At 47.1% G+C, this 141,976-nt stretch overlaps 3 protein-coding genes and 2 long non-coding RNA genes across 10 annotated transcripts; 3 read left to right on the top strand and 2 right to left on the bottom strand.

The window, feature by feature from the left end:
- Positions 1-24,623: 24,623 nt before the first annotated feature.
- Positions 24,624-89,542, bottom strand: LOC138100521 (serine/threonine-protein kinase PAK 3-like). Its single transcript, XM_068998398.1, has 18 exons — positions 89,511-89,542; positions 80,588-80,700; positions 79,627-79,664; positions 79,067-79,189; positions 77,132-77,254; positions 75,197-75,319; positions 73,358-73,492; positions 72,745-73,080; positions 72,153-72,320; positions 71,654-71,828; positions 71,261-71,324; positions 70,524-70,572; positions 69,634-69,746; positions 68,851-68,968; positions 67,934-68,033; positions 67,295-67,491; positions 25,167-25,304; positions 24,624-24,713 (listed from the first exon to the last, which is right to left on the bottom strand). The coding sequence occupies exons 1-18, from the start codon at positions 89,540-89,542 to the stop codon at positions 24,624-24,626; spliced, it is 2,235 nt and encodes a 744-aa protein (XP_068854499.1).
- Positions 33,106-36,111, top strand: LOC138100537 (T-cell activation Rho GTPase-activating protein-like). The gene is made up of 6 exons (XM_068998411.1): positions 33,106-33,328; positions 33,640-33,896; positions 34,138-34,240; positions 34,399-34,547; positions 34,789-35,130; positions 36,075-36,111. The coding sequence occupies exons 1-5, from the start codon at positions 33,106-33,108 to the stop codon at positions 34,882-34,884; spliced, it is 828 nt and encodes a 275-aa protein (XP_068854512.1). The 3' UTR covers positions 34,885-35,130; positions 36,075-36,111.
- LOC138100524 (uncharacterized) lies at positions 53,071-54,626 on the top strand. Its single transcript, XR_011146836.1, has 3 exons — positions 53,071-53,597; positions 53,892-54,005; positions 54,384-54,626. It is a non-coding gene; the product is annotated as an uncharacterized lncRNA (long non-coding RNA).
- A 4,122-nt stretch (positions 89,543-93,664) lies between the features above and the next one.
- Positions 93,665-94,323, top strand: LOC138100535 (uncharacterized). The gene is made up of 3 exons (XR_011146838.1): positions 93,665-93,735; positions 93,977-94,079; positions 94,237-94,323. It is a non-coding gene; the product is annotated as an uncharacterized lncRNA (long non-coding RNA).
- Positions 94,324-116,652: 22,329 nt separating this feature from the next.
- LOC138100523 (coiled-coil domain-containing protein 171-like) lies at positions 116,653-141,658 on the bottom strand. 6 transcript variants are annotated; one of them, XR_011146835.1, is made up of 9 exons: positions 136,127-136,368; positions 135,446-135,584; positions 133,984-134,158; positions 131,735-131,919; positions 128,726-128,963; positions 127,541-127,633; positions 119,073-126,217; positions 118,465-118,610; positions 116,653-117,473 (listed from the first exon to the last, which is right to left on the bottom strand). XR_011146835.1 is itself a non-coding variant. In XM_068998399.1 (8 exons), exons 5-8 carry the CDS (start codon positions 131,780-131,782, stop codon positions 121,454-121,456), a joined length of 354 nt encoding a protein of 117 aa, XP_068854500.1. In that variant the 5' UTR covers positions 131,783-131,919; positions 133,984-134,158; positions 135,446-135,584; positions 136,127-136,374; positions 141,214-141,658; the 3' UTR covers positions 121,425-121,453. The 6 variants fall into 6 exon arrangements, 1 of the variants encoding a protein (XP_068854500.1); XR_011146834.1 differs by having other exon boundaries at positions 116,653-118,610; XM_068998399.1 differs by lacking the exons at positions 116,653-117,473; positions 118,465-118,610 and adding an exon at positions 141,214-141,658 and having other exon boundaries at positions 121,425-121,519; positions 128,817-128,963; positions 136,127-136,374.
- Between the last annotated feature and the right edge of the window lie 318 nt (positions 141,659-141,976).

Here is a 141,976-nt window from a genome sequence, read left to right as displayed (position 1 = left end):
GAAGGAAACCTCCATGTGTTCACATAACAACAATCATTTGTGTGATGGTTCTCTCTTTCCTTCATGGTAATAAATCTGTATCTGGTAGCCCCAAATCCATGGGAATAAAGATCATTCAAAGACAGTGGAGAATATACTTCCGTAAGTTTTACTGTTAACCTTTTCCTCCTCTTCCTGTTGAGATTTTTTCAAGGCTGCTCTCTGTCAATAGGCAGATGTGTATTCTGAGAAAACTCAGATTAAAGTCAGCTCCAAACTTGTTTCTAGATAACTTAACGTGGAAGGACAAAAACCACAAAACAAAACACCAAAAAAACACACACCCTAATATTCTATCATGTGCTTTCTATCCTCTAATAGCCTGCAAAATTATGACCCTTCTTAGACTTCTTTGTTGGTCTTTTACCTTCCCACAGAACTGAAAACCCCAAACATCCCACTGATTAGTCAGAGAAAGTTCTACAAAAGTGGATAAAGATGGGAAGATTCTTTCTGCCCAGGAGCAGCAGGGAAACCCTGCCTTTGAAAACCTGAACTATTCAGTTTTTGAGGTGAAGGAAGGCAACAAGCAGAAAGCATAAGTCACTTGTGTGATTTATGAGGTCTTCAACCTCGTATGACAAAAAACTCATGTGGGAATATACTCTCAAGTTCACAGTACCCCTGCTTGCAGAGGTCCTGTGCCATTTTAATAATAAATTATGCACCATAGTAATAATATCCTGTTAAAGGAAACAAAGATTTAATTGTCACCGTGATTTCATACTCTCCCCACTATGCCAGGAATCACTGTGTCCCCTCAGTGATGGGTGGCATCTACACATGGTACAACATTTAGCAGAATGTTTTAAATAACAGTGTGTGGATGAAGTGGAATTCCTTGCTTCAGGAGGTGAACAATCTCATGTGAGATTTAAGCCCCTGTGCAAACCATTGCTTTTGAAGTCTTTCCTGACCAAGTCTCAGCTGTCCATGACCTTCTCCTCACCCCTGCTATCTTAAAATATAGCAAAAAAGGGAAAAAAACCTGTTATGTGACCATCAGCATTCTATACAGCAGTGATGCACTGGGAATATATGAAGACAGAAAAGTTATGTAGTTACAAGCGAAAGACAAACATTTCCATGGCTGATAATCTATACATTGGTAGCCAAATTCTTAACTGAATTTACCATATTATACTTTTTCTCACCAATAAGCAATGGTATTTTCAAGAATTGTCAGTGTTACTGAGCATAATTACAAAACGAAGCAGAAAACAGATGGTCATCATTTTCTTGAGGAAAAAATCTGAGGATGTGCTTCATAAACTCCATTATCTTCCAGGACATTTTATTAGTAAGATTAATTATTAATCTCTGGGTATAAAGGTAAAATAATACAGCTCATTAATCTGAAAACAGCATTGATTATGTGTCATCTCCACTCTGTCATGGCATGTGATAAAAGCTGAAACAGCCCTATCACCTTCCTGCAGCTTTTGAGAGTAAAAAGGGAGGTCAGCAGCCATTCCTGCCTTTCCATACCTTGCTGATAAAGCTGAGACCCTTTGAATCAAAACACTCAATATAGGTGTGCCCAGTTATTTAAAAACAGACTGGAACTTGCCAGGGTATCTCTCCTGGTAAGGCTTTCCCAGCTGGTTTCCAACACAAATGCTCTGAGCATTGTGTCCCAACCAGGGCGGTTCTGTCACAAATCAAACCAGAGCCTTGTGCCAAGCACCTTGAAAGCAGACTTTGAGCAGCAACACCGTTTGCATTCCCTGCCCACCTCGTCCAGTGAGCCTGCCTGTGTTCCACAGGTGTTTTCTAAAGGCCTCAGGCAAATTTTACAGCCGGAAAGGAAGGGGAGGAATGGGCGCTGCGTGGAGCCGGCTCGGTCGTTATGGGACAAGGCACCGCAGTTCCATTTCGAAGAACCCAGTCATGGCTAAACTGAATTATTTCAGCTATGTGGAAATAAAACCTGCTGTGCACCCCTGAGGTTTACACTGAGATAGCCAGTTCCACATAAAACTTGCCTCTCACCTGAGGATTTAGCATTCCTGTCACCACTTTTTTACTGAAACACGTTAAAATAGAAGTGTCCATTCATCTGCCTGAGTCAATGCTGACACACGGCTGAACTGCTGAAAGCCTCAAGTTTCCTAAGCTACATACTCTGGAAAATAATGTACTTTCTCTGTTAAATCTTCATGCCAACAAGTAATCTAAGATTTTTCTTCTCCCTACATTTAAGCTTGTGTTTTCCTTCCTGAACTTAAACCTTCTATTACTTTTCAAGGGGAAATTGGAAAAAAAAAAAAATTACCCTTCTCTCTTCTGATGTCTTAAATCTAGTCAGCACTCTTCAATGTTATTCTTTCTACAGCTTTCTCTTTTCTAGATTCAATAATCCATTTTTTCCAGTATTTCCTTGGAAGAAAATGGAATTAACCAGCTAAACTAGCCAAGCAAATATGTTTTGTTTCATTATACAACACATTCTGCATTTTAAAGGTGCAAAGAAAATTAAATAATTAACATGTGTGAATTAAAAATAAAGTAGGACTTTGAAATTAAGAATTACGTTTGCTGCTTTTCAGAGTTTCAGTGTTAGAATTTAATTAAGGTTACATAGAACTGGAACGTTCCATGCAGATGCTTTCAAAAGGTACTTCAGGTATTAGTTGCATGTCTTGTCTACAAGGACAAATCACAGAAGTCAAAATTACACAATCTTATTTTATGACAACTAAACTTACACTTGCATGGTTGGTGGTCCAGAAGACTGAAATGACAGGCAGATGATTCTTATCTGCTCTTAACCTGGATCAATTTTTGCAATGTGGACTAGAGGTAGAATGACTTTTTTTTTTTCCATGACTTTGCTAAAATAGGATTTTGTTTAGATTAATTGGTCCTATTCTCCATCAATTCTGAGCTTTGCTTCTTCAGTGTTTGAAAGGAACCTATCTTACTGACAGCATTACTGAAAAATAATCATAAATCTATCAACCTCATTTAGCTTGAACTAAAAGGAATTTTAAAAGGTCATCTGGGAGGGCTTTTCTCACACTTGGTTTAGTATCTGCTTTGCACTAAACTGCACTAGGTTAGCCTGACATAAATAGGTACCTTTTTTCCACGGGTCAAAGGCCAAAGAAGATAAATCTTTGGGATCTGAGAACCCATTTAAGTACTGATTTTACTACCTTTGATGTTTCCACTCCTTTACCAGCTCAGAGTACCCAGAACTCAATTGCCTTTGGGCTGAGCAACAATAAAATATTATTTATGAGGCTATATGCACAGAATGTGACATAAATAGATCATAAATCGAGTGGATCAAAACCTACTCTTTTTCTTAACATTGCAAGTTCAGTTTCTGATGAATCATGAAGTAATACAGACAAAACAAATTTATGACTATTCTGAATTTGAAAGATGACTATTAATTAGAATACAGGAAGACAAGAATACAAATTCTTACAAGCCAATAGAAATTCCTTGAAGGAAACAATATTTTTCAGCTATGGAATTGTTAAATAGTTCAGTGTTCCCATAAAAAACATCCCTGAAAATTCATGGTATGAGCTAGCATTGGTATTTAGAATAAGAAGCTGCACCTGACATCTTGGGAAATGTAAAACACACAAAAAGAGGAAGATTTCTTTTCTTATGCAACAGATTATCTGAATGAAAATAAAGTAAAAGGATAATCTAATTCTGAATGCTGTAAAGTGTAAAAAGTACTCAATGTGGTATTTAGCTGATCTCCAATAAAAGCACAGCCTGTCTTCTAATAGAGAAAATGAAAAAATCATATGTTAGAAAACATAAGGAATGGAACTGTTCCCTTAGATTGGATAACAGGGAAATGAAGGAGACAGGTGGCTGACTTTGATGATTAAATAGGGGACAATGTAAAAGAGGCACATAAAAAGGACTGGAAGAACCTCTGAAATCTCATGTTCCTCCCTTTGGCCCTTCTTTAGATCAGAATGTGGCAGTTTGCTATTACTTTACAGTTACAGAGATACCCCTTGTGGTGAAAACAGATATTTTTAGGGTTGAGTTTTCTGTCAGGACAGGTAGTCATATCTGGCTAAATACGTTTTTCTTTCTTTTTTTCTTATCTATAAATACATAGCTACATGTATATATACATGTACCAATTTCATTCAGGTATTTTGGGAGCACATTCCGCTTCAGCTGGCGGTCCAAAAACTGCAGTAGAAAGATGCCAGGTACAGGGGCCTGAAAGGTGTTGGTGGTTGTGAGGGATGAGGTAACATTTTGCTTCAGCGCAAAAAGACTATGGGTAAAAGAAGGAAAAGCGGTAATTCTGTTTTGTACATTGTTGCGGGTTGGGTTTGTAACCGGGCGGAAACACCAATTTAGTGTAGTGGTTTGGTCCAAAATACTCATTACTGTTTATCTTCTGTGAGATAAGAATTAGGAGAAATGCAAAGCAGGCACCAAACTTGAAAGAATATAAAGAAGTTTATTAACAGACCTAAAAGAAGAAAAGAAAAAAAAAAAATTATACCACCTTCAGAACTCTCCTCCTCCCCCCACCTTCCTCCCTTCTCCCACTGACAATGGAAAAAGACAACCCTTAAGATGTTCAGTCTGTTTACTCTTCCATAATAACCTTGTTCAGTCCATTTAGAAAGAGAAGTCTCTTCTTGCTTGTGCTATGAAAACAGTATCACAACGAGACAGCCACCCACTTCCAAATATTGTTCCGTCCATTTAGGAAGAGGAGTCTCTCTGCTCGCAATGTGAGTCCCTTCCCCCGACTTGCAGCTTTTCCCGCAACTGCTTTCGAGGGTCCACTCTTGAAGATTTTTGGGGTACAATTTTAAGGTTGAGCCATTCAGAAGCATAGAAACAGAGGCCCTTCTCCTTCCCTGGGAGCAAAGGGTCTTCCTCATCTTCATCGTTAGGACTCTCTCTGGGAGCATCTCTAGGAATTGAGGTTTTTCTCCTTTCCCATTTGGAGCAAAAGTCCTCATCTGGTTCATCTGGTTCATCTCTCTCTGTCCAAACTTCTCATGAAATTACAGCTGCGTCAGCATCTGCCTATTGCTTACGAGTTGAACACTCCACCCCCCCTATCTTCATGAAATTACAACGGGATACTCTGATATATCATAGCTTCACAACAGACTTTCAGCTTTAAGCATCTCCTCTCTCTCTTTTCCCTCAGGTTTTCAGCTCTTCACAGCAATAAAAGGGGGTAATCTCACCTCGGCCTTGCAGCTTTGCAGCTGGAATGTTGAATTTTTCTTATCGCAGTGGAGAGGGGGGAGAGCCGAGCCGCTCTGGTTGCCCACGGCAAGGCAGTGGGGGGGGTTCCACGGCTGGAACAGGCCCATGGCTTCAGCACGCCCAGGGCCTGGCCTGGCCTGGCCCAAGCAGGGCCTGGCCGGGCCCGCTGGCCCCCGCACGGGGCCTGCAGCCACCTGTCCCAGCACCGGAAACGAGAGAGAGCTTGGGGGGGAGTTTGTCTATTCTTAAGTGTGGATCACAGAGGCGGTCACAACTTTAAGCGGCTCAAAGAATTGTCCATATTCAAACTGGCCACTGATAGGTTCTGTCAGGTCCCAGAGGAAACTGTAAGCACCCCTCAGCAAGGACATCCCTTCCGGGACTATGCTTGCTAACCTATGACACCTTGGTATTTACATGTTTGTTCAATGCTATGCATAGCCATCTTTCCTTAGTACCATACCAAGGCCAATATATTGGCCCTTCCTGAATTACTTCTAATGGCTACTCCTCTACACAATATCTGACCATCTTTATTCAATTATATCTATTGTCCTGTCATCCTGCTCCCAATTTTCTAACAATTGCCCAAAGGACTGTGTGGAGGAATGTCCTTTACTTTATTGCTCTTTTTGCCTTTTTTTTTTCCCTTTCAGAAGAGGCCTTAACTACAACACTGTCCCATTTTTGGTCACAACCACTGACAAAATTTTAACTTAATTAATTTACCAATCAACTTCAATCAACCATATTATAATTCAGGTGTACAACTATATACAAATGAAGACCTAGGAATTAAACTTAAAATCATCTTAAGCCATGGGAAAAAATTGGTAAAGCAGGACAGCATCATAAGAAAATAAACACTCCTGGGAAGAGCAGAAAAACAAAATGGCATCTCAACAGCCCCAAAGAATCTGGCTTAGGAGATAGATGGGGCCGTGGGAAAAATAATAATAAAATTGGCCGGCTAACCGCGCAAAAATAAAAACAAACCGTGAGAATTTAAGTATCAACAAGTTATAAAACAAACAAGATCGTGGGAAAATGTGCAACCCAACAAATATGTCTGCCTCCAGAAGACACAAGAAAAACATCACTTCCTTTCCTTTTTAAATGACTGCCAGCAGGTGCAAATCCTCCTCCCTGTCAGTCACTCAAAATGGCACCACCTCTTTTTGATTGACGGGTTAACACGCCTCCTTCACAAACTGGCCCCTCGCTGTCGACTTAAAATGGCGTCTTTCCTGCCAAATTGCCACCTGAGGGTAATGAACAACAAAATGGCGTTCTTGCCAAATTACACAACAAGATGGCATTCCCACACAGTCAAAACAAAAAGGCGGACAACAAAATGACTCCTCCACAAAATGGCACCTCACTGCCTACTCAAAATGGCACCTTCCCACCAAATTCCTCCTCACACAAGACCACGGACCCTAAACAATGCAGGGACACACGGTACACCCTGCCGGTTCTCGCTCTTACAATAAAAATAAACTAACCACCAGGACCCCTCACACACTAATAAGCCAACACCAGTTACACTTGTCCAAAGCCAAACACTCTTTCCACTCACAGCTAAGAAGACGGCCACTAATTAAAATGCAACGTACAAGGTAAGCAACGAAATGGCCGTAAACTTAAATCCTTAAAACTCAAAATGGTGGAGTCTGGTCTCCTTCCAAACAGCCCGCTACCAGGTGACAACCCACTAGGTAGTGGGTGGTTTCTGGACTTTTGGCTCTCGCCTCACTTCAAAACCTCACCCAGCGAGCCTCTCACGACCGCTCCACACAACGCATCCTAAGTGACAGGCTACCCCATCTCTCACGCTCCTAATGAGCAAGGAGCCCTCTGCTAGCCAGCCACCCAGCCCCGGTCAGCTCTGCCCCTTTTGAGCAGCCTTCCCCACACCAAGACTTGTCGCTAAGCTACGGGGTATTGAAACATGGATTTTAAAAGAAATGTTAAGATTTTACTTCAAGGTTAGCTTTGTTGAAATTAGTTAAAATGGAGGGATAAGTAAGCCCAGCTGGAATAAATTAAAAGTTAATAATTCATGAAGAAGAGCCAGACCTGAGATGAACTTTTAAGGTGTAAGTAACTGATTGCTAAGTACGTGATTGCTTAGGAACTGATTGCTTGTCACATTTATATTTGTTTAGCTGTGCTTATAATGAGAAACAGAAAAACTGATAAATAGATCTAAAGAAATGGAGACAATTACTAATTTGCCCCATTTGAGAATCTATTCAGAAGTCACAAAGAGAGGAACTGGAAGTTCACCAAGAGTAATCTGTATTGTCAAAACCCAGAAAGGTAAAAAGGCCAGAGAGAGGGAGAGTAGTTTTACTTCATCTTCCAGGACCCTTCCCAAATAAGGAGACCACCGACCCAATTCAGAGAATATACCATGTTTGGTATTTTAACATGGTTTGCTTAATGACTTTTCAGCTAATTACCATGCAAAGCGGAGAATGGGAGGTGTCGATGGTAAAAAGATGCATTTGTATTTTGAATATTCAGAACTTTTGTAGAGAAATAGACTTTGTATTGTCTTGAAACTTTGCACTGCGTATTAGGGAGCTATCCCACGCAGCTTCCTGGTGCTGGAATAAACATACATTTTCTAACTCTAAACTGTTAGAGAGTCTTTGTCACTCCTAGCTGGCTGTCAATATTAGATCAATGCCCAGATTTTGGTAAATCAGTATCTGCCCCGGTCAGCTCCACCACCAAGCTGCCTTTCCCACACCGGGGTCCTATTTCCCCTTAGACAGACTAACCATCTCCCAGCCCCTGTCTGGCAAAGAGCAATCCCCTGGCCAGCCGCCCTACACTCAGGTCCCTGTCCAGAGTATCCTGTCTGTCCTAAGGATCCTAGTTCCTCAGCCGTCAGTGGCACCCAGGGTCCTCAACTTGCTCTGAGGAGCCCTCCCAAGCACCCTCAGCCTAATGGTCTGTCCAGCCACCTTCAAGCCCCGGTCAGCTCTGCCCCTCCCGAGCAGTCTTCCCCACACCAAGACTTATCCGTGACACAAACCACCCACCCACTTGCTGTAAGGCTAAGGCGCCCCTAGGAGCTCCCAGCCAGGGAGATCAAGAGCTTAACATGGGTCATGGTCAGTCAAAAGGAGTACCTCTCCTTCTCCCACTTCTCGGGTCCCTCGGAGTGCACTCTATCTCGTTTTTCACTCGCTTCCCCCTTTTCCTGGCCGGGCTCATCGCAGAGAACTGGAACCGCAGTACTCAGGGGTCCACACTCGCTTTGGGAGTCCAGCCACCGGCTCCGGTCTCATACATTCCACATTCGCTTGCACTCCCTTTTACTGCCCCCATTCGCAGGCACTTTCAATCCTTTTCCACAAGTCCTGCTCTCTCTTGGAGGGGTCCTTCCCGAAGGAGAGCCTGCCTGGCTGCCTAGGGAGTCTGCGTTGCCGGGTCCGCAGTCACCTCCTTGGTAGAGCCAGCAATCCCATTCACGGTCCTAAAGAAATCCAAATCCGGGCAGCTAAAATCAGCTGGGCACACCTTCCTGTCTCCGTCCTTCTTTGGGACTGCCTCTGGGGAGTCGCTATCCTGGACAAGACCCCATTGTCAGAAACAGGCTGACAATATTGCCAATTTTAATTGGTTTTATGAACAGTGACTGAGAATGGGAACCGAGAGTAGCTCAGGAACCCAAAACAACAAGGCAGATGAAGCAGCGCGCGCGACGCTGGCTGCTCCCCCGACAAGCATGTCAGCAAAGGAGGACCCGGTGCCAGGCACCAGAACAGTTTATACAGTCTTTTGACCTGCTCAACATTGGTCAGTCGCTTTTGATCCGCGCTGTCCTTGGCTCGTTTAGGGCTGCATTCCTGGCCAATCATTTTCCGAGAAGCAATTTCTGCTCTTATAGTCCAATCCATATCCTCTCTGGTGCGGTTAGCGATGATGTAATGTCCGTCTCAGAACTTTCCAGATACTCCAGCCCACTGACCAGTCCCATGCCCCATCCAATGCTGATATACATAAGTGCCACTCCAAATGCAAACTGATTCTTAACACTGAACTTCAGTTAACAATCAACTATACCTGAACCCTCTAACCCAAAACAGCCTACTAATTAATTAACTCCTTAACCTTTTTAATTAGCAGAGATCAAACCACTTATAATAGGTATAAAAGGCAGGACCACCATTTTGTGGGTGAGCCTCTGGCACCCAGCCACACTTCCAGCACTGTCCCCTTTAGCTTTGCCATTTTTATTGAGTTCTCAATAAATTTTAATAACTCCTTTCCATATCGGATTTGGGTCGTTTATAACAATTTGGGGACTTGTCTGGGATACACATACCAGTTCTGTGGGTCCCAGGGCTGCACTCCTTGGGAAGGCCAGCCCCGCTGATTTCGGTGGTCCACCTAGCGCCTCCAGTAGATCCTTAGACCCAAGCTGGATTACCAGGAATGAGGAGAACTAGCAAAGCAAAAGTAAAAATTCCCCTGTTCATTTGGTTTTTTGCGGCGGTTATTTATAATTTCTTTGCATGAAGACCCTGCCCACACAGGCGGAGGGAACTTGGCCAGGGGTGGAGTTGGGTGGGAGAACCCTGAAGAGCTCTGGGGGGATCGAGGATGAAACTGCCTGCAGAGTGACAGACTGGATAACAGCGTGGTGAGGCAGAGAGAGAAAGGTAGCAGGGAGCTGCTGGAGTGGGACGTGAAGAGACTGGCAAGTGGCAGAGACGCAAAGTGAGAGGGGTAGCAGAGGAACTGCTAAGTGGCAGAGACGTGAGGTGAAAGAAAAGCGGCAGGAGACGTGAGAAATAGGATAGCTGGTGACGCAGAAAGAGACGGTAGCAGGATTCTGCTGGGGCAAGATGCAACCGTGAAAGAGGCAAGGCGAGATGCAGAGGGACGGACAGGGTGGCGGTGAGGATGCGAAGAGAGGGTAGCAGAAAACTTCTAGATGGTGGGAAGCAAAGGAAAGGTAGCAGAAAGCCCCAAGAAGGCCCTGAAGGGGGGCTTAGCTGTTGGGAGGGAAGGCACTTGTAGTGGAGAAGGATCCTGAAAACGAGGAGGTGGAAACCAGAAGTGTATAGCAAAGGGGGAAGGATTTGGTTGTTGAGTACGGGGGCAGAGAAGGAAGAGGGAATGGAGGATAACTCCAAGATTGTAACATGGGACAGAGGAAGAGCAGAGAAAAGCCTAAGAAGGAAAGTAAAAAGGTACCTATGGATATACCCCTAGAAGCCCTGGAAACAGCAATTACCCCAGGTGCACCGGTGTGGGAGACAGAGGAGTAGAAACTCCTGCAGTTAGAGGAGGCTTTGATTTGCAACCCTGGAAGAGACTAGGTCTGGCTTAATTGACAGAGATTTACAGATCTTAGGCAAAAGCATTACAAGCCTGTGTTCCTATAGTTATAAGTAAAAATGTACACTGGGTGTTCTGGTGGAGGGTTTTAAATATAATAGTGTGATTTCATATAGTTTGAGTTTAGAATGTAGATGGTATAATAGAGACATCTGTGTGTATGTGACATGAGAAGTTATTGGTCAAGACAGAGCTGCATTGCAGCGAGAAGTGCCACAGGGGATAGGTCATAAATCCAAAGCAAAGTGTCGTTTTAAGTGCCTATTGGATTAGAATGTTAGAAATTACGACGTAACTCTAAATCTTGTGACTATTCGCCATTATTCGGAGGTATTGTAAAATCTCACGCCTCGACTGATGCATTTTGTTATTTTAAACAATAGATCCAATTATTCACATGGTCCCATCCCTGAAAGTTATTTTCTCCGACGAGTGAAACGTGAGAAATTCTACACACCGGTACCTCTGGGAACCCCAGGAACCCCAATTACCCCAGATGTACCCATACCTTTGAAAGCTCCTGCGCCCCTGATTACCCCAGGTGCCCTGGTACCTCTAGAAACTCCAGCACCCCTGATTGACCCGGGTGCACTGGTACCTCTAGAAACACCAGTGCCTCCGGAGAGGAGGATACCCTCAGATGGACCTAGCCAGAATACTAGGAGTAAAGCAATATCCAGGGGCAAGGAGAATTCTAGAGATGGGAGTCACAGGCTCCAAGTGTGTCCCCTCAGAGAAGTACTGATGGAAGGAATGCAAGGAGGGCTAGGGTTTGTAAACATCCGTCTCAACTCCTCTGAAGTGAGAGCCTTCAAAAAGGAGTTGAAAGGATTACTGGATGAGCCTCTTGCTTTGTCTGAACAGGTGGATCACTTTTAAGGACCAACCACTTATTCTTGGGACAAGATGCAGTCCATCCTAGGCATGTTGTTCACTCAAGAGGAATAGCAAGTTATAAGGATGACAGGTATGAGAATTTGGGATAAGGAACACCGGAACGGACAACAAAATGGGGGGGAGAAAATGCCCATTCCCCCTGGGATCACAACACCAAAGAGGGAAGGCCAAACATGGAGGACTATAGGGCTTTGATAATTAGAGGAATAAAGGAGGCTGCTCCATGAAACCAGAACGTTAATAAAGCTGCTGATGAACAGCAAGGGAAAGAGGAAACCCCCACAGAATGGTTAGAAAGACTCAGGAGAAACATGAGGCAATATTCTGGCATAGACGCAGAGACAGAGGCTAGCCAGGTATTATTAAAAATCAACTTTGTCATGCATGCCTGGCCAGATATCCAGAGAAGGATGCATAAGCTTGAGGATTGGCAGGAACAAGAATTAAATGAACTATTGAGGAAGGCCCAGAAAGTCTATGTTGGAAGGGAGGAGGAAAAAATCAAGACAAAAGCTAAAGTTATGGTGGCAACTGAGAGAGAAGGGAATTGACCTACGAGAAGTGGAACTCTTTGACAGGATAGGGGGTGGCAACAACAGATGCTCGCTGGAAGAGATGGTCTGAAGATCCCTCATCTGCCTCACAATCATCGCCAAGGACAGAGACTGAACACAGGAGTCCTGGCCTGGCTGAGGTGGGGTGTCTGCCAAGTGTTGCCTGCGGGTGTGCCCGCTGGGAACTGGTACGCATTCCTGAGGAAAATTAGTGCAAGTCGCAATGGACTGCGCCGTTCTTGCTGCCCAGGCGGGAAGGACCGCGCTGAAGCGAAAAGGAATGACCTGTCCTGTACACCTGTCCTGTACGCCTGTCCTGTACCTGTTTCCCAAAGCAACGGGCCCCATAACAACGGCTGTAGATTTCCCCACCTCTTGGCCAGTTGCCCCTCGCTTCTGAAAAGGACTATAAAGGGACTTTCTGAAATAACTGAGGCCGAGATCTCCCCACAGAAAGAAGACAAATCTATTGGTGGAAGACCACGAGGCCTTCGTCTCATCCGTTGGTAGCTACTGCCCCCCCTTTTTCTTCCTCTCTACTTTGTTTTTCTTTATATCTCTCTCTCTTTCTTGTTTTTCTTTATCTCTCTCCTCTATTGCATTACTGTGTTGTGGGCACTTAATAAAGGTGCACTGTTTTGATTAAAACTGAAATCCCTTGTGTCCTTTTACACTCTGAGATCGATAAATGAACCATCACAAGCCCCGCTTGCATTAGCGGATCGTGACACTCGGGAATGGTAACAAGCTGGATGAAGTGAGAACAACCACTAAAACCAAGGTCCCATATGTTTTTATTGTAAAGGGAAGGGACATCTAAGGAGGAATTGTTCTCAAAGGAGTAAAGATCTGGAGGTTTTTGAAGAAGTACAAAAAGCGAAAACAAAAAGATCAGGAGCGTCAGGGACTCTATCTCTTGGGAACAAAATAGCATCGTGAGCCCCTGAGAAGCTTAAAATTAGGTCCTCAGGGAGAAGAATTTGAGTTTTTGGTGGACACAGGAACTGAGAGAACATGTGTCTGTAAGATCCCAAAAGGATGTGAGAAGAGCCAGGAATCTTTACAAGTAGTGGGGGTGAAAGGGGAAGGCTTTCAAGCGTCTATTGTTAAACAAGTAATCTTTAAGGGAAATCACAAAACAGGAAAGGGGGACATATTACTAGTACCAGGGGCAGGATGTAATCTTCTTGGGAGGGATTTGCAAATACAATTAGGAACTGGGGTAAAAACCCTTCAAAACAGGCAGAGAAATATTCTCGGCACTCTGGGTTCCTACACCTTGCGAGATGGGGTGTGGGAGGTATTGGAAAGACTTGGGAAGCCTGCTGGGCAGACGGCACCTGAGTGACCTGCTGCCTTATCTGATGATAGTATGCAGGTAGATCAAAGAGATGGAACAATGAAGCCAGCTAGTGGTGACACAGAGGGTGCTGTCCAGGCTTTCCCAGTGCAGAAAGCTCCTCCTAACTCAGGCCAGGCTGACAAGCACAAGAGTATTGCTTGGAAGGTGGCCCAGGATTTGCAGAATAAGGTTGCTCAGCATGGATTAGGTTCCCCTCAGGTCATGCAGGTTATTAGAGTGCTGAATACTGATCTGCTTTCTCCGTTTGAGAGTAAACATTTAGGTCAGGTTTTATTCCAACCTATACAATATTCAGTTTTTGAGAGAAGGTTGGCTGAGAAGGCTGTAGCTGGGAATGTGCAGCTGCCTGAATCTGATCCCAGGCGTCTAGTTCCTGTGGGTGGTTTTCTGGGGATCAGTGCATTTTGGGACCCTGATATTCAGGCTACCTGGCATGCCCAGATCCTGGAACAAGTTCAGAAGGTTTGCATGGCAGCTTTGCTAAAAAGTTTGGATACAGCTGCTCCAAAGATGTGATATACGAAGGTATTTCAGGGGCTGAAAGTCTTTTGTAGAAAGGCTTGCAGGAGCCTTAGAGCAACAAGTTGAGGATGACGCCATGAGACAGACGTTGTGCAGGCAGCTGGCAAGAGATAATGCGAATGATGAATGCAGAAAGATCATAGATGCCTTGTCTGGAGAACCTATAGTAGTGCAAATGGTTGATGCCTGTGCTAAGGTGGGATCTGGAGAATATAAGTCTGCTCTAGCAGCAGTCCTGCAGCCTCTTCAAGTAAAGTCTGGTGGACTAAAAAAGAAGCCTAAGGTTGAGGAAAAGCAGAAACAGGTTAAGAAAAAGAAGAAAGGGAAGGAAAACAGGAGGATTGATCACTGCAAGTGATGCAGGAGGCCAGATCATTCTTCAGACCACTGCCAGTCTTTCTACCATGTCAGTGGTCTATCCCTGGTACGCCAGGGAAAAAACTCGCGAAGGAGCGCACGGGAAAATTGCGCTCAGATACAAATGTTTCCCCAGGCTCCTCCGATGCAGGCCTCCTCAGCCAGCTTGCAGCCAGCACCCGGGGTTCAGCCGGGGTGGACGTACATACCGCAGCAACAGTCGGCTTAGACTCCACTCGGGTTTACAAGGTTCCCTTGGATGCGCATGGACCCCTAGGGCAAGGCCTGAGTGCATTGCTCATAGGTAGGTCTAGTACTACCGTTCAGGCGATCCATGTACACCCAGGAGTTACAGATGCTGACTACACAGGTCAGATTTGTGCTATGGTTTCTGCACCCTCCCCTCCTCTTACTATTCCTGAAAAGACTAGAATTGCTCAACTTGTGCCTTTTAAGTCGTGTGTTCCTAGAGCAGAACAACGCCATCGCAGAGATGGTGGCTTTGGATCCACGGGACCTCTGCAGGTTTTCTGGACCGCTGACATCTCCAGCCAACAGCCGCAGATGATGTGTACCCTAATCCTGCCAGATGCCCAGCTGCCCGAGATCCAGCTCCAAGGTTTCATTGACACGGGTGCTGATGTGATGATCATCTCCTTCTCTGCGTGGCCTCCCACGTGGCCTCTGGCCCCAGCCATCGCAGGGTTGGGAGGAACCACAAAGAGCTACTTAAGTGAACACCCTGTGCTGGTGAAAATGCAGAGGGGCAAGCAGCTCTGGTTCGGCCCTATGTCACTGCAGCTTCGCTTAACCTCTGGGGGCGGGATGTGTTGGCAGCCTGGGGGTACGGACTGGGATGAATTTTTGATGGAGGCTGCTGTGCTGAAGGACGCACAGTATCCTACACTGTCTTTGGGGTGGCTAGTATGCAAATCCATCTGGATTCCTCAGGGGCCCCTGAAAGAAGAGAAATTAGTTGCCCTTCACCAGTTAGTCCAGGAACAATTACAACAGGGACATCTTGAGCCTTTTCCTAGTCCCTAGAACACTCCTGGTTTTGTCATTAGGAAAAAATCAGGGAAATGGAGGTTGTTACAGGATCTCTGATAAGTCAATGCAGTGATGGAAAATATGGGGACATTGCAACCTGGTATGCCCTCACCCACCATGATTCCAGCAGGGTGGGAAATCCTGATCCTTATTTTTTTCACTATTCCTTTGCATCCTAATGACAAGCCAAAGTTTGCCTTTACTGTGCCTGCAGTTAACAATGCTGAACCTGCAAAGAGGTATCAGTGGAAGATTCTCCCTCAGGGCATGAAGAACAGCCCGACTATCTGCCAATGGTATGTCGCTCAGGCTTTGTCCAGAGTCTGTGAGCAGTTTCCTGAGACATGCTGCTACCGTTACATGGATGATATCCTGGTGGCAGGATCCACCCGGGACAAGCTGCTGAGGATACAGCCTTGGCTGCTCGCTGCTCTGCATTCTTGTGGCTTGCAAGTGGCTCCAGAAAAAGTTCAACAGCAACCTCCTTGGAAGTACCTAGGAGTCAAAATTCTGGATCGGACTATACGACATCAGGAGGTGCAATTCTTGGATTCTATCAAGACTTTGAATGATGCTCAGAAATTGCTGGGTGTCGTCAATTGGTTACGTCCTTATTTAGGACTAACCACAGTGCAGCTTCTGTGCTTTTTGACATTTTCAAGGGGGACCCCGAGTTGAATTCACCTCGCAAATTGACTCCTGAAGCGTGACGAGCGCTGCAGGAGGTTCAACAGGCGGTTTCTGCTCATCAGGTTCATCGAGTGGATCCCTCCATTGATACCACTGTTTTTGTTACCACTCCAGATTTGCATCCTACAGGTATCATTGGCCAATGGAATAAGCAGTGGCCTGACCCTTTGCATATTCTGGAATGGGTCTTCTTGACACATCAGCCAAAGAAGATGGCACCTGCATTGTTTGAATTGATTGCTTGTCTGATAATCAAATGCCGTCATCAGTGTTTGCAATTAATGGCAGCGGATCCTGCAACAATTGTGCACCCAGTGCAGCAGGAACTCTTTGAATGGAGCCTTATGAACAGTGCTCCTTTGCAAAGTGCGCTGTAAAACTTTTTGGGACAGACTGCTTACCATATGCCCAGCCATAAACTATTGCAAATGGCAAAATTGACAAGCCTCATCTTACGACCAAAAAATAGTTGGGTGCCAGTGAAAGGACCTACTGTCTTCACCGATGGGTTTGGGAAACTGGGAAAACTATTGTTACCTGGAAGGAAGAATCTGAGTGGCAGGTGCTGGAAGGCCACGAGTCAGGTTCAGCCCAGCTAGTTGAATTGAGGGCTGTTACCATGGCTTTTCAGCAATTCTCTCAGGTTCCTTTGAATTTGGTCACTGAGTCTGCCTATGTGGCAGACATAACTCAGCACTTAGATTGTTCACTTTTGAAGGAGGTGACTAATGTGGCTCTGTTTTCACTATTAGAAGCCTTGTGGCATGCGATTCAAGCTCCAGTGCATCCATATTACATCTTGCATATTCAAAGCTACACCAGTTTGCCAGGTTTTATCACAGAGGGTAATGCCAGGGCTGGCATGTTAGCTAACCCTGCATGGGTAGCTCCTCAGCCTGATAAAATTGCACAAGCCAAGGCATTGCACAATTTCTTTCATCAAAGTGCGCATAGTCTGGAAAAGCAGTTTCACCTAACGCCAGCTGAGGCTCGGGACATTGTCATCTCTTGTGCTGACTGCCACAGACTCACTGCACCTCTGCCATCAGGGGTAAACCCCCGAGGCCTACAAGCCTTGCAGCTTTGGCAGACGGATGTAATGCATATTCCTGAATTTGGCAGACTAAGTATGTGCACATGTCTATTGACACGTTCTCCTCAGCTATGTGGGCGTCTGCTCACACTGGGGAGAAAGGCTGCAATGTCATCGCCCATTGGAAACTCACTTTCACGATTTTAGGCATATCTTCTTCCGTGAAAACCGATCACAGCCCTGCCTATGTCTGCCAGAAGACGTGGCAGTTTTTGCACCTGTGGGGTGTAAATCATGCTTGGGTACTCCACATTCTCCTACAGGCCAAGCCATTGTTGAACGTGCTTATAGTACTTTGAAGCGTGTTCTGGAAAAACAAAAAGGGGGAATGCTTGGAGAAACCCCACAGAGCCGACTAGAAAAGGCGTTATATACAATTAATCACCTTACAGTGCCACCAAATTCAAGTCATCCTGTTATTTTGAATAATTTTCTCTCATTGCAGTCTGCAGGCGAGACGCACCTGCCTCGAGTGAAGGTCTGGGTGCGGGACCTCCTCACTAAGAAGTGGGAAGGCCTGCGTGAGCTTGTTGCTTGGGGTCGTGGGTATGCTTGCGTTTCCACGGATACTGAGGTACGATGGCTACCTGCAAGATGCGTTCACCCTGACCTGCGGCACCAGAAGCAGAGCAGGCAGCCTCCAAGGCAACTCTCAAATGATGACCAGAATGCAGATCAACCATTGAATGATTCTTCAGACGATGACCGGGATGTTGACCCTCAGCGTGGTCCTTCTTTAAGCAGAGACTGAATTTTAACAGGCACTGAATTTTAAGTTTCTTGTGTTATGGAGTCAGAATGTTATGGAGAATATTGGAGCCCTTAAGGCTATCCAGAAGTAGTAATTGATATAGAGCCCTTAAGGCGATTCAGAAGTAATGACTGGAGGTATAGCTGGATTTGCTTGATGTATTTCCCATGGCATTGCTGGAGAATCCTCTGCCTGCTTTAAATTGGTATCTGGTTTGGATTATGTTTGGTAACTGGCCAGTACTAAACAGACCCCTTATGCTGTGTTTGTTCTCCTTGCTGCATGGGGTCCTGCAGAGGATTACAAACACGACCTTTCGGTCCTTTTAAAACAAAAAGGGGGAACTGTGGATGCTAGCAAGGGCTGGCAGAGGAATTTTCCTGTGAAACTTTTCTTTCTCATGAGACGGCAGTTAGAGAAATCCAGCTTCTCACAGCTTCTCTGGGAAAGCTTTCATTCTCATGTGAACTGGATGGACAACAGTTTGAGAGAATGTAAACCATTTCTACACCTGCAGGTTGTTATGAGAACTGGGAAAATTATTTTCCTTCTCTAAGAATAATATTTGGAAATGGGTGTCTTACTGCTCAACCTATCACCTTGAGAGATGGTGGGTCAATAGGCCAATCATGTAATTTCTCTTTTGCGAACCATGCTATAAAAAGTATGGGTGATTAAATGAGGTCGCTTTGGCCATATCATCTGACCTGGACTTACGTCGTGATTTTTGCCGTCTCTCTGGGGATAACAGCGACAGGCAGTGACTCAGATCTACTACAGCCTAAAACATAAGGAAAGATCACTGCAGGCAGATTTTACTCAAATGTTGAGATTGAAATAAAACAATGATAAAAGAGCAACCCCAAACTGGAAACAGTAATAATTAAAAGCAAGCAATAAATAGAGGTCCTTGATGCACCAACTTCAGGATACAGAAAATCTTTTTAATTATAGATTATCTATACACCTACAATATTTCTTTCTTAATGATATATTGTGGCTTTTAAGTAAAAGCTTATAAAATGAAGGCCTTATTGCCTTTGTAAAATTATGGCTCAGGCCTGTTACTTTGGCTAGAGAAGGACTGTGAGAAAAGTCCATGAGAAGAAAAACAATTAGCTTTTATTAATGAAAATGTCGTATCAACAGCAGCATGAACGTTAAACAACAGAAGGAGAAAAACAGCAACATATCCACACCTGTTATTTTTCTGAATGCTTGAATGCTTATGCTGTAGGTAGCCAATGGTAGTATATTGCAGTTAATAATAGCCAATGAGTCCATTGTAGTAGTTTAGCAGCCAATGAATACGGAACACAAGTGATAACATACAAAAGAGGCTGCTTTGTTTAATAAATGGCTTTTGGGCCCTTGAAAGAGGCACTGTCTCTATGTGTTGTGACCACCCCAACAGTGACAATATATCAATTGAATATTTATACACAGAAGTGACTGACTACACCACTAAATACATTTTTACGGTACTGTAAGAAAAAACTCCAGCTTCCATTATTTCATGGAACCTTTTTCTGTTTTGAAGTACCACAATGGGCAATCTGTGGCTTTGTCGAGACGGACATAACAGCACACACTTGTTGTAATCCAAAGTCGTAAGAGTTTTTATTTTCTCTACTGCTATTCTTATACCTCTTCACAGTGGCTGTGGCCTATTGAGATTGACTGCTTAGCAAACAATGACAAGGCTGTCTAACAAACCACAGCCATTCAGGCAGTAAAACAATTAGCTATACAAGCAAAGGTATAGTTGTTACATATGATCTGCAAGTTCTTCCTTGTACACTCTTAACGTCCCAGAACAAGAACATCTCCTTGTGTCCACAACATCTTCTCTCATTGATTATCTTCTTGGCCTTCTCTGTGGGTTTCACTGAAGCTGCAAAATTTCCACCGTAGAATTCTCATGGGTAAGTTCTGACCGATTTCAGGTCTGATTCTGTGAGGCCCCCAGACCAGCTGTCAGCCTCATCAGCAGCCTCCTCTTCAAAACCCTACGCCAGCTATTCATAAACCATTGGGAAAGAAAAGCTCCCAAACAAAACTAAACTAATAATCCAAAGCATAGAAATTATTAATCCAAACAACATTTTGGAAAGCCACTACTATTTGTGAATATAAGATGCTCAACCTCTCAGTATTATTTTCTTCTAGCACATTACTCAAAATGATTCATATTCAGCAACTGCTCCAGCAGCAAATAAACCCACGAATACATCAGAGATGAATCAAAATATGACAGAACCACCACAGAAAATTTAGCTTTGCTTTCTAGGGACTGCATAGAAAAATGTCTCCAAGTTTTCTTACTTAAAAGCCCAGGTAAATCCAGGCTCACACTCATGCTATCCAAGAAGTTAACCGCCAGGGTGAGCACATCAAGCTCCGACACACAGACACAGACAGACAGACAGACACAAACACACACACACAGACGCACAGACACACAGACACACACAAACACAAACACACACAAGCTGACTCTCCCTCTGCTGGATGCGCACACATCCCTTTCACTCGCACTTAGAACCATCTTCCTGCTGAGCTGAGGACAAGGAGCGACCGGAATCCCGCGGCCACTCCAGCTTCACTGCAAGGCATCCGCCAGCCTTGAAGGTACAAAGCGAGCACAGCTCGGAGCTCTTACTGTCCGCAGCGAGCCCCGACGAGCTCCCACATCCCGCAGCCCCTCGCCAGGCACAGCCTGGGCGCAGCCGGGGCCGCTCCGCCTGCGCGGGGCCGCTGCCGGGGCGGTGTCGCGGCTCCTCCGCGGGGCGGAGCTGAGGCGGCCCCGGCGGCCCCGGCCCGACCCCGCTGTGCTCCGAGCGCGGCCCCGGCGCGGCCCGGGCGAGGCGGCGGGGGACGGGCTGCGAGGGCCCGGAGGGGGTCCAGGAATGGTCGGACACCCCAGGAGAGGGGAGAGATACCTGGGAAAGGGAGGAGTGACCGGGAGAGGGGGGAGATGCTGGGAGAGCCCTGGGAGAGCCCTGGGAGAGGGGAGAAATCCTGGGAGAGGGAGGAGTGACCGGGGAGAAGGGGGAGATGCTGAGAGAGGGGGGAGAGCCCGAGAGAAGGGGGAAGGCTTGAAAGAGAGGGAAGGACCCAGGGAGATAGGAGGGAGAACAGGAGGGGAGGGGAGGGGAGGGGAGGGGAGGGGAGGGGAGGGGAGGGGAGGGGAGGGGAGGGGAGGGGAGGGGAGGGGAGGGGAGGGGAGGGGAGGGGAGGGGAGGGGAGGGGAGGGGAGGGGAGGGGAGGGGAGGGGAGGGGAGGGGAGGGGAGGGGAGGGGAGGCAGGATCAGTAAGAAGGCACTGAAGAGTGAAGAGTCTAATCCTTTGGTGCAGTATTGTATGGACTTGGGGATCACTACACCATTGCAAACAAGTTCCCTTTCCAGCAGAAGAGGCTTCCATCTGTTGCCTCTGCGAGAGGCGCTGGGATGGTGTCATGGTTTGACACTGACATGACGCTGGCACCCATGAGGGTCGCTCACTCACCCTCCCCTGCCACAGCTGCCACTAAATTTTGTGCTGGTTTGGCCAAATTTAGAAATATATCCTCTGAGAGAAGGCTGGTTACAAACCACCCCTCTCCCACCAGGTTCGGGAAAAAAAAAGAAACTTTTTCCTCGAAGGAAAGTGAAAGAGATAAAAACTATTTATCTAACACACAGGGGAAAAGGATAATACTGCTAAATAATAAAATCTCTCACTGTAGAGAAAAACCTGGGAAATGTTAGAATCCTCTCTCTTCCTTGGAGCTGGGACTTGGGCCAGGAGCAGGCCCTCTGTGTTCGGTGGAAAGTCCTCCCAATGTGTTCTGATATTGAAGCAGTCCATCAGAAAAAGGGAAAAAAATCCGAAATTCCTGGAAAAACAAAGTTCAGCTCTCTGGAGGGAAAAAGCCCCAAAAATGGCTGAACAAGCAAGCAGGGTGCTTTCTCGGCTCCCACTCTCTGAGACACAGAATGCAGAAGCCCTTTCTTTTCTTGTGGAAGAAAAAAGAATGAATGAACTCTTCATGAGTGAGATAAGGACCAGGAGAAACACTTCAAGGGCAAAACAGGCTTAACTTAAAGTTACAAAGTGAATTTATTGGTAACAGAATCAGAGGAAGCTAATGAGAAGTAAAATAAGCCCTTAAAACACCTTTGCCCCCCCAGCCCCTCCCTCCTTCCCACTGACAGCGCAGGGAGACAGGGCACGGGGGTTTGGTCAGTTCATCACCACGATTTTCTTCTACTTCTCCGGGAGAGGAGTCCTTCCCCTGTGAGGCTGTGGGGTCTCTCCCACGGGAGACAGTTCTCCACGAACCTCTCTGACGTGGGTCCACTCTCATGAGCAGCAGTCCTCCCAAAACTGCTGCAGCGTGGGTCACTCTTCCACAGGGTGCAGTCCTTCAAGGACAGGCTGCTCCAGCCTGGAACGCAAGGGCCCCTCTCTGCACCGGGTTTCCCACTGGATCACAGCCTCCTCCAGGCATCCACCTGCTCCAGCATGGGCACCTCCCCCACAGGCTGTGGGTGGATCTCTACATCCTCCATGGATCCATGGGCTGCAGGGGCACAGCTGCTTCACCATGGTCTTCACCACGGCCTGCAGAGGAACCTCGGCTCCAGCACATGGAGCACCTCCTGCCCCTCCTTCTTCACTGACCCTGGTGTTGCTATGTTGTTTTTCCTCACATGTTCTCACTTCATTCTCTTCTCTTCTCTTCCTAGAAGCAAAAACCCCGTGACTTTGTTTTGATTTTCTTTTTAAATATGTTATCACAGAGGTTTTACTCTCCTCTCTCATTGGCTCAGTTTTGGCCAGCAGCATGTCTATCTTTCAGAGCCATCAGAGATTGGCTCTGCTGAACATGGTGGAAACTTCCAGGAGCTTCTACCAGGAGCCACCTCTGTGGCCCTCCTGCTACCAAAAACCAGGCTGAGCAAAACCAATACAGACAGACAGAGTGAGCAACACTCGGTAAGCTCACAGGGTTACAGACATTTGCCCCAGAGGGGCTGCAACAAAATGAGAAGTCAAAGGCAAACAAGCTCATGGCCTGATTCCAGAACAGCCCAAGCAACATTCCTGCCTGCTGGCAAGACAAGAAGGCTCTTCACACCTTAAAGGCTGCTTAGCCCTTTGCAAGACCTTTGCAGGACCAAAACATCAAGATCTACAGCAGAAAGATGTGGGGGTTTTTGGATTTTTTTTGCTCACTGCATGGGAGTTGCTTCAGTTGCTGTTTTGAAGGTCTTGCCTAAGTTGTTGTCCTAAAATACAGTAAAAAAAGGCTGTGTTTTTGCTAAATGCAGACAAAATGCATCTGTCTTTTAAAAAGGAATAAAAAAAACATAGATTGCCAATTAAATTTATTCTGCTCCCTTCTAAATCAGCTCACTACACAAGCACAAGCCTCAGGAACATCCCTAATTCCCTCTCTGCCAGCAACTCAGAGCTGCATGGGGCAGTGCTTGCTGTGCCCCAGAGAGCACAAAGCAGGCTGGCCTGGGGGCCCCGAATATTTCTGCAGAACGCTCTGCATTCCACACCTTTGCTCTGACTCAGTGCAGAACTGCAGGATTGCAGGCGCTTCCTCCCCGAGCTGTGTGAGGCACTGGCTCCTGCAGATCTGACCTGACGAGCTGTCGCTGCCTCCCGTTGGCCTCGGTGCCCCTGGCAGAAGTGCCGTGCCTGAAGGACGCTGCCCCGTGCTCGAGCCTGCGGAGCAGCCCGGCTCCCTCCCGCTGTGCCCAGGCTGCTGCACACACTGCTAACCTTTCCCAGGACTTCCAGGGCAGCCGGCAGAAGAGTAGCAATCCTCAGCCGGGGCACCAGCCCTCGGCTGCCTTTTGCCTTTCTCTCCTCCTGGGCCGCCTCCAGACGGCCAATGGCACCAGTCTGCGCTGTGCCCAGCACGGCTACGCTTCCCTCGGGAGCAGCCAGCTGCCACTTTGGCTCTGAGATGGGACCATGTGCCCGCTCCCAGGAAGAGGCACCCAGTGCCAGGCTGCTGCCTCTTGCAGCTCCAAGGGCCTCCTGCCAGCCTGCCTCTGCCCAGCCTCAGGCTGCTCTGGGCTCTGCGTGGGCTCTGCTGGGGCTCCGGCCTGGGCAAGGCCGGGCCGCTCTCACCTCACGCTCGCTGACAGCTCTGCCTCAGACGAGACCTTTCAGAGCACCCTCGCTGAGCTTTCTGCTTTCTCAGCTGAGCAAGACTCTCCCCGAGCCAAAGAGATTGCACTTAGGGATACAAATCCAAGTGGCAGGAACCCCAATGCTCTCGAGTCACAGCTGAACACCTACATCTGCACAGGATGTCTTGGCTGCACAACTCCTCCTCTGCTTTTGCCTGCAAATGCCATTGCCCGTTCTGCCTCAACTACAAGCACAATGGCTGGACAGAAACCGGCCAGTGTGCCGTATTGCAAAGGCAGTGTGGTCTGGAGAGGATGAATGAAGAAGAGCCTGCCCCACTTACAAACCATACCAAAGAAGCCATAAGTGTCACTTTCCACCTTTAAGGAACAATGGACAATTGAGAAGGAAATCTTGAGCTTCCCGACAGGGTGAGAAGGAGGGGAATCTTCCAAATGAGTTGGGGTTTCAGAAACTTTAATTATTTAGAATCCTACTCTGCAATTCTACTCTACAATCCTACTCTGCAATCCTACTCTACAATCCTCATCTAAGCTGGTCATGGAGAAAATAGTCCTGATGTGATTGTCACAGTCTTTTCTTCTCTTTCCACCTCTTCACTGAAATAATGAGTGGTACCAGGCTGGACGCAGGCTTGGCTGATGTTACAAATGGATGCTGCCCAAAGGAAAAAAAAACAACCAAGAACAATGAACCATGACTTTCCAAGCTCAGTGCTTCAAAGGCAGGGGTAATATTTTTAAATGAAAAGGGGATTTACTCCGAGTAGGTCTAAGGAGCATGTTGCAACAGTGGCACAGGTTGTCCTGAGAGCTGGTAAGTGTCCCTTCCCTGGAAACATTCCAGGTCAGGTGGGAAGGGGCTCTGAGCAACCTGATCTCTTTCAAGTTGTCCCTCATTGCAGGGACTGCTCATTGCAGGCTGTTTGGACCAGATGACCTTTACAGGTTCCTACCAGCCCAGCCCAGCCTAGGATTTGTCACCATCATCATTTAAAAAGAACCAGAAGTGGAGATGAGGAGGAAGGGGGCTCATCTGATGCCTTGGGCTTCAGTGGAGGAGGAGCCCATCCTCGGACACTGTTTGACCTGCAGCCCCTTTGCATTTTACCTGCAGGAGCTCCTTGGCAGACCAGAGCCGCTCCTCCTTTGTCTGCAGGCAGCAGCTCAGGAAGTGGCGTAGCGAAACTGAGAATAGGTTGGGCTGCTGCACCTTTGGTCTCCCTCCTGTGGCTATCAGGAGTTCAGCCTGGAGAAAAAGGAAACATGAGGCTCCACCTGCTTCTTTCACATCTGTAAATGCTCTCCCAGAGCCCACTCTGCAGTGGCAATTTCTGCCCTGGCAGAGAGGCAGAGATGACTTTTCTATACCAACAAAAAACTCAGACCCCAAAGCAGCCACAGCTTTTCCAAGAGTCAGCAGAGCTTGCCTTGGCAGCTGATTTGATTGGCTGACCTAGTTAGGGGCAACTACATCAGCAAAAGCACGTTTTGCTTCTCTGAAGATTCCCACCAGCTTGACAGGCAGTTTGGAAGAGGGACTTTGCTATACTAACTATCTATACTATCTCTAAGGATTATTACATGAGAAGGATCTCTGCAGCTCTTGTTGGTCCCTTAAGCGCAGCTTCCATTAAACAAAACTCATCAAGCTTTTTATCCTCTTCTTGAAAACAATGGTAATTGGAAGAAAAGACAGGAAATCCATCCGATTTTCCTCAGGTAAGGAAACAAACAGTTGAAATTGTTGGTGTGACCCAGCCCACTGCGGGGCTGGGGCAGCGTGATGCCAATCAATCCCAGCTGTCATGGGTTAGCAAAGCATAATCCCAGAAGTGATGCTCTTGCAAAGGGGTGCTTACAGCTTCCTCTGTGACCTGACAGAGCCTATCAGCTGGCCAGTTTGAATACGGACAATTCTTGAAGCCACTAAAAATTGTGGCCTCTGTGATCCACACTTAAGAATAGACACACCCCAGGCAGAGCCCTCTCTCGTTTCTGCTGCTGGGACAGGAGGCTGTGGGCCCTGTGCGGGGGCCCAGCGGGCCCAGCCCAGGCCCTGCTCGGGCCAGGCCGGGCCGCGCCACAGCCATCCTGGAGCCGGTGGGCCCTGTTCCACCCGCGGAACACCCCCACAGCCCTGCTATGGGCAGCCGGAGCAGCCCGGCTCCCCCTCTCCAGTGCGGCCAAGATTCAGCTGAAGCTGCCCTGCTGTCCGGCAAAAGATCGTGTGACCAACAGCGATAAGCGAAATTCCAGCTGCAAGGCCTAGGGGAGATTAACCCTTTTAGTGCTGTGAAGAGCTGAAAACCTGAGGGAGAAGAAAGACGAGATGCTTAAAGCTGATATTCTGTTGTAAAGCTATGATGTATCAGAGTACCTGTTGTAATTTCATGAAGGCATGGGGGGGTGGAGTGTTCAACTTGTACTTGTGAGCAAAAGCACCTGCGCTGAGATAGGCAGATGCTGAAGCAGCTGTAATTTGAGGAGAAGTTTGAACAGGGAGAGATGGAAGTGATGAGGACTTTTGCTCCAAATGGAAAAGGAGAAGACCTCAGTTCCTAGAGATGCTCCCAGAGATAGCCCTAGAGATGAAGATGAGGAGGACCCTTTGCTCCCAGGGAAGGATTAGGGCCTCTGTTCTTAGAGATGAAATGCTCCCAGAGATGGCTGAAGAGAACTTTTGTTTCTGAGCAGCTCAACCTTAAATTTGTACCCCAGTAATTCAAGAGTGGACCCTCGAAAGCAGCTGTGGGAAAAGCTGCATGTCGGGGGAAGGGACTCACATGTGAGCAGAGAACCAACCCGGGCAGCTGTCTCAGTGTGCTAATTTCTCCATAGCATGGGCAAGAGAGACTCGTCTTCCTAAACGGACTGAACAATTATGGAAGTGGTAAACAGACTGAACATCCCAAGGGTTTTCTTTTTACATTGTCAGTGGGAGATGGGAGAAAGGTGGGGGGGAGGAGAAGTGTTCTGAAGGTGTGGTATGATTTTACTTTTTTTTTTTTCCCTCTTTTAGGTCTGTTAATAAATTTCTTTATATTCTTTCAAGTTTGGTGCCTGCTTTGCGTTTCTCCTCATTCTTACCTCACACAAGGTAAACAGGAATGAGTATTTGGACCAAACCACTACACCAGCCCATCCACTGGATCGAGTTTCCCGAAGAGGCAGACTCAGAGGATGGGTCAATGGGCGGCTCAGAAGCCTAAGCCGCACCCCCCTGGGCAGTGCCCGGGTACAAGCTGCCTCCCCCGGTTCGGGAAAATTCTCGGTTCCTTGGTTGTTCACTGGTTCTCTGTTATAACTCCCGCCTCGGTTTCCCCCAGTGGTTCTTGTGAAATTGTTTCCTCCCCCTGGCTTGTAACTCATTGGTTGTTTTCCCCTTTCCCAGCGGTTTTCAAACTCTATAAAACTGCGGACAAGCCTCAGGGAGGATCCCATCGCATTCCATCCCTTCTCAGCTCGTTCGGGTTGCGAAACTTCTAACAAGAAATCTGTTAGGAGCCAGACCAGAACAGCCTCTCTCTTCCTTTGTCTCCGAGCTAACGTGAGCTGATACCATCGGCTCCTGCCATGTTTCCTCTGCCGAGAAGCCAGCTAGCTAACTCAGCCAGCAGCTCTTTTCCTGATGCTGAAGTCGCTTCTGCGGCGGGCAGAAGTAACGCAGCTGGGCTGTCTCTGACCTGGGGCACGCCAGAGCTCGTGCCCTGAGCAGCAAGAACTTCGTTAGGTTGGCGCACCAAGCACGGGGCTCACACGAGTGGATCCCTGCGACATCGTGGCTGTCAGTGGACAGCGATAAGAAGCGACTTTGGACTGCTAACGCCTCTCGGAGCAGTCTGCTCTGTTTTAGGAGCAGTGCCCTGAGAGAATGCTGCTAACTCCCACTCACTCTGCACTGAACTGACTTTGGAGAGCAGCTGTGCCTCAGAGAACCCAACCTGTGCTTTTTACTGTGGGACCAGACAAATTTGTGCTGATGTCTGAAACTTGTGCGAGTATCCCTGGTCCCTGATATTTTGTTTCTTTTTTCTTTTTTTCAGGTGGTGGGCAGAAGAAGTGCCCAAAGAGAGATGGGATCCAAACTCTCTCAGCCCCAAAGAGAGGTTTTTCTCCAAGTTGTGAAATTCCTTTCAGTTACTGGTTTCAAATTTTCAAAGGGTCTGTTAAAACAGTTTGTTCGCTGGCTTTTCTTTTACCTTCCTCAAGTGACTCCTGCAAATTTAAAATCTCCTGCCTTCTGGAAGGCTGTGGGGCATAAGATTACTGATTTAAAGCGAAAAGGGGACTCCTCTGGAGAAAAATTCTTTCCTCTAGTTCTAGTGCTTCGGGACTTGCATAAAATGGATCAGAAAGTAAAAGAAAAGCACAAATCCCCTTGCAGTTCTTCCTGTATCCCTCCTTCCTCCCCTCCTGCTCCTCATCCCACTTCCCCTTCGTTGGAAAAACTGAATGGGGTGATATGCCCAGAGGCACAGAGTTGCTACCTTCTCTCTGACCCCTCTCAGTCTTTTCAGCCACCCTGTTGGGGTAGCTCTGGTCAAGCTGCCTCGACCTCTTCCCAAACCCCGTATCCCTTACCCTCCTCCCCAGTTGTAAGCCCAGAAAACTGTTTTAAATGCTGTTTGCCATTGTCCCCCCCCACTCCACGTGTCTGAACAATGGCGCTGACCACATGGCACAGTTCACCCCTCCCCCCCTTGTTCTTCCCCCAGGCCCTTTCGCCCTCTTACCCCCAACCCTTTCCTATCCCCTCCCCGAGATGTGATGTCATCGGGTTCCTCCCATGCATTGGGTACTGCCCCCTCCGTTGGGAATCCCCGCCCATCCTGTGACCACGCCTCCTGGTCCTCCAACCCCGCCCCCTGTGGAGGACTTCCTGGCTCCCACACGCCCCCCATTCCAGTTCCCACGGGGTAGAAACCGGAACCATCTTGAAATCAGGTCCGGGAGTCTCCTCAGCCCCTTCCTATCCCTTTGCTGTTCCTGTAACATATGATTGAACTGGCAGTAATCCCACATGGAAACCTTTTGATTCTGCAGGGCTGAAAGAGCTTTGCAAAGCCCAGAAAGCATTTGGGAGGGAGAATCAGTATTTTAAGAACCTTCTTAAGATAACTCTCACCGGTACAGTGATTGTGCCACATGACCTCAAAAGCATTTTCTCCTGCTTGCTTTCCCCATCCAAGTTTCAAATATGGGAAGAAGGTTGGAGAAAGCAACTGGGAGAGGTCCTCCTTATTTTACTGCAGGATCCAAACAACGCGGGGGTTTCTACGGATCACCTTACCAGTGAGGGGTTATTAGCCAAGCCCCAGAACCAGGCTCAAAATACACCAGAGCCGGTCCTGAATGCTGTAAAGCAAGCAGCACAGCAAGCGTTCTTAATGATGCCCCCTAAATTAGCACCTCAATTGAATTACACTGAGATTCGGCAACTGCAAAATGAGCCATTTATTGATTTTGTGGATAAACTGAGGCTGGTAGTGGAAAAACAAGTGGAAGATCCGAAAACAAGAGAGCATATTCTAACGCAAATTGCAAAGATTAATGCCAATGATGCTTGTAATAGAGTGGTTTTGGGTCTTCCATTCGAACCTCCACCGACCTTAAGTCAAATGATTCGTGCTTGCACGACATTGGTGCCAATTCATCAGCCAAATTTAAAAACGGGGAAAAACTTAATAGAAATTGAAGCCGCTGCTGATGCAACAGCATCTCAGGGCAATAGAAATGCTAATTGGGTCTGTCACAGGTGTGGCAAACCAGGGCACTTGGCCCAAAACTGCAGAGCTCTGGCTTCAGTTAATCAGGGTTCCTGAGCTGTCTCCCCAGGGAAAATGACATCGCCTGCCGCCGATGGGATGCAGCCAAAACACTGACAGGACTGTGTGGATTGGCAGGGCCACATGGGGGAATGAATGAAGAAACTGCCACCAGGAAAATGGTTACCACGACCACTGCAACTCAAATGGACTCGGTGACACCCCAGAGAATCGTCGTGAGTTGTGAGAGTCTGAGAGACTGTATATTGTTTGTGTTAAAAGATGTTGTACATTCACCAGCTGACATTTGTGTTACACCAGAAATTGTTCAAGTGGGCCCACAAGGGTTCTTTACTGTCAATATCCAGTGTGTTAACCCTCCCTATTTTCTTGCTGCTAACCAGGTTGTGGCCCAAGCTATTCTCATGCCCAGTAGTCCGCCACAGGACTACAACCCCTCTGTCTTCTGGGCTGAGGCAGCTGGGAATGACAAACCCATGCTTAATTGCAAACTGTCTGGCCAAGGCTCAGACATCAGCCTGGCAGGAATGATGGACATGGGAGCAGACGTGACAGTCATTTCTTCCCACAACTGGCCGTCACACTGGGAGCTGCAGCTGGCAGAAGGTATTGTGACGGGTGTGGGGGGATCTATATCTGCTCAAAGAAGCAAGGCACTTGTCCAAATTGAGGGTCCAGAGGGACAGATAGCATCAGTCCGTCCTTTTGTAATTGACTCTGGATTTCCATTGCGGGGCAGAGATCTCATGTCCCAGTGGGGGGCTCGAGTCGAAATTCCATCTCAACCCCAACATTTTTTGTACAGGCCACTGCGGAGTGCCCCTTCCAGAAATTAAATTGGATCTCTGACAAACACATCTGGATGGATCAATGGCCTTTGAAAAATGACAGATTAAAGGCACTCAGCACACTCATGGAGGAGCAATTGAAAAGAGGAAATATCGAACCATGTAAGAGCCCTTGGAATTCTCTGGTATTTGGAATCAAAAAGCTGGGGAAAGACCAGTGGCGCCTCCTCCAGGACTTGCGGAAAATAAATGCAGTCATAGAGGACATGGGACCCCTGCAGCCCGGAATGCCTTCACCCTCCATGCTCCCCAGGCAGTGGAAGGTAGCAGTCATTGATATTAAAGAGTGTTTCTTCCAGATCCCACTACGCTCAGACAATGTGCCCTGGTTTGCCTTCTCGGTCCCTTCCATCGACCAAAAGGCTCCCGTGCAGCGCTAGCAGTGGTGAGTTTTGCCACAAGGCATGAAGAACTCACCCACCATCTGCCAGTGGTATGTAGCTCGCATTCTGTCCCCTGTCAGAAAGTTAGCAGCAAAGGCAATAGTGCTCCACTATATGGACGATGTTTTGGTGTGTGCTCCTAACCAATCCTATTTAGACTGGACATTGGGGAAGGTAATTGAGGCCTTAGAGGCAAATGGATTTGAAATCCAGGCCAAAAAGGTCCAGAAAACCTCTCCATTTAAATACCTTGGACTAAAAATCCATGAGCAGACTGGGGTTCCCCAACAAGTCAAAATAATTGATAACCCTAAGACCTTGCAGGAACTCCATCAGCTCTGCGGGTCCATCAATTGGGTGAGGCCTCTCCTAGAGCTGACAACAGAAGATCTCGCTCCTCTGTTCAACCTCCTGTGAGGGAAAGATGACCTCCCATCACCCAGGCATCTAACAGAGGAGGTGAGACAGTCCATCTGTAAGGTACAGGAAGCGCTGTCGTCCCAGCAGGCACACCACTGAGCCCCAGGTCTGCCTTTTCAAACTGATTCCAAAAGAAATTCAAAGCAGAAAACCATTAAATGCCTTGACAATCTTTTCAGATGCCTGCGGTCATTCCTGCAAGTCTGTCATCACATGGAAGTATCCCTGCACTCAGAAGTGGGAGTCTGATGTACAGGTAGTTGAAGGATCCTGAAGTGGCAGAACTTGCAGCCATGGTCAGGGCATTTGAGTGGTTCAGTGAACCATTTAATTTGATAACTGACTCAGCCTATGTTGCAGGTGTAGTTTCCAGGGCAGAGTGAGCCTTACTAAAGGAGGTTGCAAACCCAAAACTTCATAACTTGCTTTCGAAATTGATTCAACTGATCTCCCACTGAAAGCAACCATTCTATGTCATGCATAGTGTGTGAGATCACACACTGACCTGCCAGGATTTAATGCCAAAGGGAACAGGAGAGCAGATGCCCTAGCAATGCCCATTGAGTTAGCGAATGTGCCTAACAGATTCCAGCAAGCCCAGCTGAGCCATGCAGTGTTCCATCAGAATGCTCCAGCTCTCATCCGAATGTTCCACCTCACTAGAGACCAAGTAAAAGCAAAGACGATCTCTTCTTCTGGCCGAGCTGCCCTCACTTGTGCCCCAAGTGTGGCCATGCAGCTGTGGCACCCTGAGGAGGGCATCCCCTGGACATGGGCAAGGGCACCTGCTGGACTGTGACCACTGGAGATGGTTGTGCATGGACAGAGAGCCTGCAGTGCTGTCCACAGCTTGGAGAAGGGCAGGCTCAGGCCCGGGGCAGCTTCTCCCAGTGACACTCCAGCTCTCAGAAGCCTCCAAGGTGCAGCCACACTTGCAGTTGCCTGCTCACTGCTTGGGGTTCTGCATGGCTCCACACGGTGCTGAGGGCAGGGCAGGGCAGGCTGTGGCAGCGCTGGCCTGGCTGTCTCCACTGATGCCTTTGGTTCTCTTTTCCTCTGCAGCAGCAGGGACCGGCAGCAGCGGCAGCAGCAGCAGCAGCGGCAGGACGAGGAGGAGGTGGCTGCCCTGGCCCTTTGCTCTGCGGCGGGGCCCAGCCAGGGCTGCGCGGGCGCCAGGGCAGGAGGGCTCCGGCTGCAGCAGGGCGCTCTTCGGGCAGCCCCTGGCAGCCGTCTGCGCGGAGGACGGCACGCTGCCCCGGCCCATCCAGGTGAGGCGGCCGCACAGGGCTGCCCGTCCCTCCCTCTGGATGCTGCACAGCCAGTGTCCCCACGCATGTCCCCCAGCCATGGGGCACTGGGCTCTTCAGCCGTGCCTCAGGCTCCTGCTCCCAGCCCCTTTGCAGCAGGAGGCAGCGAGCCCAGGCTGGGGCAGAGCTCTGCAAACAGGGCAGCTCCTCACACAAGCCCCTGCCCTCCCGCCTCTCCTGCAGGAGCTGCTGGCTGTCCTGCACCAGGAAGGGCCCACAACAGAAGGCATCTTCCAGAAAGCAGAGAGCGCCAAAGCCTGACAGGAGCTGCGGCAGGCCCTGGACCACGGCCTGCACGTCGACATGGCAAGCCAGCCAGTGCTGCTGCTGGCCATGCTCCTCAAGGTGAGTCCTCCTGAGCTGCAGCTGCAAAGGCTCCTGCCTGGGCCACCGTGCTCCAAGGCTCACCGGCAGCCCTTGGCATGGCAGGACTTCCTGGGAAGCATCCCCGGCAAGCTCCTCGTCACCGACCTCTACGAGGACTGGACGGCTGCGATGCAGATGGCCAGCAGGGAGGACAAGATCTGTCAGCTCAAAGAGTAAACGTGGGCAGCAGCTTCCAGCTCCGCAGCAGGCACTGCTGGAAGCCTGGCACTCTCCTGAAAGGGGACACTCTCCTGAAGGGGCTGTGTTTTTGGACAGCTTGCTCTTGCTGGCTGGCAGTCTGATTTTGGGGCAATGCACGGGGAGCGTTCCCTTGCGTGAGCTCGGGGGAAATCAGGAGCTGGGCAGCAACGCCCTGCATCCTTCCCGTGGGAGCGCTGGAGCCCTGAGCGCTGGCCGAGAGCGCCTGCGGAGCTGCGCAGCAGCCGCTGGCTGCTCCCTGCCTGGGGCCAGCTCTGGGGACGGCCGTGGGCAACGTGGGCCTGCTGATGGACGCTGCCTTCCTGTTCCCTCGGGGGGCCAAGAAGTTGCCCACAGCAAAGCTGCTCCTCCTCAGGCAGCTGCTGGCACTGCTGCGACTCATCGGCCAGCACGTGTCCAGCAGCAGAATGACCTGCAGCAGCCTGGCCGTCTGCCTGGGGCCAAAGCTGCTGAGCCCACCGCAGGAGCAGCAGCTGGAGCTCGAGGCCATGCTGGCCGAGAACAAGCAGGTAAGGCTGGCTTCAGCAGCCGGCTGCAGCCTTGCTGGCCAAAGGCAACTTGGCTGCCCAGAGGTGCCTGTGCCTGGCGGCCCCCTGTGTCCAGCCAAGGCTGCTGCGGGAGCTGCCTGCAAGAGCTGCCCCCCAGCCAGCGCCTTCCTCCTGTGCAGAGGCAAGGCTCAGCCGTGATGGCCAGGGCTGCTTGGCACGCTCTCGGGCCTCTGAGCTGAGAGCAAGGCTTTCCTGTGTGCAGGCGAATGCTCTGGTGGACATCCCGCTGGAGAACTCAGGTGACATCTTTGGGGAACAGGTAGCTGGCCCCAACGAGTCACCAGCACCCACAGAGCTATGCACAGGTAGGAGCAGGAACAGAGCCTTGTCCCAGCCTGGGACTCAGGGCCCCAGAAATCTCAGCATCAAGAGGCCAAGCAGTGTAGGGCTTGCCTGTGGGTTTTGGTTTCTTTGTTCTTGTCTTCCAAGTCGTCACTTTGCTGCACATGCTTTTGCTTTCTAGAGATGCACAGGGAAGAGCAAAGTGGCCCTGCAGGAAGAGAAGACAACAAGCCCCAGGCAGAAAGCAATCTGGATGCATCCCCTTCCCTGCCTGAGACCCGGCAGGGAGATGGAGAAGAGGCCACGGTGCTGGAGGTCCAAAGAGCAGAGGTATGGCAGCTGCACAAATCCTGGAACAATGTGTCCCAGGGAGACAGGCAGTTTGTCATGGGGCCAAGGAGCTGCTGTGCCTCCTCCTGACAGCACAGCTCTGCAGCCTCTGGCCTCCCTTCCTCCCTGCTTTCCTCCCTTCTACCCTCCCTCATCCCTCCCTCCTTTTCCCACTCTCTCCTCCCTCCCTCCTTATCCCCCTCATCCCTCCATCCCCCCACCTCCAGAATTTCTGCTTCAGGCACCTCCAGCTTTGTCTCCAAACACCCACCAGAGCTCCCCAGAGTCGCTGGCCAAGGCCGAAGCCCTGACGAGCCTTTCTGTGTCAGGAAGGTAAAAGGAGCCCACATTGGTTCCAACAAGAAGGGACTGAGCTTGTGCCTCCCACCTTTGCCTCTCTAATCCAACTTTGTGGCTAAAGGCTTGTAGGCTGCTAGCCCCAGGAAGAGAAAAAGAGAAGGAAAAGACAGCGAGCAGAGGCCTGGCCAGAAGACAGGGAATAGCAGCCAGAAAGGGAAAGGAGGAGGACACACCAAAGAAGACTGGAGAAATGCAGGAAGCTCTGCCAGCCCAAGAAGCCCAGGTATGGATGTGCCAGGCTCTGCTGCCCACCCTCCTCTCCACACTGCCCTGAGTCAGCCCAAGGCACTGGCAAGGGCCGGCAGGGGCTGGTGCTGGGCAGGGCTTGGCAAGAGCTCCATGGCAGCTGTGCAGGGGCTCTGCAGCCCTTGGCTTCCTCCACGCCCACGTGCTGAACCTCTGCAGGAGGATGGCTCTGGGCGGGACGAAGGGGCTGAGGGAGAAGCTGTGAAGGTGGGGCAGCTGGAACCCCTCTCCCTCTAGTTCTGCTTCTAGATGTTTCTAGTGACACCTATCAAGCTAAGGTTTTCATTCTAGAGGCCGCTCTTTCACATGTTCTATGTCAATGGATAATTAGGTACGTCTCTTGGTACCTGTCAAGGCATCTGCTGCTCTGCCACATCTATCCCCACTCTGCTGCCTCTGTCCCCATTGCCTTGTCTGCTGTGCCAGCTCTGTGCCCTGTGGCCATGCTGGGGGCTGGGCTGGCGGCCAGGCCCAGCTGAGCAGCACTTTCAGCCCCCGGTCTTGGCTGCCCACACCTGACAGGAGCAGCAGGAACCGCTGGTGGCAAAGCAAAAACCAGGGTGGGAGCTGCAGGCACAAACGGTGGCGTGGGCTTTGGCCGCGGGCACTGGCCGGCTGGGCAGGAGCGGGCCCTGCCCGTGCTGGGGCCGCTCAGCGCGGCTGCCCCGGGCGGCACAGGGGCTGTCCTTGGGCAAGGCAGCTGCGCCGGCAGGGCCCGGGAGCGGTGCCGGCTGTGCCGCGCTGCCGGGGGCTGCGGGACGGTCCCGCCGGGGCTGCGCTCGCCACAGCCCGGCCCGCTGGGCCTGGTTTTTCTTTCTAAGCCTCCTGGGGAGGCTCTGAGATTTCTCTTCCCTGATGGAAGTGCAGCTGCTGCCAAGGGAAACGTCCCGATCCTGACTCCGTGTTCCCTTTGCTTCCCAGGTGTCCCATCTGCTGTCCCCGTCCAGGAGAGCTGCTCTGCACGAGAGGAAGAGACCGAGGGAGAGCCTGGGAATATCGGCAGCTGCAATCCCTCCTGATATAATTCTAGTTATAAATGTGTGGAGTATGACTAAGAGCGTTAGAAGAATGGGGATATTGACACCTGTATATCTATTTGTATGGGTATATTGGTGCATGTATATCGATCTGTTTACATCTGTAGTTATATTTACATACTTGTTCAGTTGGGTACCTCTAGAGATCGATTGATGGGGTTGGAATGATTTTTATATTAGTACATTGATATTTGCATATTTATAGAGGGATTTGATATGTGTGTATTATAGATGTCTCGTTATATCTCACATGAAATATTTAATAGATATTTACATCTGTGTGTTTTTATATGTATTTGTATTTGATATGTATTTACTTACATTTCAGATTTATGGAATTGTATAGTTCTAGAATTCTATTTATTTAGTTCTGGATCTGGGATTCTTTAGAGAGGGATATCTGTATTTCTGTATTCATATATGGGCCGTACAGTTGTAGAATTATGTCATAAATTAAATTGTTAAACTTCAGTTGATATTTGTGTGTAGTGGTAGTAGAGGGTTCCAGTAAATTAATTTTTTTTAACTGAAGTGGGTATTTGTATATATGTACATAGCATGACTGTAACAATAAATTAGTTTTGTAAACTTCAGTTGATAGTTTTATGTTCATGTATTAGCAGCGTGGGTGTAGCAATTTAAAACAAATGTCATTTTTAAACTGAAGTTGCTTTTTGTGTATTTGTACATTAGCAGTGCAAGGGTGGCAATCTGCCATAATTTCCATGTTTAAACTGCAAGAAGGGTAGATTTGTGCTGTACAAAGGACTGGGCAGATGTAAACAGGATGGTGCTGGAGGATTTTGGCCATGAAAATCCCCAGCCGTGCCCAGCAGATCCCCCAGCTGCAGCCAGGCTGGGCAAGGGAACGGCACATTTGGGCTGGCAGCAGAGCCACACGTTGGCTACAGACTCGCTGCAGAGGCCTGCTGAGAAAGCGGGACTCCCCTTGATGCCTTTTCCTGGTCTTAAAATCGAGAGTCAAACATGGTTAGAAGGGGAAAAGGGATTTTACCTGGGGATTTATTTTAAGGATCCTTAGGCGCACACGTCCAGGTCGTATGCATTGAGATGCACCCCGCTGAGTATGTGTGTGTCTCCCCAACATCGGGTATAACATTATAGGTTTTACTAATTAGCAGATCTATCAAAGGTTCCCCAAGGAGAGGCTCAAGTGAGCCCCCTTCTCTAAGGAACCTTCCCCTGCCATGGTTCTATCTTGCTTTACAGAATGTGTTCTGGAGAGGACCTTGGGCTCTGGGGCACACTGATCCCTAGCTACCAAGCTTCTAAAATGTTTCGTCTCTCAGTTTGACAAACAAGTCTAAGAATGTCGGCAAAAAGCACGAAGAATACAGAAGTTGTAAAAAGGTATAATGGCTATAAAAGAAAAGGCAAAAATCTTCATGGCATCATTGCCCCCGTTTTAGAGACTAACAAAACTTTGTCTTGTCTGGTCTCTATTCTTTACCCGCAGAACCTGTTTACACAACCAGCTGCTCCACAGCAAATTACACAGATAATAACTACAATTACAGCTGTTATGAATATTTCTTTTACCTGGGCTCAGTTTGGTAATCAGGAGGTGAGGGTATCAAAAACATGATCAAATTTTAAGGTGTTATTTCTAGAAGCTACTTCATGTAGAATTTGAGTTCTCTTCCAAATGTCATCTAAATCTTTCTTAATTCTTCCACTTTGGTCCACATAAGAACAACAAGTGGTACTGACAATAGCACATACACCTCCTTGTGCAGCAAGTTTGAAATTGAGAGCTACCCTGTTTTGCATAACTGCACGGGACAGACTGTCAACTTCCTCCTGTAAGGCTGAAATTGCATCTGCAGTATGCTGCTCAATACGTTCAATGACAGCCGAGATGTTTACAACTGTTCTTTCCAGTTCAACTACTCCGTAAGCGGGTACAAGGGCTCTGATTATGCTATGAAAAAGTGTGGGACGTTCAATGAGGGGATTAAGAGACCTTTTTTTCTTCTCATTTGGTTTTTCAAGATGGTCAAATATTGTTATATTTGAGACCACAGCCCCAATAGCACAAGCCTGGTCTTTGTTCACAGGCATAACTTTCCAGGCCTTATTACCACATATCCAATACAACCCCATCCCAAACGACTGAGCCAGTCTCCACCCTGTCAGTTTCATCTTTGCTGCAATTCTTGGGTCTATTATTTCCCTGAAATGGGTCTGATGACAATATGAAGGAAGAACGGCTTTTCCTGTGGCGTTTACAATTGCACAAGGAACCTTATAGTTGGCATGCTCTACCAGGCTACTCAGGGTAATGGGGGGCAGAAGGGTGCTATTCATTGGTTCCCACATTTCAGTGCGGTTCTCTTCCATTAAAATGCCAATCAATGGCCACTGACCCTTCCCATCTAGGGGTGGTAACTGAGTACAGATCTAGCAATCGCTCTTATTAAGAATTTTGGACACATTTTGGACCACAGTCTTATGCAAATCATGGGGTGAACCTTGAACCATGGTTACCAGTTGGACAAACAGGAAACACGTCAAAAACAGTTTAAACTGCATCTTTCTGATTTGTATCAGTCTCTGTATCAAATCTCGGTGATTTTGGGAGCAGAAGCTTTCTTCACCCTGGAGTAGTGGATCCACGGTCCCTTGCCAGCAACCTTGACCCCAGTAAAAGTGGTCAGCAAAACTTGGAATGGTCCCTTCCACTTGGCTTGCAAGGGGTCGCTGTCCCACCCCTTGATGTAGACTCAGTCTCCAGGCTGGAATGGATGAGCAGCTGTGTCCAATCCTATTGGTTTGGATAACACGACGAATCTCTGGAGCTTCTGCAAAGTGGAACTCAGAGCCATTAAACACTTTTGCAAATCATTTTTACTTCTCATATGAATTTCCCCTGGGATATGTGGAACCTGCTATGGTCTGCCATATAATATTTCATAGGGACTGATGTTGTCCCTTCTCCTTGGCTGTATGCGGACTCTCAGCAAGGCTACAGGCAGGGCTTGAACCCACGTCATGGATGTCTCTTGACAAATCTTGCAAATCTGGGTTTAGAGGGTCCCATTTCTACACACATAGCTACTCTCTCTGGGTGGTCCCTGTACTTCCCAATTGAGTTTTTCCACTGCTGTCATTCTCCATGCAGATGACCTGGACATGTGCACCTAAGGATCCTTAAAATAAATCCCAAGGTAAAATCCCTTTTCCCCTTCTAACCGTGTTTGACTCTTGATTTTAAGACCAGGAAAAGGCATCACCCTGAGCGTAGAACTGTAACCAGGAGCCACCCGGGGAGGAGAAATCCACCCCCATCCCACCGGAAGCTCTTTAGGGAGCGCTCCAAGTGTCCCTCTGAAGGTCATCCTGGAGAGCAGCAGCAACCAGGGATCCTGAGCCAGCTGCGCTGCCTTTGGCAGCACTTTGGCAAAAGGTCTGGAGCCAGGGCGAGGGAACAGTGACTGTAACTGCTGCAGGGCAGGGATGAGGGAAGGGCCATTGACCCAAGTGCTGAAATGCTCCAAAATCCAGAAGGATGCTGGACAACTGGGAAGCAACAAGTTCTCACAAGCGCTGAAATGATGGAAGCCCTTTTTGTGAAGTTCCCTGAAGGAACTCGCAGGGGAAACGCTGCTGTAATAAGTAGGACCAGAAGGCAAAAATGTAGCACTGCTAGGAGATGGTCTATAAGCCCCACAGGCTATGGCTTAGGAAAAGATCAAGTAGAAATTTGACATATTCTATTTATTATATCTATTAAAATATATTGTATATCATACTATATAGGATAAATTGAAGAGATGATAAATTAATATGTATTATTTGATACATGTTGAGAAATATTTTCATTTCATGTAGATTTGAAATATTCTTCCAACTTGGGAGAGTGAAGATGTACTGCTGTCCAAAGCCTTCTGCCCACACAGCCATCAGCCCACGGGTGTGTCCGTGCACACCCACCCACCGTCCTTGCTCTTCTCGGCATCTCTGGGCTGCTGTTTGCACACAATTAGGGTGAATTCAACTCGACAGACCTACCAGTGGGGTACCCAGCTTGGCATGAACGCTGATGGGGCAAGGCACAACACACAGCTCTCAAATCACTTACATTATCACACGTGCTTTCTTTCCTGCTGGGGACTGAGGAACTCTTAAAAGCACCAAAGATACAGAAAAGAGGTGCAAAGAATTGGCATCATGCTACTGCTGGTATCCTCAGGTAGGAAAACCTGTTAGGGTTTTAAGGTTGCAACTTTCCAAAAACTAGGAAAGCTGCTCAGCATCAGCACCCCCATTGTAAATGGTTTTATTGACTTGGCAAAACTGGAACGTTACCTTTGGACTCCATCCTTGGTTAAAATCACCTGCCTTGACCTGCAGACTAAAGCACCACCCGCAGCAGAAGCTACGTCAGTCACTTCTCTCAAAAAGATGTCTTAAATTTGCAAGGAGAAAGGAAAACACGTCAGAATCTATGGATTAATGACAAGACTCGGAGAAATAGTCCAAAGAAGAACTCGGAAGAACTACTGGGAGAAAGAGCTCCAAAGCAAAGGGCCGCAGCTTCTCTGGGACGCTCCTCGTGCTCCAAGGCAGCTGGGCTGCCCTGGCTGCCCAGGACGCTGCGCACCACGGGCCCCGCAGAGCTGCGCAGCAGGGAGGCAGCTTCGGGCACCTCAGCCCCTGGGCAGGAGCGGCCTCCTTGCTCTGCACGGCTGCCCGTGGGCAAACGCAGCGTGCCGGCCTTCTGCTCTTGGCCCCAGCCCGGCCTGGCAGGGCTAATCCCGTTCCCTGTCTGCAACCTGCTAAAGAGGGACTTGTTCCTTTCCAGCCCTCCAGGGCATTCATTTGCACCACAAAACACGGAAGGACTGAGGCCTCAGCAACAGGCCCTGAGCCAAAGTTGCCCTCTAGATGACCCTTCTGACCAAATGTTCTACGGGTCTGCTCCTTAACCAGGCATTACCATCAATGGGATCTGTGCAGCCCTTCATTGGTGGAACGTGTCTTTACCTTTCAGTATTTAGAATGCGGACAAGACCACGTGTGGCCCTGTTTGGGGTGTAGGATCCAAGACAACTCCCTCGGTTCCTCCTCCAGCCATGGCTGGGCTTTGGAAGGAAACAGTAGAATGAAATCAGATGTCCCTGCAATACAAGTTCTGTCAGACTGGTTGTTCAGCACTATCAAAGCCAGGCTACTGCTGCCTAGGCAACAAGATAATGCTTGAGCTCTGCAAAAAGCTGTAGCTATGCAGAAAGAAGTAGTTCCTTTGTAACAGGGTATGTGAATGAAGCCCTTTTTAGAAACCAGCACATTTAGCAGGACAGGCTAACTGCAAAAGCTAACCACTGGCTATTTGAGCCGGCAATCTTAGAGAGCACGTGCAGGAAGCAGGGGTGAGAAGTTCAGGAAGACTTAGGAGCCTTCATCAGAAATGACCACCAGGAGGCTGACGACCACCGCGTGCAGAGACTGTGCATGTGCTCCAAGGGCTGACATAAACGTGTGATTAGAAAATGTCTTGCAATATGAAGGTTAGGAAAGTATAATGTGCACATTAAGGAAAAAAAGTATAAAATCTACTACTGTGTGAAGAATAGAGTGAGTTTGTGGTGGAGTTACTCCCCTCCCTCCCTCCCTCCTGGTGTCCAATAAACAAATACCTGCTCTATAGGCCTTATACTACGGAGGACTGCTCTCTTGCCCAGGTTTTGGGCATCAGACTTTAAAAACTGTTGTTGATTTCAGACCAGAGGAAGAGAACAACTCCACAGTTTTTTCCCAGCTCCTTCAAATGGTGTTATAAAATTCTTGTCTCTTCCCTTATTCTTTCACGTTCAGACAAAGATTTACTAGAAAACTACCAATTTACCCCAGCAAGCACATTCCCTTTTCCACTGCTTAAGTCAGGACAGTTATTGCTCTCCACAGGGTTCATAACTAGAATCAGACTGGCCATGTGGCACAAAGCTGGGCCTGTGGGAGAGCCCAGCAAGCACAGACCCCTGCTTTTCATGCTAAGATGGCTCATGCTCCTCCTTTCTCAAAGCATTTCCACCTCTTTCTCCTTGTAATGGTATATCCTATTGTTTGTCCAGCACAAATACAGTTCAGATCGAAATCTCAGAATGAAACAATCAGCCTTGCATTCTAGTTTGCCTACAACAGACATCTTTGATTGCAATTTCCATCATCTGCTGTGCTGCCTGCAAAAAATAAATTTACATTCTGTCATCAAAATAATTTTGTCCGATAAACTTGTCTAATTCTTAAACAATGCCATTGCTTTGACCTTAACAGGGGTTAATTTTGTGTGTTGGCTTCACAGAAGCACACAGTCCTCAGCTGGTGCCAGCGAGTGCTGAGTGTGCCTCAGCACTCAGCACTCTGAATGTGTGGAGTTTGATTGCTGGAGTGCAGTGTTTTAGCAAACATCCCCAAGGCCCGTATCTGTTCCCATAAACAGCAGGAGCTCAGAGGAGATGGCTTGTGCTCCTTTTCACCCGCTGCTCATCTCCACACACCGAAATACCTGAGAATCATGGCTGTATTTGTCGGCAGACAAGGAGCTGTTATTTGGCCCGGTCAGAAGGGACTGTAATACCATAAAAAGAAGTGATGTTTCCAGGAAACATCACTTAAGAGTAAGGGTCAAATTCTCCCGACACTAAAATGTCCTTCTTATTTATTCAGTGATAATTGAATCTTGCTACCTAGAACGTATAGTTTTCTTTCACATTCAAAAAGAGGTCTAAACTGTCTTGTGTCAAAGGAGTGACATTATGGGAACAAGTTTCTCCACCTACTTTTTATTTCGTTTGGTGGGGGATTGGTGTTTGGGGGGGTTTTTTTGTTAGTTTAGTTCAGTTTAGTTCAGATTAGTTCTGAGTTGGGGATTTTTGTGGAGTTTTTTTGGTTGGTTGGTTAGTTTGGTTTGGTTGGGTTTGCCTGTTGATGGTTTTAGCCTGAGACCTACAGCATACAGAAAGGTAAAATCCCTGGCAGGTGCACACCTGGAAAGCAGTTGGGTGCATAAGCAGGCAGACTTATATCCCTAGCTTTAATAGAGTAAACCCTGCTTTGTTTCTTCATTTCTTCACTTGAGCCTTTTGCAAATATTTGCATTTTCTTGATCCTAAATACTGACAACGGATGCTTTAATTTCTTTCTTTTCTTTTACTTTGGCTTAGGTGTCGAATGTCTTCAAGTTCTTCTGGTAAGAAGACATTCTTTACTGAAGGACACGGCAAACATATGAGGTGAGTTTTGAGTCTATGAGATGTCCAACTTCCCAGTACTTCCCCTGACATGAGCTGCAAGATGCAGGTGGCCAAGTTGATATTCCTGGAGAAGAAGAGGGAGATATTTCTTCCATTGCTTGGCAAGAAGCTTTTCCAGCAAGCAGAAGGATGCTGGAGGGTACCTGAACCCCAGGAGCCCTGCAGAATTTGTCTGCCTCTCTCAGCTTGTGTGTCACTGATAAACACACAGGCCCACAGCCACACATCTGGATGAGGAAGAGTCCATACCATTTAAAGTCCAACAGCAGTATTCCAAAATCACTTCTGAGCTACCTTAGCCAGTGACTAAACTACCTGTGACAGAAGCCAGAACGAGATGCAATTATTACTGAAAACTCCCCTTAATCCCAGTTTTGTTCCTTTGCCACAGCCCTCACCAGAGTATTTCACCATGACCTTTAGTCCTCCTGGAGCTACTCAGGTAACAAATGCCATTTCCCCTCGGCACAGTCACAGCCAGCCTGAACAGGCACAGACGATGAGAATTTCTTCCACCTGAGGTACCTGCGCTCTTAAACGTCCCTGGAGCACTTCCACTAGCTCAGCTCACTTGAGGGAGGAGAACCATCCTGGCAGACCTGAGCAGCATATCCAGGAGACAGGGAGACCCAAACCAGGGCATCACAGCTTCAGGTTTAACAAGACTTGTGCAGACATCACACAAAACAGTTCATGCAGATATTCAGTGGAGGCTGCAGAATGTACAGAGAGATTTTAGTCGGGGGGAGCAGCACTAGAACAACCTGAGATGGTGTTTGCAGACAAACAAACCCAAGGGAGCAAACAGAAAGAGGCAGAAGCTGCTTGTGAAGTTCAGCAAAGAACCATTTCAGACCAAGTTCATCCCAAAACGGAGGTGCAGTTTCAGGGCAGTTACCATGAAGTTTTGCTTTGTGGTTCTGTTTTTCTGTAGAAAAGACTTTATGTTCTCTCTTCTTACCCTCTAAAGTCCAGGGACTAAGGTGGCCCCCTCAGTGCTGGTGAGCAGGTTTCAAAACCTGTGTTTTGAATTCACTGGACTCAAAAGCGTGGATGCTCTGTACCTGCTGTTGCAGTAAGATTCCCTTTGCCTGGTGGGATTCTACCTCCTATGCCAATATTTTTAGTTATGTCAAACTTGGGGTCTAGGTGTTCCTATACTGGGTTAAAACCACATCTGTAAGGAGGAAGAAAGTGATGAAGATTCTCTTCCCCATTCTGTAGCCAAGGAACCCAAGAAATACATGCTAAATTCAATGACTTATTACTTGTTTGCCAGGAATTTCTCACTTTTATCAGCAATGTAAGTCCAAATACAGACTCCAGGTAAATTGGTCAGAAAAATGTACATTTCTTTCTTCAGCTTCTACTCTTCATGCTGCTGTGGTTAGACCAAGTAACCTACAACACTGGCAGGAACAGCCTTTGCCACAAGTACAGTATAGAAGTAAACAGCAAAGGATGGGTTCAGGACCAGCAGTTAGTTCCCAGAAGATCAGGAACAGCTTGGGTGCTGCATGCCCACCATGTCTGCATCACCTTAAGGGACATTGCTATGGCAGGTGTTGGAGGAAAAACTGTCTGAGCATCTGAGATGGAAAGGTGAAGGCAGTGACACAGCTGTGGGCCAATCAGAAAGTGAAAATTGTGTCTTCCTACGCCGCAAGGAGATCTTACATGCTAGCAGAAGAGCACAAAGGACAGTTTCACCTGAAACACACACTAATGTATTGCAGATATACTGAAAATATTTATAATTTCTAACAGCTTCTAAAATAAGTCAGTATAGACTGTTTTAACGTTGCCCCTGTTGCACGTAATACCAAGAGACTAGTGAAAAAATATATTTACATAAGGCATATTTCGCTTTCAGAACTGACTGCTCTTTAACTTGGAACTGGTAAGTATTCACCAGTAGGAAAAACATTAAAACTGCATTTTCAAAGTGGTAAAAATTGGGATTCAAAAGCTACAGTGCCATGTAGGGGAAAAGGAAAGATATGGAACAGTAATAATACTTAAAGTCATCAGGCCTGTACATTGAGTGATGTTCTCTACAAATTACTTTTAAAGGGGAAAGGAGTAATTTTAAGAGAAAAATCTTAATCTAAAACCACACACCACAGTTTTAAGGATTTTTCTTTCCTAAAACTTAACAACCTTTTCTGTTGTTAATTATTAAACCAATTTTTGGCCCAAACACTGAAATGTAATATCCATCATTTGTCTTGTGGTGTTTGTAACTGACATTAAATTCTACCAGTAGGTAGAAAATTGGGAATGAGTCATGCTGCCAGACACAAGATAAGCACACTTCTTTTCAAGTTTCAGTAGCCTTAAAACACAGCTAAGGGTAACTTCTCATTCTTAGCCACAGAGTACTGTGGAAAAGTCAATGCAACCATAACCATACTTCAGGGGTGACTAAACATTCCAGTGGACAATCCGCTTTTCAGCCACCTGCTTCCTCATCTCCAGTAGGGCACCGGTCCAGTGATCGTGTGTTTCTCATAACTCACAGAGAGTACAGAGGAGATCTTCAAAACGAGACTTTTCTGGATGAAGCAGCACATAGACAAATGTGTGGGAAATAAGGGCCATGAAACATGAAGAAAGATGTCCCTTCTCTTCTGAACTCCTGTCTTCTCCTTTTTGCCTATTCATTAGAAATGTTGTTGCAATTCGGTCGCTGGGATAATTTTTACAAGAGTTGTTACACTGTGTTTAAAGAAAGACAAACCCCATCCCACTGAGGTGCATCATTCGGAATTCAGGTACTGTTTTAAGCTGTTTAAGATGAATTGGGAAGAGATTTTCTGGGTAGTGGGTTTCCATTTTTCTGAGAAAGCCAGCACACACAGGAAGAGATGACAGGGCATCTTTAAACCACTCAGTGCAAAAGACTATTCCAGAATGTGGTGAGACCAACAATCCTTGTGTCACCCATAGGGCAGGGACCAAAGTGACAGGGCAGGGCTCCTCACAAAGGGACCTGGAAGGAGGGCAAGAGAAGGCAGTGTTAGCTGGAACTCAAGACAAGCTGGATGTACGGAGAACATCCCCTCTGTGTGTGTGGGATGAGCTTATGCCACAGCACCAAACATACTCACATGAGCCCGCAGGGTTAAATGATGTAGAGACATTAAAAAAAAAAAAAAAAAAAAAAAAGCACGAATTAAAGAGATGGAAGAATTAGGTCTATTTTTTCCTGCTATGAACAGAAAAATCTTTCCAGTTCAAGAGAGAATTTAAAAGAACAAGTGACACTAAGCACAGAGGATTGGAAGATCACCTTTGTTAGTCTCCATTGAAAAGACTTGGCTGCAGGAGGGATTTTGCATTGGAACTCTCCCCAGACTGGGGAAAAAAAAAGAAGAGAAGAAATGATTCCTGAGGAAAGAAAAAGGCACAATCTCTTGGAGAGACATCAGCGGGAGTTCACTACAACTCTAGGTCATTAATCCCTTGGGGAAAGCAACATCCATCCACGGCGCACGATTTAAGCTTTGATGGCAACGCTGACAAAACTGCTGCCCCTTCCTGTTGCTGCTTCTGACTCCAAAGAATGAGAAATGGGCCAAATCTGCCCAAGACAGGCAGAGCCAGTGAGAAAGAGCCAGCCAGTTAGCTGGAAAAGAGGCAAAAAGCAAGTCCTCAAGTCTCTCCTTTTCATCATTTCCCCTGGTCTTGTTGGACCAGTCTGCTTTGAAGTAGGCAACTCTGGTAGCAACCCCAAGCAAAAGAGTGAAGCTACTCAGTGGAAGATCTTTTTCCTCCCTCCCTTCAGCCATGCAGAACACAGAGAGATGTGGCTGCCACTTGACACATAGGAACAGTTTCCCATGGGATTCCTCAGTTTGGACCCTTTCTGAAACTGGCTGCGCTTGCCTTGGTGGTTTGGGGTCGTGCTGCGAGCCAAAGGCAGAGGGACGATTCCACGCAGAGAAGGAAAGGCTTTGCCCCGCTCCGGTCCGTGCCGCGCCCGGGCAGCGCCCCGGGAGCCGCCCCGCCCGCGCTGTGCCCGCAGCCCCGGCTTTGTGCCGCTCGCTCCCGCGCGGGGCCGAGCGCAGCGCCCCCCTCAGGCCGCGCGCCGCCGGTGCAGCTGCGGCCGTTGCGGCGCCAGTGGGCGACAGGCGCGATGGCCGAGCTGCCGCTGCCCGCCGGGCTCAATGCCAGCACCTTCCCCGCCAAGCTGTGGCGCCTGGCGAACAGCCCCCGCGTCCGCTCCGTGCGCTGGGACACCCAGGGCCAGGGGGTGCTCATCGACCGCGCCCTCTTTGAGCAGGAGCTGCTCAGCCCGGCCGGCGCCGACGGGGCGGGCGGAGAGGGAGGGGCGGCGCTGCCGGACTCCTTCAAAGCCACGCACTTCGGCAGCGTCGTCCGGCAGCTCAATCTCTACGGCTTCCAGAAGGTGCTGGGTTGGTTTGGCGCGGCTGTGCCGGGCGATGCCGGGGCCGCCGTGCACTTCAAGAATCCCAACTTCCGCCGCGACCGCCCCGACCTCCTCCTGCGCATCAAGCGCCTGACCAGGGCCAACAGGCAGCGGCTGGCAGCCGGGCTGGAGGTGCGCAGCCGCCAGCCCAGCCGCTTCCAGCAGCTCAACACGGAGCGGCCGCTGCTGCACTTCCCCGCCGGGCACCCCCCCGGCGCCGGTGAGACGGGGTGGGAGCTGCGGGCGTGAGGCTGGCGGGGGCTTTGGCCGCGGGCCCTGCCCGTGCTGGGGCCGCTCAGCGCGGCTGCCCCGGGCGGCACAGGGGCTGTCCTTGGGCAAGGCAGCTGCGCCGGCAGGGCCCGGGAGCGGTGCCGGCTGTGCCGCGCTGCCGGGGGCTGCGGGACGGTCCCGCCGGGGCTGCGCTCGCCACAGCCCGGCCCGCTGGGCCTGCAGCCGGCCCAGCCCTGAGCCGTGGCTGGCTCTGCTCCTGGCCCGGCCCTGGGGTTGCTTGGGGAGCTCTCCGTGCGGGTGTGTAAGCCGAGGGCCCGGCTGTGGTCCCGCCCAGCTGGAGGGAGCCTCCTGTCCCTTTGGAGCAGAGGGAAAAGACCCGGCAGTTGGGTTTCTGGCAGCTGCCTCCTGCCAAGGATTTGCAGCGGGACGGTTTTCCCAGACGGTTGAATGAGTAGGGGAGAGCTAAGTAGACAAGGAATTGGTTGTTGAATAGCCCGGGAGTATGTTTTTTTTTTTTTTTTTCTTCTTTGTAATCCTGCTTGGGAGGATGGGAGCTTTTCTCTTCCCTGATAGAAGTACAGTTGCTGCCAAGGGAAACATACCTGAGAACCAATACTGACCTAGTCTTCCCTTTGCCTCCTTTCCTCTTCCCTGCCTCCTACACAGCTCCCTCATCCCAGCACCTCGGTGCTGTCTCACCTGAGGGTTTAGAGCTGCCTCCCGGACCTCCCAGGACAAGTCCAGGTGCTCAGGAGTCTGACGCTTCCCCACCAGCTCCCAAGAGAATGTTTACCACCTCTGGACTTCCTGGGGTCTCATCTGAGGAACCAGGCACATGCAAATTTCCACTCAAGCGTGAGCTCGTCATTCCACTGGTTCGCATGGACCTTAAACGCCACCCTGAGCTCATGGTTCCACTGGTGCCTGTAGACCATCCGAGAACTTCCGTGGCCCTTCCGCAGAAGCGCAGCTGCACATCTTCAGAGCAGCACACCCCAGCCTACAGCCCATCAGGTAGGGAGACAGCTTGTCCCCTTGCTTTTCAAACAGGTCCTGGAAAGTGACCATTTGAAGTCTTTTTGCACAGTGTTCTGTCATGGGTAGATCTTAAGTGAGAATCAGGTAGAAAGTGTCAAGTGTATGGGGAAGCAGGACCATGAAAACAAAACCAATCTCTGTCTGCTTTTCCTGTCCTTCCTCCAGATTTGGAGGCTGTTCTGGCCATTTTCCAGACAGCCTCTCTGTAGGGATGAAAGGGAGAGGCAGAAAACATTGGTCCACAACCAGTCAGTGTCAGGTGAACTCCCATCTCTCTTGGAATGAAGCCCAACTAGGATGCTGACAGGATATTGCAGAGCTTAAAGGTTGTCTCTCCTGCAAAGAAGGCTATTAAATTTCAGTGAGCTCTGTGTGTCCCCAGAACTGCTGCAGCTGCAGAATACAGCCTCACCCACAAGGTTGCTTTTTACAATACAATCAGAGTTGAATTTTAGCATGTGTGTCTGCAGATCTGGGCTCTTCCTGGGTGAATCCACTTTCTGTGGTCTGTTGGGATGAGAAACTCAGAAGCAGCCACATCTAAAAGCTGCTGGGGAGATAGAAAAGGCTGAGATTACAAAGTCTTTGTGTGTAGATCAGTTTTACAATCCATCCTTTAATATACATACCCATCAATTAGAGGAAACACTGTTTGAGAGGAAGAAATCAGTCTTCCAATCCCCTGGGAAGTTGGAATACATCTCTGGAATTGAGTTTCTGTGTGCTTCCTGTGATGTTTGCTGCAAGGCAGCAATAGAGCTCTGTGTCCCAAAGCCACATTCTGGAGCCTGACCAATGTGTTTGGATTCCTGCAGCCACGCCAGGCAGTTCAGCCCCCAGTGCTCCAGCTGGCAGTGCTGGTTGGGCAGCGTGGACGGCCTCCAGCTGGGCTTGGAATAGTCCTGGGGAAGAGGAATTGGCACCCCTGGATCTAGACCTTGTTCTTGAGACACTGGAGGAGATGCTGTCACCATCCCTGCCTGAAAGGTCTCCCTTTGCTCAGGTAACTCCATTGGGTGGGAGTGAAAGGGGCTGGGCTGAGAGCTGTGGATGTTGTTGCATGGCTGAGAAGCAAAGGCTTCTTGGATTAAGCTTTGAATGGAGAGGGAAGGATTTGCTTGGTCAAGCAAGATTTCCAAAAGAAGAGGGAATGAAAAGTCTCCCCCCTTAGGGAGGATGAGAGGTTTGAGCCGGTGGTGGCCAGGTTTGGGTGCTCCTTTTGCTGGGGAGAATCCCTGGTGCAGGGGCCTTTGTGGTGATGCTCTGTAGGTTCTAAGAGGCTCTGTGTGATGGGAAAGAAGAGAAGAGTGTGGGGAGAATTGCCACTGAAGGCAAAGTGTCCCATGCAGGGAGGGGCAGGCGAGAGGTGCCTCTGTTAGAGCAGCAGACGTGGGCTCTGCCTGTTTTGGGTGGGAAGGCCAAGGCAAAGCAAGGGCTGGGCTGCAGCTGCTGCTGCTGCTGTGTGAGCCGTGCCGAGCGTGCAGGCGCTGCCAGAGCCCTGTTTGGGGATGGGCTGGAGCTGCAGCTTTCTTGTCCTCTCAGTAGCCTGGTGCCTCCATTCCTGTTTCTATCTGGCAAATCCTCAGCTGGGCAAACTTGCCAGCCTTGCTCTCCGTGTTCCAGAGCTCAGGCACCTTCCTCTTGGGCATCTCTGTGGGAAGAGATGTGTGTTCCTATCCAGACCCTGCAAAGCTGCAGCCTGGATGAGAGTGTTCTGCTGTTCTGCTCAGGGCTGTGGAGGGAGGAGCACATCCCTGTGCCAGGAGCTGGCAGAACTCCTTCCTTAGTGCCCACTTCATGTGTTCAGTGTGAGCCCCACATTCAACTTTGTCAGCTTTGGCAGCTTTTGGACTGTGTTTGAGAAGTCAGTCTTCTCCACTGTTGAAGGCCTTTGGGGCCCAGACTTCTTTGTTAGGAACAAGGGATGGAAGTGTGTGAGCAGTGGAGCTTTTAGGGGGCAGAAGTGTTGGTTTTGAGGCCCCATGACTTGTGTGATTGGTGAGCAGGACAATGATGATGCTGGACATGAACGGGTTAAGGACTCCTTTAAGCCCAGGGGCTTCTTCTGTGTGGAAGAGCAATTCAGTCAGGGACCATGAGTCCTTGTGTTTGACAGATTCCCTCTTTGGATTAGGAATCCCCTTCCTGTTAACTCTTGCCTCTTCCCAGATGTGCCTGGAGTGTTCAGTTCCTGTGTTGGCACAGGCCTTTTTGCATATTATTATACAACTTTGCCAAAGAATTTCTCTGTTTTGTTTAATATGCAGACCCACTGCCTGCTGCAGATTTATTAGCCAGAAAGGGCAGAGTCAAGGTGGTGAGTGGGATTTTTTGGGATCCCCAGTATCTCATTGCCAAGTGTGATGACCTTTCGTCTTCTGTAAACTCAGACACAGCAGTTTTCAAAAGCATTTTCTTCTTCAAGAGAAGAAAATGTGGCAGGCTCTGATCTATTGTGTCCCTGCAGAAAACAGTGAGTGATATTTGGGTTTCTTTCTTTCTGGTTTTCAGGACAATCGTAGTGTTGCCCCTGAGTCTTCAGGAGGGGAGGCCGGGAACAGGGCTGCAGCAGAGGGAGCTTTGCCTGGCGCCATGAGCTGCAGAAAGAGGTCCCTGGAGCCCGAGGAGCCTGGTAAGGAGAGAGCCCACACTGCTTTAGAGAGCTCTGAGGCAGCTGCTCTGAGCCTGCCTCTGGCAGGAAGGGAGATGAGAAGAGTTGAGCTCTTGTCTGCAGGGTTGGTGCTTCCTGGTGCCTTTAGGTCAAATCCTGCCCTGGCACAGCCTCCCCGAGCCCTGCCCTCCACGCTTCTCCAGAGGCACTGACACCGAGTGCTGTGCTGTGGCCAGAGAGCCATGAATAACCCTGACCCTGTGGGAGTTGTGTCACCAACCCAGGTGTCCCAGTTTGGAGCTGAAGTCTGTGGATGAGTTTGCTGCAGGGTGACAGTGCTCTGGAGGCAACACTGAGTGACTCCTGATGTAAGAGAGCAAAACCCCAGCAAAAAGTCAATGTAGAAGTCTGAGCTTTTTGTCTCAGAACATTAAATCAATGTATGACCAATCTGCTGGTAGGCCTAGTGAGACACATTAAAAATACAAGCAGCAGAAGCTCTGAGGCCAAGCAAATGATAAAACACAAGGATTTATGATTTGGAAAGGAAAAACTTACCCCAAATTAGCGAGAACTAATAGGAGAGAGAGAGCACCTTGGATTTGCATTCTTGAGCAAGGCTGGTGCAGCCTGCAGGCCTCATGGGGAGATCTTTCCCTCCCAGTTCTTCCTGCCAGAGCTGATGGTCGAGTTGAAGCCGCTGTTGCTCACTGCAGAGGGCAGTTTGTAGGTCCCAGGTAATGGAGCTGGTTCGTAACTCAGCTCACAGCACCCTTCAGCTTCAGCCATTTCAGTGAGGACTGAGGTGTCTGTGTCAGCACAGAGGAGGAACAAGGCTGGGCTTCTGTGTGGGAGCTGGGACTGTCTGTGCTTCAAGCTCTCGTGGGTGCCATTTGCACTGCGGGTGCTGAGACTTTATCGGGAGACTTCAAACCTTCAGAGGTTTTGAAAACTTGGAATGCTTCCTGTTCTTTAAAGAGCAGGCTTCAAATTCCCAAGGGAGAGTCTGCCTTTCAGGTCACCTTCTACAGTCTTTGATAGAAAGGCAATTACTTCCAAAAGGAGAGATGCCTGAAGGCCAATATTGACTCAGTGTTCCTTTTGCTTCCCAGATATCCATCTGATCTACCTCTCCAGGAGGGCTGCCTTGCGTGGGAGGAAGGGACCGAGGGAGAGCCTGTGACCATCAGGCAGGTGGAATCCCTCTGTTTATAGATAGATTTATAGATGTCTATAGTTTTATTTATATATCCATATAGTTATTTATAGTATTTATACTATACTTATTAGTTACATATAGTATTTATAGATTTATAGAGTTGTGTTTATAGGTGAATGTATTTATAGATCTGTGTAGTTAAATTTATATATATAGTTATAGATGTGATGTAATTATATTTATACATAGGCAGTTAAAGTTATAGATTTGCAGATTTATATATGTGTAGAGAAAAATATTTATATATCTAAGTTATATTTGTAAATGTACACAGTTATACCATAAGAGGTATTTGGATGTTTAGATACATAGATTGATGTTTATATAGGCCTAGGCTGCATTCTAAGCTCTTTCTGCCCTCAGCCACCTTTTTAATCTCTTGTTTTCCCCTGTGCCCCCTCGGTCCCCTCTTCCTGTGCTGGCTCCGAGCTGGCGGCCGGGCCGGGCGCAGCAGCAGCTGCAGCCCCGGTGTCCCTGGAGCGGTGGGAGCTGCCGGTGGCCGCAGGCACTGTGCCCTGAGGAGCTGCTGGAGGACGGTGAGCCAGAGGGGGCTGAGGGCGCTGAGGAGGCAGCGACACTGAAAGGACGGTGACCTTGAGGTGCTGGTGGGACTGGGGGGTTTGGGGGAGCAGAGGGCGAAGTGGCACTGAGGTAACAGGGAAGTGGCACAGGCTGAGGGGGGTGGCAGGTCTAAGGGGACAGGATGGATCTGAAGGGACTGAGGGGCGTGAGAGGACTGTGGGCGTCTGAAGAAACTGAAGGCGGCTGTGCGTTTGCCGAGGGCATGGCAGGGCTGAGGGGATGGAGGGGGCCAGCAGGGAGCACAGAGGGATCTGGGACTGTGGGTCTGCCAAGCCATGGAACCAATTCCAGAGTCTCCACTTTTGCCACAGCTGCCCTGAAGACCTTGAGAACATCCAGAGACTGATGAGAACCAGCAGGGAGAAGCTGAAGGCCGCCAGCAAGAGCAGCGAATATGAACCTGCTGCTGCCGCCCGAGAGCCTGGGTGAGGCCCCAGGGCCGGTGAGGCAGGGTGGGCGTGAGGCTGGCGGGGGCTTTGGCCGCGGGCACTGGCCGGCTGGGCAGGAGCGGGCCCTGCCCGTGCTGGGGCCGCTCAGCGCGGCTGCCCTGGGCGGCACAGGGGCTGTCCTTGGGCAAGGCAGCTGCACCGGCAGGGCCCGGGAGCGGTGCCGGCTGTGCCGCGCTGCCGGGGGCTGCGGGACGGTCCCGCCGGGGCTGCGCTCGCCACAGCCCGGCCCGCTGGGCCTGGTTTTTCTTTCTAAGCCTCCTGGGGAGGCTCTGAGATTTCTCTTCTCTGATGGAAGTGCAGCTGCTGCCAAGGGAAACGTCCCGATCCTGACTCAGTGTTCCCTTTGCTTCCCAGATATCCCATCTCTGTCCCTGTCCAGGAGAGCTGCTCTGCACGGGAGGAAGAGACCGAGGGAGAGGCTTTGAAAATGGGGCGGCTGGAATCCCTCTGCTTGTATTTCTGTTTAAAGATGTATGGACTTGCTCATAAGATAGTGATAATTACATGGATATTTATATGTAGGTTGCTATTTGTATAGGTATATTTCTATATGTATGTTGTTATATTTATGGATGTATGCTGTACATATATATATACATATATGTTTGTAATTATATATATGTGTATCTATCTATCTAAGTATATATGTATGTTGTTATGTCTGTGTTAAGTTCTGTTTCCTATGTATACTGTTTTCTAGGTATCTATTTCTATTGATGTAGTTCTAGGCATATGGCTACTTAAATAAGTATAGTGGTATTTGGTTAGGTATATATGTCTATTTTTATATTTTTATATGTATATTGATCTAGTTCTATGTATAACTATATTTACATATGTGTTGAGATGTACAGCTATATATTGGTATTGATTCAGTTGTATGGATATGGAGATTGGTATGGTTGCCTAGAGATAGGTTTGTTGTATGTATGTATTTATAGATATAGTATGTAATATCTAATATTTCATCTATATCTGTATCTTGTGGTGGTTATAAATGTCTTTATTTCTATTTAAATATGTGTGAAGTTGTATAGTTGTAGAATGCTGTATATTGAGTTCTTGGCATAGGGCTATTTAGAGAAGGATAGTGATATTTTTGTACTGATATATGGGCTGTACGGTTGTAGTAGTATGCAATAAATTAAGTTGTTAACCTTCAGTTGATCTTTGTGTATAGTGAGTTGTTGTAGAGGTTGGCAATAAATTAATTTTTGTTAACGGAAGTGGGTATTTGTATAGTTTTACATTGCATTGTTGTAGAAGTCTAATAAATTACTTTTTTGAACTTGAAGTTAGATCTGTATAGTTATATATTGTCAGCGCGGGTGTAGCAATTTGTAATAAATGACATTTGTCAACTGAGATGAGTGTCCTGTGATTTGTGCTCTCCAAAGCAAGGGGCAGATGTAGACGTGAGGACGCTGGAGGATTTTGGCCATGAAAATCCCCAGCCGTGCCCAGCAGATCCCCCAGCTGCAGCCAGGCTGGGCAAGGGAACGGCACATTTGGGCTGGCAGCAGAGCCACACGTTGGCTACAGACTCGCTGCAGAGGCCTGCTGAGAAAGCGGGGCTCCCCTGAGCGTAGAACTGCAGCCAGGAGCCAGCCGGGGAGGAGAAATCGTGCACAATGAAAACAAGAAAGAAAATGTGGCAAAACAGATGTGGTGATACTGTGGGAGCTTGATTAGATGCCCTAAATCACCACTGTCTAGGCATGTATTCAGCAACAATAATGTGTATAAAATCCCTTCCAGGAAAGATAGGATTGCACTTTCCCCTTCATTTACCTTGCTGTTTAAGTGGAAGATGTCCTTGTTACTTGAGAATTTTTGCCCTTCAGCACCTCCCTCCCTCCCATTAAATAAAAGATTATGTACTGCAACGTGTCACCATAAATGAAAACAGCCCTGGCCTCGTGACAGGGTTTGCAAAGTCTTCCCTCCTCCTGCCCCTTCCTGTCCAAACTCTACCTGAGGTGAGTGAGGGCTCCAGGAATTCAGCAGGGTGCAGTACCACCACAGGTGGGAAGGTTTTGCAAAGCTTCCTAAGTATCAGGAAACTCTGGCTTTGCCAGTCTTCCCCTGGAGTATTGTTCTGCTCGTGAATGATCTGGGAGGACGCTGTGCCTCCAGCTCACTCAAGTAAAGTTTGTTTTCTTCATGGCTTGAATAGAGGAAAATGAAAATTGTAATTTTTAAAGTGAAATTTGGGCTTTGGTGCAGCTGAGTTTGCTTCATGATTTGCTGTGGAAAGTAGGGTAAAAGCTTTAAATTCCCAACAGAAGCTGACACCTGGCCCACACAGAGAGTTGAATGAGGCCCAGGTGTGCTTGCTGCACACTGGTCCAAGGGAGAAGTTGGAAAAAAATGCCCTTGTATTGCAGATTGAGCCTCTGTGTACTGTTGTCGGAAGGGCTGTCTGTGGTAAAACGTGGTAATCCAGCCAGAAACTGTGGATATGTGAGCTCTAACAGCAACCTGCTTCTCCAGAGCGAGGGACAGGGCCGGCCCCAAAGCCTGAAAGGTGTTCTGGGTACTGGCGGAGGTACTGGAAGGCCAGGCTGTCCTTGTGCAGGGATGGCCTTCAAAGGGGCCTTCACACCTTGTGCTGCTGGCAAAGGGCAGCTGGTGGCCTTCCAGAGAAGGCTGCTTTTGTCCAGTTCTTTGAAGTGTTCCAGCCAGCATCAATTCCTGCTGCTCACACCAGCCCCTTTCCAAGCAGGAGGAACTCTGTGTAGGCAGCCTGACAGCGTAGTGGCAGGAGAATAAAATACTCAGCTGAGTGTTATCAGCTCTCTGTCAGAAGCTGCATCCGCAGTGCCTTATCTCTTCCAGTTGTCTCAGACGTGGAGGAAGTAGCGGTAAATCACTGATCCTGGAAAGGAAAGCGGAAGGAACAAAGGCAGTAGCTGGTCCCTGGGGCCTTGGGAGCAGTGAGAGCCATCCAAAATAGGACCATTGCTGGGTTGTGGAGATGAGAGTGACCAACCCAGCAATCCTCTGCATGAGACTGGAGCCATCTGTGAATAGGAGCATGGAAATCTGACCTTGAAAAACAGAAAAGGTGTCCTTGGGTATTTGCCAAAGCTTGGATGTGGTCTGAGCCACCTGGGCTAGTGGAATGTGTCCCTGCCCATGGCAGAGGGGCTGGATCTAGAGTGTCTTTAAGGTCCCTTCCAACTCAAGCCCTTCTCTGAGTCTGTGAATTATAAACCCATAATGACAAAGAGAACACAACAAATCTGGGTTCCCTGCTACGTTATTGGAGGTTGCTGTAGTCACTTGTGTCACCTGGAGACTGGTTTGTATTTGGAGAGATTTTCATGGTCCTACAGTATCTATGTGTGACTTTCCCCGGTTCAGAGTGACACCAGATGCCAGAACAGGCTATGTGCAAGCACAGAATTGGTTAAGCTGCCTGTGAACCTGATGGGAGAAGCGTGTTTGTGTTATTGCAGTGTTTACCCTGTACAGGTGATATTTGGTTTTCATTCTGAACATGCAATGTTCATGCACAATGCTTATATATGCATAAATACTGGCTTTAAATCCCAATTCCCTCTTCACACAAGGATGTGCAATCCATCAGAAATATTTAACGAGGAGCCATATTAGCTTTGGGCTTGATGGTATGGCTTGTTCAAAGTGTGTGATGAGCAATGGTAGCCCTAACAAATACCACTCTTGTTAATTTGGGTTTATCCTTGATCAACCCTCTTGCACAGAAATCACTTACTTACAGCAGAGACTAAATGAAATTCCTTAATACAGATGAGAATTGTGCAATCCAGGCAGATTAAAGGGGGAGTGTTCTGTCACTGTGAAAAGGCAATCTAGATAACCTGTTTGCTGTACGTCCTGGAGAAGGCTTTGCACTTAAGAATGAAAAGGAAAAACCCATTTCTCTTTAAGATGTATCTTGAAAGAGCTTTTTGTATGACCAGAAGCAGCTACACTGATATTGACCTGCACAATTCTAAAGGCACAACAACCACTTACATAACTTAACCTGGCCACGATTTTTAGCTGCAATTGCAAAATCTCAGAAAATATGTTTCTATAGTGTAAACAATGAAGGAGAGCAGAAATACCAACATTTCTCATTGGCCTTTTGGGTTGGAAAGACCATTGAAATGTATGCTCCCTTAGCTGTCAGCTGTCAGCCTAAACTCTGCTGTGCAAACCTTAGGTCTATGTTGGACATTATGTACTTCTTTAGCTTAGGTGGAAACCTGGTATAAAACCCTCCAGGCATCACGCTGATTTAGAGTGACAGAACTTCACTCTTCCAGCACCGAATTTACTTTATTTGACTTGCTCCTTCAAGTCATTTCCACGCCTCGCTCTCTGGATGTGTTCCAGCTCTCACTGGCTGGGGGGAATCGCTAGGTCCTGCCAGGACTCCAGCACTCAGCATCCTCGGCCACCACCAGCAAGTGCTGGCCGCTCAGAAACTTGCAGCTCTGATTTCCTCTAAAGACAGCCCCAACCACAACTGCCACTTACCGGCTCAGGACGTTCAGGTTCACGTCTGATGCCAGCTGGAGATTTCCGGACATTTGTCACCCATTTGGCCTCTTCTCCAGAAGCAGAGGGAGCCAGAGGAGAGCCTGAGGTTGGTTCTGGGCTCTGTGGACAGGCAGGAGTGTGAGGGACAGGAAGTTACCTGTCATTTCTAACCTTATCTCTATTCAGCTCTACAACCAGCTCTACTAAGGAGAAATCATAACCTTGCATAGCAATGGGATTCCAAGTGCCTGCAACTAAAGTAAAATGGACTAATTCAACAGTACTGCATATTGCTCTGAATTAGATATTGCAGCCTGGCTACTCTCAGCAAGCAACGTTCTCTCTGCAAAGCTGGGCTTTTAGTTCTGCGACAGCTCTGAAATGCAAAAGCAGCTATTACACAGCGATGCCTTTGCTATTGCTGCTGCAGACATGAACATGGATTTTCTTTCTGCCCACCCAGCTCAGCCTCCTTACTCTACTGCCACAGGCCAAGCTCACAGCTTGCTCCACAGTTCTTAAACACCAGGAACATCAAAGGTTCCTTTCACTCACCTCAGGATCAGCAGTGACGAATACATGGATCAAGTGACCTGCAGTGGGAAGGGAAAATGAACCAGATGCTGTGAAAAAACTGCCTGTGCTGGTTAATCCCGCAGAACAAGTCCACCCAAACAGAGAGGGTTTTCTTTTCACAACAGCCCTCCAGCAGACACAGTTCTTACACACAGCCAGCAAGAGAGCAGGACAATATTCTTGGTTGTGCGTAGGCTTTGGCCTCTTTTGCCAGTAAATGAATACAAACTTGATCACGAAAATGCAAATTGTTCTTTAACACCCAATATTTCTCTTCTGCCCAACATCTAAAGCTGCCTTTTTTATCCTCTCCTTCAGGTTCTTATTTTTAAAAAATAAGTTGCATGCACTAATTCTCATTAAGTTACTGAAAACCTTTTGCCCAGAAAACCTTCCCCCAAACCCCCCTGAGGTGTCATAGTTCTACTGGGAAACAGCCCAGGAGCAGCTCTGGGGTTCAAGAGCAGACACTCACTGTTTGGGAGTTTGCACTTCATTGCAAAAAGAATCACTATTTCAGCACTCATTAAAGGGTCGAGTTAGACAGTCAAATCTTTTAATGACAAAATTTAGAAAAAAAGAAGCTTTCCCTGAATTCCAGGCACAACTGCAGAGTTCTTTGAAGGCCTTCTGAGAACACCTCCCAGGCTGCCTTTTCAAAGTTGTCCTGCTTGACCCAGCCCCCTGAGGAAATGACAGACTCGGCTGCCACAGACTCTCCCGTGGAGGGAAGGGAACCCCTGCACGTTCCCTTGCAAATGCTGCCCGCACCTCCCTGGCTACAGACACCCTCTTTTGAGCTGAACGTGTTGACAGGAGCTTTACCAAAGCAGTGGCATCCTAATGGTCTTTTTGTTTCAAAATCAACTCAGTTACTAAGAAAGAGCAGGAAGGCCTACACAAGCCAGGTTGGGTTACACCCAGGGAAAACCTCTACTCACGTGTCAGGTTAGTCAGGTAATAGGCAGAATAACCAATGCCATACACAGTGCAAACTGCAGCAGCAAATGCCTCCATGATTTTAGCCCTGCTGTGCAAGTTTGCAGACTGTGCTCTAACACAAGAAAAAACAAGGCTCCTGTCAGAGTGCAGCTGCCCCCTGACAAGGCCTCAACCAGGAGGATGCTCCTGCTCTGAGCAAGCCCAAGAGCTGCTCTGACACTGAGACCTTCTGTGCACCAAGGCAACCTTCTGATGACAGCACCACAACGTGGCAACCATGCCCTGACATCACAAAGCAGCTGCTCTGCGTTGGTCTGGGGATTGATGCAAAGCAACCCAAGCTTCCCCGCAGCAAACACAATAGCCTGGGAAGTTCTCCTCTGTCACAAAGCAGCACAAAGTCCCCTCGTGGGCCAAACCCTGTTGTTCAAGGGCTCCAAGAGTAACTCAAAGATTGCCCCAAGCACCTACAGCCTGTACCCCAAGTGAACACTGAGATGGGACCAAAGCAAAGGAAACTAGACCAAGAAAATGGCCCAAAGCATTGCACAGATCCAGGAGAGAAGGCACTAATTGCATGACAGCTGTAATAATTCCTAACAAATCTCCCCACACATTTGCACTTTTATTGGACACGCCCTGGTCCCCTCTGTAGGTACGTCTCTGCCTCTGCCTTTCGTCCTCTTTGGAAGCAGTCGAACGGGCAGGATTTGCTCACCCGCAGGAGCTGCTCCAAGCTGGGAATGCAACTGGCAGTGCTGATTTCCAGAGGCTTCTGGCTCCCGGCTGAAGCCAAGGCCAGGAGCGGGTTGAAAGGTGCTGGAGCTGCTGCTGCTCTGTGCCAGAGAGCCCCGGCTGGGAGGGCACGGTGCCCACTGCGCCGTGGGCTCTCTCTCTCCTGCCAGAGCTGGGCGCACCTGGGAAGGAGTGATGATGACTTGTGGGAAAACCAAGGGCTTTGTGGGGGCTGCATTTCTCTGCACACACCCAGGCCACCTGGGGCACAGAGCTTTGGCCCCCAGAACAGGTCAGCTAGAGGAAAACTGTAGGAACCCAGGTTGCTGAGAGGATTTCTCTGCCTGTTTTGAAGGGTTCTTACCCCCCTGAACAACAGTGCTTTAGCTTCAAACCTTGGAAAAAATTACCAACAGTCAGACAACAACTAGAAAATACAGTGGTGTGAATTATCTGATAGACTTCTATGTAAGTTTGTCACAGGGTGAAAAATTTAGAGGTTTTGGGCTTCTCTTTGTAGTACATAGAAAAGAGTAAAAAATATCAAAATGGAGGATTGTTGTTGTTCTCTAAACCTTCTTCTCCTTCTTCTACTACTCCATGTTCTGCAGTAAAAGTAGTTTGGATTGATTGGATAGAAAATTCCGCAGTTCCTAGTCGTGTTTCTGAATCATTGGTAGGAAAGTGAAAATCATGTACCTTTTTAGTAACTATTGGTTAAAATATCTTTAAAAAGCTGTGTAAATCTTGATGATTGGACTCACTCCTACTTTTCTTCTTTCTGTGCTGTACCTGGGTCACCCTAGTGGCTCTGTTCCTCTGATAAGACTTAATAAACAACTATCTGGAAGCACTGAAACTAAAGGAGACATCTCGGTTTATCTCTCAAACTCCTTGCAAGGACTTTCGGTAAATTCTCTCCCATCCGGAGGGACTACATTAACGGCACGGTAAAGTGTCAGAAAACAACTTAATGGAAATGGTTTCATTTTGATTTTTCTTTACTGTTCAGTAAAAATGGCCAAAATGAGAGGTTACCAAGCAGGGCTCCATCCCCTCTGCCAGCTCAGCGTTCGAAAGGAAGCATTACTTGATTTTGGCACTGGGTGCATGGGGAATCACTTCTCTAACACATGCACACCCAGCAATTTCACCTGCTAGTTTGTATCCATGGAACTAAGATATTGTGATTTAGTTTTGATTCAGCTAATTCTGTTTTGTCTCAACCCTGGCTGTCAGAGGCATGCTGAGGGAGGAAGTGCACGTGTGCCGCTTGCAGGAGGCAGCCAGGAGATGGGGGAAGCCTTGTCTCTGGGGAGACTCTGCCTGTCAACACCTCACATGGGACAGGCAGTCAGTAGGTGACACTGTACACGCCAGAGAGGCTTCTCAAGTCAGATGGTGAAAGGTCTCCACCAATGGATGGCAGAGAAAACTTGGAGTGGACAATGCTCCCCTGTCAGCGAGCAGACTTTGGCAGGGGACAGGGGATATAAACTCTAACTTTATATAACTCTAACTTCTATAGGCTCTATCATGAGCTTTAGGGCTCGCTGCTGCTCGCTGCTATTTGTTCACTGGCTCACTCGCTCCCTCCCTGGACCTGCCCCAGCCTGCCTTTTGGCTCTGCTGCCCTGTTACAAAGAACCCAGATCCAATATGGAAATGAGTTATTGAAATTTATTGAGAACTCAATAAAAATGGCAGAGCAAAAGGGGACAGCACTGGGAGCGTGGCTGGGTGCCAGAGGCTCACCCACAACATGGTAGTCCTGCCTTTTATACCCTTGTGATTGCATCAGCCTGATGCATATTTATTCACAGCTTTGCATAGTCTCGCCCCCTGGTCAGTCATTTGGGAGCCTGCGCTTTTCTGTTGCTGTGGCCTTCAGGGTCCTCACTGGTTGGAGTCCTAGTCCTTTTATGGTGGTGCCTTCGAAGTCTGGCTGGCAACAGCGCAGCCCTTTGCAAACCCCAGAACTGCTATTACAACATACAGATATACAGCCCTGCAAAACCAACCTCCACAACAAGACCACCCCAGCAACACTAAACATTTCAACATATCCTATCACCTTGATATTTTCCCTGGGAAAATATCATAATATTCAGCATCACAACTCATAATATAACTCATAAGATGACCCATAATTCATACAACATACGGCAAAAGCCACCTCTCAATAAGTCATTTATAACATGCCCTCATTGGCTCATTTGCCTTCGCGCCTGTCCTGCCTCCCTGTGTCCCTGACCGCCGCCTTGCTGCTTCGCCCCCACGTCCCTGCCTGAGCTACCCACGTTCAACCCTGCTGCTCCGATCCAGCCATCACTGCAATCTTTGTCGCGAACTGTGCAGGGTCCTGGACCTCCTGTTTGATTTTGCACTCACTGCGTGTGAGTCTACTCCCATCACCACGGGAGCGGCGCCTGTGAAGCTGTGCCTCTCCGAGAGCTGCGCAGGCTCGTTAGCAGGCAGCCCATCAACCCCCCAGTCGCGTGGACGTCGACGGCACTCCCTGATCTGCTGGTGGTAACGCCCTCTTTTGCTCTCTGTCTCCCCTCTCTCTCTTCCTTCCCTGCCCATTCCTTTTCCATTTTCCTTCCTTCTTTTCTGTCTTTTCCAGTCTCCTTTCGTTTGGGTGATTCCTTTTTTGTGTTGTTCTTTTTATTACTAATAAACAGGTCTCAGTTACAAGGTTTGCCTCATTTGGCTTAATTTTATTCTTGACCATCTAATTCTAAAAGAACTCCTCACAGTTTCCCTCAGTGGAACGGGACAGACATACTCATTACTTTGCTGAAACTTACAGGCTAAACATTCCCCCAAATTCTTTGACATTTTTAGATCACTTCTCAGAATTTACTGACATGAGAGTAGGGGTGTCTTGGTGGTCTCTACTGGTTTTTGCAGCAGGTTCAGGAGAAGACCCATGCACAAAAAAACATAAGACACAACTGGGGTTGCAAAGCAAATTTATTTTATTAGATGCAGCAGCAAATGAAACATAGCGACCCCTGGATTCCCAAAAAGCTGCTGAGCAGGACAAGGAGATGGAGCATGGTGGTCAGAGGGAGTGGCAGGTAGGCAGTGCACCTTCAGGACATCCCCTGGATCAAAATGGTGTGCATCTTGTCTTTGTCACCTTCTCACCCCTCTGCTCAGAAGTGCCGTGCCTGAAGGACGCTGCCCCGTGCTCGAGCCTGCGGAGCAGCCCGGCTCCCTCCCGCTGTGCCCAGGCTGCTGCACACACTGCTAACCTTTCCCAGGACTTCCAGGGCAGCCGGCAGAAGAGTAGCAATCCTCAGCCGGGGCACCAGCCCTCGGCTACCTTTTGCCTTTCTCTCCTCCTGGGCCGCCTCCAGACGGCCAATGGCACCAGTCTGCGCTGTGCCCAGCACGGCTACGCTTCCCTCGGCAGCAGCCAGCTGCCGCTTTGGCTCTGAGATGGGACCATGTGCCCGCTCCCAGGAAGAGGCACCCAGTGCCAGGCTGCTGCCTCTTGCAGCTCCAAGGGCCTCCTGCCAGCCTGCCTCTGCCCAGCCTCAGGCTGCTCTGGGCTCTGCGTGGGCTCTGCTGGGGCTCCGGCCTGGGCAAGGCCGGGCCGCTCTCACCTCACGCTCGCTGACAGCTCTGCCTCAGACGAGACCTTTCAGAGCACCCTCGCTGAGCTTTCTGCTTTCTCAGCTGAGCAAGACTCTCCCCGAGCCAAAGAGATTGCACTTAGGGATACAAATCCAAGTGGCAGGAACCCCAGTGCTCTCGAGTCACAGCTGAACACCTACATCTGCACAGGATGTCTTGGCTGCACAACTCCTCCTCTGCTTTTGCCTGCAAATGCCATTGCCCGTTCTGCCTCAACTACAAGCACAATGGCTGGACAAAAACCGGCCAGTGTGCCGTATTGCAAAGGCAGTGTGGTCTGGAGAGGATGAATGAAGAAGAGCCTGCCCCACTGACAAACCATACCAAAGAAGCCATAAGTGTCACTTTCCACCTTTAAGAAACAACGGACAATTGAGAAGGAAAAGTTGAGCTAAATCACAAGGTGAGAAAGAAAGGAATCTTACAGATGAGTTGGGGTTTCAGAAACTTTATTTATTTAAAATCATACTGTACAATTGTACTCTGCAATCCTAATCTAAGCTGGTCATGGAGAAAATAGTCCTGAATGGAAGGATTGCCACTCCAATCTTTTCTCCTCCTCCTTCCACTTCTTCACTGACTGGATCAGTGGCACCAGGCTGGATGCAGGCTTGGCTGATGTTACAAATGGATGCTGCCCAAAGGAAAAAAACCAACCAAGAACAATGAACCATGACTTTCCAAGCTCAGTGCTTCAAAGGCAGGGGTAATATTTTTAAATGAAAAGGGGATTTACTCTGAGTAGGTCTAAGGAGCATATTGCAACAGTGGCACAGGTTGTCCTGAGAGCTGGTAAGTGTCCCTTCCCTGGAAACATTCCAGGTCAGGTGGGAAGGGGCTCTGAGCAACCTGATCTCTTTCAAGATATCCCTGCTCATTGCACACCACATGGATCAGATGGCCTTTACAGGTCCCTGCCAGCCCAGCCCAGGATTCCTCACCATTTTCATTTGGAAAGCACCAAGAGTGGAGATGAGGAAGAAGGGGGCTCATCTGATGCCTTGGGCTTCAGTGGAGGAGGAGCCCATCCTCGGACACTGTTTGACCTGCAGCCCCTTTGCATTTTACCTGCAGGAGCTCCTTGGCAGACCAGCGCCGCTCCTCGTTTTTCTGCAGGCAGCAGCTCAGGAAGTGACGCAGAGAAGCCGAGAACAGGTTGGGCCGCTGCAGCTGTGGGGGCACTCCTGTGGCTATCAGGAGTTTAGCCTGGAGAAAAAGGAAACACAAGACTCCACCTGCTTCTTTTGATGCCTTAGGTTTTAACTTTTCTATTTTTCAAGTCCTGTACTGCCTAGTGTGTAGCTCGGAAGTTTTGTGTGGCCTGTTAGCTACTGTTCTCTCATGCTAGTTAGACATAACAAAGCCTCTCTAGGTTTGCTCTCCAAGGACACTGCGATTGTCCCAGGGGCCAAAATGTGTGAACTCAAAGCCTCTGAAGAGAGACAAACTTGGGCTAATTACATCATTAACTGGGGTCATAATTGGAGAATTAACCCTGCTATGGAAATGGACCAAGCTTACAAAACTGTGAAGAACTCATGACCCAGGGTCCATCTTGGATGTAGCCTTTTGACTGCCCAGGCTGTATCTTTGAAGGCCGTTCAAATAAATACCTATTTTGATTTTCTTATTCTTGTCTAGTCTCTGTTTTTAGGTAGCCACTCCAGGCATCAGTTTCAAGTCTGTAAATGCTCTCCCAGAGCCCCTTGTTTAAGCTCAACTCTGCAGTGGCAATTTCTGCCTTGGCAGAGAGGCAGAGATGACTTTCCTATACCAACAAAAAACCCAAACGCCAAAGCAGCCACAGCTTTTCCAGCATCCAGCGGAGCTTGCCTTGGCAGCTGATTTGATTGGCTGACCTAGTTAGGGGCAACTACATCAGCAAAAGCACGTTTTGCTTCTCTGAAGATTCACACCAGCTTGACAGGCAGTTTGGAAGAGGGACTTTGCTCTAACTGTTTTCAAGCATTATTATAGAAAAGGGAGTTATTGCTCAGGTAAGGAAAGAAACATTTGGAACCTCGCGTTCAACACAGACACGTTAAGATGCATGCAGAAACGTATTGGGATGAAAATGCCTGTTTGGGCACACAGGAGCCACCTGCAGCTCTGTCTCGCAGCAGTCTGCAAGTTCCAGCTTCTCTGATGTGGCAAAAGAAAAACTTTTCATGGTCAAATCAGCAGAAGGAGAAATGCCATCCCTATGGCAACCCTCTGCTCCTCTGGATACTCAAGTCAATGCATTAAAGATGTGCCCATCCCAGAAAGTGCCAGGTAACAAATGGGAGGTTTTGGCAGGCTCTCCATGTCACCAGGCTGCAGCTTGGTCACGTGGAGAATGTGGCTTGGGCTATGACAGAAATATGGTCACTAAGTGTTTCAGCAACACTGCACAAGAAGCAGAAGACACTATGTGGCCTTTACACCCTCATGCCCAGGTTTTAGGCAAGTGCCAAGAAACCGTACAGGGAGTGCAGTTCTTCTCTAGAAAACCACTGTTTTAGAAACTTTGTTGGTTTGGGTTTCTTTCCTTCTTTTCTGGAAATGTAACACCAGCTCTGAGATGTGTGTTTTGTGTTATTAGAGACATCTACACAGACAGACGAGCTGGAACAACTTAAAACCCAAAGGAAAGTGTTGCCTGAGAATGGAGAGTGTTTGCATGTGGTAGGGCCTGAGTTCCCCCACTGATGCAACCAAAACTACAGCAGATGCTGATGTGCTGCAGGGCCATTTTTAGAAGGGGATCTTGGTGGAAGCAGTGCCAGCAGACGGCAATGGGATTTTGTCTGATGGAGGACAGAACACAGGATAGGTGAAAAAGACAGAGGGATCAGTGAGTATTTGCTCCTTACCAAGGTAGGACTTTCATTCCAGTGAGGAACTTCTCGTTCCACCATTTCGAATCCCACAATTCCAAGAGACCATATGTCCACTTTGGGGCCATATGGTTGACCTAGCACAACCTCAGGCGCCATCCACCAAGACGTCCCGACCACTGAGCTCCTTAGATTCTGCTCAGGGGTGAGCTGAGCAGAGAGGCCAAAATTACCTGAGGAGAACAAAAAAGTTCTGTACAATTAGGAAACCAAGCAAAAGAACTCCCCACTGTAAGTCTGAGAAAGCGCTGTTGAATCTCCTGGATTCTGGAGATCTCGTCCCTGCTCTGTTTCCTCAGGACTTTAGCCAAGGAAACACGGAAGTGGCTGCTTTTTTAATTTTTTAATCCTGCCCCCAGAAGTGGCTTTTATTCCCTGGAACCTTTAGATTGTAGCTCCCTCCCTCTGGAAGGGACACACACAGACCCAAACCAGTGCCACTCTGGACGGCTTTTTCCTCGCCATACCTCTGTGCACGTTGCAACTGTGCCTTCAGCTCGCTGCAGGGGTCCCTGCACTGCCAGCAGCACCACTTTGGGGGAACTGGCAGTCACTCAAAAGCAGCCCCAAACCCCACATGCCCGGAACGCTCTGCCTGGCCAAGAATATACCAACCCAGCTTGACAGAGCCGTCAGTTCTGAGAAGGATGTTGCAGCTTTTGACATCTCGATGGATGACATGGTTTGAGTGAAGAAAATCCAGTCCTTGCAGGCACTGAGAGAGAAAACAGAGACAGGAGGATAAAAATGAGTGGTGTGATTTGAGCCCACAAGAAAGGAAACAGCTCTAAAAGATTCCCTTTCCAGGGGAATAGAGTGCAATGGCAGAACACAGAGCCATTGAGAGGAAGAGCTTGCTGCTCCAACACTACCTTTCTAAGGGAAGGCACGTCAGCTTTTGAGAGAGCCAACGGGAATTGCTGTTCTAGACTGTCCTCTGCAAAGCAGCCAGAATGACTGCTGCTGCAGTGGATGTGCTTTCTTCATCCAGAGGACAAGCAAGGCTTTGCCAAGAAAGAAAGAGTCCCTCCCTTTGCTGTGAAGCGGCTCACTTTTGGGTGGGAGGCTGCATGGCAAAGGTTTTCTTGCTGGCCTCAGCACAGACTTGGAAGTATCACATGAGTCGCCTTTCAGAAGCAAACAGCATTTTGGGTGCACTATTACCCTTTTCAGCTGAGGACTCTGAGAAATGAGTCCCTTTTACCATTAGTTTCCAATTCTGCTACCAGCACCTTTGCTTTTACAGGCAAGGAATGCCGTGCAGACAGGCTCCAGGCAAGCATTCAGAGAGGCAAGGTGGAGAACAGCAACTACAAATACAAGAGACAGAGTGAGAATGCAACAGCAGGAGATAAGAGTACAAGAACAGAGTACAGGGAGTGCAGGCACACTGCCACGCAGTTCCCCTGCTTCCCCATAGCATAGCAGCCACACAGAAGCAAAGTTTGGCACATGGAATCCCTCCAGTTCTCAGCCCCTGTTTCCCAGACAATCCTGCCCAAGCCCTCGGAAGCACAGGTGGGATCCCCAACCTCCCGACTGACGGCTGCCATCTCATCTTCAGACAGGTAGGTCTTGCTGATGACATCTCTCAGAGTGCCTCCATCCATGTACTCCATCACCAGCCAGACTTCATCATCCACAAGGTAGCTGAAAGAAGGAAATGAGGCCATGGAGATGAACGTGCATGGCTACGCCACTGTTTGGAAAAGACAACGATTGATTCTTGTTTCCAGGTCCCTTTGAAACGAGGACAGACTCAAAGGAATAGACGTTCCCTCTAGGCTGTGCAGTGATTGCAGTCTGTGCTGTGTCAAGGAGAAAGGCACAGCTGTGAAAAAGGAGATGTCTTAGATGGCCAGCAAGTGAAAAACACAGTTTACTAACAGCCCAGATAAAAAGCTGTCACACATGGTGTTTATGGAAAAAAAGCACCTAGTCTTCCTGGCATGCCCAGCAATGGAAAAGAGGGGCTGCAGTCCAAGGGAAATCCTCTCTCGGATGGTTCATCAGCATTTAAGACTCTTGAGAAAAATCAAGCCCCAAGACAACGTGGTGGCAGTGAACTTAGAGGGTATTGACTTAGTAAGATAGCACTGGTGCAGGCTTTTGAAGAATTGTCAAACGATGTGTGCCAGGGAAGACTAATGCAGACAAAATGCACTCTCTTCCCATCCACTGGAGATGAGTAGAGAAATAATAATTGATCAGTAATTAACGCCTCTATTTTCTGCCACAGATCAAAGTGGGTTTTTGACCTCTCATGCTTGCAGTAGGTAAACAAACATTCATGGGATAAGACCACGACCACTCACCTGTCTAAATAGTTGACCAGGTTGGGATTCCTATTCATCTTCATGATCATGAGTTCATTGAGAGTTAGTTCCTTCCTCCTCAGTCCTTGCAGATTAATTTTCTTTATGGCCACCTAAAATGACAATGACAATCAGTACCTTGAGAAGTTGGTGGCACGAGACCACAACACACATGGAGCGAGTGATTTTGGAATGACACAGCTGAGCTGTGCCAAAGTGCCTTGTGATTAGACACTGGAGTAATTAGGAACTGACATTCCAACAGCCCATTTCTCCACTCCCTTGTGGGCCAGAAACAGGACACATGGCCACTGACGTTTTGCCTTGTCCACTTGGTAACAATGGTGTCTCAACTATCACCCACAAAGCTCTGCCCACACTCTCTGCTGCTCTGCCTGGGATCCAGAGAAGTAATCCAAGCCTTGCTACTCTATGGATACATCCTGGGCTATAAGCAGGGCTTAGGGCTCTTAGGGACGCCTTGCAGATCCCTCCTTACGTGCAGTTCCCAAGTGCAGCACTGCAGGTTGCTAAGGAACTACCAGTAAGGTTCAGATGTATTTGCTGGCAGCCAGAAATAAGAATTCAGGACTCTGAAGCTGTAGCCACAAGAAAGCAGTGAGATGCTCTAAGGCACCACCTTTGTTTTAGCCACTGAGAGCGAGTGAGCACTTCCTTCTCCAAAAGGAACCACTGCTCTCCTTGCCTTCCTTCTGGCAGCTGAGAAGGACAACGACTGTCCCAAATGTATTTTGCAGGCTGGCACCAGTCTGTGCTTCTTGTGCCTTTGCAGCACAGCTCTCCTGGTGACCCAAAGCTCCAGCCACAACTCACACCAGAGGGGAAAGCCCTCAAGAGCTGCAGAATCTGCAGGGACTGTTGACATTTACCTCTCCTCCTGTGGCATTGTCGAATGCTCTACAAACTTCTCCAAAACTCCTAGAAACAAAACGGAGCAAAGAAAGGAGAAGCTGTTTAGATCTTGGCGTGAAAGCCAGCCCGGACAGGAGATCTCTGCTCTAAGTGCCTAAAACCTGCAGGAGGCATGAGGGCTCTGCCAGAGGGCACATGATGCATTTTCCTCTCCAGTGCATGGGCACTGGGCCTGTTCCTGAAGCTTTGGGCTTTAGTGCCTCAGCTCAAAAAGAGAGCTTATTCTTTCATCTTGAGTTTCCGTTTCTAAACTGTGTGGTTCTAATCCTGACCACCGAGTATTTCCTTCAGCAACCTCTTGGAAAGAACTGTTCCTGAGAACTGTTATCTGACAGCTACCAGGGGCTAGGCTGCTCTTTCAGGCAAGCAAGATTCTCCTTTCATTAGTGTGGCCGGATGATTTTGAGACATACAAAAATGCTAAGGAAATTAACACACAGCTGTCCCACACTTGAGAGACAGGAGATCTTCCAGCTCCTGTTCCTTGCTGCAGGCAAGACCGTGGCAGCATGGAGATGTCTTTGACAATGCCTTCTGACCACACTTACAAATTCTGACCAGCATTGAGAGATGGGTCAATCTAAGCCCAGTGTCTGAACATGTTTGCAGCTTGCCTGACTTGACACTTGATAGATATTCCACCAGCAGAACAGCTGGCCCATGGTTTTGTAGAAGAAACTGTGGTTGGACTCACCCGCTGCCGATATTTTCCAGTTCAGTGTATTTCATCACTGGATTTTCCATGCTCACCATTTCCCCTGAGGGAAACAAAGTGCAAGATGCTCACTTGAAAGCAGAGATGCCACCTTCCAGGAGATACAAAAGGCAGCCCCACTCTCTGGGGCTCTGAGCCTTTTGTGGTCATCTGGGTAACAACAACAGTGACAAGAACCACAACAGCAACAGCAACAAGCCAGGCAGCTCTGCAGCACACGTTGCTGGCACAGAGACTGATTTTCTACAGCAGTTCCTGTGAGGAGTCCTAAATGTCCCTGTGACACCAAACTGCGGAGCAACATTTGGCACAGCTATGCTGACACATGCACACAATACACTGTCCCTCACACAAGAAATACACAAGACGTACTCAGTAGCTCCAGGAGGTCATCCTTCATCTCCTGTTGATGGGAAGAAGCTGTGTCGGTGTTGGAGCTGAGCAAACTGCCCGGGCTCCACTTCTCAGGCTGGGGTGCAAAGGCTCCTTTAGACAATGCTGCTGCTGCTGCTGCAGGAGCAGGTTCCATGCGAGAGCCTGTGTAGATCTGAGACAAGAAATGAGGTTGTGTCAGAAAGTGTGGCTGGCAGAGATTGCCCTGGGATCCCATTTCAAATGCAGGCCCAGAGGAAGATGCTGTCAGCCACATGCAGGGCTCTTAAAATGGATTTTTTTGCATGTCCACTTCTCAAACCGGATGGGTCAAAACCAAAGGCTGATTTTACTTGAGTTCATGGCCAGATTCCTGTTCCATTCTCATGGATGTTCTGAAGGATGACTGCTGCAATGACTATTCCACTTCCTCCCAAGCACTCTTTTCCCCCTCCAAGGGCTATGGACACACTTGCACCTCCTTGTTCTAATGTTCTACCTCCTCCCATGGAGTCCTCTTTTCCTCCACCATCTTCAGGACGGGCTCAAGCTGCAGCAGGTCCGGCTGGGACAGTTCCTGTGCCCCACGCCAGCCTTGGGGCTCTTTGTGGCCAATCACTTGCTGGAAGTCTGTGCAGGCTGCCAGCTGAGATGTCAACACTTCCACCTCAAGTCAAACACAACAAAGCAGTCAGACACTACAGCTTATCCCTGTCAGCCGTGGGTCAGCGACTGTGAGGAAAGGGAAAGAACAGGTTCACAAGGGATACAGACAGCTTGTTTCAAGATCCATCAGGGTCACCAAGCTGACCTGCAAAAACACCTCAAGAAACAAGGAGAGCAGGAACAGGCCAGCAGGAATCCATTTGGATGACTGCTGGCCAAAAGGCCAAAGAACTAGTCGCACTGTCCAGGGCAGCAGCTGAGATTCAGCAGCCCAGGACGTGTCCTTCAGAGTGGCTGTGATAGAGACCACAGCAGGATGGCACTCAGAGACATCACCCCACCCGCCTGCTGCTCTGTAGAGGAAAAGCAAGAAGGGCAGAAACCACCAGTTTGGTGACTGCAGCGGCTCTCTCTGTTTCACTCACTTGCTTTTGTAGAGCCTGACGCAGGAGATTCAGTTTCTCTTGGATTATTTTTAATTCTTCCTCCATCATCTTCTCCCTTGCTCTCAACCTAGCCTCAGTTTCCTGCAGCTCTGCCTGCAGCTGTTTGTTGAATTTCTGTAAAAAACAAGAGAGAGGATGTCTCATGAGTGGAGTGGCTTCAGCTCTTACACTCACCTGCTCTTGTAGATCGCTCCTGTGCTGATGGAGATTCTTCTCCTCTTGGATGCTTCTGATGTCTTCTTTGTTCCTCCTCTTTGCCGCCTTGATGTCACTCTTGGCTTCGGGCAGCTCTGCTTGTGGCTCTGCCTTGATGTTCTGTACACACAAATGCAGAGCAAGTGACTGGCAGCTGCCATCAGGCTCAGCTTTTTCCTCTTTCAGCCTCAAAATCACATTCATTCAGCCCCTCCCTTCTGCTTCCCCACCCAGCTCTGCTTCCATTGGAACCCTCCCATCCCAGCACTGGTCTCTGCAGATGACAAGGCTCTGTGCTTTCAGTGCCTGTGGGACTCCTGGCCTCCTCAGTCCCAAGAGCTCCGTTTTATGTCCCTGTTCCTGCCCTTCACTCTGTCACCTGGCTAGGCAGGCTCACCTGGCCATTCTCTTGTGCCTCTTCCACCTGCTGCCTGAGCTGCTGCAGCTGCTCTCGGGCTGGGAACAGCTCTCGCCGAGTCTGGCAAGGCATCTCTGATAGAGCAATCTGCTCATGCTCTTTCTCTAGAAGGAGCTGCGCAGAAAGCAAGAGAAGATGGCTTTCAACTTCCCATAAAATATTTGTGGGGCAGGACTCAGAGACTGATGGGCTCGCACATTCCCAAAGCAATGTGCTGCTGCTCTCCCGGGTCCTTCTCTGCCCACGGGGAGGCACAGATTCCAAAGTGACACTGGCACTACAGTCAGGCTCCATCTGGGACTGAAGCTCCAACAGACTCTTAGGCATCTGACAGGGAACGTGGGGCATTTCTCAAGGCTCTGCTGAGGACCTCGCTCCTCTTCTGCCGTGTCCTGCTTGTCTTTCAGAAGTGACTGACACCCAGCCCTGTCCCACAGCCCCACCCTGGCTCTGCAGGTGGCTTCCTGTGGGAGCTTGCTCCTTGTGAGAGACACTTCTGGAGTTCATGTTCTCTTCAGGCCTGCACTGCCATTCCTGCCTTTCTGACATCTACACTCTTGTTACAAATCCTGGATTATTCAGGAGATGCGGATGCGAACAAAGAGCCTCCAATGGAGGTCAGAGGGCCTCTATGGCCACCTCAGTATATGGAGGGGAACCAAGGTGTTTCTTGTCCTCCCTCTTTTGTCAACTGAGAATTCTGACCAGGAGTAACAGAGACCCTCATAAGGCCCAATTAACAAATTAACTTAGACACCCTTCAGGATGCCAGTGAAGGAAACCATGTGTCCTGTAATGCATGTTTGACCAGAGTCACCAAACCCCACCTAGAGGATGGGATTGCTCCACACCCATAGGACAGACCAAACTTTCAAGGATAAACAGGGGGGGGAAAACACCTCTGAGGGGAAAAAACAACCATCTCTGGAGGGGGAAACATCTCTGCCTGCTCGGGATCGCTTGATGGAACATGTCTCTCCTCCTCTCCTGAAAGGATGTCTTTAGGTGAGCTTTGCACCTCCAATTGCCTTGGAGCAGAGCAGGGAAGTTTCATTTAGATAGATAGATAGATCGATAGATAGATCGATAGATAGATCGATAGATAGATAGATAGATAGATAGATAGATAGATAGATAGATAGATCTATCTCACTGTTATCATCTCTTTTTTCCTATGCTTTCCCTCACTACACACATCAACACTTGTGTGCACAACACAACCATCTCTTTGCAGCTTATCAAAAGCAAAAACACAGGCGCACTCAGAGCCCCTGTCAGCTCTGCTCCTCACTGCTCTACCTGAAGAGGCCAAAGAACAACCTGGCAACCAAGGCACCAAAGTCCCTGACTTCAAGCAGCAGCTCCCCATCCCCAGTGTGTCTCTGAAATACTCCCAGCTCAGCCCACCCAAGAAGCTCATGTGGACAAACCACCCCAAAGCACTTGTGTGCTCACATCAACAGCTTTTGTGCCAGCAGCTACTTGGCCAGCCTGTGCAGTGGGACACGGCTCTCCAGGCCACCGTGTCCCCCACGTGTCTGGCAAGGCTGAGAGCGGTGTCTTTGGAGCGCTCCCTCCTCTGGCGACAGGGGAGCCTTCATGATTCACGTTTGCCCCTCTTGGAATCCCAGCAAGCTGGGGCCTAAACATGACAGCTCAAAGGCCGTGTTCCAGCTCTCACTGGCTGGGGGGAATCGCTAGGTCCTGCCAGGACTCCAGCACTCAGCATCCTCGACCACCACCAGCAAGTGCTGGCCGCTCAGAAACTTGCAGCTCTGATTTCCTCTAAAGACAGCCCCAACCACAACTGCCACTTACCGGCTCACGACGTTCAGGTTCAGGACTGACCACAGCTGGAGAGTTCTGGACATTTGGCTCCTCTTCAGCCTCTTCCCCAGGAGCAGAGGGAGCCAGAGGAGAGCCTGAGGTTGGTTCTGGGCTCTGTGGACAGGCAGGAGTGTGAGGGACAGGAAGTTACATGTCATTTCTAACCTTATCTCTATTCAGCTCTACAACCAGCTCTACTAAGGAGAAATCATAACCTTGCATAGCAATGGGATTCCAAGTGCCTCCAACTAAAGCAAAATGGGCTAATTCAACAGTACTGCATATTGCTCTGAATTAGATATTGCAGCCTGGCTACTCTCAGCAAGCAACGTTCTCTCTGCAAAGCTGGGCTTTTAGTTCTGCAACAGCTCTGAAATGCAAAAGCAGCTATTACACAGCAATGCCTTTGCTATTGCTGCTGCAGACATGGAAACCTAAAACTGCATCAGAATCTGTGCTAGTGCTGGAAAAGGGCAGGAAAGGTACAGCAAAAGCACCTTTGCTTGCTGGAGAAAGAGAAAATAAACAGGCCTTCTCCTCCGTGCAAACCAACAAACCAAGAGACCAAAAGACAAAAGGGTCACCTGCTGCAGTGCCTAAAGCCCTTGGGTGCAGTGAGGGGATGCTTGGCAGGGGATGCAACGGCACTTGTGGCAAGCACTGTCATGTAGGCATTTAGGGAAGTCTGCCTGAAGCTCCCTCAGGAGCCTCCCTTTCTCCAGCCTAAAGCTGCCTCAGCACCTCCTCATGGCACTTGGCCTCCACACCCTTCCCCAGCTCCCTTGCCCTTCTCTGCACACGCTGCAGCCCCTCAAGGTCTTGCTTCTTCACAGGGGCCCACAACTGGACACAGCACTCCAGCTGCGGCCTCACCGGTGCCCAGCACAGGGAGACGCTCACTGCCCTGCTCCTGCTGCCCCACTCTTGCTGACACAGCCCAGGATGCCCTTGGCCTTCCTGGCCACCTGGCCACACGCTGCCTCACGTTCAGCTACTGTGGACCAGCACCCCTGGCTCCTTTTCTCCCACGCAGCTCCCCAGGCACAAAGTTGCACATTGGCTTCAAATACAGCAGCCTGAACTTCAAGATCTCCTTCCTGTTCTTAACCCTACAAGACAGCACTCAAGGAGCTGCAGCTTTGCCCCCACTCTAGGCTCCAATGCAGTTTGCAAATGCAGTTTTAAAAACAGATTTCACAACAGAAAGTATCTGCAGAAACATGGCAGCCTCGGGCTTCTGCCACGGAAGAAGGGCTCCCAACTGCGCACTTTGTTTCTTTTGCCACACGGGAGAAGAGTGGCCCCACACAGGTCCGTGCACAACACAACCATCTCTTTGCAGCTTATCAAAAGCAAAAACACAGGCGCACTCAGAGCCCCTGTCAGCTCTGCTCCTCACTGCTCTGCCTGAAGAGGCCAAAGAACAACCTGGCAACCAAGGCACCAAAGTCCCTGACTTCAAGCAGCACCTCCCCGTCCCCAGTGTGTCTCTGAAATACTCCCAGCTCGGCCCACCCAAGAAGCTCATGTGGACAAACCACCCCAAAGCACTTGTGTGCTCACATCAACAGCTTTTGTGCCAGCAGCTACTTGGCCAGCCTGTGCAGTGGGACACGGCTCTCACGGCCACCGTGTCCCCCACGTGTCTGGCAAGGCTGAGAGCGGTGTCTTTGGAGCGCTCCCTCCTCTGGCGACAGGGGAGCCTTCATGATTCACGTTTGCCCCTCTTGGAATCCCAGCAAGCTGGGGCCTAAACATGACAGCTCAAAGGCCGTGTTCCAGCTCTCACTGGCTGGGGGGAATCGCTAGGTCCTGCCAGGACTCCAGCACTCAGCATCCTCGACCACCACCAGCAAGTGCTGGCCGCTCAGAAACTTGCAGCTCTGATTTCCTCTAAAGACAGCCCCAACCAGAACTGCCACTTACCGGCTCACGACGTTCAGGTTCAGGACTGACCACAGCTGGAGAGTTCTGGACATTTGGCTCCTCTTCAGCCTCTTCCCCAAGAGCAGAGGGAGCCAGAGGAGAGCCTGAGGTTGGTTCTGGGCTCTGTGGACAGGCAGGAGTGTGAGGGACAGGAAGTTACCTGTCATTTCTAACCTTATCTCTATTCAGCTCTACAACCAGCTCTACTAAGGAGAAATCATAACCTTGCATAGCAATGGGATTCCAAGTGCCTCCAACTAAAGTAAAATGGGCTAATTCAACAGTACTGCATATTGCTCTGAATTAGATATTGCACCCTGGTTACTCTCAGCAAGCAACGTTCTCTCTGCAAAGCTGGGCTTTTAGTTCTGCAACAGCTCTGAAATGCAAAAGCAGCTATTACACAGCAATGCCTTTGCTATTGCTGCTGCAGACATGGAAACCTAAAACTGCATCAGAATCTGTGCTAGTGCTGGAAAAGGGCAGGAAAGGTACAGCAAAAGCACCTTTGCTTGCTGGAGAAAGAGAAAATAAACAGGCCTTCTCCTCCGTGCAAACCAACAAACCAAGAGACCAAAAGACAAAAGGATCACCTGCTGCAGTGCCTAAAGCCCTTGGGTGCAGTGAGGGGATGCTTGGCAGGGGATGCAACGGCACTTGTGGCAAGCACTGTCATGTAGGCATTTAGGGAAGTCTGCCTGAAGCTCCCTCAGGAGCCTCCCTTTCTCCAGCCTAAAGCTGCCTCAGCACCTCCTCATGGCACTTGGCCTCCACACCCTTCCCCAGCTCCCTTGCCCTTCTCTGCACACGCTGCAGCCCCTCAAGGTCTTGCTTCTTCACAGTGGCCCAGAACTGGACACAGCACTCCAGCTGCGGCCTCACCGGTGCCCAGCACAGGGAGACGCTCACTGCCCTGCTCCTGCTGCCCCACTCTTGCTGACACAGCCCAGGATGCCCTTGGCCTTCCTGGCCACCTGGCCACACGCTGCCTCACGTTCAGCTACTGTGGACCAGCACCCCTGGCTCCTTTTCTCCCACGCAGCTCCCCAGGCACAAAGTTGCACATTGGCTTCAAATACAGCAGCCTGAACTTCAAGATCTCCTTCCTGTTCTTAACCCTACAAGACAGCACTCAAGGAGCTGCAGCTTTGCCCCCACTCTAGGCTCCAATGCAGTTTTCAAATGCAGTTTTAAAAACAGATTTCACAACAGAAAGTATCTGCAGAAACATGGCAGCCTCGGGCTTCTGCCACGGAAGAAGGGCTCCCAACTGCGCACTTTGTTTCTTTTGCCACACGGGAGAAGAGTGGCCCCACACAGGTCCGTGCACAACACAACCATCTCTTTGCAGCTTATCAAAAGCAAAAACACAGGCGCACTCAGAGCCCCTGTCAGCTCTGCTCCTCACTGCTCTGCCTGAAGAGGCCAAAGAACAACCTGGCAACCAAGGCACCAAAGTCCCTGACTTCAAGCAGCACCTCCCCGTCCCCAGTGTGTCTCTGAAATACTCCCAGCTCGGCCCACCCAAGAAGCTCATGTGGACAAACCACCCCAAAGCACTTGTGTGCTCACATCAACAGCTTTTGTGCCAGCAGCTACTTGGCCAGCCTGTGCAGTGGGACACGGCTCTCACGGCCACCGTGTCCCCCACGTGTCTGGCAAGGCTGAGAGCGGTGTCTTTGGAGCGCTCCCTCCTCTGGCGACAGGGGAGCCTTCATGATTCACGTTTGCCCCTCTTGGAATCCCAGCAAGCTGGGGCCTAAACATGACAGCTCAAAGGCCGTGTTCCAGCTCTCACTGGCTGGGGGGAATCGCTAGGTCCTGCCAGGACTCCAGCACTCAGCATCCTCGACCACCACCAGCAAGTGCTGGCCGCTCAGAAACTTGCAGCTCTGATTTCCTCTAAAGACAGCCCCAACCAGAACTGCCACTTACCGGCTCACGACGTTCAGGTTCAGGATTGACCACAGCTGGAGAGTTCTGGACATTTGGCTCCTCTTCAGCCTCTTCCCCAAGAGCAGAGGGAGCCAGAGGAGAGCCTGAGGTTGGTTCTGGGCTCTGTGGACAGGCAGGAGTGTGAGGGACAGGCAGTTACCTGTCATTTCTAACCTTATCTCTATTCAGCTCTACAACCAGCTCTACTAAGGAGAAATCATAACCTTGCATAGCAATGGGATTCCAAGTGCCTCCAACTAAAGTAAAATGGGCTAATTCAACAGTACTGCATATTGCTCTGAATTAGATATTGCAGCCTGGCTACTCTCAGCCAGCAACGTTCTCTCTGCAAAGCTGGGCTTTTAGTTCTGCGACAGCTCTGAAATGCAAAAGCAGCTATTACACAGCGATGCCTTTGCTATTGCTGCTGCAGACATGAACATGGATTTTCTTTCTGCCCACCCAGCTCAGCCTCCTTACTCTACTGCCACAGGCCAAGCTCACAGCTTGCTCCACAGTTCTTAAACACCAGGAACATCAAAAGTTCCTGTCTCACTCACCTCAGGGTCAGGATTGACGAATACATGGATCAAGTGACCTGCAGTGGGAAGGGAAAATGAAGCAGATGCTGTGAAAAAACTGCCTGTGCTGGTTAATCCCGCAGAACAAGTCCACCCAAACAGAGAGTGTTTTCTTTTCACAACAGCCCTCCAGCAGACACAGTTCTTCCACACAGCCAGCAAGAGAGCAGGACAATATTCTTGGTTGTGCCTAGGCTTTGGCCTCTTTTGCCAGTAAATGAATACAAACTTGATCAAGAAAATGCAAATTGTTCTTTAACACCCAATATTTCTCTTCTGCCCAACAGCTAAAGCTGCCTTTTTTATCCTCTCCTTCAGGTTCTTTTTTTTATAAAAAGGTTGGTAGCACTAATTCTCATTAAGTTACTGAAAACCTTTTGCCCAGAAAACCTTCCCCCAAACCCCCCTGAGGTGTCATAGTTCTACTGTGAAACAGCCCAGGAGCAGCTCTGGGGTTCAAGAGCAGACACTCACTGTTTGGGAGTTTGCACTTCATTGCAAAAAGAATCGCTATTTTAGCACTCATTAAAGGGTCGAGTTAGACAGTCAAATCTTTTAATGACAAAATTTAGAAACAAAGAAGCTTTCCCTGAATTCCAGGCACAACTGCAGAGTTCTTTGAAGGCCTTCTGAGAACACCTCCCAGGCTGCCTTTTCAAAGTTGTCCTGCTTGACCCAGCCCCCTGAGGAAATGACAGACTCGGCTGCCACAGACTCTCCCGTGGAGGGAAGGGAACCCCTGCACGTTCCCTTGCAAATGCTGCCCGCACCTCCCTGGCTACAGACACCCTCTTTTGAGCTGAATGTGTTGACAGGAGCTTTACCAAAGCAGTGGCATCCTAATGGTCTTTTTGTTTCAAAATCAACTCAGTTACTAAGAAAGAGCAGGAAGGCCTACACAAGCCAGGTTGGGTTACACCCAGGGAAAACCTCTACTCACGTGTCAGGTTAGTCAGGTAATAGGCAGAATAACCAATGCCATACACAGTGCAAACTGCAGCAGCAAATGCCTCCATGATTTTAGCACTGCTGTGCAAGTTTGCAGACTGTGCTCTAACACAAGAAAAAACAAGGCTCCTGTCAGAGTGCAGCTGCCCCCTGACAAGGCCTCAACCAGGAGGATGCTCCTGCTCTGAGCAAGCCCAAGAGCTGCTCTGACACTGAGGCCTTCCATGCACCAAGGCAACCTTCTGATGACAGCACCACAACGTGGCAACCATGCCCTGACATCACAAAGCAGCTGCTCTGCGTTGGTCTGGGAATTGATGCTAAGCAACCCAAGCTTCCCTGCAGCAAACACACAATAGCCTGGGAAGTTCTCCTCTGTCACAAAGCAGCACAAAGTCCCCTCGTGGGCCAAACCCTGTTGTTCAAGGGCTCCAAGAGTAACTCAAAGAGTGCCCCAAGCACCTACAGCCTGTACCCCAAGTGAACACTGAGATGGGACCAAAGCAAAGGAAACTAGACCAAGAAAATGGCCCAAAGCATTGCACAGATCCAGGAGAGAAGGCACTAATTGCATGACAGCTGTAATAATTCCTAACAAATCTCCCCACACATTTGCACTTTTATTGGACACGCCCTGGTCCCCTCTGTAGGTACATCTCTGCCTCTGCCTTTCGTCCTCTTTGGAAGCAGTCGAACGGGCAGGATTTGCCCACCCGCAGGAGCTGCTCCAAGCTGGGAATGCAACTGGCAGTGCTGATTTCCAGAGGCTTCTGGCTCCCGGCTGAAGCCAAGGCCAGGAGCGGGTTGAAAGGTGCTGGCGCTGCTGCTGCTCTGTGCCAGAGAGCCCCGGCTGGGAGGGCACGGTGCCCACTGCGCCGTGGGCTCTCTCTCTCCTGCCAGAGCTGGGCGCACCTGGGAAGGAGTGATGATGACTTGTGGGAAAACCAAGGGCTTTGTGGGGGCTGCATTTCTCTGCACACACCCAGGCCACCTGGGGCACAGAGCTTTGGCCCCCAGAAAAGGGAAACCAGGGGGAAACGGCTTGAAATATTTCTTTTCAACCTTTTTTACTGTTCAATATAAGTGACCACAATGAAAGGTTACCAAGCAGGGATCCATCCCTGCTGCCAGCTCAGCGTTAGAAAGGAGGCGTCACTTGATTTCAGCGCTGGGTGCATGGGGAATCACTTCCCTAACAGGTGCACACCCAGCAATCTCACTTACTAGCTTCTACCCATGGAACTAAGACACATTCATTACTTTGCTGAAACTCACAGGCTAAACATGACTTCAAACTATTTGACATATTTAAACCACTTGTCAGAAGTTCTTGATGTGAGAGTAGGGGTGTCCTGAGGGTCTCTGGTGGTCATTTGGGGAACATCCCCATGTGTCAGGGATAGGAGACAGATCTGAGGCCTGACATGTTTGGTCCGCAGTGTTGCACATCGACAAGATAATGCAGAAGACGACTGTATTGTTAGTTAGCGGGACTAACTTCTAGAAATGAAACTAGGTATCGGTCACCTGGTGGAACTCATCCTGGGAAAGGAGAAACAATACATAATGGAGCCATTGTTGGCATGGAGTATGATCATGGGCCAATGTGACCTCATCTCGTAAGTTGGCCCTGGACGAAATGATGTTGAAACTGGCCACTCCTGAGGAGGAGATATAAGGTGTGCTCCTGGGGTGGAGGGGAGAGGACGACATGACGCACGCCATTTTTATCCAGGGGATGCCCTGAAGGAGTCCTGCCCTTCTGCCCCTCCCACTCAGGAGCCATGCTCTATCTCCTTCTCCTGCTCGGTGGCTTTTCCAGCAGCCAGGCGCCGGTATGTATTTCTTGCTAATGTGACTACTAAAATTCATTTGCTTTGCAATTCTAACTGGGTCTTGAGTTCTCTGGGCATGGGCGTCCTCCTGAACCCGTAACACCCATTCCTCAAATTCTCCTCTGATGGTCATTTACACCTTCCTTCCCTGGGAATTGAACACAACATTTCGTCACTGCACCCTGCAAGTGCTTTTGCTGCGTGAAGCCACATTGCATCTTTCTTTCCCAAAGTAATAAAGAAAACACAAATTGCCTACTGAAAGCCTTCTGCTCCCTTCCAAATCAGTTCACTACTCAAGCACAAGCCTCAGGCACATCCCCGATTCCCTCTGAGAGAGGAAGTAATATTTTGCTGCAGCCAAAAGGGGTTTAGGTCAAAGAATGAAAATTGTTGGATGTATGTTGGATTTATGGTTTGGAGCTGTTCTAGTTAAATTGCTGGGTGTTGCTGGGAGCTGGGAGAGGGGCAGGGTTGAAGACCTGACTAAAAAGGAAGTAGGATGAGAGGGGAGGGGACAGAAAAGAAGGTGGTCAGGAGAGCACCTAAGTTTCTTAGTACCCACCCACTGGGAAAGGGGACAGGGACCGTCCCGGCTGGGAAAGGGTCTAAAAAGCAGCCATTTTCTTAGAGGGGGGGTGTGTTGAGCTCTCGGGGAGGGAGGCACACACCCGGCTCAACGGAATCGTTACTCATAAGCAGTTTTCCTTTGCTTCGACGACTTTGTTACCATTTAATTGTATCCAAAAGTGAGTTCATTTTTAACACCTCTCTGCCAGCAACTCAGAGCTGCATGGTGCACTGCTTGCTGTGCCCCGGAGAGCACAAAGCAGGCTGGCCTTGTGGCCCCGAATATTTCTGCAGAACGCTCTGCATTCCACATCTTTGCTCTGACTCAGTGCAGAACTGCAGGATTGCAGGCGCTTCCTCCCCGAGCTGTGTGAGGCACTGGCTCCTGCAGATCTGACCTGACGAGCTGTCGCTGCCTCCCGTTGGCCTCGGTGCCCCTGGCAGAAGTGCCGTGCCTGAAGGACGCTGCCCCGTGCTCGAGCCTGCGGAGCAGCCCGGCTCCCTCCCGCTGTGCCCAGGCTGCTGCACACACTGCTAACCTTTCCCAGGACTTCCAGGGCAGCCGGAAGAAGAGTAGCAATCCTAGCCGGGGCACCAGCCCTCGGCTGCCTTTTGCCTTTCTCTCCTCCTGGGCCGCCTCCAGACGGCCAATGGCACCAGTCTGCGCTGTGCCCAGCACGGCTACGCTTCCCTCGGGAGCAGCCAGCTGCCGCTTTGGCTCTGAGATGGGACCATGTGCCCGCTCCCAGGAAGAGGCACCCAGTGCCAGGCTGCTGCCTCTTGCAGCTCCAAGGGCCTCCTGCCAGCCTGCCTCTGCCCAGCCTCAGGCTGCTCTGGGCTCTGCGTGGGCTCTGCTGGGGCTCCGGCCTGGGCAAGGCCGGGCCGCTCTCACCTCACGCTCGCTGACAGCTCTGCCTCAGACGAGACCTTTCAGAGCACCCTCGCTGAGCTTTCTGCTTTCTCAGCTGAGCAAGACTCTCCCCGAGCCAAAGAGATTGCACTTAGGGATACAAATCCAAGTGGCAGGAACCCCAGTGCTCTCGAGTCACAGCTGAACACCTACATCTGCACAGGATGTCTTGGCTGCACAACTCCTCCTCTGCTTTTGCCTGCAAATGCCATTGCCCGTTCTGCCTCAACTACAAGCACAATGGCTGGACAAAAACCGGCCAGTGTGCCGTATTGCAAAGGCAGTGTGGTCTGGAGAGGATGAATGAAGAAGAGCCTGCCCCACTGACAAACCATACCAAAGAAGCCATAAGTGTCACTTTCCACCTTTAAGGAACAACGGACAATTGAGAAGGAAATGTTGAGCTCATTCACAGGGTAAAAAGGAAGGAAATCTTACAGATGAGTTGAGGTTTCAGAAACTTTAATTATTTGCCATCCTTCTCTACAATCCTACTCTGCAATCCTACTCTACAATCCTCATCTAAGCTGGTCATGGAGAAAATAGTCCTGATGTGATTGTCACAGTCTTTTCTTCTCTTTCCACCTCTTCACTGAAATAATGAGTGGTGCCAGGCTGGACGCAGGCTTGGCTGATGTTACAAATGGATGCTGCCCAAAGGAAAAAAAAACCAACCAAGAACAATGAACCATGACTTTCCAAGCTCAGTGCTTCAAAGGCAGGTGTAATATTTTTAAATGAAAAGGGGATTTACTCCGAGTCGGTCTAAGGAACATAGTGCAACAGTGGCACAGGTTGTCCTGAGAGCTGGTAAGTGTCCCTTCCCTGGAAACATTCCAGGTCAGGTGGGAAGGGGCTCTGAGCAACCTGATCTCTTTCAAGTTGTCCCTCATTGCAGGGACTGCTCATTGCAGGCTGTTTGGACCAGATGACCTTTACAGGTTCCTACCAGCCCAGCCCAGCCTAGGATTTGTCACCATCATCATTTAAAAAGAACCAGAAGTGGAGATGAGGAGGAAGGGGGCTCATCTGATGCCTTGGGCTTCAGTGGAGGAGGAGCCCATCCTCGGACACTGTTTGACCTGCAGCCCCTTTGCATTTTACCTGCAGGAGCTCCTTGGCAGACCAGCGCCGCTCCTCCTTTGTCTGCAGGCAGCAGCTCAGGAAGTGGCGTAGCGAAACTGAGAATAGGTTGGGCTGCTGCACCTTTGGTCTCCCTCCTGTGGCTATCAGGAGTTCAGCCTGGAGAAAAAGGAAACATGAGGCTCCACCTGCTTCTTTCACATCTGTAAATGCTCTCCCAGAGCCCACTCTGCAGTGGCAATTTCTGCCCTGGCAGAGAGGCAGAGATGACTTTTCTATACCAACAAAAAACTCAGACCCCAAAGCAGCCACAGCTTTTCCAAGAGTCAGCAGAGCTTGCCTTGGCAGCTGATTTGATTGGCTGACCTAGTTAGGGGCAACTACATCAGCAAAAGCACGTTTTGCTTCTCTGAAGATTCCCACCAGCTTGACAGGCAGTTTGGAAGAGGGACTTTGCTATACTAACTATCTATACTATCTCTAAGGATTATTACATGAGAAGGATCTCTGCAGCTCTTGTTGGTCCCTTAAGCGCAGCTTCCATTAAACAAAACTCATCAAGCTTTTTATCCTCTTCTTGAAAACAATGGTAATTGGAAGAAAAGACAGGAAATCCATCCGATTTTCCTCAGGTAAGGAAACAAACAGTTGAAATTGTTGGTGTGACCCAGCCCACTGCGGGGCTGGGGCAGCGTGATGCCAATCAATCCCAGCTGTCATGGGTTAGCAAAGCATAATCCCAGAAGTGATGCTCTTGCAAAGGGGTGCTTACAGCTTCCTCTGTGACCTGACAGAGCCTATCAGCTGGCCAGTTTGAATACGGACAATTCTTGAAGCCACTAAAAATTGTGGCCTCTGTGATCCACACTTAAGAATAGACACACCCCAGGCAGAGCCCTCTCTCGTTTCTGCTGCTGGGACAGGAGGCTGTGGGCCCTGTGCGGGGGCCCAGCGGGCCCAGCCCAGGCCCTGCTCGGGCCAGGCCGGGCCGCGCCACAGCCATCCTGGAGCCGGTGGGCCCTGTTCCACCCGCGGAACACCCCCACAGCCCTGCTATGGGCAGCCGGAGCAGCCCGGCTCCCCCTCTCCAGTGCGGCCAAGATTCAGCTGAAGCTGCCCTGCTGTCCGGCAAAAGATCGTGTGACCAACAGCGATAAGCGAAATTCCAGCTGCAAGGCCTAGGGGAGATTAACCCTTTTAGTGCTGTGAAGAGCTGAAAACCTGAGGGAGAAGAAAGACGAGATGCTTAAAGCTGATATTCTGTTGTAAAGCTATGATGTATCAGAGTACCTGTTGTAATTTCACGAAGGCATGGGGGGGTGGAGTGTTCAACTTGTACCTGTGAGCAAAAGCACCTGCGCTGAGATAGGCAGATGCTGAAGCAGCTGTAATTTGAGGAGAAGTTTGAACAGGGAGAGATGGAAGTGATGAGGACTTTTGCTCCAAATGGAAAAGGAGAAGACCTCAGTTCCTAGAGATGCTCCCAGAGATAGCCCTAGAGATGAAGATGAGGAGGACCCTTTGCTCCCAGGGAAGGAGGAAGGCCTCTGTTCTTAGAGATGAAATGCTCCCAGAGATGGCTGAAGAGAACTTTTGTTTCTGAATGGCTCAACCTTAAATTTGTACCCCAGTAATTCAAGAGTGGACCCTCGAAAGCAGTTGTGGGAAAAGCTGCATGTCGGGGGAAGGGACTCACATGTGAGCAGAGAACCAACCCGGGCAGCTGTCTCATTGTGCTAATTTCTCCATAGCATGGGCAAGAGAGGCTCCTCTTCCTAAACGGACTGAACAATTATGGAAGTGGTAAACAGACTGAACATCCCAAGGGTTGTCTTTTTATATTGTCAGTGGGAGATGGGAGAAAGGTGGGGGGGAGGAGAAGTGTTCTGAAGGTGTGGTATGATTTTATTTTTTTTTTCCCTCTTTTAGGTCTGTTAATAAATTTCTTTATATTCTTTCAAGTTTGGTGCCTGCTTTGCGTTTCTCCTCATTCTTACCTCACACAAGGTAAACAGGAATGAGTATTTGGACCAAACCACTACACCAGCCCATCCACTGGATCGAGTTTCCCGAAGAGGCAGACTTAGAGGATGGGTCAATGGGCGGCTCCGAAGCCTAAGCCGCACCCCCCTGGGCAGTGCCCGGGTACAAGCTGCCTCCCCCGGTTCGGGAAAATTCTCGGTTACTTGGTTGTTCACTGGTTCTCTGTTATAACTCCCGCCTCGGTTTCCCCCAGTGGTTCTTGTGAAATTGTTTCCTCCCCCTGGCTTGTAACTCATTGGTTGTTTTCCCCTTTCCCCGCAGTTTTCAAACTCTATAAAACTGCGGACAAGCCTCAGGGAGGATCCCATCGCATTCCATCCCTTCTCAGCTCGTTCGGGTTGCGAAACTTCTAACAAGAAATCTGTTAGGAGCCAGACCAGAACAGCCTCTCTCTTCCTTTGTCTCCGAGCTAACGTGAGCTGATACCATCGGCTCCTGCCATGTTTCCTCTGCCGAGAAGCCAGCTAGCTAACTCAGCCAGCAGCTCTTTTCCTGATGCTGAAGTCGCTTCTGCGGCGGGCAGAAGTAACGCAGCTGGGCTGTCTCTGACCTGGGGCACGCCAGAGCTCGTGCCCCGAGCAGCAAGAACTTCGCTAGGTTGGCGCACCAAGCACGGGGCTCACACGAGTGGATCCCTGCGACATCGTGGCTGTCAGTGGACAGCGATAAGAAGCGACTTTGGACTGCTAACGCCTCTCGGAGCAGTCTGCTCTGTTTTAGGAGCAGTGCCCTGAGAGAAGGCTGCTAACTCCCACTCACTCTGCACTGAACTGACTTTGGAGAGCAGGCGTGCCTCAGAGAACCCAACCTGTGCTTTTTACTGTGGGACCAGACAAATTTGTGCTGATTTCTGAAACTTGTGCGAGTATCCCTGGTCCCTGATATTTTGTTTCTTTTTTCTTTTTTCAGGTGGTGGGCAGAAGAAGTGCCCAAAGAGAGATGGGATCCAAACTCTCTCAGCCCCAAAGAGAGGTTTTTCTCCAAGTTGTGAAATTCCTTTCAGTTACTGGTTTCAAATTTTCAAAGGGTCTGTTAAAACAGTTTGTTCGCTGGCTTTTCTTTTACCTTCCTCAAGTGTCTCCTGCAAATTTAAAATCTCCTGCCTTCTGGCAGGCTGTGGGGCATAAGATTACTGATTTAAAGCGAAAAGGGGACTCCTCTGGAGAAAAATTCTTTCCTCTAGTTCTAGTGCTTCGGGACTTGCATAAAATGGATCAGAAAGTAAAAGAAAAGCACAAATCCCCTTGCAGTTCTTCCTGTATCCCTCCCTTCTCCCCTCCTGCTCCTCATCCCACTTCCCCTTCGTTGGAAAAACTGAATGGGGTGATATGCCCAGAGGCACAGAGTTGCTACCTTCTCTCTGACCCCTCTCGCTCTTTTCAGCCACCCTGTTGGGGTAGCTCTGGTCAAGCTGCCTCGACCTCTTCCCAAACCCCGTATCCCTTGCCCTCTTCCCCAGTTGTAAGCCCAGAAAACTGTTTTAAATGCTGTTTGCCATTGTCCCCCCCCACTCCACGTGTCTGAACAATGGCGCTGACCACATGGCACAGTTCACCCCTCCCCCCCTTGTTCTTCCCCCAGGCCCTTTCGCCCTCTTACCCCCAACCCTTTCCTATCCCCTCCCCGAGATGTGATGTCATCGGGTTCCTCCCATGCATTGGGTACTGCCCCCTGCGTTGGGAATCCCCGCCTATCCTGTGACCACGCCTCCTGGTCCTCCAACCCCGCCCCCTGTGGAGGACTTCCTGGCTCCCACACGCCCCCCATTCCAGTTCCCACGGGGTAGAAACTGGAACCATCTTGAAATCAGGTCCGGGAGTCTCCTCAGCCCCTTCCTATCCCTTTGCTGTTCCTGTAACATATGATTGAACTGGCAGTAATCCCACATGGAAGCCTTTTGATTCTGCAGGGCTGAAAGAGCTTTGCAAAGCCCAGAAAGCATTTGGGAGGGAGAGTCAGTATTTTAAGAACCTTCTTAAGATAACTCTCACCGGTACAGTGATTGTGCCACATGACCTCAAAAGCATTTTCTCCTGCTTGCTTTCCCCATCCAAGTTTCAAATGTGGGAAGAAGGTTGGAGGAAGCAACTGGGAGAGATCCTCCTTATTTTACTGCAGGATCCAAACAACGCGGGGGTTTCTATGGATCACCTTACCAGTGAGGGGTTATTAGCCAAGCCCCAGAACCAGGCTCAAAATACACCAGAGCCGGTCCTGAATGCTGTAAAGCAAGCAGCACAGCAAGCGTTCTTAATGATGCCCCCTAAATTAGCACCTCAATTGAATTACACTGAGATTCGGCAACTGCAAAATGAGCCATTTATTGATTTTGTGGATAAACTGAGGCTGGTAGTGGAAAAACAAGCGGAAGATCCGAAAACAAGAGAGCATATTCTAACGCAAATTGCAAAGATTAATGCCAATGATGCTTGTAATAGAGTGGTTTTGGGTCTTCCATTCGAACCTCCACCGACCTTAAGTCAAATGATTCGTGCTTGCACGACATTGGTGCCAATTCATCAGCCAAATTTAAAAACGGGGAAAAACTTAATAGAAATTGAAGCCGCTGCTGATGCAACAGCATCTCAGGGCAATAGAAATGCTAATTGGGTCTGTCACAGGTGTGGCAAACCAGGGCACTTGGCCCAAAACTGCAGAGCTCTGGCTTCAGTTAATCAGGGTTCCTGAGCTGTCTCCCCAGGGAAAATGACATCGCCTGCCGCCGATGGGATGCAGCCAAAACACTGACAGGACTGTGTGGATTGGCAGGGCCACATGGGGGAATGAATGAAGAAACTGCCACCAGGAAAATGGTTACCACGACCAGTGCAACTTAAATGGACTCGGTGACACCCCAGAGAATTGTCGTGAGTTGTGAGAGTCTGAGAGACTGTATATTGTTTGTGTTAAAAGATGTTGTACATTCACCAGCTGACATTTGTGTTACACCAGAAATTGTTCAAGTGGGCCCACAAGGGTTCTTTACTGTCAATATCCAGTGTGTTAACCCTCCCTATTTTCTTGCTGCTAACCAGGTTGTGGCCCAAGCTATTCTCATGCCCAGTAGTCCGCCACAGGACTACAACCCCTCTGTCTTCTGGGCTGAGGCAGCTGGGAATGACAAACCCATGCTTAATTGCAAACTGTCTGGCCAAGGCTCAGACATCAGCCTGGCAGGAATGATGGACATGGGAGCAGACGTGACAGTCATTTCTTCCCACAATTGGCCGTCACACTGGGAGCTGCAGCTGGCAGAAGGTATTGTGACGGGTGGGGGGGGATCTATATCTGCTCAAAGAAGCAAGGCACTTGTCCAAATTGAGGGTCCAGAGGGACAGATAGCATCAGTCCGTCCTTTTGTAATTGACTCTGGATTTCCATTGCGGGGCAGAGATCTCATGTCCCAGTGGGAGGCTCGAGTCGAAATTCCATCTCAACCCCAACATTTTTTGTACAGGCCACTGCGGAGTGCCCCTTCCAGAAATTAAATTGGATCTCTGACAAACACATCTGGATGGATCAATGGCCTTTGAAAAATGACAGATTAAAGGCACTCAGCACACTCATGGAGGAGCAATTGAAAAGAGGAAATATCGAACCATGTAAGAGCCCTTGGAATTCCCTGGTATTTGGAATCAAAAAGCTGGGGAAAGACCAGTGGCGCCTCCTCCAGGACTTGCGGAAAATAAATGCAGTCATAGAGGACATGGGACCCCTGCAGTCCGGAATGCCTTCACCCTCCATGCTCCCCAGGCAGTGGAAGGTAGCAGTCATTGATATTAAAGAGTGTTTCTTCCAGATCCCACTATGCTCAGACAATGCGCCCTGGTTTGCCTTCTCGGCACCTTCCATCGACCAAAAGGCTCCCGTGCAGCGCTAGCAGTGGTGAGTTTTGCCACAAGGCATGAAGAACTCACCCACCATCTGCCAGTGGTATGTAGCTCGCATTCTGTCCCCTGTCAGAAAGTTAGCAGCAAAGGCAATAGTGCTCCACTATATGGACGATGTTTTGGTGTGTGCTCCTAACCAATCCTATTTAGACTGGACATTGGGGAAGGTAATTGAGGCCTTAGAGGCAAATGGATTTGAAATCCAGGCCAAAAAGGTCCAGAAAACCTCTCCATTTAAATACCTTGGACTAAAAATCCATGAGCAGACTGGGGTTCCCCAACAAGTCAAAATAATTGATAACCCTAAGACCTTGCAGGAACTCCATCAGCTCTGCGGGTCCATCAATTGGGTGAGGCCTCTCCTAGAGCTGACAACAGAAGATCTCGCTCCTCTGTTCAACCTCCTGCGAGGGAAAGATGACCTCCCATCACCCAGGCATCTAACAGAGGAGGTGAGACAGTCCATCTGTAAGGTACAGGAAGCGCTGTCGTCCCAGCAGGCACACCACTGCGCCCCAGGTCTGCCTTTTCAAACTGATTCCAAAAGAAATTCAAAGCAGAAAACCATTAAATGCCTTGACAATCTTTTCAGATGCCTGCGGTCGTTCCCGCAAGTCTGTCATCACATGGAAGTATCCCTGCACTCAGAAGTGGGAGTCTGATGTACAGGTAGTTGAAGGATCCTGAAGTGGCAGAACTTGCAGCCGTGGTCAGGGCATTTGAGTGGTTCAGTGAACCATTTAATTTGATAACTGACTCAGCCTATGTTGCAGGTGTAGTTTCCAGGGCAGAGTGAGCCTTACTAAAGGAGGTTGCAAACCCAAAACTTCATAACTTGCTTTCGAAATTGATTCAACTGATCTCCCACTGAAAGCAACCATTCTATGTCATGCATAGTGTGTGAGATCACACACTGACCTGCCAGGATTTAATGCCAAAGGGAACAGGAGAGCAGATGCCCTAGCAATGCCCATCGAGTTAGCGAATGTGCCTAACAGATTCCAGCAAGCCCAGCTGAGCCATGCAGTGTTCCATCAGAATGCTCCAGCTCTCATCCGAATGTTCCACCTCACTAGAGACCAGGCAAAAGCAAAGACGATCTCTTCTTCTGGCCGAGCTGCCCTCACTTGTGCCCCAAGTGTGGCCATGCAGCTGTGGCACCCTGAGGAGGGCATCCCCTGGACATGGGCAAGGGCACCTGCTGGACTATGACCACTGGAGATGGTTGTGCATGGACAGAGAGCCTGCAGTGCTGTCCACAGCTTGGAGAAGGGCAGGCTCAGGCCCGGGGCAGCTTCTCCCAGTGACACTCCAGCTCTCAGAAGCCTCCAAGGTGCAGCCACACTTGCAGTTGCCTGCTCACTGCTTGGGGTTCTGCATGGCTCCACACGGTGCTGAGGGCAGGGCAGGCTGTGGCAGCGCTGGCCTGGCTGTCTCCACTGATGCCTTTGGTTCTCTTTTCCTCTGCAGCAGCAGGGACCGGCAGCAGCGGCAGCAGCAGCAGCAGCGGCAGGACAAGGAGGAGGTGGCTGCCCTGGCCCTTTGCTCTGCGGCGGGGCCCAGCCAGGGCTGCGCGGGCGCCAGGGCAGGAGGGCTCCGGCTGCAGCAGGGCGCTCTTCGGGCAGCCCCTGGCAGCCGTCTGCGCGGAGGACGGCACGCTGCCCCGGCCCATCCAGGTGAGGCGGCCGCACAGGGCTGCCCGTCCCTCCCTCTGGATGCTGCACAGCCAGTGTCCCCACGCATGTCCCCCAGCCATGGGGCACTGGGCTCTTCAGCCGTGCCTCAGGCTCCTGCTCCCAGCCCCTTTGCAGCAGGAGGCAGCGAGCCCAGGCTGGGGCAGAGCTCTGCAAACAGGGCAGCTCCTCACACAAGCCCCTGCCCTCTCGCCTCTCCTGCAGGAGCTGCTGGCTGTCCTGCACCAGGAAGGGCCCACAACAGAAGGCATCTTCCAGAAAGCAGAGAGCGCCAAAGCCTGACAGGAGCTGCGGCAGGCCCTGGACCACGGCCTGCACGTCGACATGGCAAGCCAGCCAGTGCTGCTGCTGGCCATGCTCCTCAAGGTGAGTCCTCCTGAGCTGCAGCTGCAAAGGCTCCTGCCTGGGCCACCGTGCTCCAAGGCTCACCGGCAGCCCTTGGCATTGCAGGACTTCCTGGGAAGCATCCCCGGCAAGCTCCTCGTCACCGACCTCTACGAGGACTGGACGGCTGCGATGCAGATGGCCAGCAGGGAGGACAAGATCTGTCAGCTCAAAGAGTAAACGTGGGCAGCAGCTTCCAGCTCCGCAGCAGGCACTGCTGGAAGCCTGGCACTCTCCTGAAAGGGGACACTCTCCTGAAGGGGCTGTGTTTTTGGACAGCTTGCTCTTGCTGGCTGGCAGTCTGATTTTGGGGCAATGCACGGGGAGCGTTCCCTTGCGTGAGCTCGGGGGAAATCAGGAGCTGGGCAGCAACGCCCTGCATCCTTCCCGCGGGAGCGCTGGAGCCCTGAGCGCTGGCCGAGAGCGCCTGCGGAGCTGCGCAGCAGCCGCTGGCTGCTCCCTGCCTGGGGCCAGCTCTGGGGACGGCCGTGGGCAACGTGGGCCTGCTGATGGACGCTGCCTTCCTGTTCCCTCGGGGGGCCAAGAAGTTGCCCACAGCAAAGCTGCTCCTCCTCAGGCAGCTGCTGGCACTGCTGCGACTCATCGGCCAGCACGTGTCCAGCAGCAGAATGACCTGCAGCAGCCTGGCCGTCTGCCTGGGGCCAAAGCTGCTGAGCCCACCGCAGGAGCAGCAGCTGGAGCTCGAGGCCATGCTGGCCGAGAACAAGCAGGTAAGGCTGGCTTCAGCAGCCGGCTGCAGCCTTGCTGGCCAAAGGCAACTTGGCTGCCCAGAGGTGCCTGTGCCTGGCGGCCCCCTGTGTCCAGCCAAGGCTGCTGCGGGAGCTGCCTGCAAGAGCTGCCCCCCAGCCAGCGCCTTCCTCCTGTGCAGAGGCAAGGCTCAGCCGTGATGGCCAGGGCTGCTTGGCACGCTCTCGGGCCTCTGAGCTGAGAGCAAGGCTTTCCTGTGTGCAGGCGAATGCTCTGGTGGACATCCCGCTGGAGAACTCAGGTGACATCTTTGGGGAACAGGTAGCTGGCCCCAACGAGTCACCAGCACCCACAGAGCTATGCACAGGTAGGAGCAGGAACAGAGCCTTGTCCCAGCCTGGGACTCAGGGCCCCAGAAATCTCAGCATCAAGAGGCCAAGCAGTGTAGGGCTTGCCTGTGGGTTCTGGTGTTTTGTTCTTGTCTTCCAAGTCGTCACTTTGCTGCACATGCTTTTGCTTTCTAGAGATGCACAGGGAAGAGCAAAGTGGCCCTGCAGGAAGAGAAGACAACAAGCCCCAGGCAGAAAGCAATCTGGATGCATCCCCTTCCCTGCCTGAGACCTGGCAGGGAGATGGAGAAGAGGCCACGGTGCTGGAGGTCCAAAGAGCAGAGGTATGGCAGCTGCACAAATCCTGGAACAATGTGTCCCAGGGAGACAGGCAGTTTGTCATGGGGCCAAGGAGCTGCTGTGCCTCCTCCTGACAGCACAACTCTGCAGCCTCTGGCCTCCCTCCCTCCCTGCTTTCCTCCCTCCCTCCCTGCTTTCCTCCCTCCCTCCCTCCCTCTCTCCTCCCTCCCTCCTTATCCCCCTCATCCCTCCATCCCCCCCCCCCCCCTCCAGAATTTCTGCTTCAGGCACCTCCAGCTTTGTCTCCAAACACCCACCAGAGCTCCCCAGAGTCGCTGGCCAAGGCCGAAGCCCTGACGAGCCTTTCTGTGTCAGGAAGGTAAAAGGAGCCCACATTGGTTCCAACAAGAAGGGACTGAGCTTGTGCCTCCCACCTTTGCCTCTCTAATCCAACTTTGTGGCTAAAGGCTTGTAGGCTGCTAGCCCCAGGAAGAGAAAAAGAGAAGGAAAAGACAGCGAGCAGAGGCCTGGCCAGAAGACAGGGAATAGCAGCCAGAAAGGGAAAGGAGGAGGACACACAAAGAAGACTGGAGAAACGCAGGAAGCTCTGCCAGCCCAAGAAGCCCAGGTATGGATGTGCCAGGCTCTGCTGCCCACCCTCCTCTCCACACTGCCCTGAGTCAGCCCAAGGCACTGGCAAGGGCCGGCAGGGGCTGGTGCTGGGCAGGGCTTGGCAAGAGCTCCATGGCAGCTGTGCAGGGGCTCTGCAGCCCTTGGCTTCCTCCACGCCCACGTGCTGAACCTCTGCAGGAGGATGGCTCTGGGCGGGACGAAGGGGCTGAGGGAGAAGCTGTGAAGGTGGGGCAGCTGGAACCCCTCTCCCTCTAGTTCTGCTTCTAGATGTTTCTAGTGACACCTATCAAGCTAAGGTTTTCATTCTAGAGGCCGCTCTTTCACATGTTCTATGTCAATGGATAATTAGGTACGTCTCTTGGTACCTGTCAAGGCATCTGCTGCTCTGCCACATCTATCCCCACTCTGCTGCCTCTGTCCCCATTGCCTTGTCTGCTGTGCCAGCTCTGTGCCCTGTGGCCATGCTGGGGGCTGGGCTGGCGGCCAGGCCCAGCTGAGCAGCACTTTCAGCCCCCGGTCTTGGCTGCCCACACCTGACGGGAGCAGCAGGAACCGCTGGTGGCAAAGCAAAAACCAGGGTGGGAGCTGCAGGCACAAACGGTGGCGTGGGCTTTGGCCGCGGGCACTGGCCGGCTGGGCAGGAGCGGGCCCTGCCCGTGCTGGGGCCGCTCAGCGCGGCTGCCCCGGGCGGCACAGGGGCTGTCCTTGGGCAAGGCAGCTGCGCCGGCAGGGCCCGGGAGCGGTGCCGGCTGTGCCGCGCTGCCGGGGGCTGCGGGACGGTCCCGCCGGGGCTGCGCTCGCCACAGCCCGGCCCGCTGGGCCTGGTTTTTCTTTCTAAGCCTCCTGGGGAGGCTTTGAGATTTCTCTTCTCTGATGGAAGTGCAGCTGCTGCCAAGGGAAACGTCCCGATCCTGACTCCGTGTTCCCTTTGCTTCCCAGGTGTCCCATCTGCTGTCCCCGTCCAGGAGAGCTGCTCTGCACGGGAGGAAGAGACCGAGGGAGAGGCTTTGAAAATGGGGCGGCTGGAATCCCTCTGCTTGTATTTCTGTTTAAAGATGTATGGACTTGCTCATAAGATAGTGATAATTACATGGATATTTATATGTAGGTTGCTATTTGTATAGGTATATTTCTATATGTATGTTGTTATATTTATGGATGTATGCTGTACATATATATATACATATATGTTTGTAATTATATATATGTGTATCTATCTATCTAAGTATATATGTATGTTGTTATGTCTGTGTTAAGTTCTGTTTCCTATGTATGCTGATTTCTAGGTATCTATTTCTATTGATGTAGTTCTAGGCATATGGCTACTTAAATAGGTATAGTGGTATTTGGTTAGGTATATATGTCTATTTTTATATTTTTATATGTATATTGATCTATTTCTATGTATAACTATATTTACATATGTGTTGAGATGTACAGCTATATATTGGTATTGATTCAGTTGTATGGACATGGAGATTGGTATGGTTGCCTAGAGATAGGTTTGTTGTATGTATGTATTTATAGATATAGTATGTAATACCTAATATTTCATCTATATCTGTATATTGTGGTGGTTATAAATGTCTTTATTTCTATTTAAATATGTGTGAAGTTGTACAGTTGTAGAATGCTGTTTATTGAGTTCTTGGCATAGGGCTATTTAGAGAAGGATAGTGATATTTTTGTACTGATATATGGGCTGTACGGTTGTAGTAGTATGCAATAAATTAAGTTGTTAACCTTCAGTTGATCTTTGTGTATAGTGAGTTGTTGTAGAGGTTGGCAATAAATTAATTTTTGTTAACGGAAGTGGGTATTTGTATAGTTTTACATTGCATTGTTGTAGAAGTCTAATAAATTACTTTTTTGAACTTGAAGTTAGATCTGTATAGTTATATATTGTCAGCGCGGGTGTAGCAATTTGTAATAAATGACATTTGTCAACTGAGATGAGTGTCCTGTGATTTGTGCTCTCCAAAGCAAGGGGCAGATGTAGACGTGAGGACGCTGGAGGATTTTGGCCATGAAAATCCCCAGCCGTGCCCAGCAGATCCCCCAGCTGCAGCCAGGCTGGGCAAGGGAACGGCACATTTGGGCTGGCAGCAGAGCCACACGTTGGCTACAGACTCGCTGCAGAGGCCTGCTGAGAAAGCGGGGCTCCCCTGAGCGTAGAACTGCAGCCAGGAGCCAGCCGGGGAGGAGAAATCGTGCACAATGAAAACAAGAAAGAAAATGTGGCAAAACAGATGTGGTGATACTGTGGGAGCTTGATTAGATGCCCTAAATCACCACTGTCTAGGCATGTATTCAGCAACAATAATGTGTATAAAATCCCTTCCAGGAAAGATAGGATTGCACTTTCCCCTTCATTTACCTTGCTGTTTAAGTGGAAGATGTCCTTGTTACTTGAGAATTTTTGCCCTTCAGCACCTCCCTCCCTCCCATTAAATAAAAGATTATGTACTGCAACGTGTCACCATAAATGAAAACAGCCCTGGCCTCGTGACAGGGTTTGCAAAGTCTTCCCTCCTCCTGCCCCTTCCTGTCCAAACTCTACCTGAGGTGAGTGAGGGCTCCAGGAATTCAGCAGGGTGCAGTACCACCACAGGTGGGAAGGTTTTGCAAAGCTTCCTAAGTATCAGGAAACTCTGGCTTTGCCAGTCTTCCCCTGGAGTATTGTTCTGCTCGTGAATGATCTGGGAGGACGCTGTGCCTCCAGCTCACTCAAGTAAAGTTTGTTTTCTTCATGGCTTGAATAGAGGAAAATGAAAATTGTAATTTTTAAAGTGAAATTTGGGCTTTGGTGCAGCTGAGTTTGCTTCATGATTTGCTGTGGAAAGTAGGGTAAAAGCTTTAAATTCCCAACAGAAGCTGACACCTGGCCCACACAGAGAGTTGAATGAGGCCCAGGTGTGCTTGCTGCACACTGGTCCAAGGGAGAAGTTGGAAAAAAATGCCCTTGTATTGCAGATTGAGCCTCTGTGTACTGTTGTCGGAAGGGCTGTCTGTGGTAAAACGTGGTAATCCAGCCAGAAACTGTGGATATGTGAGCTCTAACAGCAACCTGCTTCTCCAGAGCGAGGGACAGGGCCGGCCCCAAAGCCTGAAAGGTGTTCTGGGTACTGGCGGAGGTACTGGAAGGCCAGGCTGTCCTTGTGCAGGGATGGCCTTCAAAGGGGCCTTCACACCTTGTGCTGCTGGCAAAGGGCAGCTGGTGGCCTTCCAGAGAAGGCTGCTTTTGTCCAGTTCTTTGAAGTGTTCCAGCCAGCATCAATTCCTGCTGCTCACACCAGCCCCTTTCCAAGCAGGAGGAACTCTGTGTAGGCAGCCTGACAGCGTAGTGGCAGGAGAATAAAATACTCAGCTGAGTGTTATCAGCTCTCTGTCAGAAGCTGCATCCGCAGTGCCTTATCTCTTCCAGTTGTCTCAGACGTGGAGGAAGTAGCGGTAAATCACTGATCCTGGAAAGGAAAGCGGAAGGAACAAAGGCAGTAGCTGGTCCCTGGGGCCTTGGGAGCAGTGAGAGCCATCCAAAATAGGACCATTGCTGGGTTGTGGAGATGAGAGTGACCAACCCAGCAATCCTCTGCATGAGACTGGAGCCATCTGTGAATAGGAGCATGGAAATCTGACCTTGAAAAACAGAAAAGGTGTCCTTGGGTATTTGCCAAAGCTTGGATGTGGTCTGAGCCACCTGGGCTAGTGGAATGTGTCCCTGCCCATGGCAGAGGGGCTGGATCTAGAGTGTCTTTAAGGTCCCTTCCAACTCAAGCCCTTCTCTGAGTCTGTGAATTATAAACCCATAATGACAAAGAGAACACAACAAATCTGGGTTCCCTGCTACGTTATTGGAGGTTGCTGTAGTCACTTGTGTCACCTGGAGACTGGTTTGTATTTGGAGAGATTTTCATGGTCCTACAGTATCTATGTGTGACTTTCCCCGGTTCAGAATGACACCAGATGCCAGAACAGGCTATGTGCAAGCACAGAATTGGTTAAACTGCCTGTGAACCTGATGGGAGAAGCGTGTTTGTGTTATTGCAGTGTTTACCCTGTACAGGTGATATTTGGTTTTCATTCTGAACATGCAATGTTCATGCACAATGCTTATATATGCATAAATACTGGCTTTAAATCCCAATTCCCTCTTCACACAAGGATGTGCAATCCATCAGAAATATTTAACAAGGAGCCATATTAGCTTTGGGCTTGATGGTATGGCTTGTTCAAAGTGTGTGATGAGCAATGGTAGCCCTAACAAATACCACTCTTGTTAATTTGGGTTTATTCTTGATCAACCCTCTTGCACAGAAATCACTTACTTACAGCAGAGACTAAATGAAATTCCTTAATACAGATGAGAATTGTGCAATCCAGGCAGATTAAAGGGGGAGTGTTCTGTCACTGTGAAAAGGCAATCTAGATAACCTGTTTGCTGTACGTCCTGGAGAAGGCTTTGCACTTAAGAATGAAAAGGAAAAACCCATTTCTCTTTAAGATGTATCTTGAAAGAGCTTTTTGTATGACCAGAAGCAGCTACACTGATATTGACCTGCGCAATTCTAAAGGCACAACAACTACTTACATAACTTAACCTGGCCATGATTTTTAGCTGCAATTGCAAAATCTCAGAAAATATGTTTCTATAGTGTAAACAATGAAGGAGAGCAGAAATACCAACATTTCTCATTAGCCTTTTGGGTTGGAAAGACCATTGAATGTATGCTCCCTTAGCTGTCAGCCTAAACTCTGCTGTGCAAACCTTAGGTCTATGTTGGACCTTATGTACTTCTTTAGCATCAGCTTAGGTGCAAACCTGGTATAAAACCCTCCAGGCATCACGCTGATTTAGAGTGACAGAACTTCACTCTTCCAGCACCGAATTTACTTTACTTGACTTGCTCCTTCAAGTCATTTCCACGCCTCGCTCTCTGGATGTGGTAGGATTTTACACCTGTCCTGCTAGACAAAAGAGAAGCAAATTTGTTTCTATCATACAACCATCTCTTTGTAGCTTATCAAAAGCAAAAACACAGGCACACTCAGAGCCCCTGTCAGCTCTGCTCCTCACTGCTCTGCCTGATGAGGCCAAAGAACAACCTGGCAACCAAGGCACCAAAGTCCCTGACTTCAAGCAGCACCTCCCCGTCCCCAGTGTGTCTCTGAAATACTCCCAGCTCGGCCCACCCAAGAAGCTCATGTGGACAAACCACCCCAAAGCACTTGTGTGCTCACATCAACAGCTTTTGTGCCAGCAGCTACTTGGCCAGCCTGTGCAGTGGGACACGGCTCTCCAGGCCACCGTGTCCCCCACGTGTCTGGCAAGGCTGAGAGCGGTGTCTTTGGAGCGCTCCCTCCTCTGGCGACAGGGGAGCCTTCATGATTCACGTTTGCCCCTCTTGGAATCCCAGCAAGCTGGGGCCTAAACATGACAGCTCAAAGGCCGTGTTCCAGCTCTCACTGGCTGGGGGGAATCGCTAGGTCCTGCCAGGACTCCAGCACTCAGCATCCTCGGCCACCACCAGCAAGTGCTGGCCTCTCAGAAACTTGCAGCTCTGATTTCCTCTAAAGACAGCCCCAACCACAACTGGCACTTACCGGCTCAGGACGTTCAGGTTCACGTCTGATGCCAGCTGGAGATTTCCGGACATTTTTCACCCATTTGGCCTCTTCTCCAGGAGCAGAGGGAGCCAGAGGAGAGCCTGAGGTTGGTTCTGGGCTCTGTGGACAGGCAGGAGTGTGAGGGACAGGAAGTTACCTGTCATTTCTAACCTTATCTCTATTCAGCTCTACAACCAGCTCTACTAAGGAGAAATCATAACCTTGCATAGCAATGGGATTCCAAGTGCCTCCAACTAAAGTAAAATGGGCTAATTCAACAGTACTGCATATTGCTCTGAATTAGATATTGCAGCCTGGCTACTCTCAGCAAGCAACGTTCTCTCTGCAAAGCTGGGCTTTTAGTTCTGCGACAGCTCTGAAATGCAAAAGCAGCTATTACACAGCAATGCCTTTGCTATTGCTGCTGCAGACATGAACATGGATTTTCTTTCTGCCCACCCAGCTCAGCCTCCTTACTCTACTGCCACAGGCCAAGCTCACAGCTTGCTCCACAGTTCTTAAACACCAGGAACATCAAAGGTTCCTTTCACTCACCTCAGGGTCAGGACTGACGAATACATGGATCAAGTGACCTGCAGTGGGAAGGGAAAATGAACCAGATGCTGTGAAAAAACTGCCTGTGCTGGTTAATCCCGCAGAACAAGTCCACCCAAACAGAGAGGGTTTTCTTTTCACAACAGCCCTCCAGCAGACACAGTTCTTCCACACATCCAGCAAGAGAGCAGGACAATATTCTTGGTTGTGCCTAGGCTTTGGCCTCTTTTGCCAGTAAATGAATACAAACTTGATCACGAAAATGCAAAATGTTCTTTAACACCCAATATTTCTCTTCTGACCAACAGCTAAAGCTGCCTTTTTTATCCTCTCCTTCAGGTTCTTATTTTTAAAAAATAAGTTGCATGCACTAATTCTCATTAAGTTACTGAAAACCTTTTGCCCAGGAAACCTTCCCCCAAACCCCCCTGAGGTGTCATAGTTCTACTGTGAAACAGCCCACGAGCAGCTCTGGGGTTCAAGAGCAGACACTCACTGTTTGGGAGTTTGCACTTCATTGCAAAAAGAATCACTATTTTAGCACTCATTAAAGGGTCGAGTTAGACAGTCAAATCTTTTTAATGACAAAATTTAGAAAAAAAGAAGCTTTCCCTGAATTCCAGGCACAACTGCAGAGTTCTTTGAAGGCCTTCTGAGAACACCTCCCAGGCTGCCTTTTCAAAGTTGTCCTGCTTCACCCAGCCCCCTGAGGAAATGACAGACTCGGCTGCCACAGACTCTCCCGTGGAGGGAAGGGAACCCCTGCACGTTCCCTTGCAAATGCTGCCCGCACCTCCCTGGCTACAGACACCCTCTTTTGAGCTGAACGTGTTGACAGGAGCTTTACCAAAGCAGTGGCATCCTAATGGTCTTTTTGTTTCAAAATCAACTCAGTTACTAAGAAAGAGCAGGAAGGCCTACACAAGCCAGGTTGGGTTACACCCAGGGAAAACCTCTACTCACGTGTCAGGTTAGTCAGGTAATAGGCAGAATAACCAATGCCATACACAGTGCAAACTGCAGCAGCAAATGCCTCCATGATTTTAGCACTGCTGTGCAAGTTTGCAGACTGTGCTCTAACACAAGAAAAAACAAGGCTCCTGTCAGAGTGCAGCTGCCCCCTGACAAGGCCTCAACCAGGAGGATGCTCCTGCTCTGAGCAAGCCCAAGAGCTGCTCTGACACTGAGACCTTCTGTGCACCAAGGCAACCTTCTGATGACAGCACCACAACGTGGCAACCATGCCCTGACATCACAAAGCAGCTGCTCTGCGTTGGTCTGGGGATTGATGCAAAGCAACCCAAGCTTCCCTGCAGCAAACACAATAGCCTGGGAAGTTCTCCTCTGTCACAAAGCAGCACAAAGTCCCCTCGTGGGCCAAACCCTGTTGTTCAAGGGCTCCAAGAGTAACTCAAAGAGTGCCCCAAGCACCTGCAGCCTGTACCCCAAGTGAACACTGAGATGGGACCAAAGCAAAGGAAACTAGACCAAGAAAATGGCCCAAAGCATTGCACAGATCCAGGAGAGAAGGCACTAATTGCATGACAGCTGTAATAATTCCTAACAAATCTCCCCACACATTTGCACTTTTATTGGACACGCCCTGGTCCCCTCTGTAGGTACATCTCTGCCTCTGCCTTTCGTCCTCTATGGAAGCAGTCGAACGGGCAGGATTTGCTCACCCGCAGGAGCTGCTCCAAGCTGGGAATGCAACTGGCAGTGCTGATTTCCAGAGGCTTCTGGCTCCCGGCTGAAGCCAAGGCCAGGAGCGGGTTGAAAGGTGCTGGCGCTGCTGCTGCTCTGTGCCAGAGAGCCCCGGCTGGGAGGGCACGGTGCCCACTGCGCCGTGGGCTCTCTCTCTCCTGCCAGAGCTGGGCGCACCTGGGAAGGAGTGATGATGACTTGTGGGAAAACCAAGGGCTTTGTGGGGGCTGCATTTCTCTGCACACACCCAGGCCACCTGGGGCACAGAGCTTTGGCCCCCAGAACAGGTCAGCTAGAGGAAAACTGTAGGAACCCAGGTTGCTGAGAGGATTTCTCTGCCTGTTTTGAAGGGTTCTTACCCCCCTGAACAACAGTGCTTTAGCTTCAAACCTTGGAAAAAATTACCAACAGTCAGACAACAGCTAGAAAATACAGTGGTATGAATTAGCTGATAGACTTCTATGTAAGATTGTCACAGGGTGAAAAATTTAGAGGTTTTGGGCTTCTCTTTGTAGTACATAGAAAAGAGTAAAAAATATCAAAATGGAGGATTGTTGTTGTTCTCTAAACCTTCTTCTCCTTCTTCTACTACTCCATGTTCTGCAGTAAAAGTAGTTTGGATTGATTGGATAGAAAATTCTGCAGTTCCTAGTCGTGTTTCTGAATCATTGGTAGGAAAGTGAAAATCATGTACCTTTTTAGTAACTATTGGTTAAAATATCTTTAAAAAGCTGTGTAAATCTTGATGATTGGACTCACTCCTACTTTTCTTCTTTCTGTGCTGTACCTGGGTCACCCTAGTGGCTCTGTTCCTCTGATAAGACTTAATAAACAACTATCTGGAAGCACTGAAACTAAAGGAGACATCTCGGTTTATCTCTCAAACTCCTTGCAAGGACTTTCGGTAAATTCTCTCCCATCCGGAGGGACTAGATTTACAGCACGGTAAAGTGTCAGAAAACAACTTAATGGAAATGGTTTCATTTTGATTTTTCTTTACTGTTCAGTAAAAATGGCCAAAATGAGAGGTTACCAAGCAGGGCTCCATCCCCTCTGCCAGCTCAGCGTTCGAAAGGAAGCATTACTTGATTTTGGCACTGGGTGCATGGGGAATCACTTCTCTAACACATGCACACCCAGCAATTTCACCTGCTAGTTTGTATCCATGGAACTAAGACATTGTGATTTAGCTTTGATTCAGCTAATTCTGTTTTGTCTCAACCCTGGCTGTCAGAGGCATGCTGAGGGAGGAAGTGCACGTGTGCCGCTTGCAGGAGGCAGCCAGGAGATGGGGGAAGCCTTGTCTCTGGGGAAACTCTGCCTGTCAACACCTCACATGGGACAGGCAGTCAGTAGGTGACACTGTACACGCCAGAGAGGCTTCTCAAGTCAGATGGTGAAAGGTCTCCACCAATGGATGGCAGAGAAAACTTGGAGTGGACAATGCTCCCCTGTCAGCGAGCAGACTTTGGCAGGGGACAGGGGATATAAACTCTAACTTTATATAACTCTAACTTCTATAGGCTCTATCATGAGCTTTAGGGCTCGCTGCTGCTCGCTGCTATTTGTTCGCTGGCTCACTCGCTCCCTCCCTGGACCTGCCCCAGCCTGCCTTTTGGCTCTGCTGCCCTGTTACAAAGAACCCAGATCCAATATGGAAATGAGTTATTAAAATTTATTGAGAACTCAATAAAAATGGCAGAGCAAAAGGGGACAGCACTGGGAGCGTAGCTGGGTGCCAGAAGCTCACCCACAACATGGTAGTCCTGCCTTTTATACCCTTGTGATTGCATCAGCCTGATGCATATTTATTCACAGCTTTGCATAGTCTCGCCCCCTGGTCAGTCATTTGGGAGCCTGTGCTTTTCTGTTGCTGTGGCCTTCAGGGTCCTCACTGGTTGGAGTCCTAGTCCTTTTATGGTGGTGCCTTCGAAGTCTGGCTGGCAACAGCGCAGCCCTTTGCAAACCCCAGAACTGCTATTACAACATACAGATATACAGCCCTGCAAAACCAACCTCCACAACAAGACCACCCCAGCAACACTAAACATTTCAACATATCCTATCACCTTGATATTTTCCCTGGGAAAATATCATAATATTCAGCATCACAACTCATAATATAACTCATAAGATGACCCATAATTCATACAACATACGGCAAAAGCCACCTCTCAATAAGTCATTTATAGCAATCCCCCCTCGTATTCTTTGAAACCATTATTTGGCTTGAGCTGTATGTTAGATTCTTTATCTGTGTCATTAGTTCATACCTTTGGTCTTAATCGTTTTTTTTCACCAAGCTTGCCCAAATAAGTTATCGCTGTTTAAGATGAATAACAAGCACCTTTTCATGTGAGTATGGGTTACCAGATAAGAATCCCAGGTACTTCCATAAAATAGATCTTGATAACCCTTCCAGCAGGAGTCTCCTTGCATCTCCAAATAAGAAGTGGAATAAGCACCAGAGGTCCAGTAGGACTCCTAATCCCACAGCCACAGCCTATGGGGTTGCCTCCCATAGCTGGCTCCTTACGTGGAGAGTACAGATATCCAGCTGGTCTTGCCCTCTGGCCTTGTAGGCTCACATCCACATCATACGGAGTTCCTGCTGGCATTTGGAAATACGGGGTTTGATTCTCTTTGATGTTCTCTTCCTATTCGATTTTGGTTAATTCTTGATTCTCTGGCAGCAATAGTTTGAATCCACAACATAAAACGACAATCACAGTTCTGGGGTTCAGATACTTCAAACAGGGTACGTAGCTAGCAAGAACCCCATAGATTTTAAAAGGACCAGGTGGGCCTTTCCTCTTTTTGCATCTTACACACATACAAAGACAGTGATTGCTATACCCCAAACCTTCCCCCGCTGTTTGTGGACGGATTAAACCATCCCTGGGACGATGTCAGAGTTTATACAGTTTTTGTCCCTTAGGTATCCCAAACCACCGGTCTACTTGCCACCCGCTTTAGGGGCATCCTCAACTGTCCTGCTGCTGATGTTACAGTCCACTGGCAGGGTTCGTTGACAGGTCCTTTAACTCTGTTGACATGGGTCCAGCCTCGCTCAGCAGTTCTGACGGCTGTCTCAGTTGTTACCAGCACCTAAAAGGGGCCTTCCCATTGTGGTATTAATGGTGGTTCATTCCAAGATTTAATTAACACCCAGTCCCCAGGCTCGAGGTGATGTATTTTAAATCTAGAAGGGCAGTTTGGGGAATCATCCCTCGTTTTCTTCAATGTTCCAAATTTCAGGCTATGGTTTTAATATATTTTGTGATGTTTGCCTCCCCTTCCTCACCAGTTGCGGCTCTGTGAGCTGTGGCTAAAAAAGGTAACCCAAAGATCATTTTGTAGGGAGATACCCCTGGGTCAGATCGTGGTTGCGTTCTAACCCTTAGTAACGCAAGGGGTAAGCATTTTATCCAAGACATCTGAGTCTCAATCATCAATTTGGTCAATGCCCTTTTAAGAGTTTGATTCATCCTCTTGACCTGTCCGGAACTTTGCGGGTGCCACGGTGTATGTAGCTCCCATTTTATCCCCAGTGCTTGGACTAATTGTTGTAACACTTTAGAGACAAAGCGTGTTCCACCGTCTGAATCAATTCGGTTAACCATCCCATATCGGGGAATAATTTGTTCCAACAACATTTTAGAGACGGTGTTGGCTGTTGCTCTCACAGCAGGTATAGCCTCTACCCAATCGGTTAAATGGTCCACCACTACCAGTAAATATCTCCAGCGCTGGATTTGGGGAAGTTCAGTAAAATCCACTTGTATATTTTGAAAGGGTCTTAGGGCCAGGTCCTAGGCACCTAAAGTTGTTCTTCTCATTACCTTTTTGTTCATCTTCTGACAAATCACACATCTTTTGGTTACTTCTTTTGCAATTCCAAAAACACCTATACACCCATAACTTTTCAAAACTTCATCACAAAGGGCCTGACTGCCCCAATGGGTCTTTTGATGTGTTCTTTCTAATATTTCTTTGGTGAGGGGTCTGTTTAACAGTTGCCTTTCATCTGGGAGTTTCCAATTACCTGCATCATCTATTTCTGTTCCTATTTCCTTCAACCTCTCCTCTTCTTGCTTACTAAACCTTGGAGCTTCTGACTCTTTATCTTTGGAAGTTAGGACTATCATTACTTTCTCCTTCCCATTCTCTGCAGCATCCTTTTCTTCTCTGTCAGCAAGAGTATTTCCTCTAATCTCTGGAGCCATTCCCCTTTGGTGACCTTTAATATGAACAACAGCTATATCCTCTGCTGATCTCAGGGCTTCTAAGACCTCCAAAATCAGTCCTTCATGAATCAGTCCCTTCCCTTCTGAGTTTAGTAACCCTCTCTCTTCCCATGTCTTTCCAAAGGGATGCACCATGCTGGAGGCATATTTTGAGTCAGTGTAGATTGTTCCTCTTCCACGGCCTATTAACTTTAAAGCCCGGACTAAAGCACATAATTCACAAGCCTGGGCTGACCAATTTGGGGGCAATTCTCCTTTTTCAGCTACTATCATCTTTTGTCCATTTATGATGGCATCCCCTGATTTCTGTCGCCCTTGTGTTGAGCTTTTGACGGGGTACCCTTCCTTCTCAGACCAGGGTAAGAGAGCAGAGGAGGCTGCTGTTCTGCTAAGTTCTTTATTTCATAGTCTCATAGCTTTCTTGAAGGCAGAGTTCAAAGGGGCTTCATGATAAAGCCAAGCAGCAACAGCAAACAGCAGGCAGAAAACAACTTCTTCTTCTTCTATATGCTCTATGTGCTCTATGTGCTCTATATTTTTTCTTACAGAATTGTGGATTATATTTGTTAACTGACCAATATGATTAACACACAATTCTAGTTTTCCTTTTCTTAACCTATCCTGGTCTAATTCTAACAATCATAAGTCTTCCACAGGTGTTACATAGGTATTACACAGATTTGCGTCTATAGTTTCTATCAGTTCTTATTATTTATGTGAACACTCTATCTAAAAAATGTAAACAGTATGATTCTACCTATATTTTGTTTAAAGTGAAGAATTCTGTGAATAGGTAACACTGCTGCAGCAAGAACTGTGTTTAAGGTCTGTGCTACAGCTTTTCAATGTTTAAGGCACTTAGCATATATTTCTACTAAAAGTTAAAAAGATCTATATTTCTATTTCATTTTGGTGTGGCTTCATGTATCTCAGCTTGTCCAAAGGTTTTAATTCAACCCCTGTGCTTTGGCTTCCCTCTGGGCCTGAGTCCAGAGGAGCTTTCACTCCACCACCCTTATATGCATCTTGAGAAGCCATCTATATACAGAATCTTCCCTCCTTGGAGTGGTTAGTCAGTTAAGTCCTCCCTCACTTTGGTTTGATAATCAATTATGTCTAGGCAGACATAAGCTCCAACCAGCTCCCCATATAAGAATTGAGCTGGGTTCAAATATTTGTTTGTGATCCATTCCAGATCATTCCAGCCTGTTAGGATGGCCTCGTACTTGAGTATCCAAGAGGCTGTGAGCCATTTTTCAGCCTTTTGATTTAAAATGTTCCTGAATGAGGAGTGTATACGTTTAACTTTCCCCCAAAGGTTAATTTCCTGCTCTCCTCCACTAACAGTGAAGTGGTGGCTACAGCTTGAATGCATGTGGGCCACGCCCTACGAACGGGATCTAACAGCTTGGATAGGTACGCAACTGGTTTTTTAGATCCTCCCCAGTCTTGAGTTAGGACCCCATGGGCCACCCCATTGTCTATGTTCACAAATAGAGAAAAGGCTTTTTTTAGAGCAGGGAGACTGAGGGCTGGGGCAGTTATCAATTTTTGTTTTAATTTCTCAAACCTGCCTTCATCCTCCTTAGTCCAGATTACTTCCTCTTCAGTTAATTTCTCATAGAACCATTTAACAGCCTGGGTGTATCCTTCAATCCATAGCCAGCAATATCCTAACAGTCCAAAAATCTGCCTTAGTTCTTTCTTTGGTTTTGGTTTAATAACTATCCCTGTAATTCGTTCTGGATGTAACCGTCAGCTGCTTCTGCTAATTATGTGACCTAAATATTGGAGTTCCTCTTCCACAAATTGGAGTTTTTTCTTTGACACTCTCAATCCCTGAGCTCCTAGAAAATTTAGGAGGTCTATTGTGGCCTTCTTAACTTCTCTTTCTTCTGTCCCAGAGAGTAACAAATCATCTACATATTGTATGAGTTTAATGTTGGGATTTAGGACAAAGGATCGTAGGGTGTCCTCCAAGGCCTGCCCAAACAAATTCAGGGATTCTTTACACCCTTGGGGTAGTCTTGTCCACCTAAGCTGTTGTTTTCTTCCTGTATTAGGATCCTCCCACTCGAAAGCAAAGATGTCTCGACTTTCCTCAACTAAGGCACAAGCCCAAAAGGTGTCTTTGAGATCTATTACACTGAACCATTGATGCGAGGGTGGTATCTTACCTAAAAGGGTGTATGGATTAGGGACTACAGGATAGCGGTCAAGAGTTCTCTTATTTACTTCCCTTAAATCTTGTACCAGTCTATAGGTACCATCTGATTTCTTAACAGGTAGAATGGGAGTGTTATTATGTGGGGACATATATGGCTCGAGGGTTCTGGTTTTGACCAGAGAATTAATAATGGGTTGTAATCCCTTACACCCTTCCGAGGAAATAGGGTACTATTCCGAGGAATAGGAACTTGGATTGGGCGGCTTTTATCAGTTTTTTTAATCATAATGGACATCATGTCAAATTCACTCTGATTCTCTGGTCCTGCCCATACAATTGGATTTGTCCGTTTTTCACCATCCTCTTTTAGTTTGATCAATTTAACTACTATTTCCCCTTCTTTGGGCAGTACCCCAGTTCCTAATTGTATTTGCAAATCCCTCCCAAGAAGATTACATCCTGCCCCTGGTACTAGTAATATGTCCCCCTTTCCTGTTTTGTGATTTCCCTTAAAGATTACTTGTTTAACAATAGACGCTTGAAATCCTTCCCCTTTCACCCCCACTACTTGTAAAGATTCCTGGCTCTTCTCACATCCTTTTGGGATCTTATAGACACATGTTCTCTCAGTTCCTGTGTCCACCAAAAACTCAAATTCTTCTCCCTGAGGACCTAATTTTAAGCTTCTCAGGGGCTCACGATGCTATTTTGTTCCCAAGAGATAGAGTCCCTGACACTCCTGATCTTTTGTTTTCCCTTTTTGTACTTCTTCAAAAACCTCCAGATCTTTACTCCTTTGAGAACAATTCCTCCTTAGATGTCCCTTCCCTTTACAATAAAAACATATGGGACCTTGGTTTTAGTGGTTGTTCTCACTTCATCCAGCTTGTTACCATTCCCGAGTGTCACGATCCGCTAATGCAAGCGGGGCTTGTGATGGTTCATTTATCGATCTCAGAGTGTAAAAGGACACAAGGGATTTCAGTTTTAATCAAAACAGTGCACCTTTATTAAGTGCCCACAACACAGTAATGCAATAGAGGAGAGAGATAAAGAAAAACAAGAGAGAGAGAGATATAAAGAAAAACAAAGTAGAGAGGAAGAAAAAGGGGGGGCAGTAGCTACCAACGGATGAGACGAAGGCCTCGTGGTCTTCCGCCAATAGATTCGTCTTCTTTCTGTGGGGAGATCTCGGGCTCAGTTATTTCAGAAAGTCCCTTTATAGTCCTTTTCAGAAGCGAGGGGCAACTGGCCAAGAGGTGGGGAAATCTGCAGCCGTTGTTATGGGGCCCGTTGCTTTGGGAAACAGGTACAGGACAGGCGTACAGGACAGGTGTACAGGACAGGTCATTCCTTTTCGCTTCAGCGCGGTCCTTCCCGCCTGGGCAGCAAGAACGGCGCAGTCCATTGCGACCTGCACTAATTTTCCTCAGGAATGCGTACCAGTTCCCAGCGGGCACACCCGCAGGCAACACTTGGCAGACACCCCACCTCAGCCAGGCCAGGACTCCTGTGTTCAGTCTCTGTCTTTGGCGATGATCGTGAGGCAGATGAGGGATCTTCAGACCATCTCTTCCAGCGAGCATCTGTTGTTGCCACCCCCTATCCTGTCAAAGAGTTCCACTTCTCGTAGGTCAATTCCCTTCTCTCTCAGTTGCCACCATAACTTTAGCTTTTGTCTTTATTTTCTCCTCCTCCCTTCCAACATAGACTTTCTGGGCCTTCCTCAATAGTTCATTTAATTCTCATTCCTGCCAATCCTCAAGCTTATGCATCCTTCTCCGGATATCTGGCCAGGCATGCATGACAAAGTTGATTTTTAATAATACCTGGCTAGCCTCTGTCTCTGCATCTATGCCAGAATATTGCCTCATGTTTCTCCTGAGTCTTTCTAACCATTCTGTGGGGGTTTCCTCTTTCCCTTGCTGTTCATCAACAACTTTATTGACGTTCTGGTTTCATGGAGCAGCCTCCTTTATTCCTCTAATTATCAAGCCCTATAGTCCTCCATGTTTGGCCTTCCCTCTTTGGTGTTGTGATGCCAGGGGGAATGGGCATTTTCTCCTCCCCACTTTTTTGTCCGTTCCGGTGTTCCTTTTCCCAAATTCTCATACCTGTCATCCTCATAACGTGCTTTTCCTCTTGAGTGAACAACATGCCTAGGATGGACTGCATCTTGTCCCAAGAATAAGTGGTTGGTCCTTAAAGGTGATCCACCTGTTCAGACAAAGCAAGAGGCTCATCCAGTAATCCTTTCAACTCCTTTTTGAAGGCTCTCACTTCAGAGGAGTTAAGACAGATGTTTACAAACCCTACCCCTCCTTGCATTCCTTCCATCAGTACTTCTCTGAGGGGACACACTTGGAGCCTGTGACTCCCATCTCTAGAGTTCTCCTTGCCCCTGGATATTGCTTTACTCCTAGTATTCTGGCTAGGTCCATCTGAGGGTATCCTCCTCTCCGGAGGCACTGGTGTTTCTAGAGGTACCAGTGCACCCGGGTCAATCGGGGGTGCTGGAGTTTCTAGAGGTACCAGGGCACCTGGGGTAATCAGGGGCGCAGGAGCTTTCAAAGGTATGGGTACATCTGGGGTAATTGGGGTTCCTGGGGTTCCCAGAGGTACCGGTGTGTAGAATTTCTCACGTTTCACTCGTCGGAGGAAATAACTTTCAGGGATGGGACCATGTGAATAATTGGATCTATTGTTTAAAATAACAAAATGCATCAGTCAAGGCGTGAGATTTTACAATACCTCCGAATAATGGTGAATAGTCACAAGATTTAGAGTTACATTGTAATTTCTAACATTCTAATCCAATAGGCACTTAAAACGACACTTTGCTTTGGATTTATGACCTATCATCTGTGGCACTTCTCGCTGCAATGCAGCTCTGTCTTGACCAATAACTTCTCATGTCACATACACACAGATGTCTCTATTATACCATCTACATTCTAAACTCAAACTATATGAAATCACACTATTCTAGTTAAAACTCTCCACCAGAATACCCAGTGTACATTTTTACTTATAACTATAGGAACACAGGCTTGTAATGCTTTTGCCTAAGATCTGTAAATCTCTGTCAATTAAGCCAGACCTAGTCTCTTCCAGGGTTGCAAATCAAAGCCTCCTCTAACTGCAGGAGTTTCTACTCCTCTGTCTCCCACACCGGTGCACCTGGGGTAATTGCTGTTTCCAGGGCTTCTAGGGGTATATCCATAGGTACCTTTTTACTTTCCTTCTTAGGCTTTTCTATGCTCTTCCTCTGTCCCACGTTACAATCTTGGAGTTATCCTCCATTCCCTCTTCCTTCTCTGCCCCCGTATGCAACAACCAAATCCTTCCCCCTTTGCTATACACTTCTGGTTTCCACCTCCTCGTTTTCAGGCTCCTTCTCCACTACAAGTGCCTTCCCTCCCAACAGCTAAGCCCCCCTTCAGGGCCTTCTTGAGGCTTTCTGCTACCTTTCCTTTGCTTCCCACCATCTAGAAGTTTTCTGCTGCCCTCTCTTCGCATCCTCACCGCCACCCTGTCCGTCCCTCTGCATCTCGCCTTGCCTCTTTCACAGTTGCATCTTGCCCCAGCAGAATCCTGCTACCGTCTCTTTCTGCGTCACCAGCTATCCTATTTCTCACGTCTCCCGCCGCTTTTCTTTCACCTCACATCTCTGCCACTTAGCAGTTCCCCTGCTACCCCTCTCACTTTGCGTCTCTGCCACTTGCCAGTCTCTTCACGTCCCACTCCAGCAGCTCCCTGCTACCTTTCTCTCTCCGCCTCACCACGCTGTTATCCAGTCTGTAACTCTGCAGGACGTTTCATCCTCGATTCCCCCAGAGCTCTTCAGGGTTCTCCCACCCAACTCCACCACTGGCCAAGTCCCCTCCGCCTGTGTGGGCAGGGTCTTCATGCAAAGAAATTATAAATAACTGCCGCAAAAAACCAAATGAACAGGGGAATTTTTACTTTTGCTTTGCGAGTTCTCCTCGTTCCTGGTAATCCAGCTTGGGTCTAAGGATCTACTGGAGGCGCTAGGTGGACCACCGAAATCAGCGGGGCTGGCCTTCCCAATGAGTGCAGCCCTGGGACCCACAGAACTGGTATGTGTATCCCAGACAAGTCCCCAAATTGTTATAAATGACCCAAATCCGATATGGAAAGGAGTTATTAAAATTTATTGAGAACTCAATAAAAATGGCAAAGCTAAAGGGGACAGTGCTGGAAGTGTGGCTGGGTGCCAGAGGCTCACCCACAAAATGGTGGTCCTGTCTTTTATACCTATTATAAGTGGTTTGATCTCTGCTAATTAAAAAGGTTAAGGAGTTAATTAATTAGTAGGCTGTTTTGGGTTAGAGGGTTCAGGTATAGTTGATTGTTAACTGAAGTTCAGTGTTAAGAATTGGTTTGCATTTGGAGTGGCACTTATGTATATCAGCATTGGATGGGGCATGGGACCGGTCAGTGGGCTGGAGTATCTGGAAAGTTCCGAGACGGACATTACATCATCGCTAACCGCACCAGAGAGGATATGGATTGGACTATAAGAGCAGAAATTGCCTGTCGGGAAAATGATTGGCCAGGAATGCAGCCCTAAACGAGCCAAGGACAGCGCAGATCAAAAGCGACTGACCGATCTTGAGCAGGTCAAAAGACTGTATAAACTGTTCCGGTGCCTGGCACCGGGTCCTCCTTTGCTGACATGCTTGTCGGGGGAGCAGCCAGCGTCGCGCGTGCTGCTTCATCTGCCTTGTTGTTCTGGGTTCCTGAGCTACTCTCGGTTCCCATTCTCAGTCACTGTTCATAAAACCAATTAAAATTGGCAATATTGTCAGCCTGTTTCTGACACTGGGGTCTTGTCCAGGATAGCGACTCCCCAGAGGCAGTCCCAAAGAAGGACGGAGACGGGAAGGTGTGCCCAGCTGATTTTAGCTGCCTGGATTTGGATTTCTTTAGGACCGTGGATGGGATTGCCGGCTCTACCAAGGAGGTGACTGAGGACCTGGCAACGCAGACTCCCTAGGCAGCCAGGCAGGCTCTCCTTCGGGAAGGACCCCTCCAAGAGAGAGCAGGACTTGTGGAAAAGGATTGAAAGTGCCTGCGAATGGGGGCAGTAAAAGGGAGTGCAAGCGAATGTGGAATGTATGGGACCGGAGCCGGTGGCTGGACTCCCAAAGCGAGTGTGGACCCCTGAGTACTGCGGTTCCAGTTCTCTGCGATGAGCCCGGCCAGGAAAAGGAGGAAGCGAGTGAAAAACGAGATAGAGTGCACTCCGAGGGACCCGAGAAGTGGGAGAAGGAGAGGTACTCCTTTTGACTGACCATGACCCATGTTAAGCTCTTGATCTCCCTGGCTGGGAGCTCCTAGGGGCGCCTTAGCCTTACAGCAAGTGGGTGGGTGGTTTGTGCCACGGATAAGTCTTGGTGTGGGGAAGACTGCTCGGGAGGGGCAGAGCTGACCGGGGCTTGAAGGTGGCTGGACAGACCATTAGGCTGAGGGTGCTTGGGAGGGCTCCTCAGAGCAAGTTGAGGACCCTGGGTGCCACTGACGGCTAAGGAACTAGGATCCTTAGGACAGACAGGATACTCTTGACAGGGACCTGAGTGTAGGGCGGCTGGCCAGGGGATTGCTCTTTGCCAGACAGGGGCCGGGAGATGGTTAGTCTGTCTAAGGGGAAATAGGACCCCGGTGTGGGAAAGGCAGCTTGGTGGTGGAGCTGACCGGGGCAGATACTGATTTACCAAAATCTGGGCATTGATCTAATATTGACAGCCAGCTAGGAGTGACAAAGACTCTCTAACAGTTTAGAGTTAGAAAATGTATGTTTATTCCAGCACCAGGCAGCTGCGTGGGATAGCTCCCTAATACGCAGTGCAAAGTTTCAAGACAATACAAAGTCTATTTCTCTACAAAAGTTCTGAATATTCAAAATACAAATGCATCTTTTTACCATCGACACCTCCCATTCTCCGCTTCGCATGGTAATTAGCTGAAAAGTCATTAAGCATGCATGGTATGTTCTCTGAATTGGGTCGGTGGTCTCCTTATTTGGGGAGGGGTCCTGGAAGATGAAATAAAACTACTTTCCCTCTCTCTGGCCTTTTTACCTTTCTGGGTTTTGACAATACAGATTACTCTTGGTGAACTTCCTGTTCCTCTCTTCGTGACTTCTGAATAGATTCTCAAATGGGGCAAATTAGTAATTGTCTCCATTTCTTTAGATCTGTTTATCAGTTTTTCTGTTTCTCATTATAAGCACAGCTAAACAAATATAAATGTGACAAGCAATCAGTTCCTAAGCAATCACTTACTTAGCAATCAGTTACTTACACCTTAAAAGTTCATCTCAGGTCTGGCTCTTCTTCATGAATTATTAACTTTTAATTTATTCCAGCCGGGCTTACTTGTCCCTCTATTTTAACTAATTTCAACAAAGCTAACCTTGAAGTAAAATCTTAACATTTCTTTTAAAATCCGTGTTTCAATACCCCGTAGCTTAGCGACAAGTCTTGGTGTGGGGAAGGCTGCTCAAGAGGGGCAGAGCTGACCGGGGCTGGGTGGCTGGCTAGCAGAGGGCTCCTTGCTCATTAGGAGTGTGAGAGATGGGGTAGCCTGTCACTTAGGATGCGTTGTGTGGAGCAGTCGTGAGAGGCTAGCTGGGTGAGGTTTTGAAGTGAGGCGAGAGCCAAAAGTCCTCAAACCACCCACTACCTAGTGGGTTGTCACCTGGTAGCGGGCTGTTTGGAAGGAGACCAGACTCCACCATTTTGAGTTTTAAGGATTTAAGTTTATGGCCATTTCGTTGCTTACCTTGTACGTTGAATTTTAATTAGTGGCCGTCTTCTTAGCTGTGAGTGGAAGGAGTGTTTGGCTTTGGACGAGTGTAACTGGTGTTGGCTTATTAGTGTGTGAGGGGGTGTCGCGGGTTGGGTTTGTAACCGGGCAGAAACACCAATTTAGTGTAGTGGTTTGGTCTAAAATACTCATTACTGTTTATCTTCTGTGCGATTAGAATTAGGAGAAACACAAAGCAGGCACCAAACTTGAAAGAATATAAAGAAGTTTATTAACAGACCTAGAAGAAGGAAGAAAAAAGAAAATTATACCACCTTCAGAACTCTCCTCCTCCCCTCACCTTCCTCCCTTCTCCCACTGACAATGTAAAAAGACAACCCTTAAGATGTTCAGTCTGTTTACCACTTCCATAATAACCTTGTTCAGTCCATTTAGAAAGAGAAGTCTCTTCTTGCTTGTGCTGTGAAAACAGTATCACAACGAGACAGCCGCCCACTTCCAAATATTGTTCAGTCCATTTAGGAAGAGGAGTCTCTCTGCTCGCAATGTGAGTCCCTTCCCCCGACTTGCAGCTTTTCCCGCAACTGCTTTCGAGGGTCCACTCTTGAAGTCTTTTGGGGTACAATTTTAAGGTTGAGCCATTCAGAAACAAAAAAACAGAGGCCCTTCTCCTTCCCTGGGAGCAAAGGGTCTTCCTCATCTTCATCGTTAGGACTATCTCTGGGAGCATCTCTAGGAATTGAGGTTTTCTCCTTTCCCATTTGGAGCAAAAGTCTTCATCTGGTTCATCTGGTTCATGTCTCCTTGTCCAAGCTTCTCATGAAATTACAGCTGCGGCAGCATCTGCCTATTGCTTACGAGTTGAACACTCCACCCCCCATATCTTCATGAAATTACAACGGGATACTCTGATATATCATAGCTTCACAACAGACTTTCAGCTTTAAGCATCTCTCTCTTTTCCCTCAGGTTTTCAGCTCTTCACAGCAATAAAAGGGTAAATCTCACCTCGGCCTTGCAGCTTTGCAGCTGGAATGTTGAATTTTTCTTATCGCAGTGGAGAGGGGGGGGAGCCGAGCCGCTCTGGTTGCCCACGGCAAGGCAGTGGGGGGGGGGGGTTCCACGACTGGAACAGGCCCATGGCTTCAGCACGCCCAGGGCCTGGCCTGGCCTGGCCCAAGCAGGGCCTGGCCGGGCCCGCTGGCCCCCGCACGGGGCCTGCAGCCACCTGTCCCAGCGCCGGAAACGAGAGAGAGCTTGGGGGGGAGTTTGTCTATTCTTAAGTGTGGATCACAGAGGCGGTCACAACTTTAAGCGGCTTAAAGAATTGTCCATATTCAAACTGGCCACTGATAGGTTCTGTCAGGTCCCAGAGGAAACTGTAAGCACCCCTCAGCAAGGACATCCCTTCCGGGACTATGCTTGCTAACCTATGACAAGGGTGAAAAGGGCAAGCTTTCTAGAACAAATCCTTCTGTAGGTCACACCTGCTTTGATCTAATCATACCAAATAACATTTGTCATTTTAATTAGATTGTTAAACATTTCATTGAGGACTACACGAATTGCATTATTTCCCTGGTGCATAAAACCCTTAAAGCTTCTCAGATGTTGTTCTTCAGAGGTTGAATGATTCCAGGCATAATAAGAAATTTTAATTCAATAAAATTTTTTTAGATCCTAGCCATGGACCAACAATATTCATAAAACATACTTCACAGTATGATAATTATTAGAAAACAAAATCTGCAAGGATTTAATTTTTTATCTGATCCTATAACTGTAAGAATAGGTTAGTAATAAGCTCCTTCAATTCAAGGGGGCTCCTTTTGACTACCAATCTTTTCAAGACTGGTGCCTAAGCCTTTCCTTCCACGCCAGGTTCTTGTGTAAATAGCGTGGGGTTAGTGTCTACATCCAAAACTCTCTGAGATCAGCTGTGAGGTCTATCCTGTCCCACAGGAAAGGCTAGGTCCAAAATGGGTTTCAGTCCTTTTGGCAGCTAAGACCTGTCACCTAGCTGATGCTCCTGTATTTACTATAAATAAATTGTATCCATCTATAAAGAGATGGTGTGGAAACAGAGAGAACAAACAATCATTTCTTAAATAAGCAGAACTTTAAGGATCTGCCAAAGAGCTGTTGTCAGAGCAGTAAGACAGCACAGGCATTTTGTTTGCCTGTTATTTCAGCACCCAGAACTTGGAGCACTATTATGGGATAACTGCAGAAAATTCATCACCTAGTATTTTGAACTAACACTCTTCTCTTTAGAAGACTATCCCTGGATTTCAAAAAAAAGAGGCAGATATACTTTTGTCTTCTAGCCTTACACTGGCCAGATCTAAAACTTTACCCATGGAAGCAGGCATTGAAATTTTTACCCATTTTAAGTGATGTCCCCCAGGCCCCAGTGCTCACTTTGCTGTCTTGTGGAGGTCACGTTCTGCCTCCTGGAGAGACTCCAGCAGCCGCTGCCGGTCCTGCACCACGTCTTTAAGGAATCTCTTCTGGTGATTCAGAACTCTGTCTCTTCACGTCATCTCCTCCGATGCCTCAGAGAGGCTCTGCCAGCAGACAGAGAGCAGAGTTACTCGTCAATCCAAATAAACTTCAATTTAAAACCCTGGATACTGACCAGTGTGAAAGACAAATTGACTGTGAAGTAGATTTGGACTACTGCATACTAAGGTTTTATGGATTTCGTAGCAAAAGCATTACTGACTCAGAACCCCCCCAGTTTTTATTATATTTGCTATATACCAAGGGTGTTTTAGAAAACAAAATGATTGTAGGCAAAAAAACCCACAAACCTCACTGAAGACTTTTTCTTAAAATTTTAAACCAAAAATATCTATAGCAAAAAAAAAAAAAATCTTTGAAGTGTTTTCCGAGTAGCCTAAAATTCCAGCAGACTGAGTAGTACGTGTGTATTTACTCCCATTATGTTATTAGCACAAGGACTGCACTCTTTGGCTTCCTTAACAAAAGGTAAAATTCTAGTGACTATTTCAGAAGAATAACCTTACCTTTAGAGACACATTGAAGTCTTGGCTTCTATCTGTGTCTGCAGTGGCGTGCACTTCTAGTCTATTACTTAACTCCCGAAGCCGTCGCTCGTGTTCTTGTAAAAGTAGTTTTGCCTCATGCTCACGCTGCAAAGCATTATCTAATTCCTCATGTATATTGTCTTGGGTAATTATTCTCTGGAAAGATAAATAAATTGTGTCTGATCCTGTAACTATATTCACTGGTTTCCCTACCTGACTTTCTGAGTTCCACTTGCAAACATACCAAATTCTAAAACAAACACATGCTCAGGATTAGTATTGAGGCTTTTTAACATGAAGATAGATCACTGAACAACAGAATGGCAGACCTGTTAATTACTGTATTTTTTATAAAGAACATTCATGTGAAGTCTTGCCATTCATTATTCTATTCAAATTAGCACCCTAGGATGCAAAACTTCAGTATTTAGAAGGAAAAATATGCAGATCAATGTCCAACATTTTAGTGGATAGCTTATTATCCCTTGTAAACACCTTTGTGGACTCTTTTTTCTCCTCCAAAAACTGCTCCAGAAAGAAGAAATTATTCTTCAAGAAAAGTCATCACCTGCATTTGAACTGCAATCTAAATTGTGACATTTTCATCTAACTGTCCCAAAACTCTAAGGGAATAAAACCTGTTGTGAACAAAACTGAAGATGATTAGATATTTTTGAGTAAAAAAAAAAAAAATCCATTTTACCACCTAGTAACAGGGAGGATGATGGGCGGGACATCATCTAGCAGATAACCTCTGCTTGGAAGTGTTTGGATTGGGACACACTGACAGCTTCCACCAACTAGGCTTCAGATTAGGGAACCCTCAGTGTTTCAGTAAATCAATCAGCAACAGCAAAAGACTCAGGGGAATTTGGTGCATTTGTGCTAACGAGAATGTAGGAAAAGGCTTTTTTTTCCCTGCCATAAAGTTTACTTCTTCAGGGAAACAGACCCACAACAATTTGTATTTTATTTATCACAACATTCATCAATATCCATGCAGAGTTCAAATTGCTGTATGTATATTGCATGAACTTCTCATGAACATCTTACTGAATACCCTCATTCCAGCTGACTTTACTCTGTTGAAGTGAGATCTTCTTTTCGGATGCATAAATCACATCAACATTTCCAACAAATGGAGAACCTGGATTGCTGAAGACCAAACTGTAATTTATACAGGATACCTCCTTCTACAAATCAAAAGGAAACTCCTGTGGAAAAGGGGTATTTCTAAATACAACTGACTTCTAGTTTAGTTACATTTACAAGGTAAGTTTTCTGGAAAATTCTGTTAATAATTTTATGCTTGTTTTTCAGAAGAACACAAATCAAAAACTGCATAGAAAGCAGAATCTCTTTTAAGCAAGAGAGTCTCCAAATCAAATATACTTCCATGCTGAAGTGCATTTAGTTGCTCCTGCAGTTTGTGGGCTTTGTCAGCATCTTCTTGCATCTCACTGAAAGTCCATTTGAATTCTGCAAGCTGCAGGTGCACTGAGCAGCACTCCACCTCATGATGCCTTCATGAAAATTCAAATACTTCTTGCTGCAAGATTGCTACGTTTCTCTGTCAGCAAACAAACAAAGTCATGTGATAGAAAATCTGCTATTTTAGCAATAAAATAAATCATATTTGAGACCCAAGACAATTGAGACAAAACTATCATTTTTTCCTCCCTCTCTAAAAGACGTACGCAAGGGCAAAAGTTTGAACCTACCAAGGGTTACTGCAAATTCTGTTTGCAAGGAAGTACTATTGTCACCTGAAGTCTACAATAAATGACAGGTTATGAGAGAAAGAGTTTATCCTTTCATTTTGGTTAAAGGCAAGAAGGTTATCTTTACTGAAAGAAAGGATGGTAAACACGAGAAAATAGAAAAGAATAATAAAAAACAACCCTAACATTTACATCAAGCCAAAAGCAAATTTGTTCTTACAACCTAATACAGTTCTGATAGAACTTGAAAAAATATTTTACTTGGGTACACTAAACCTCTTCCAAAAATTCTTTGTCAATAATAGACCTCTTCACACCCTAATGTGTGAGAATCAACTTCCGCATGTCCATATAGTGGTATTTCATTGTCAAGGACTCAGAACCAGCCTGAAACTAAATAAATGGTGCTATCAAGACAGCTTCACTGTTACTGTAAGCCTTCTGTTTCCATGAAGGAGAACTGTAAATCTGCTTACTGTAGTGGGCAGTCTGTCATACAACCCAACTTCCAGGGCCTGGACATTTAGTCTGTGGAGTCCACAAGCCAGCCTCTGTATCAGGGAGTCCCTCTCCAGGTAAGCGGTGCACCTGCAAGCGTTCTTCACTTGAGTGCCTCCATCAATATGCTCAGATTGTCCATCAGTTTTGCAAAGGACTTCCTGGCTGCACTGATAAGTGAGTCTCCAGAATGCCAGGACTTTGGATCTTTAAGAGACAACAACAAAAAGGAAACATCAAGCAGGTTATTAGTTCCAGTGTCTTGTAATATGCGATTCTTTTTCAATTGTACAGGATGGAACCTGTAAATATTCTGAAGCACAGAACACCAAATCTGAAACACGGTTCAAACTTTGCTCTGTAAGGATATGAACTCAAGTTATTGAAAACAGCATGATCAAAAAAGAGAGTGCCTGAAACCGAACCTAAACACATTTGATTCATTGGCAACTTTTATACAGATTCTGTGATTAGCCTTCTGGAATATGCATCACCTCGTCTCTGTCCTGCTTAGTCTCTGGAGCCAGCTGACTTATTTCAAAAGAGGTTTTTCCTTCCTAAAAACACAAGGATTTCTGGGGAGAAAGGCCACATAAGCTCACTTGCATTAAAATCACTCAGTAAGTACAGCTCCTCCTTCACACAAATATTGACATGTGTTACGTTAGGTATTTCCTACTGTGTTTCTGAATACAAAAGCCGTAATCCAGAAGTTACAATTAAACAGAAAACCCCCACACTGACATTCTTTCAAATAGTACATCTGAATCATAAACTCAGAATTTAAAGATGGTATTCCCGGAGCAAGTGTGCTTTGCCTCTGGATGATTGTAAAATGAATGTAAAATGTAAAACTTGCTTTATGACTGCAAATGACTACATTCTGTGAATTTCCTCATCACTATGATGAATTTCTTTTCTTTTAATCAGTACTTTATTGGCTTTTTCCTCAATTATTGGCTTGTCCTATCTGAATGTCCTGCACAGAAAGGGGCGCTGAGAGACTTGGGACGCACTCCAGTCACATCTAAATGCCCACGGCAACAGCATCAAACTGAGCAGTGGACGAGCCATAATTAATGGTATTCATTTGTTAACGTCCGGATCCTTTTGGAGGGATGAACATCGGCCCTTTTTAACATGAACAAGCGTCTCTGAGCTCAGCAGAGGCCGCTGGTGCCTGGGGACATTCCCCTCTCGTTAGCCTTGTGGAAGTTCGCCATCAGGGCTTCAATATTCTCACACAGAAGTGTGCAAAACTCTGTCACAGATAACTCATCCAGGGGACGGTCTGGCTGTCTGGCCAGCACATGGCTGTGTGCCATACTCCAGTGTAAATCAAGGAGGACGGGCAGCTGCTCCTGGAACACAAAGAAACATCAGTTGCTGTATCTGGGCGATGTTAAAATCAAAAGAGATGCATCATACGTGTAGGAGTAGGTGCCACGTGCAGCAGAAAACAAACCCCCAAAGCTCATTCTCAGAGCTTTACAAACTTCTTCAATTCATTTCTAATAATGTCAGTCATAATATTGCATAATATTACAGCAGAACAAGAAAACAGATTTCACAAAATGTATCTCATTAGACACAGTATGTAAATAAAGCATGGAAATAAATCCCAGTCCTGCAGGGGCCACAACCACGACCTAACACAGATAAAAATTTCCATGCTCTTAGTGGATGCAATTCATTCACCCATGTTAATACTTCCAGGTGCATTCAAACTGAGCCCACTTCCAACACCTGTGCAGTGCACAGAAAATTGCCCAGTTGGCTCGGCAGCACAACAAACTCTCAATTCCTTAAAAAATTTGTTTGGCATGGATTGTATAGATATTATTTTTTTTACTTTTCAGTAACAATAACAATAATTTTGAGTACACCATGAAATACTGTTTCCATTACCAGAACAGATCTTGATCATGAATGGGATTTTGTCCTGAATTCTTGTCACGTGTAACATATATTTTACTACGGAATACAAATCAAAAGGGGAAACTCTTACCACAGCAACAGCTAGCAAACACTTAAGGTTTCTAGCAGAACATTTTCAGCTTGTAATTGTGTTTTGTAGTTATAAATAGCAATCATTACTGCCTGTAGTTAGGGCAGACAGTTGCTTTTATCTCTTTGTATTCCTTTTGTGCCTGATGAAATTACTTCTTCAGGCTAACTAGGCCAGCAAATGTCTTTTAATACATTAATGATTGCATGGAAGAAGCTCTTTTTCTCCCAGGAAGAAAAAAGCAAGATTATGATTTTATTTTTTTTCATTTTATTAACTACAGATCTGCCTGGGCAGTGGATAACACTAAGACAAAGTGTGGAATAACTCCATCAACTGAACAAAGGCACCCACAAATCTGAAGACCCTCTGACACAGGTCTCTGCTCCTGTCAGCAGGGAACAGACCATATTTACCTTCCATACTCAGAGCTCTGAGAGAGAAAGAGGAGAAATTTCCAAGCCAGCACCAAAAAGTTTATATTGCTAAGAGTAGAAGTAGAGCAAATGTTACCACACAATGAAAGATTTTCTAGATATGCTAAGATCTTTCCTTTGTCCCTGCTGCTAGGCAAAAAGATGGCAAAATTGTTACTCAAGGTGTAGCTGGATAAAGACAGTAGAAAGGTCGAAAGTGGTCATATAAGAGGAGAAATGTTTCAAAAAATAATCCAGTGAAATACATCCAGTGTGCCAAGTCCACAGCAAAACAAGCAAACAAACAAACAAAACAACAAAAAAATTCCCTTTTCTTTGCCACCTTCAAACAAGCAAATTTCAAGCAATTTTTACAGTCAAATATTTGCACTAAAACCAAAAGGTTGTATGAAATAGAAATAAACGTTTCTACAATGGTAGCTAATAAAACTCAACAAAATTTTGGGTAGAAAGAACATTCTTCACAAGAAATCATATTCCATACCTACAAAATGCCTTTTTGATTAGGAATGCAAGTACAACTTACCCATACTATTAAAATAACTGTTTCCTGCAAACAATCCTTCAGTTAAACAGACAGGTATCTCTTAAAAACATTTTCAAATTAGCTTCTCCAAGGTGTTGGTTACATTCATTCACATTTTAATTAAAAAAAAAGGTAACATAATAGCAAACAGGGTAAGAGAATGGCAGAGTTCTTCCGCAGCGCAGCACTGCAAACCCTCAGCACTTCAAATATTTTGACAGTATGTTTAAGAAAACCTAAAGAACGCATGCCACAGGCTTTTTTCCTTACCAGTGGGCCTTCCTGCAGGCTGAAGCTGGTTCTGGCATCCACTAATCTTCCAGAGGTGTCTCCAATATTCTTCCTTTCCCCTGTCCCCTCTCTCCCTTGCATATGCTGTCCTTGTAAACTGCAAAGTTTCCTCAATAAGACATTTTAAACAAAATTACTTTTGTCAAATGCACTATGTTCTTTTAAGGGATAATCAATGAATAGGGCAGATACCACATCAGCACATCATGTGGCTTCTGAAGTTGCTTGCCTTTTTTTGTTAAATGAAGAAATGTATACTCCTCCTAAGAAAGACTTTTCAAGTGCTTATGTTCTGTTACCAAGCCTCGTGTCATGAAATTCCATTGGTGATTTGGATATAGCCTCAAAATTACATACAAAAACCAGGATTAATCACATTTGAATTAACACAATAGCTCTCTTCAGAGAGACTGGGTCACATCTTGCATCATCAACCCTGATTTCCAGTACAGCTCTTGCTCCTAAGGTCTCACATGCCTGACTCTGTTCTGGCACGACTTCTAAAGCAGACCACCCAGAATTTTAATCAGTTCTTGTACAGTATCAATCAGGAAAATGGGTATATCAAGAGCCTGGCATGACTAAACAGGCACTGCATGAGAAAACTACAAGGCCAAACAACAGTGTAAAGGAGACAGAAGAATCCAAAGAAGAATTTGTCAAGACTGCCTGCGTATTTAGGCATGATATCAGGAAAGCCTGATTTTAAGCTCACTTAAAATTGATGTTTGCAAAGGATGACAAAGGTTTTTGCAATATAGCTCAGGTTCTAGGTATCTTACTAAAAACACCTCCATAACCATGAATATTCAATGAGTCACTCAGGCCACAAACTTCCTTTCTTGGAGGAAAACCAGTTTCTTTTGTTCTCCACTACTCCTTGTGTAAGTCAACATGAATACCTGTGTATACAGACCCATGCAGTCCTCAACTGATTGAGAGGTCACCCAAGTTCTGTTACCACAGACACAGCAGACTGTGCTGGGCAGGAAACGTATCTCAGGTGATTTCATCTGCTCTCACACATTTCAGTATTTTTTTACCAATTAAAGCTTTCTACAACCATTCAAAAGTTGAAAACAAAGATTACCCTCTATAAATGATGCACAACTTCTTGACAGGCGTCTTAGAGATTCATCTAGCTCCCTGAAGTGGGAAACAGTGTTTCCATAATAATATAAGTGTATATAGAAAAGCCATCTTTTCTACACCTGCCAGATAGGTTTTCCCACACTCATCCCAACCACTACTGGAGGCTGGACCCTACCAAAACTATCATTTTCAAAATTTTTGCTTCCACAAATAATCTGTAACAGGCCAGTTATTATCTGTATCCACAATACCTGTGGTTACTGATATGGACCTGTTACTAAAGGACTGCCAGGTTTTGAACCTTTGGTTTGGTGCATTGCACTGGACTTTCTGCTGACTGAAAATTGTAGGGAATGTAAACCATGAGTTGTACTTAAGCTGCCTACTGCCATTTTACAATGGCTTTAAAAGGAAACTTACACAATTTTTTCTCTCCTTTGTGCATTTTCTGACTCTCTGGAATCTTTCTTGGTATTTGCTAGCACTGAAAGAGCTTCTGTGCTGCCACCTTTCTCTGCATTCAAAGCATCTTCAAGTTCTTGAATTCTTAACTACCAAGTGATAAGAAAGCAGTTAAAGGAAGTTAGGAAAGACTCTCAAGGTCTTTAATGCAGACACTGTCCTGTTCTGCTTTTTACAGGTGAATATATTCTATTAATTCCATATAGAATTAGAAAGTGTTGAACACATCTAAAAATGTAGTAATACATAGAGTTCAAAGCACAGAGAAATAGATATGCTGACCAAAAGCACATTTTGTTGTCCTTTCATTGTGTTTGGATTTTCCCGGTTTCAATTATTTAGATTACTGAAAATTTCCAGGGGAATTCTATTTTTTAAGTAGACTCGTGAAAGGGTGAGATTAACAGTAAAAGCTACACTTGCACTCAGAGCAAAGCTCATATGGAGCTTGTTCATGTACATAAACAAGGAAGAAAACCTTACCAGTTCTTCACTCATAAAAGAGAAATCTCTAACTTCAAGGAATGTTACTCTCCCAGTTCCTTTGTATGTTGTAAAAGTAGAGAGGGAATCAAGAAAACTAAATCATCGCTGCTAATTTAATCATCACTTCAGAAATCTAAGTGTCTATACTCAGAGCAGGTCATAAGAAAATAACTGACTGAAGAAGTGGCAATGCTTACTCATGTTCCTCAGAACACAAGAAAAAAACGATGAAATTCCTTTTTGTTTTCTCACTTTGTTTTTCAGAAATCCAATGTGAAGGCTTTGTTAGTCAGCACGAGATCACTCAGCAATCATCACACAGGTTTTTCACACTTGTTTTTCAAAAGAAACCCCAACTGCTTTATGGGATCAAATCCTGTGTGGTACAGTTCAATACTAAAGAATTTAATATTCAAGTACACATACTACATTTTATCACATATTCAAACTTCACTGGTAACTGCAGATGTCATAACTTTGAAGCTGAAATGTACTCTGACTAACTCCATTGGAAACTGCAGTCTCAGGATGCATTAATCTCTCACTCTCACACCTAGAGAAGCTGGATGTATGCACTGTATCTCCAAAGTTGTCTAAGCGCTCATTCCGAAGATATAGCACAGGACATTTTAACAGTCTAACTATTGTGAAACATTTCCTTTCCCCTCACTGTTTCAATGCTACTTTGAATTCTCAAACCTAAGAATGTGATATTTTATTTTAATATTTATTCTAATAACTTGAAAGTTACATTAAAAAAATATATATTTTTCTATTACCTTTTACCATTTTGAAACTCATTGCAAAAACTCTACTCGGTGTTTTCACTTAAGCAAGGAAGTCTCAGCATTTTGGGAGATTGTATCTTTACAAGTTCATCTTCTGTTTTACTGTAAACTTCTACCAAATATTTAATAAAAAGTTACCTGCATGATTTCTGTAGTGTATTTACACTGCAAATGTGCTACTCGTGCTGCTTCAGCGTTTTCCTCCAGCTTCTTTGTTTTCACTGTAGCTGCCTAAAAGTACATTTTGAAAATATTTAAGTCCAGAAAGATGCTAACACCACACAAAGACAACTTTATGCGTTCAGTTTATTAGGGCTCCATAAACCAGCCTGTGGTATCTGAACTACTTGCACTTTGGAACTGCAAAAACTCGTACCAATAAATAAATAAAAATAAATAATATTAATAAATAAATAAAATTAAAAATTACATATCCAGAATACTAAAATAACATTCTCTGTTTAGTTAAAGAAATTGATGCAGGATTATGTTCTTGCTGCATTTTTTATTGTCACAGATACCTATCTCCAGATAAAGGCCTGGACACGGAATTTCATCTGAAAAAATGCTTTTAGCAAAAGCAGTAACTACAGAACTGCTATAATAGAAATTCGCACGCAATTTTGACGACACTGTTTACTATCAAAAATACCTTTTCACTTTGACTGATGACTGAATTGAAAAGAACAATACACCCCAAAATGACTCCTGCCTTCAAGTGATGCAACAAAGGTCAAGAAAAATTCATTAATATTAAAAGTCATTTAAGACAGACACACTTAAGGTTAAATAGATAGAAATGAAGTCATTGATTTTGGACAAGTAAAGCAAAGTAGCAAGTATGTGAGACTGAATCTTGACTCTAAGCACTTCAGTGAGGGTAACAGTAACAGAAAAATAAATACATAAATAAATAAAAATTTTAAAAGCTGTTGGCAATAAATTCAAACTCTGTATGATCTCATACATTCACAAAAGAAAAGAACCGAGACACAGAGATCCATGGAAAGCCTATTAAAGAGAAAGTCAGCAACAGCACAGAGCTTACCAAAGAGCTTATTACTCTGCAATATCAGCCAAAAGACTCCTCCCACAAGATTTATCTGCTTAACATAGTTAATTAAAAGAAATATATCCAAATCCTGCACAAATACTCCCCCTATACCTCCATATTGCTAAGAGTATTTTCCTAGTGGCATAAAACTTTTCCCATCTGCTGTTCAAACATCAGTCTCAAGTCGGGCTCACAGCATTCACCTGTGAATCCACCTTTCCTGAGAAACAGACGCTCTACATTTTGTTACTCAAACACAAGGCACTCACAGCCTAAATTGGAGGCTCCATCCCTCAAAAATGAAACTGCTCAAGGTGCCAGTGCTTGCTGAGACTCCCAGCAGCAGGCAGAAAGCTTCACCTCCAGTTCCCTCATGAGCCTCTCCTGCTGTTTAGCTTTGAAATCCAGATAGTTGGCCTGGAGCCTCAGCATCTCACTGCAGCCGTTGGGCTCTATCTCCATATCTCTCAATATCCTGCGCAGGTTTTTCAGGGCAGCATTCGTTTCCTAAAGATACATAGGTAAATTAATAAATAAATACATCAAGAGGTACTTTTTCTAAGATAAAGTATTGCAGTAGATAGTTCAAGAGAGCAGTGGAGACCGCATCACTAGAGGTTGTTAAAATCCTAAAATCTAAGATGCCAGCACATGTCAACAGAAGTGTTTACCCAACAGCAAACATGCTTTTCATTCACCACCAAGTAATCTGTGTTGGCCCAAAATCACTGTGAGCATGACCTTCTGTGGTAACACTAAAATCAGAGCCAGATCTCCCCCGGAAATCTTTCCCTGAAAGAATACAGCCCTTCCAATCTATTCTCTCTCCCAGCTCAGTGGCAATGATAGAAACAGGGTGCACTTGGTGAAATGATGCATAGGGACAAAAGTTCTATTTTGTTCTGATTTTTAATTGCTAAAACTTCAAATCAGATGTTTTCAGAAACAGTTACTCCCACAGAGTAAATAATTTTTAATTTTGGCTTTTCTGACAAGGATTTTCTTCCATCTAGAAACTGAATTACTTGAAAAACTATGACATAGGAAGTTCTCAGTAGAATAAAATAGCTAAGCTGGTCCCCACCTCCATTTCTGCATACAGACATTGAACTATGCTACAGATTGGGAGAATTACTGACATTACTGGACTCTGCAGCTCTATGGAGTCACTGCCACAAAATCCCCATAGCCCATATGAATTTGGACTAAATTTAAGCTATATCTTTGCATGTACACCAAGACAGGTTTCTTCCCTTCAGAATGCAAACAAATAAATAAATAAATACATTTAAAAATTGAAACAAAGTTAACCATTTCTACAGAAATATATACCTGGAAAGATATAGAAATATTTATTTCTTCAAGTTACTCTTCCAGATACTAACAGAAGTGGACTGGAAAATGTGAAATAAGTAACAGATCACTTGCTGTAAAATACTACATAAAGACTTAAAAACATTTTATACTGGAAATGTAATTAACATTAGCCAACTAAAATCGCCAACGAATACATCAAGCTCATTAAACAAATCAACATGAGCTGCAGGATTTCAGAATTTTGAAGTTTCTGTACTTTTCAGAAGTGGTTTAGTATTGTTTAACATCATCCCGGTAGTCACTTGCATATATTTGCTCATGAAAAACACGGCTGGTCTTTTTTTTTTTTTTTAAACCTTGTGTAAACGACACAATCCCACAAGTATTCTAAAGAAAGAAACGTGAAGGGATATGATCTCCTGCCTAACCACGAGGTGATGCTATTGCCCTTCCTATCGAACTCCCAACACCTCTCATCCCGGACCAGGATACACCCAACAGAGCTCACCACGAACCTGTCGCAAAGCAGAGAGGGTGGCTTTTCCTGCGTGTCCCAGGGACACATTTCAATACTCTAAGGTGATGCCACTCCCATGCCTACATCAACATTTTCACAGCCAAGTTCAGAACTTGTGGTTCACGAAGTGCAGTTTTTTCCAGACAGGATTCACCCACGTGCTCAGAATCCCACTTCTCTGCATGTATTAAGACCACAATTAAATCTCCCTGGCTTTCATTTTTTAACTCAGAATAAATAAAGAAGATTTAAACCAGGCCTGTAAATACACAACACCAAAGACTGCAACACATTCAAAGTCATAATTTATAAACCCAGATATTTCTGAAATTTATCTGACAAGTTTCAATAAGTTAAGTTCTCAAGCAACAACTAATGCAGTCAAGTTCAGATTTAACATTTCTTATTTCCTGCAATTTTAAAACTATACACAACATAACTGTAGGGTGATAGGCAGGGGAACAGCTACAAAAGCAAACTGGGAAAATGGAACATTTTTACTAATGAAGGCAGGTTAGGTTTTGGCACCTAGTAGCGAATCACGTTTTCCTTTCAAAGAGTTTTGGAAGCTCTGAAAGACTTCTGACAGGCTTCTGAAATCAGAGACTTCAAGATTCTGGAATCCTACAGCTCACACTGACTTGTTTAATGAACTTGATGTACTCATGGCAATCTTAGTCTGTTCGTGTTAATTAGATGTCCAACAATTTTGTAGCTTTAATACATTGACCAACAGAAAACCTTCCTCTACAACCACTGGCAGAGAACACTGACAGGGAACTGACGGAGAACACAATGTCCTGAGCCATCCATTGCTCCTTTTCTCCTTTCCTGAGGACAAACATCATTTGACAGGGCATAGCATACTTCTTCAACACTGTTCTTTTGATGCAGTATTAAACACTCTGAAGACAGCTTCTACAAACCACTGTACACAACCGAAGGCAAGGCCCTTCCAGAGCCTCCTCAAAATAACTCAGCCACTGACTGCTAGCCAGAACTCAGAGCTTACCCTGCTGCACCTGGCAACGTTGAAAAGAAAACTGTATCTAACAGTAGCCTTCCTCACAGCCCATATCCAGCCCTACCCAAATAAGCATCATCTTTGACTGAAAATTGACTTGTGTTTCTGTTTGTTTTGAGAAGGACCTTAGGTCCTGTCCATGAACTCCTTTGTTTTTCACTAACACTATGTACTGATAACTTGGTTTGGGTGTTTACCATGACAAATAGCCACAACACATTCCATCAAAGCCCAAAACCAGCATGACACACTAAGTGTAACTTTAAAAAGCTATAATCTTCAGAACTGTTCTGCAATATTTAGCTATTTGGGGGATTTTTTTCCCCTAAACCAGAAAAACCCCAACCCACCACACACTTTGCACCAAAAAAACTTCCAGCCAGCATCTCATGGAATTTTCCATCTATTACTACATCATACCTGATAGGCCTTTTCTGTTTCAGATTTTTCTCTGATGAGGAATTCCATTTCAGCACAGTATAGTCTGCAAATATTATCCCTTTCCCTTTAAAGTCTTTGTTGCTCCTTTTCCCATTCCCACTGAGCACTTCTAAACAGTTTCTCAGCCTCAGCTGCTTTCTGTTTATGTTTGACATTCAGTACTACTGTTTACCAAAAAAAAAAAAAAAAAGAGAGAGAAAAAGATAAATAGCACTGCAAATAAGCATGTTAAGAAAAAAAAAAAGTATAATGAACATAAGTTCTTCTGTGGATTGTGATACCCTGTGAAACATTAACACTTCCAGTTGCAGTACAGAGAAACAATCATATTTTGTGTTCCTACAGCATCTTTCACACAAGGACATAGAAATGCTTTGGAGATTTTTACAAATTAAGGCTCTTCTCCTCTTGGAAAGGAGTAAGAACTCAGGTCAACTGTTCCAAGTGAGGCCTCTATAGCATGGGGAATTTAATGGCACTGTTCTGTAGCACTTGGCTGGCTTATTTCCAAATACCCATTTGATACATTAGTCTCTATCAATTAATTTCGAGTTCAGTTTAAGTAACGGTGAAGACAGACACCTGCCACATGAAAAGGACTCTAGGAAAAGCTAAGGCAGATTGGGCTAGTGAGCAAAGGGTTAGCTTTTCTGGGGAAATTTACTGCTGCTCAAGAGATTTAAATCTTCAGCCCAGCAAATGCCTCAAGATAGGGAAATACTGCATATACTTTTCTCTGTGAAAGTTTAAATGCCAAGGAAGACTTCCTTTCCTATGAGCAGTTTTAGTAAGAGCTTTGCTTCATTTCACAAACTGGCTTTTGGATCAAAATCTTTTGTATTAGCTTTTTATGTTACTGAGTACAACTACCTATGTCGGCATTTTTGTCATCACCACTTTCTAATAGATTTTTACTTCAAATTCATCCCGTTCTTCTGAAATTCCTTCTTAGCTGGAGAAGGATGAAACAAACAGAACAGACAAGTTGGGAAAACACAGAGAATTAGTGGACACAACAATGGGGAAGACCTGTCAGATGTCAGGAATCAAGCCTCAATAAGAACAGCAGAAAAACAGTTTGGAGAAAATACTAAAGACAGGGCACAAGAGAGCTTCTCTGTCCAAGGAGCTAAGCTGGGATCATATCAAAGCACCACACAAGGTGAGCAAGGCTCCAAGAGACCAGGAAAAAGAAGCAGTAAGTTACAAACTGCAAAAGAAATGAGAAGCAACACCAGGATGATTTGGCTTCTTTGACCTTTGTCACAATAAAAACAAAAACAGAAAAAAACCCAACAAACAAACAAACAAATAAAAAACAGTTTGAGAAATATCAACCAACCATAAGATTTTTATCATTTGTGTGTTGTCCAGATGACTGAAAGTGCAGCTTTTCTTATTACCTTTAAAAAATATCTGGCACTATAAGTGCACTTGCAAGTTGCAGTGTCTCCTTCCATGCTTGTAAGGTTACAAACTCCAGGAGAAGTGCTCCAGTCTTCTCAGTGAACATCAAAGGTTCACAAATACATCTCCTGTACTAAGTTTAAAGGTATTATACTAACTTAGGTAACAAAAAATGCATGTCCCTGGCTTTTAAGTACAAGAATCTCTCTCTGGTTGAGAAGGATTAAGAAAAATCTGAGTTTCTGAATGTGAAACTAGTAGGGGGAAAAAAAGGCTAGCTAAAACCCTTCCTTTCCACATACGAGTATCATAGCACATGTTATTTGCATAAAAAGAAAAACAAAGGTGACATGAAGAAGCCAGACATGAGCAATGAAAAGCTAGAAACATTTGAGAAGATGAAAGAAAAAAGCAGTATGATGAAACTCCTGGGGGAAAAAAAAAAGTCATCGGAAATAGTGTAAACAAACAGGACTAGATTTATTTTTTTCCCCCTGAAATGTAAAAGGAAGAACTTCTGGACATACTGATAAGCAGGATGTGGAGAGAGACTCCTCAATTACAACTCTGTACACACTGAGGGAAGGAATAACAGAAGGTAAGGAGCAAGAGACAAAAAGGGGTTGATAGTCTTAGCAGGTTATGTTTAATTCACATGAGACAGCAAGGGTTTTGTAAACTCTTGTAAGCTTACAACAGCAGATGAGGAAGACACGGGAAAGAGAAGAGACTTCCAAAAACACAGTAACTGGTATTAAGTCTCTGCTTGGTTTAATGACTTGGGACTGATGTAGCCACAATTTTTTTTTTTTTATAATTACCTTGAAGTTCCACAAGTTTGGTTTTTAGTTCACATAGCTCATCCTCTGCAGAATACATTTGTATACAAGCTGCTTTTTTAGTGACTGGTATTTCTCTTTGCAGAGCTTGATGAAGAACCTCTCCTCTCTCAGGTTCCAAACGTAATTTCATGATCTCTTTTTCATAGCGAGACATCTAGAAAATAAATTTGTTTCAGAAATTGCATTCACAGCTGCCATCTTATCCCATCTGAATTTGAAACACAGTCTTGAAACTGCACATTTATGCATTTTTAGATACTTTTATGGTTTTTTATGCAAACTGAGCCTATTCCTAGATTAATTTCAAGTACCTTTAACATATCCCTCTGTTTTTCCAAACATACTCTGCCTTCAGAAAACAAAAGTTATAATACTGTCCTCTTCCTGGTCCTTAGAGGAAAAAAGGCAGCAACAGAAACATTATATTCCATAGGCAATTCTTCTGGTAACTATATTTAACACCAAGAAAAACAGCCATGTTGGGATACTAGACTATCAGACACCTAGTAACTCACTGTGTAAACACAGTGATGTTCAGCAGTCAGGCAAAAAAACCACAACAAACAAAACAAAGAAAATGCTTCAAAAAGGGATCTTATCCAGAGTAAGAAAGATAGTCTAGTCACTGCTGCCAGAAACTGAATCCAGGAAGTCACATTCAAGCCATTTGAACACAAGAAGGTGGAAAGTAAAACATGCATTTCTTCAAAGCACCTACAAAGAAGCAGCATCCTTATCAACAGGAGCTCCATTCATGGGAAATAATTTACCCCCATTACAAATGTTTTCCCTGATGCTCTTATAGCAAACTAATACCTAAACGAAGTAGCAGTGGGAAAATACTTCACTGAAATTTTCTTTTATTTGAATTATTATTACTGCTGTAGGTAACAATTCTGCTCTCAGCAGTTTGTTAGGGGCAGCTGGTGTGGGTGCTCATTCCTCTGTTTTTGGTTAAATACAGCCAAAAAACCAAGTTTGTTGTTCTGCATCCATTTGTTTGGAGACTCCTGCTTCTTCCTCAGTGACTTGCTCTTGTCATGCTCCCCTTTCTCCATCATCTTGTTGGTGGAATGATTCTCTTAAATGGATCCCTGGAATTACCAGGATTAAAACACTCAAACAAACAAACCTTGTCTTACACTGAGAATTCGAAAGCTGGGGGTGCACACTATTCTTCTGTGTGATGTTGCTGTTGTGTAGTGCTCAAGTCTCTTACACACACTTTCAGCTATTGTCAACGACAGTAAAAGAGGTATCAGTTCCTATAGACAGCTATGAGAGGTCTGGACAACGCTACTTCTTGGTTATTTTCCAGCTAGTGACTGTGATTTTGATCCAGCTGATGAAAGGATTAAGGACCAAAGAGTACATTTAAGGAAACGAATTACATTTGCTCCAAGGGCAAAATAAAGCAAACGAGAAAAAAAAATGCCCGTACTTCACGATTGCGTTGATTGATTAATTCTACATTTCGTTTCTCAGCCTGACGGAGCTTCCGCGTCAAATCTTCAACAGTGTCCATTTCTGGTGGATTTCTGTTCTGAGGTAACTGTGACTCTTGTATATCATTACTGGAGCTGAAAAATACGAACGTTTTCAAAAAACATGATATTCCTTTCAAGTTTTAATGCTTCTTTACTTCAATTACCTAGTCATGGGCCCAGAGATTTAAACATTCACATAAGTAAAAGTACTTTGTGCAGTTTTCATCTTACTATTGCTCTTTGAAGAAAGGATTACATAGAATTGCTTATTGTACAAGGGGTGAGAGATGTAGCATCAGGAACTTAAAAGAGAGATGCACTTTGGATTAACAAAGTTGATTTAAGCCTAGCACATTGTATTGGTTTGGCACGGCCTGGTTTTCGGTAGCTGGGGGGCCACAGAGGTGGCTTCTGTGAGAAGCTACTGGAAGCTTCTACCATGTCCAGCAGAGCCAATCCCTGATGGCTCCAAAGATGGACATGTTGTTGGTCAAAACTGGGCCAATGAGAGAGGCTGGTAAAACCTCTGTGATAACATACTTAAGAAGAAAATCAAAACAAAGGGCACACAATTTTTCTTCTAGTCAGACAAGAGGGGGAGCTGAGAACATGTGAGAGAGACAACATGGCGATACCAGGGTCAGTGGAGAAGGAGGGGCAGGAGCTGGAGCTGAGGTTCCTCTGCAGGCTGCGGAGATGGCCGTGGTGAAGCTGCTGTGCCCCTGCAGCCCATGGGGATCCAAAGCGGATGCAGAGGAGGCTTAAAAATTTCCAGAAGGCTTGAAAACATCATTCCAATCATGTAAGCTCAAATAACTGGCAAGCTTTTTGTCTCCACAGTAGGTCTCATTTTTTAACATGGGTTACCATCTCAAAACCATCTCTGCCATGAAACAAATGCACAGATGTGGAAAAAACCTCTCTTTTACAGTTTGTCTTCAGAGGTACATACATTAAACTACAGACACACAACTGATCACAAACACAACACCAGTTACAGGTTTAGTCCTCTAAACTACCCTGTTTCATCTTCATTTCCACTACTATTGCAGTTAAAACAAAATCTACTTGGCTATTAGCAGAATCAGCCCATGAGTAGCACAAGCAATAATAAAAGAGTCAAAACCAAGCCTCTATATATAAAGTGAGAAATTTATATACAGAATATATAAATTTATATCTATACATACACTTATAAATAAGTATATAGAAACACATATTTATTAACTAACTTAATAACTTTAAGAGAAATTATTAAAATTTCAAACTAGACAACTTTTAAGTTATTTCAGTTCTTGAAAATCAGTGTTCACCTTATTGGATATATGTTGGTTTTTACATTATTTTAAGCATGTCAGACTGCAGTAATTATTTTCTCTGCGCAAAAGTGCAAGAGTTCATGGGCAATAAATGTGAAATATACTGTAAAAAGAAACATGCTTAAATTAAACACTAAAATGGTATCCTATAATACAGAACTGTGAGTACTAAAATACGTTACCTTTGTCTACATGAAGTATTTTTCGCAGAAATGACACCATACCGGCATTTAATTAATAGATTTTGCTACATAAAAAATTACCATTTTACACCTAGATTTGTGCACAGGTACAATTAACATTTTTCATGACCAAAAATTTACCTGATGACTTATGTTTTCTCACACAGTTTTTCTGACTGGCAAAAAAGACACAAATGCCATCAACGAAGGGATCAGTAACTTTGTTTAAATCTTCCCTTTGAAGACATTACTGCTATTAAAGGATGAAATTTCAGTTTTTTAGCTGCAGACTATAAATATTTTATAATTGAACAAATGCTAAGTATATTCCCATTTCAAAAGAAGACAGACTTCATCTGTGAGATCAGAACAGCTGTATGTCATCAGAAATTGTCCCACAAGGTGCCATGTTTTTTAACATATTTTATATATTTAATAAGTGTAGGAGATAAGAATCTTTAAAACCTGCATACACTGCAAGGAAACCACAAGCTCAAGATTAACTTTCAGTACTTACTGCCAGAGCAACCAACATGACTCAAAGGGCAACAGATCAGCAGCAATTAAAATCACTTTATTTAATGCAACTCAGCTGCTGCAATAAGAAGATTTGGAAATAAGTAAAACCTGAACAGCCAGAGCATCTATAAGCTGAATAAAATCTTGTTTGTGGACACCATGTAAAAAGTTTGAGAGATCTTTGCTTCTCCTGCTCTGGGGAAAAGACAGAAGAAATAAGGGCAAAGAATTTTATTCAGAGATGATGAATGAAGTATCAATCTTAGCTGAAGACACCTAAAAGCCAGAAGCACCAATGGGGGGAAATCAGAACCCAAACTGAAAACTGGGCAAGACCTGGTTATGGAAAAAGGCTCACGGAAAGGATAACCGTTTAATTAGTCTGTGGGCAGCAGGGGAGTCATTTGGCTTCTTTAAACCTGGTTAGACTTAATATTTTTGCATGGAGACCACACGGAATGAAAGCAAGAGAATAATCACTTTTTGTAAAGTAAATAAGAAACACCTTTAAGTCTTTAATTAAATTACACTGGTTTGTATGGCAGTCAGAGTTAAAGAAATCTGTTTCTTTCAGCTCTCCTATTAAATATCCACCAACAAAAAAATCATAATGGAAACATCTACACATTAAAGCTTACTCAGAGGAGAAACTGACTATGCAATTAACTATTCTGCTTAACTGAACCTCATTGTGTGTGTGTGTATGTGTGGGGAAGAAATAAAAAAAACACCAAAACCATACCATGCACAAATTGCATGACACCACATGCATTAGCAAATTAAGGATGCTATTGAAATGAAAAATGTGTATTAGAGCATTAAAACAGAGAACATAATATTAAGTACTGGCAAAAAAAAAATTAGACACCTTTTTGAAATAGCATTTTTTGCACAGCTTCTGAACTCACAATGCAATTGGTGGAAACTTAAAAATATATATCAGAAAACCGTAATTTTTCTTAGTATAGAACCAAAAAACCCCAAACCAACAAAAACAAACAAACAAAAAAACCCCAGCCAACCAGTGACAGGACTGATGGACTACTACTACATTAACCACATCATTTTGGTTGTCTACTTAAACATTTTCAAATAAAATAGAAACTAGCCTTAAGAATCTTTGTTTCTGTGATACTTTCTTTAATTGTCACAGCATAGCCAACACATGCAGTACTTTATGAAAGCTCCCTATTACCACTTGTAGGAGATTCTTCCTCCATCTTCATACAACAAACAGAAGTGCTACAACCATAAAGCTCTCAGAAGATTCAAAGACAGAACCACACAAAGAAAGTCCTGGAAAGTTTCAAAGCATGGATGCTTTGCAGTCTAACAGAATTCAGAGAATGTTTTCTACTTCCATTTTCATATATTACTAATTCATCAGTCCTTGGTTTTGAACTCAAATATGTTTTTTACCAACTACAGCTTTTATCTAAGACACCATTTTTAGCAGGACTTTAAGAATCTTCAACAAAGCATATAAGCAGGTGAAAATAGCTCTTGAGTTCTACGTTGCAGAAGGTATTTTGTAGCTCAGAACCTAAATTCTCAGTGTTCACAGGTCAGCTGGTTACAGTCAACATTGAGCACTGCAGAAAACCAGCTTTTAACTAGCTTCAATTCCACAGCTGGCAGAAAAGGCAGGGTAATTTTGCAACAGAGAGAAAATTTCTTTCACTTTCTACCTAGCAGTGTAATTTTGCTGAACTTCTGCAGCTGAAGGAGCAGACTGCAGTCTGATTTTCTAACCAAAGTCCATGTTTGTGGAATTTTGCTGTTCCTATAGAACTGGCAGTTTTGTACAGACTAAAGAGAGACAAATAGTTTGGCCCAAAGGTCAAACACATACCAGGTTATAAAACACAGGGGTCATGGGAAGACCTAAAGCCAACTTCTACCTCCTAAATTAATGTGGAAAACCCTCTTGTGCCTGCTGGGCAGTGTTCCTACATGCTGGCAGAAGCTATCTCTACCTCCTAGTGACTCTGCGACAGCTTGCATGTATCACACTGTGTCTGGTTCTTCCTCAGCCTGAATTGCATCATTCCAGGCATCTAGAAAATAAATAAGCCACAAAAGCAGGATATAAACTACTAGACTTAAAAATCCAGAACTGGATCTCACTGATTAGCTTCCCAGGAAGAGACATTGTCCGAAGTGGGCAAACTCATGGTGCCCAAAATGCAGTTTTTAAAGTCTATGAACTGTGGAGAATGAATATCATAGTTAACCATATAAACTTTTACTTGATGAGCTTCAAAGATTAGTCTTTTCTTTATCATAAAATCGTTAAAGCCTCTAGCAGAGACATGCTCTAGTTTATTTGTCAACCTACTAAAATATTAATTTTTTTAATCACTCATGAACACTTACACAACAGTGTTACTACCATGTCATGTGAGGAATTACCACAACTGCAATTTGACATCAGCTTTAGAAAACAGAAGCGTACTGCTAGTCCTCTAAGCCTGAATATGGTAAAAAAATAAATATATATATAGAAGAATATCCACTGTCAAAGTTTTCAGAACATCAATAAAAAAATGTTATGTTTGCGTAGATTGAGTTGCATTGTCCTAAGCAGATTGATTACAAACTCTGCCTCTCTTCAAAACAATTCTAAGGGAGATAAATGCAGGTACTGTGATTTATCCAAGGTTGGCTGTCTAATAGAAGACTTGCTATGGTAAAGGCTGCTAAGTCTTTCACAAATTGCACAGAATTTTTGCATTAAGATGTAACCCTGAGAACTAAGAAACAAGTTTTTCATAACACCATTTTTTAAATTATTGCAACTTACACCAAAATCTCATAATGAACAGCAAAACACCAAAAAACTTTATGTTTCATAACAGAATCAAAATGTTTTCTGTCACATCCACATCATTCTGAAGTTTTAAAACTTCTTTAAATTACTCTGAAGTCACATAGAGGAAAAGAAGAAACCGAATCTGAGGACTGTCACCTGGGAATGCTAATGATTTTGAATATGCAATACGCCTCTGTTAAAATACGCATCAATAGTTTACTAGCGCACAAAAGGATAAATTTAAAAAGCATGCTATTTCACGTAGGAAAAAAAATTGCAGTGCCATGGAGTGGCTTGTGGGAGCTCCACAACTGAACAAATTAAACATAAATAAATTAAACATAATTAAACGTAACAGTCGAGGATGCTTTTGCTTGAGGAATTATGTTTGATGTGTCATTAAAAACTTGTGTCAGATTCTACTTGCAAATGTCTGAATACATGCTGAATACTTCAGAGTTTAGATGATTTCGAAATGGATATGAAATGATTTAGAAAATATTTAGAAATAGAAAAAACAGAATTTAGAAATTTAGAAATAGAAAAAAATTTAGAAATAGAAATGATTTAGAAATGGATATGAGGAAGAAATTCTCCCCAGTGAGGGTGGGGAGGCCCTGGCACAGGGTGCCCAGAGAAGCTGTGGCTGCCCCATCCCTGGAAGTGTCCAGGGCCAGGCTGGACAGGGCTTGGAGCACTCTGGGATGGTGGAAGGTGTCCCTGCCCTTGGCAGGGGGTGGAACAAGACGGTAATTGAGGGTCCCACGATATCTGAAGGTGACAGAGACCAGTCAAGAATAAATCTAACCGTGATCTGAATTTAAAACTAATTTAAAACAGGCAGAGCCTGGAGCAAGTAACAAATGCGCAGTGGAACTATAGAAACTCACCGGACAGGCCGCCGCCGGAGTCGGGAGCTCTCCAGATGGCTTTCCGGCTCCAGCATGACAGCCCGGGACCATCGGAAAGCAGCAGCTCCCGGGACCGCAGGAATTTGTCTCCCGGGCCCCGCTGGGACTCGGCCGCTCGCGGGACGAGCGCGGAGCCCCAGGCGGGCGCCCGGGAATTCCGCGGTGGCCGGGGACGCGCACGGTGAGCCGAGCGAGGGGCTCCGCCGGGCTCCCGCCGCCCTCTCCCGCCCTCCCAGCCATGTTTTAAGGCATCCGGATTCCGGACAGTAAAATAAAAGTGCGGGAGTTAAAACGACCCCCTGACACGAAAGCCAGACTGAGATGTGGGTGTCCTCAGGGCAGCACACCCTTCACCCAGGTTATAGAGAGGAGCAAACAGCTAGAAAGATATGAAAGTCTGTGGACAAAATTCAGAGCAGGCGGCTCTCTGGCGCACAGGAGCACATCTCCGTAGATGAGGGAGAGCAGGTTACCACTCCCCTTGCGTCTGCCTTGCTGCGCAAAGGGAAAGGTTGTTGTGAAACCTCTCAAGTAGAGAGATTCCGAGCCCCAGGCGTGAGCATATATGGCAAACAACTGAAAAAATCCACCCTACAGTAACTTCGAAAAGCACTTTCTCCTCCGAGCACTGGTGTACTTCCTGTAGCTCCGTTTTTAAAGTTCCTTTTAAAGTCTCTCTGTCTGCAGTCTTAGCGTGCAGATGATTTAACTCTTTGTTGGCACCAACCACGGTGTCCTAAGC

Source organism: Aphelocoma coerulescens, unplaced genomic scaffold, assembly GCF_041296385.1.
Source record: "Aphelocoma coerulescens isolate FSJ_1873_10779 unplaced genomic scaffold, UR_Acoe_1.0 HiC_scaffold_100, whole genome shotgun sequence".
Classification (NCBI taxonomy): Eukaryota; Metazoa; Chordata; class Aves; order Passeriformes; family Corvidae; genus Aphelocoma; species Aphelocoma coerulescens.
This window is presented reverse-complemented; position numbering and strand designations above follow the sequence as displayed.

What these genes read in the sequence shown, in the direction of transcription:
- LOC138100521 (XM_068998398.1), bottom strand. Translation starts at nt 89,542, where the DNA reads ATGTCGTGCAAGCACGAATCATTTGACTTAAG. An exon ending in TTACCTGACTAACCTGACAC is followed by an intron (nt 79,665 to 80,587) that starts GTGAGTAGAGGT and finishes TTCCCACTGCAG; the next exon opens with GTCACTTGATCCATGTATTC. An exon ending in TGACCTCCTGGAGCTACTGA is followed by an intron (nt 71,325 to 71,653) that starts GTACGTCTTGTG and finishes TGTTTCCCTCAG; the next exon opens with GGGAAATGGTGAGCATGGAA.
- LOC138100523 (XM_068998399.1), bottom strand. Translation starts at nt 131,782, where the DNA reads ATGGAATTCCTCATCAGAGAAAAATCTGAAACAGAAAAGGCCTATCAG. An exon ending in GGCTCATGAGGGAACTGGAG is followed by an intron (nt 127,634 to 128,816) that starts GTGAAGCTTTCT and finishes ATGTACTTTTAG; the next exon opens with GCAGCTACAGTGAAAACAAA. An exon ending in ACACTACAGAAATCATGCAG is followed by an intron (nt 121,520 to 127,540) that starts GTAACTTTTTAT and finishes TGTCTCTTAAAG; the next exon opens with ATCCAAAGTCCTGGCATTCT.
- LOC138100537 (XM_068998411.1), top strand. Translation starts at nt 33,106, where the DNA reads ATGGCAAGCCAGCCAGTGCTGCTGCTGGCCATGCTCCTCAAGGTGAGT. An exon ending in ACCCACAGAGCTATGCACAG is followed by an intron (nt 34,241 to 34,398) that starts GTAGGAGCAGGA and finishes TTTGCTTTCTAG; the next exon opens with AGATGCACAGGGAAGAGCAA. An exon ending in TGGAGGTCCAAAGAGCAGAG is followed by an intron (nt 34,548 to 34,788) that starts GTATGGCAGCTG and finishes TTTCTGCTTCAG; the next exon opens with GCACCTCCAGCTTTGTCTCC.